The sequence below is a fragment of the Dermochelys coriacea genome, chromosome 2, assembly GCF_009764565.3.
Source record: "Dermochelys coriacea isolate rDerCor1 chromosome 2, rDerCor1.pri.v4, whole genome shotgun sequence".
Lineage (NCBI taxonomy): Eukaryota > Metazoa > Chordata > Testudines > Dermochelyidae > Dermochelys > Dermochelys coriacea.
Window position 1 is genome coordinate 19,996,639 of NC_050069.1, and position 144,179 is coordinate 20,140,817.

At 45.0% G+C, this 144,179-nt stretch overlaps 1 long non-coding RNA gene across 2 annotated transcripts; it reads right to left on the reverse strand.

Annotated features, from left to right (window-relative positions):
- Nucleotides 1-39,030: 39,030 nt before the first annotated feature.
- On the reverse strand, nt 39,031-107,078 carry LOC119851052. 2 transcript variants are annotated; one of them, XR_006278650.1, is made up of 3 exons: nt 106,901-107,078; nt 101,022-101,398; nt 39,031-51,804 (listed from the first exon to the last, which is right to left on the reverse strand). It is a non-coding gene; the product is annotated as an uncharacterized LOC119851052 (long non-coding RNA). The 2 variants fall into 2 exon arrangements; XR_006278651.1 differs by lacking the exons at nt 101,022-101,398; nt 106,901-107,078 and adding an exon at nt 53,499-54,455.
- Between the last annotated feature and the right edge of the window lie 37,101 nt (nt 107,079-144,179).

Below are 144,179 nucleotides of genomic sequence, written 5' to 3' on the forward strand. Positions count from 1 at the left end.
ACCAGACTGCTCCATGCTTTATTGCCAGGCAAATGGAGAAAATAGCTACACAAAGGAATGGAGAAGTAGACCCATATCTATATAAGGCGTCTCAAGGAGAAACGTGTCTGGCTGTTATGACCATCCCTCTAAACATTTGTGAGCTGGGTTGCTAACAGTATATGAAAAGAGGAGAATGAGCCGATTTGTTTTCATAAATGATAAAAATCTGAAGGATTCCGACCGGAAAGGGGGTTAGGTTTTTGTGAATTGGGAATAGTGCAAAAGCAAGTGTGTTTTTTTTTTTCCTGAACGAACATAGGGTTGGTACATGCAGTATGCATGTGCTCCTGAAAAGACAGACTGCTGCTCCTGAGAGCAATTTGGCTCCATTGCAAAAAAAAAAGTGACAGCAAAGGAAATGTTCATCTAAACCAGGTATAAAGAGAAAGATTCTGCCTGAGGTACAGAGACTGGAGAAGCAATGATACCTGGGTTGTTATAAAGAGAGGAGATCAAAGTAATCATGATCTATCATAAGAAATGGCAAACTACGCTGTAAAATCAGACAGGTTTTCAGTTCTGCAAAATGAGTAGGTGACAGATTGCACTGTAATGGTATATACAAGCACTACGGCAGCTCAGCTGCAGCGACACTGCTGTACCATAGACACTTACTACATGATGGAAGCAGTTTTTCCATTGCTATAGTAAATCCACCCCTTCAAGAGGCAGCAGCTATCTTGGATTGACTTAGCTGAAACTTTTCACAGCCCTGAGTGATGTAGCTAGACCAACCTAAGTTTTAGAAATAGACCAGGCCTAAAAAAAAAAAAGCATCCATTATGACCTAAGAAAAGGGGAAGACACTTAATGTTGAGAGACTGCATATTTAGAACTGAGAAGGGCCTATTAGAAGTCACCATCCTTTTATCTCGCCGTTTCTGTCTGAGTCTTAGGATAAGAGGATATTCCCACAAGGAGGGTACAAGTTTCTTGTATGAGCTGGAGAGATGCCAGTAACTGGTTCCCTCTATTAGGATGCATAGCACAAGGAAGAGAGTAGAAGCCCTACAAACCAGACTGAGGAATTAGGAAGTATATTAGTCAAAGCATGGGACCTCAAAACTAGGGTGATGCTGCAACTGAGCCCAGTAGCAGATCAGGAACTTCAAGGAGTGGCTGGAAAACTGGCACAGACAGAAGAGCTTTTAGTCTTGTGAGATGTTATGGAAGGTAGACCCAAAAACATCTGCACAGGCCAAATGGACCAGGCCAAACAAAAGGGCAGCGATTAGCTGAAAAACTGGATGGGACTGTTTGTGAGCAAGGCTGCAAAAAGGGAGGACTAGACAAGCATATGAGGGGTGTCTAACAGAAGAGCACAGAACGAAAGGGAAAAGCAATCACAATGCAGTGGACACTGAAAGACTATTAAGGGAAAACATAAGATTATGAAATGGCTCAAAGTGCAGTAAGGAGGTGACTCAGGGAAAGTTCAGAGGGTGTCGTCTGCAAACAAACACAAAGGATTCCAGAAAGAAATGAAGGAACTGGTAGTGCTAGCAGGAGATTCATGCAGAGAGGGGTTTCAACATCATAAGCATAATCAAATCATAGTGAGGAAGTGAAAGTCAGAGTGGGCTGAATATTAAGGGATATTGAGCGGAAAAAATGGAAGGGGGAGGCACCGATGCCACACTCAGGTGGCGCCTTTAACCCAGCAAAGTCAGAACGAAGGGTCCTTGCAGCAACTTGGATCTTGCCTGCACTACAAATTACACAGCAGCAGCAGTGCGGCTGTCAGCAAGGAGTGAGCCCAGGCGCTCCAGAGCTAAGGGCTTGTCTACACAGTGTTTGTGCAGATTTCTGTAAGTGAACAGAAATAAATTATACCAATCAAAGCACCTTTATACCGGTGCAACTGCAGCCAAACTAGTGGGTTGCACCAGCTGAACTATATGGGTTTTTAAGATAGTTAAACCAGTTCAAAACCTGTGTAGACTACCCCAAACAGCATGAGCCTCTATAGCTGGAGCTAAAGGGCCAACTATCCTAATGGGCAGTTATAACAGACCCAAATCTCCTAGAGATCAGGCACAGATCGGGGTGGGTCGGATGTAACATACTTAACATGGGTTACGCTAAGAACCATTTGGCCCCCTGCAGCCTCTTTGTAAAACATATTTTGTCACATGAGAAGTGCTGCACATGGTTTTCATGCCTGCAAAATACAACTTGGATTTGACTTGTTTTCAGCAGGGCTAAATACCAGTTCAGCCTGACCCTTCAGCCTGCACTGGTTTAGTGCCAATAGGTAAGCTCTCAAAAATCATTCAGATGGTTGGATAGCAGTGGGATGACTGTGGCCTTTCAAAATCTCCCAGAATCCACTGCTTCTGGGAGCTGTGCTCAGAGCTGTGGGACAGGTAGCCGGGGAGATGGGTGGTGGTGACATTGCAACTGAAATGGTTTAGCATGACATTTGTACAGACAAAGACCAGGACTGCCACAGTTCAGAACTTGAGCCAAGGTGGCAGGTGTGGCTGTACTGAAACACCACGTTTATACCAGTGTAGCGTCACAGCACCAGCTATTAAACGGACGCCATACTTGGTCTTTGTAAACCTGGCACACAAATTAACCCCGAGCAAAGTAACAAGGCAGTTTGCAAATATTTGTCATATAAACAGGAGCTAAACAGAAAGGAGCCCCAACTGGGATAATGTTGAAGTGGATAATTAGTTTGGTAATGATGGCGAGTGAATTATATTGTCAACTGGCCTGATTTCTTACTCAAACTGAGGGCCTGGTGATGCAAGTCAGTGCAGTTCCATTAACTTATACAGATCTACACCAATTGAGGAGCTGGCACTGAATAGTAAAGTATTGTAATTCAGTGTATAGGAGCCATTCTGGTAAAACAATAAGACACAATAGGTTGAGCATCAGTAGGCTATTATTCCTTGTGCTTGTTCAACCTGGTGATTTCAGCCATGTGAGAAATGAACCAATAGCCAATTAATGCATGCCTTGGTGTGGTTCATTACTCTTTAGGTATGGTTCATTCATTTTACAGTCAATTTTGCAGGACTTTGCTAGAGATTGTATTCTCCCACTATCAAAAGTAGTTTTTAGTAAAATGATACGAGAAAATAGTACTTAAAATAGACTGCTGGTTGTTTCTAACTCTTTTGGGTCTTCTCTCTTTCCACCAATTGGTCCTTTACTCTGTCTTTTCTGACCTTCCGAAATGCACCTGCCCTTTCAACAGCTGTCTGTAGTGCTAATAACCATTTTTTTTTTTTAAATAGAAAGAATTAGTTGGGCTATTGAACAGTTTAGCTTCCTCAACTCCAACTGCCTGCTTTATGTCCCAGTATGGGAGAGTTGATATCCTTTATCCATTTTTATCCCAGCTAATGTAACTGCACATGATATGTTGCTTATTCATATCCATTTGAACCATAATATCCGTAAAATGATTATTTTAATTCTTATTATACAAAATTATGATACATCCCCTAAATATGAAGTTTGTATAAAACCAAATTTGAAATATTAAAAATTTCAGAGGTCCAGGTCCCCTACCTCAAGACATGTAGCTGATCAAAGCACCTCTAAGTATTTAATCCAGCTCTCCTTTTTGCCCCAATACTATCTAGTGGCAGTGAGTTCCACAGGTTAATTACGTGTTGTGTAAAAAACAGAGAATTCTTGATCAGTTTTAAGTGTGTTGCCTTTTACATTTCCTTAGGCTTTTTTTAAAAATGAGAGGTTATCTTGGAGCATGTGTTACTATCTTTGTTCTATTCAATATTGAAAATACAGTACACTCCCATAAATTCCCTTTATCCAAAAATCCTAGTTATCTGAATCCAGTGTGCCCCCATGTAGCTCTCTGTTAGATAATCACCAGCTAATAATTTCTCATTTAGCCTATTAGTGCTAATCAAAGGCTTTGTACTTTTAATATTTAATACTTTGTGCATTACTAAAGAACAAAAAAAACCTTTACTGAGATTATTAAAACAACAAAATTATGTCCACGGTGGCTTTCATGTAGTTTTGGAGTTCAAAGTCTTTTTTTTTCTTTAATAAAGTACAAAGTATTAAGCATTAAAAGTACAAAATCTTTGATTAGCGCTAACAGGCACTAAGAGGCTAATTGGGAAGTTATTAATGGGTTATTAACTAACCCAGGGCTACATTCAGTGAAACGGCAGCTCAGAATAGCACTTCTGTTTATCCAAATGCCCAGTTTATCCAAAGTTTCGGCTGTCCCTCAATGCTATTCAGATAAACAGACATGTACTGTACTTCTGTTATGTCCACTTATAATTAGTCTCCTCTCTAACCTAAACAGCCCAACTCTTTTGACTCTCTCCTCCTCTGAAAATCTTGCCATGCTTCTAAACATTCCTATTATCCTTCTCTGGACCATTTTATTTCTGCCACTTTTGAGCACATCCCTGGTACTAGGAAAGGGATGCACTATTATTTTATTAAATTCTCTCCTCACTACTGAGGTTAAAATTCACACCAATTTTCACCTTTTTCATTTTTATTAGGAAATACATTTTTCCTTTTTTGTTATGTATTTTTCAGAAATTCGCATAAGTAGTTTTGTTGCGGGGAAGGAGCTGTGGCCTCCATCTCTAGCCAAAGGAAAAACAGACTGACTAGTAAGTAAAAAAAAAATTTAAAAATCAAGGCTGCTTTAGAGGATTAATTTATCTGAGGGCTGTGTGGGAACCAGCAGATGGAATTCCCACCCCTTTGGGGGCATTCTGAATAATTTACATCCTTGATTCAGAGCTAAAGGCCTGATCCTGAGAGCCCACAACTCCCACTGACGGATGGTTGCATCCTATTTAAGCAGGTATATTTGGTTAAAAATTGGACTTCTGGTCTTATTCTGCAGCTTTTACTCACACAATCCGTCCAATTGATACAGTGAAACTATTCGCATGAGTAAAATACTATATGGATAGGGCAGTTTGGCAGAAGAGTATTTCCCTTCTTTTTAAGGCTCTTAAAATGCCAGGAGAATTTCAGAGTTATAGCAATTACTGTTAAGAAGAACAGGGCATAAAATGAACTGTTATTGCCTTTAAAAGAGCTGGCATCTCTTACACTTCATGAGTAGGGTATAAAATTCTGTATGCAAATGAACAAACATAAATGCAAATATCAATATAATCTCTGCCAGGAAAAGCCGTTTTTCCCTCAGCAAAGGGAGCATGAATGATGGTTATGCTCCCCTGCTACAAATTCTGCCCAGTATTTTGCAAGGGCTTTGGAACAACAGAATCAGGATTTAATCGTATGCCTCCCGCAAGTAGGAGCGACAGGGTGCGGCCTCATTTGCATGTAACCTACTGTTTTCCGTGAACACATTTCATGCGCTCTCTGGCACGTTTCTATGATAGCAAATTTTGCCCCTGCTAATAGCTGAAGCGCTTGCTGCACATGGAACAAGATGGACTGACTAAGAGGGTTAACTTTGCTTCTTTACTGAACTTTGACGGTGTATGCAGATTTAAAGGGGCAGTTGAATGTACAAAGGCTTCCATGTCGATGCAGATCCAGACACAAGCCATTGTTTGCCAACAGGCATACATAAACAGGGAAAGGCAGAAATATTTGGTTCAGGCTCCAATCGCTCTATGAGGGTAGATCCATGTGGTGCTCCATTGACTTCAACGTGGCTCCATTTGGGTGTGAGGGTCATTGCAGGACTGGGGCCTTTGTTACCAGTACAATTGCCTAGAGAAATGCTTGGTCCAATTCACCAGAGATGGGACATCATCCAAACAAAAGCATCCAGCATCCCGTTAGGTTTGGAGACAGAGTAAAATAAGATCACTGGTTTTCAATTGGGATAAGACCACGGCATGGTTTGGGGAAAATGGGATATAGCTTTGGAAAGAAGAAAATGAACGTGGAGGAAAATGTTGAGGTAAATGAGTGTGTACCCCAGAGTCCCATCTGCCACGTTCCACGGGATAAATATGAGAAAAGCCAGTGTAATGCACAAGAACATGAAGAACCTAATGAAGCTATACGAGAAGTATAAAGACATCAAACACCACGGGAACAGCAAGATGTCAACAAAAAAAAAGTTGAGGGTACCAAACACAAGAAAGAAAAAAAGGGCAAAAGGAAGCACAGGTAGTTTAACAAAAAAACAAAACAAGAACAGTTTCAAACAACAGTATGTGAGGAACCAAGAGGTCAACAAAGACGACAGAGTAAAGCCTCCAAGAGATGCAGCACAGACAATGATTTGCAGAAGAGATAGATGTTACTCATGGAACTAAAATTAAAAGGGGATTATTTTGTTGCAATGTTCACAAAGGAAAATGGGGAAACTAACGCACACTTCCCTAGGGTCGAAAGGTCAGATGGGACAAGAGAAGATGAGCAAGAAATTAAAACAGTTAGAGACTCAGACACACAACCAGGATGCTAAAGGTGAAGAGGAATTAGTGGGCCAGGAAAGAGCCATGAATCTGGAATGCTGCGATGGCCTTGACTTCAGATTAGGAACAAAATATGATACCTATAAAAACAGGATTTAAAGTATGTATAGAAAAGGGACATCCAAGAAAAAGAGTTGGCAGAAAAGGAAGCCATAGACAACTACTCACAACTTCAGAAAAACTTTAGAAAAAACTTTTCTAACAAGACCCTCCTGTATAATGGTGGGATAGATGTAATATACATCAGTGGCTCAGGAACCAGCTGGGATATCAAAGGCACAGTGCATGTGTAAAAGGAAGTATTTAAAGATGAATAGTGAAGGGTCACAAAGATGGGTAGTATGCTAGCAATTATTTTATTAAATTTATACAGCAATGACCTGAAAGAAGCAGTCTACAAGTCAGATGATGAAATTGGCTGATCAGAGAGGGGAGGGATAGCTCAGTGAGGGGAGGGATAGCTCAGTGGTTTGAGCATTGGCTTGCTAAACCCAGGGTTGTGAGCTCAATCCTTGAGGGGGTCATGTAGGGATCTGGAGTAAAATTGGGGATTGGTCCTACTTTGAGCAGAGGGTTGGACTAGATGACCTCCTGAGGTCCCTTCCAATCCTGATATTCTATGATTCTAAGACTGGAGGGAAGCAATACAGAAGCAGAGGGCAATGAGTTGTATATAAACTAGGAAAAACAAATATAGGCCCTGATCCTGCACTATGTTGAGGGTGGAGGGCTATAGTTGATAAAGCTCCAAAGTAATCAGCCCAATGTCTAACAGCAATTTGGATAAAATCCTGAGTGGAGATTCATAGATTTTTAAGGCCAGAAGGAACCACTATGATCTAATCCAGGGGTGGGGAAACTTTTTGGGCTGAGGGCCACATCTGGGTGGGGAAATTGTATGCAGGGCTAGGGCAGAGGATTGTGGGAGGGAGTGTGGTATACAGGAACGGGCTCAGGGCAAGGGATTGGGGCAGAGGAGGGGTGTGAGGTGTATGAGGGGGCTCAGGGAAGGGGGTTGGGGTGCGGTGGGCAGGAAGGGGGCTCAGGGCAGGGGTGCAGGAGGGGTGCGGACTGCAGGAGGGAGCGCAGGACAGGGGGTTGGAGTGCAGGAGGGGTGCAGCAGGGGGCTCAGGAAAGGGGGTTGGGGAGAAGGAGGGGGCTCAGGGCAGGGGTGTAGGGGGTTGGGGTGCAGGAGGGGTGCAAGGTGCAGGCAGGGGGCTTAGGTCAGGGAGTTGGGGTTGGGGTGCAGGAGGGGTGCAGCAGGGGGCTCAGGGAAGGGGGTTGGGGAGGAGGAGGGGGCTCAGGGCAGGGGTGTAGGGGGTTGGGGTGCAGGAGGGGTGCGAGGTGCAGGCAGGGGGCTTAGGTCAGGGAGTTGGGGTTGGGGTGCAGGAGGGGTGCAGCAGGGGGCTCAGGGAAGGGGGTTGGGGAGGAGGAGGGGGCTCAGGGCAGGGGTGTAGGGGGTTGGGGTGCAGGAGGGGTGCGAAGTGCAGGCAGGGGGCTTAGGGCAGGGAATTGGGGGTTGGGGTGCAGGAGAGGGCTCAGGGCAGGGAGTTGGGGTGCAGGAGGGGTGCAGCAGGGGGCTCAGGGAAGGGGGTTGGGGAGGAGGAGGGGGCTCAGGGCAGGGGTGTAGGGGGTTGGGGTGCAGGAGGGGTGCAAAGTGCAGGCAGGGGGCTTAGGGCAGGGGTGTAGGGGGTTGGGGTGCAGGAGGGGTGCAAAGTGCAGGCAGGGGGCTTAGGGCAGGGGTGTAGGGGGTTGGGGTGCAAAGTGCAGGGAGTTGGGGGGCGGGGTGCAGGAGGGGTTCGGGCTCCGGCCTAGCGCCACTTACTTAAAGCAGCTCCGGGGTGGCAGTGGCACGCACTGGGGACAGGGCAGGTTCCCTGCATGCCTGCCCTGGCCCCACGCTGTGCCGCTCCAGGAAGCAGCCAGCACCATGTCCCTGCACAGCCACTGGGGGAGGAGGGGTACAGGGCTCCATGCGCTGCCCTTGCCACGCCTCCAGGTACCTCCCCCAAAGCTCCCATTGGCCGCGGTTCCCCATTCCCAGCCAATGGGAGCTGCAGGGGGCGGTGCCTGGAAGCAAGGGGAACACACAGAGCCCTCTGCCCCTCCCCTGCCCTGGGGCCCCAGGGATGTGGTGCTGGCCGCTTCCGAGAGTGGCGCGGGGCCTGTGGTACCACAGGGGGCAATCCCGTGGGCCGCATCCAAAGCCCTGAGAGGCTGGATCCAGCCCACAGGCCGTAGTTTGCCCACCCCGATCTAATCTGACTACATCACTCAGGCCGTAGAGCCTCACCCAGTAATTCCTGAACAAAGTCCGTAACTTCTGGCTGAGCCAGAGCATCTCTTTAAAACAGACATCCAGTCTTGACTTAAAGACTCGAAGTGACTGAGAATCACCACACGGTTCTAATTGTTAATCAGCCTCATTGTAAAAATATTCAGACTAGAAATAAAGCACAATTTATCTCGCTTCAACTTTCAGCCCATGGACCCAGTTATGCCTTTGTCTGCTAGATTGAATAGACTGCTACTATTAGAAATCTTCTCCCGGTGTCTTCTTTTGTTATAGTCCTCTCTTCTCTGGTCTTACTAATAGGGACAGTCAAGGACATGAAATCTTATGGGCTTGATCCAGCCACTCTGAAGTTAATGGGAGTTCTGCCATCGACTTCAAGGAGAGCTGGATCAGGCCATGTGGCTCCAACTACCAGGAAGCCAGGAGATAAAATAATCTGTGACTCAAGGCCAGTATATAATGGCCTCAGCCTGACACTCCCCCCCCCCCCCACACACACACACAGACCCACACACATCCTTTCCCATGAGAGACTTTCAGAGCCAAATAAGTTAAAGAATAGAGAAATATAGATATAAGGCAGCTGCTTTTCTCATAAGGGAGGAGAGTAGGAGAAAAAAGGACCATGACAGAAGAATGACCTGCTATTAATTTATCCATGTAGTACATCCCTCACCAATAGCATAAAGCAGCCCTAACATACTGGAGCCCCAAAACAGAAGCAACCACAAATAACGATCATCATGACTAATGCTACTATTCACTTTTCAGAAAGGGAATATTGTTTCTCTCCAGAGCTCCCTACAGGAGCCCAGCCTGCTGCACTGAGGAGTAGTTGCCTACCCTGCACTCAAGGGGTGACTGCAGCCCACGGAGACACACCCGAGTAGCTTTGACCTAGCTAGCTTGGGTAACAATAGCAATGAAGCTATAGTAGCCCAGGCTGTACAAACCCGCCTGGGACCTTGGATTTGTACTCAAGCGGCTAGTCCATGCTGCTGCCTAGGCTCCAGTGGGTTTTCTGCTATTGTTATTTGAACTAGCTAGATCAAAGCTACCTGGATTTGTCTACACATGCTGTGAGTACACCTCAGGTTGCAGTGTAGATATACCCGGGATAGCAAAAGAAAATTCAAGGAACAAACTGAATTCAGCCCACAAACATTCAAAGTTTCATCATCACTTGACCCCACTGTGTTTTAGAGGGAAAAACTGCTAAAATGAATGTTGTGATCATGCGTAACTTTCTGAAGACACTTTTTTTCCTTTTGCTATGAACAAATATTTTTCTTGTTACCAAACACTTATTGCCAGGAAATAAATTTGTCACGTTTCACACTGGAAAGAGATTAAATGAGTAGCTTAGAAAACCCCAAATTAATTTCAGCTGATCTGCACAGTTTATTTGACATCAATTGACTTCTGCTTTGCAGTTTTCCTGCTCCCTATCCAAACAGTTGGACCAGAGGCTAGTATGTCCCAGTGCTGGATCCTGTTGTCACTGAAAAGGAATGCCTCAAAAGGTCTTTTGGTTATGAGAGAGAATTACAAAGGCACTCTGAGGGCTCTCTGATAGGCGGAAACTGAATGACAAGCACATTTCAAAGCCATTCTGCTTGCCAAGTAAAAGAACTGTGCCAATCACATACAGTACTAGATTCTACAGCCTAGGGGCTACTCTTAATGCCACCAGCTGATCAGCTCCAGCAGCTCAAAAGGAGGAGGAAACTGACCATAGCTCCTCAGTTGGGGATTCCCCCAACATGTGGGAGCCTCCAGTGGCTGTACAGCAAGCTTGGCCAGCTCTACGCCAACCTCCTGCAGGCCCCAGGATAGGGGAGGTGTTGTGGATGGTATGGGAACTCATGTGCCTTGGTTATTGTGCCTTGGTTATTCCCAGCTGCCAGATGATTCCTTTCAGGCTGTTACCAGCAGTCAGTGTTTACCATAGCTCTTCAGCTGCTCCAGGCTTGATGGGGCTCGGCCGTCATAAAAACCAGGCAGTGGTAACCAGCACCCTGACAGCCCCAATCCCACCCCAGCTGCACTCAGAATTTCCCCTCCTATACACCCCAAAGAGGTTCACTTCAAAACACTGTCCCCTGCTTTCATCATTGTGCTGTGTGCCTTTGTTCGTCACTCCTGCCATTGGATACAAGAAGGAGGGAGAAGAATTGTTCTTAACTTCTGAGAATAGGACAACACGCAGGGTCAGGGTGGTTAAGCACTGGAATAAATTGCCTAGGGAGGTTGTGGAATCTTCAACATTGGAGATTTTTAAGATCAGGTTAGACAAACACCTTTCAGGGATGGTCTAGATCACGAGTTCTCAAACTGGGGGTCAGGACCCCTCAGGGGGGTGAAGAGGTTATTACATGGGGGGGTCATGAGCTGTCAACCTCCACCCCAACCCCACTTTGCCCTCAGCATTTATAATGGTGTTAAATATATAAAAAAGCGTTTTTAATTTATTAGGGGGGGTCGCACTCAGAGGCTTGAGATGTGAAAGGGGTCACCAGTAAAAAAGTTTGAGAACCACTGATCTAGATAATACTTAGTCATGCTATGAGTCCAGGGGGCCTGGACTAGATGACCTCTCGAGTCCCTTCCAGTCCTATGATTCTGATTCTAGGATAGGCTGCACTTCAGTGAGGCTGTACACATTAAGTATTAAAGTATTTTGGGATCCTTCAACATCGAAGTTACGCTACGAACAGTCAGGGCCCTCCATTCTGTAACATGTTGCATGTGGGTGGACCTCCGCACCTATGCAGAGGTCAATGAAATCAATGGGTCTCAGTGAGGCCTGGACAGACCTAATATATTGCAGTGACTAGTAGTGAATATCCTAGAAATAACATTGTACTAAAGAGATTATTACAATTTCATTGACATTCGGCCTGGTAGATTTTTTCCCTCGATGCTTACTAAGATTTCAAAATGGTCAGGGACAGTTTCATTCCCCGGGGTGTAGAAACAGACTCTCTTTGTTTTTTGTTTTTTTAAGGTTTCAGCAGAAAAATTTTCACTGTTTTTTTAAAAAACAAAAAAAACAAATTATTTTTATTTTTAATCCCCCAGTTGCCTGAGATGACCCATCAAAACTGGTGATAAAAAAGAAACCTAAGAAATGAAAATCTGGTAGGAAAAGTCACCAAGTGATTCTCACCGCCACTTATCGAACTATCAATATTTCTAGTCCACCTCAGAACTGGCTGCCCCAATCTTCCTGTTGAGGAGGCCAGTGTCATGATGGGATAGATGGAGGGACAGATTACCTTAGGTGGGCTCCCAACCGAGGGAAAGGAGGTTCATCATTCTTCATAAACCAAGGAGGTACCTCTGGGAGATGGCAATACAGCCTGTTTATGTCACAGAAATATCCCTTTCTCCTGGAGGGTCAGCCTCCACTACCCAAGTTCCACCTAAGGCAGGTTTTTGTCCCTCCATTCTGCCTTGGTCTCTTCCAGCATGAGACTAGCTTCCTGAACTAGATCCTCAGGACAGCCAGTTTTGAAATGGGCCCACTCAACAATTTTTATAAATACTCCCTTCCACCTCAGCTCCTCCAACTCTGCATTCAAACCCCATCAAGTTCAGTCAATTCCTCTAACTGTTCTTTCCATGAGAAATAATCTCACTCTTCCACAAGCTCGTTATACTGATATATCTCTCTAGCCACATTCACCATCTTTCTCTGGTCCACTATATCACTTCATGAGGTAAGTTGGTCACAAGTAGAAGCAATACTCCAGATGAGCCTAGATGGAGTCTTGGTTAGGAAGGCAGATGTCCAATTTATGTGGGAGAATGTAGAACTACATCTCTGGTGATTCCTGAAACTTCCTGAAGAACATAGATGATAGATCCTGTCTCTGATCATAAACTGCTATTCTACTTCAGTGATTTATATTCAGTTATAGCCTTTGCTCTGCAAAGGCTGCCAATTGAAACACTGAATTCCTAGTGGGTATAATTACAGAGGTAAGCAGCACAGAAAAGAAATTTTGTTAAAAAAAAAAAATCATTATCCAGGATGTCTGAGGAGAAAGTTGGAGAGCAGAGGGCAAGGACTCGGACACACAATAAAAATCCCACGCCCTTGGTGATCCATCTCTGCCAAATTGACATCCTGGTCAAATGGACTCCATTCCCCTGCTGATTTGAAGAAATGTTTGTTTGTGGAGTGGGTGGATTGAACTCATGACTTGTTTGCTGAAGCAACAAAGGCTTTCTCCCCCACCAACCTGAATTAACGTCTAATAGGTTTTAGCCTTCAGCAAATAACACGTTTAAAATGATCAAATAATGAGAAACCTCCATCCATATATTGCCAACTCAAATCGTTTGGGTCCTCAGTAACAGTTCTTGCCCCACTGTCTCCCCAGGTCCCTCCCTATTGCCCAGCACAGGCACCTGACTTTTCCCAGCTGTCTTTCCAACCATCTCATTATTTGTATTGTTTTACCTTTGACATCGCTTTGGTTTATTATTTTCACATGCTCCTCTGTGCCATTTTAAAACACTGGCTGTAGATCCATGCAGATTTAGGTCATCCTTGGTAACTGGTCCTCTTGAAAAGGAGCTGGGATCAGTTCCCCAAATGTCCTAAGGTGTTTTGGGGTCCCCCCCTTTTTGTTTTATATTACAACTACAACTGGGTGAAAGGTTTAGGACAAATAGTTTGGGTGACCAAAAAAATGCAGCTTCAGTGGACCTGAAACTATTGCAAATTCAACACAAATTTGACAGATAGTTTCAGCCAGGGGAATTTAAAAAAAAAAATGTGCTAGATTTACAAAATGGGGGCAGGGGGGCAGAGTGGAAGGAGGCAGAGTGAGGCGCCCATCTTGTAATGTTTTACCCAGTGGTTAGAGCATTCACGTGGGATTGGGTGACCGAGGTTCAAATCCTCACTCTGGTTGATGTTTATTTATACCAAGGGGAACAGCTGCAACAGGAGTTGCTGAAAGAGATCCGCCCCGGGAATAGCCTATAGCAGCATATGAGCGGCACTCACACTGCCCGGGTCCTGGACACCAGTCCGGGGGCTCTGCATTTTAATTTAATTTTAAATGAAGCGTTTTAAACATTTTAAACCCCTTATTTACTTTACATACGACAATAGTTTAGTTATATATTATAGACTTATAGAAAGAGACCTTCTAAAAATGTTAAAATGTGTTACTGGCACACGAAACCTTAAATTAGAGTGACTAAATGAAGACTCAGCACACCACTTCTGAAAGGTTGCCGACCCCTGGCCTATAGCCTACAGCGCTCACCTGGGGGGAGGTGAAATCCCTGCTTTGGAGCCCAGTGGGCTAAAAGTTATAAGGTATGTGTTGTCCCTGCCCTCATGTCTCCTCAGCACCCCCAGCCCCAATTTGTAAATTTCATCCTTTCACAACAAGTTTCAGGTTGAACAACATGTTTAGCCTGATTTTTCCATTTTGTCAATGTATTTCAGAATTTTTGGACCCAAACCAATTATTTCTTTCCCCCACCCCAATTTTTCAGAATGGTCAGCGAAAAAGTCAGTCATCCATCCAGGTCTAATATAACCAAAGCTTTCCTGCTCACCCACAAACCAAGACAGGCTTCCTTTGGGGAATAAATATTTCACATTTAACCAACACACATTACAGTGACTACAACAGGACAGATGGTGAGTAGTGACAAAGGGAAGTTGCCATCTGACATTTACTGGGTGGCCTTTATCAACGCATTGGATTCCATTCAGTTTTTAATACTTTGCCCAGTGCGATACTACCCAAGCACCTCAGTCTGGCTCACCAGTGCCCACTCCACAAAACCTGCCACCAATTAGCTCTAAGGGCCTCATGCAAAGGCTACTGAAGTCAATGCAAGCCTTTCCACTGATTCCAGTGGGCTTGGGATCAAGCTGTCCTTGACCTCTTTGTTGGGACACTTGGCAGGGAGTGAATGGGCAATAAGCACGAGTTTCACTCACCTCCACAGCTCAGGGCTGAGGCCTATTGATAGGGGACAGAGTTAAGAACCTTGCATGGCTACCGCCCACCTTTCTTCACCCAACAGGTGCAGGAGAGGATGGACTCGCCAGGATTATCAATCCAGCACACAACCTCCTGCAACCCCAGAGGAATTGTTCTTTCTTCTTTGGTGCGCTGAGACCCAGAAATCATTTTAGCTTGCCCCTCAGCCTCTCTCTCTAAGGAAAGTCACCTGTCTGATAATAAGGCTTCAGTCAACATTTTTCTATTTTGAAATTCCACACCAGAATTTGCAGCCAGGGGGTTTCAGTGTCCTACCAAGCTTTCCTGGGAAGGGCTATCACCTGATGCAGAAGACCAGAGCATTCATGAAAGCCTCCAAATAAGGCAACTTCTACCAAAGCTGTGGGATTGAGTTCAGGTCTCACATTATAAAGGAGCAGGGAGGGGAAGGAGAGCTTTGTCTAAGGCCAGGTTGCCACTACAGACTTTTGCCAGCATAACTATGTAAGAGGTGTGATCTCTGACACAGCTGTGCTGGCAAAAGCTCCTAGTGTAGCTGCAGTTACACTGGCAGAACTGAGCTTTTGATTGTATAGGTCACATCCATACAAGGAGCTTTTTACTAGTATATTCCGGTGGTACAGCTGTACTGGTAAAGCTTTCCAGTAGTAGACCTGGCCTACATGTTTTAAAGGAATCCAAATGCACCCACTAGCCAGACCGCAGGTTTTCATTCTTTTCCCTTCCTTGTCTCAGAGGTGACTACCAAAAATTCTCTCTCAAGGGATTTCACAATGACCTCTAAAAATGCTCTTAAACCACCGCATTTATAAAATCCCCCTGGTCACTGTTTTCATTCCATTCCATTTCTTGGTTTGCTTTTTTCCTCCCCCTGTCACAGAGTTTTACAGCAACCAAAACTCTTTTCACTCTGCTCCTAACTCTTTGGCTTTATGTTGAGACGCTCTAGTGGCTGCTACCTGATCCTGGATTGCAGAATCAATCTAAAAGGGAGCTTGAATATTGGGCCAGATCCTCAGCAGGTGTAAATCAACATAGCTCACTGGCGTTACGCTGATTAACGCCAGCTGTGTCTCAGGCCCAGGATGCATAAAATGACCATAAGGCCCAAAATTTTCAGCTGGGCCCCACAGCCATCCCCATAACCTTAGCCTGCATCTCAGTTTCCCCATCTGTAAAATGGGAATAAGCTCTATTTAACTAGTACTTGGCTATTGTGAAGGTTAATTACTGAACATGTGCACTGGCCTGCGAAGAGAGAGGTGCCTCTGTAAGGATGAAGTTGCGTCTTTAGAAGTTTTTTTCACTCTAGCCTTAGAGTCTAGTGGCTAAGGCCTTTCAGAGCCACTGCAGGTTACCATCATGCCAGAGCTGCTGTGGGCCAAATTTTCAGATGTGGAGCCAACGAGGTGTCCCCACAAAGTTTCATGTACATTTGTATTACTAACAAAACCCCACACGCGCTGTTACTATAGCAGGCACCCACAGTGTAATTGTGCACCTAATTACCTCCCCTACTTGATTTGCATGTGCAAATACTGGGGCGTGTGTGCGCGCATTTTACAGACTTACTCACAGCACCTCCTATCATCGGGCCTTTCAAGCTGGCATTCTTGCAGGAAAGGCACAAGAACAGTATGCGTCCTGGGGAGCGGGCAGACATTTTGCGGAGACATTCCAGGGAAATCCTTGCACAATTCCAGGGGTGGATTACTCCCGACCACTGCTGTTTGCTTCCACTTCATCTCATACTTCTGACCTCCATGATCTCACTTTCTGTGCTCTTTGATAGGCTTTTCTGCAGGACACACTCAGAAACAAACACAGACAATTGTTCCCTTGAGCCCCAGGCCACATAAGCCAATGGCACATTCATCTTTTTAAAATATTTATATCAGTTCCAATTTTTCTTTCTTGTTTAAACCAATCCACTCATGTTTATTCCCTTTAAAGGTTTATTTATTTCTCCATTACAGTCACTTTCATTTTTACTGTGAGTTCATGTTGTGAGCTCTTTGGGCTAAGGACCATGTCTTCAATTCACTGATACAGTTCCATGCACTCTCTAGAGACATTTAAATAATACTTCTATCATTATTCTTTCCATTCAGATACACTGAAAGGCAGATCCATCAGCACAGCTCCCTTGAGTAGAGTTATGACTTTTTACAGCAGCTGACGTTGTGGCTCTAACAGTATGTCTTCACTCTCTGGGCAGTAGAAAAATACCTTGCAACTGCTGCATCTGTATTTACTGTTCACACTTTCTAAGCTCTTTGCAAATATTATCTTATTAATCTCAACCCTCTGAAATGGATCAAACGACAGAATTTGGACCCAGATCTGGATTCGGAGCATCTCAACAGTTAGAGCTGTTTGGATCCAGTTACCTGTTCAAATGATAAAAATAGGAGCCATCTGGATTTTGGACACCCCCAGAGTTGGGCAGTGCTCAGAGCTGGGATTTTGGTTCCTCTCTTCTCTAAGTATTATCCCAGCTTTGGCAGACAAGGAAACTGAGGCAGGGAGATTAAGTAACTTTCCCAAAACCACAGAGGGAGGCGTGACCGCAAGTACTTAGATTGTAAACTCTTTATACAATGGGGTTCCGGTCCATGACTGAGATTTCTAGGCACTATAGAAATGCAAATAAAAAATAAGTCCTAGCTCCTAGTACTTTGCTAGGTCCATTAGATTATGCATCTTTCCTACTGTAACTGTTGTGTATGCAAAAACCAACATCAGACAAGAATTCATTGTAAAACAAGCTAGCAGGCTTAACTGGCCTAAACTAGCAAATTTAATTGGCCTATCCTATAAGAAGTGTCTTTAATAAGAAACGCTATGCAGTATATTCTGAAATTTATAGTCAAATGGCAGCTTCTGAAGCATATAGTCACGGGGCTGCGCTGAATAACAAGTGTTTGAAGTTACTTAACTTCCATTACATCTTTGCTCTGATTCAATTAGTAAACATCTTCAAAGGGAACTGAGTGACTGCTCAGACAACATGTGCAAACAGCCCGGCGCTCCAATGAGTTTTTAAATAAATATTTAAAGGGCGTATGTTCAGGGACAATATTCTGAGCATCTGAAATCTTCAGGCTTGTCTACATGGAAACGGGAACCAGAATAAGTCGTTTGTAATTTACAACCTTAGCTATTTCAGTGTAAATCTGTATGTGGACACTCTTAATTTGGAATAACACTGCTCTACTAATTCTACTGAAATAAGTCACTCTTTTTCCAAATTAAGAGTTTCCACATAGTTATTTCAGGCAAATCTAAGGTTGTGAATTACAGTGAATTTAATTATTTTAGTTCCAGTTTCTATGTAAATAGGCCCTTTTTCATTAGTTAACATAACTGTCTGTGAAGTATTGCAGTGGTTCTCAGCGAGGGGTACATGTACCCCTGGAAGTACTTGGAGGTCTTCCGGGGAGTGCATCAACTCATCTAGATACTTGTGTAGTTTTACAACAGGCTACATAAAAAGCACTAGCAAAGTCAGTACAAACTCAAATTTAATACCGACAATGACTGCTCTATGTACTATACACTGAAATATAAGCACAATATTTATATTCCAATTGTTTTATTTTATAATGATATGGTAAAAATGAGAACGTAAACAATTTTTCAGTAACAGTGCACTGTGACCATTTGTATTTTTATGCCTGCCTTTGTAAGCAAGTGGTTTTTAAGTGAGGTGTAACTTGGGGTATGCAAGACAAATCAGCCACTTGCAAGGGGTAAAGTAGTCTGGAAAGGTTGGGAACCACTGAAGTATTGGACCTGGGGATAGTATTATCTCTAAGCTTACTATAAAGAGTCCTGAATTCTAGTGGATTGTTTAGGTCTCTGAAGAACATTTACAGGTTCCTTGCAGAATTGAACTCTGTGCAGAAAGGACTTGATTGGCTATATCCTACTGAGTCTGCAAACTGCTCTGTGCTGGTGGAAACTCTTTGAAGTTGAAGTGTTTCTCCATGGGCACTGTAGTCTACTTACCGACAGCTCATTGCAGGACCAGAGCCTTAGTCGCTAAGAAACACAGCTACATTGCCGGACTATTTCTGACTATGATCTCTTCATGGAAGGGGGTATGTTTCATTTCAGAAAAAACAGAATGTTTTATTAGTTTGTTTCCAACAGCAGTTACTGCACAAACACTAAAGAAGGTATTGTCCCTGCCCTGAAGACCTTGGCCTTGTGGAAGTCTGTCCAAGTACATGCAGAAAGGTAAAATACTGTAACAGACAGAAAGAATGGCTTGCCGGTTAATACACCAAACTAGCATTTTGAGTTCAATTCCTGACTGCCACCAATTTCCTTTGTGATCTTAGACAAGTCACTTAATCTTTCTTTGCTATAGTTCCCATCTGCAAAGGGCATTAATTCATATTTTAGCATTCTTCCTTTCTACCACCTTTTGTCAACCGTGTCTCTTTGGATTGTAAACTCTCCTGGGCAGGGATTTTTATTATATGTAAATGTACAGCACCTAGCATCATGGGGCTCCAATCGTGGTTAGAACCTCTTGGTGCTCCTGGAATACAATTTTAAAATAAAAATACTTTACAGATCCTGTAAGAGAATGTTCAAGGGCCCACGTGACTTTTTAGGGACTTTCAGCCACTGAGTGACTCAGGAATTAGTCATCCCTCATGAAGATTGCTTTAGGAAACAAAATATTGGACTGATAAAAATCCAAATGGCCCCTATTTTTATACTATGATCCTATAGCCTATTTCATTCTCATATGATGATCAACCAGGCTACCAGTGTACACTGAAGGGGTTTTTTAGTCTATAGTTAAATACTATACACCAGAACTGATTGAAACTTTTGGTCAAAAATATTTTATGATGAAAAGAGACCTTTTTGCAGAAAAAAAACCTCACGGACATTTTAATTTCTTTTCACATGGTCTATTTTTTCAAAAACCCGCTGCATCCTCAACCAAGGCACCCTGTCCCTTCTTCCCCCCCCCCCCCCCCCCCCAAATTTCAACCATAGAAAACATGAACATTTTTGAAAACTAAAAATGTGGGTTTTCAATTTGTCGTGGAGGCGGGGAGAGAAGGAATATTTTCATGGAAGTTTTTGAAAAATGAAAAAAAATCCCCAAGCGGTGTTTCTTTTGTTTTTGTGGAAAATGCTTACCATTTTCCAAACAGCTCTCTTGTATTCTTTTTTCTTAACATGTAATACACTACTAAGGAAGTTTGATTCAAAGTATGTATGTAGAGCCCCAGAATATGGCTGATGCACAATGGTGGAGTAGGGGATATACAACTTAGTGGGTGAGAACACCTGCCTTGACTCTGTGCCTGTGCTATGGATAAACTAATGACCTCAAGCCAGGATGAAATTCCCTACCATAGTTATCTTAAACTAAGCTTTTTTCTTTTCAAGAGTTAAAACCCACTGGAACATACAAAGGAGTAGAAATCAGTTCAATCTCAAAGTGAATCTGTGACCTACACTGCCCCATAAAAGGATTCTTCTTGCTCTGTAATTAAGCGTCTCAGTTGGCTGGGGAGGCAGGCAGGTGTAAAAGAAGTTCATGTTTAACCCCAGCGGGTTTGAAAGCCAGCTGTGAAGTTTATCAGCTCACAGGTCTGTGAAGGGAAGAGGAAAGGCAGAGAATGGGATTTAGTCAAAGCCTTAGTCATAGTTAACACAGGCCACTGGCGCTGATAAACAAACATTGCCAGACATCAAAAGGAAGTAAGTAAATCTGGGAAGGTTTAGGCCAAACAATGGAAGGGCAACCCAAGTGTGTTAGGGGGTGGGTAGCGCTGCTTGTGACATTGAGAAGTTAACCCTTGCGTAGAGCAGAGTGTCACTGCAGTGGAGTGTTCAGTGTGAAACCCATCACAAGTCCCACCAAGGCAAACCAATCAGCCTGCCTAGGCCACCAGATTTCACCCACTTTCCACCCTGCAATACAAATTAGCCCAGATACACTCAGGATTTATCCCAGGCTCACTCAAAACTCAACCTAAGCTCATCAAAAGCTTTCCAAACCTCAATAAACCTGACTTGAGTTTGAAAGCTGTATTGAAATCCCAAAGCTGGCATATCCCACATTGCATTCCAATAGCTTCACACAGCCCCTAGGCAGGAGATGAGTTATGGTGTCTCCCAGGAAGTACCATTAAAATATAGTTATTCACCATACAGCAGCATTTATGGTATTTCCAATACTTAGAAAGAGAAGTCTTGGTATAAAAGTAAAGTTCTCTGGGCAACAAGTGTTCCGTTTTTAAATAGTGCCTATGCTATGTGCATGTATATACTATGCATTAGGAACTAAATAAAACAATAGTTGAAAAGCGAGACACCTAAGCGCATAGGGCAGATTCATAGATACTAAGGTCAGAAGGGACCATTCTGACCACCTAGTCTGACCTCCTGCACAGCGCAGGCCACAGAATCTCACCCACCCACTCCTATGAAAAACCTCACCCATGTCTGAGCTATTGAAGTCCTTAAATCATGGTTCAAAGACTTCAAGGAGCAGAGAAGCCTCCCTCAAGTCAACCATGCCCCATGCTACAGAGGAAGGAGAAAAACCTCCAGGGCCTCTCCAATCTGCCCTGAAGGAAAATTCCTTCCCGACCCCTAATATGGCAATCAGCTAAACCCTGAGCATATGGGCAAGATTCACCAGCCAGATACTACAGAAAATTCTTTCCTGGGTAACTCAGATCCCATCCATCTAATATCCCATCTCAGGGGATTTGGCCTATTTACCCTGAATATTTAAAGATCAATTACTTACCAAATCCCATTATCCCATCATACCATCTCCTCCATAAACTTATCAAGTAGAATCTTAAAACCAGATAGATCTTTTGCCCCCACTGCTTCCCTTCGAAGGCTATTCCAAAACTTCACTCCTCTGATGGTTAAAAACCTTCGTCTGATTTCGAGTCTAAACTTCCTGGTGGCCAGTTTATATCCATTTGTTCTTGTGTCCACATTGGTGCTGAGCTTAAATAATTCCTCTCCCTCTCCTGTATTTATCCCTCTGATATATTTATAGAGAGCAATCATATCTCCCCTCAACCTGCTTTTAGTTAGGCTAAACAAGCCAAGCTCCTTAAGTCTCCTTTTCATAAGTTTTCCATTCCTCGGATCATCCTAGTAGCCCTTCTCTGTACCTGCTCCAGTTTGAATTCATCCTTTTTAAACATGGGAGACCAGAACTGCACACAGTATTCTAGGTGAGGTCTCACCAGTGCCTTGTATAACGGTACTAAAACCTCCTTATCCCTACTGGAAATGCCTCTCCTGATGCATCCCAAAACTGCATTAGCTTTTTTCACAGCCATATCACAGTGGCAGCTCATAGTCATCCTATGATCAACCAATGCTCCAAGGTCCTTCTCCTCTTCCGTTACTTCTAATTGATGCGTCCCCAACTTATAGCTAAAATTCTTGTTATTAATCCCTAAATGCATAACCTTACACTTCTCACTATTAAATTTCATCCTATTACTATTACTCCAGTTTACAAGGTCATCCAGATCCTCCTGTATAATATCCCGATCCTTCTCTGAATTGGCAATACCTCCCAGCTTTGTATCATCTGCAAACTTTATTAGCACACTCCCACTTTTTGTGCCAAGGTCAGTAATAAAAAGATTAAATAAGATTGGTCCCAAAACCGATCCCTGAGGAACTCCATTGGTAACCTTCCTCCAACCTGACAGTTCACCTTTCAGTAGGACCCGTTGTAGTCTCCCCTTTAACCAATTCCTTATCTTCCTTTTGATGTTCATATTGATCCCCATCTTCTCCAATTTAACTAATAATTCCCCATGTGGCACGGTATCAAATGCCTTACTGAAATCTAGGTAAATTAGATCCACTGCATTTCCTCTATCTAAAAAATCTGTTACCTTTTCAAAAAAGGAGATTAGGTTGGTTTGGCACGATCTACCTTTTGTAAAACCATGTTGTATTTTGTCCCATTTACCATTGACTTCAATGTCCTTAACTATGCTGCATTTGCTATTTAAAGGCTTTTAGATCAGTTCCCTTTCTTCTTAGGGAACTTATAGTCAAATATATTTGAGCATTACATTATTAGAAGAATTATGGTAATACCAAGAGACTACAGCCCAAATCAAGGCCCCGTTCTGCTAAGCAACGTACATAAAATACACATTTAAGACAGGCTCTGCCCAGATAAACTGCCAGTGTAAGTAATCACAACAGGCAACAAGTGGGAGAAAGGAAACATCCCCACTTTACAGATGGGAAAGTGAAGCACAGAAGGATTAAGTGGCCTGCCCAAGGTCACATAGGAAGTCTGAAGTGGAGTCAGGGATTGGACCCATATCTCCCTACTCCCAGACCAGGGCCTTGGCTACAAGACTATCATTCCTCTCTGTAATATCTTGAGTGACCCCTGCTGGCTGATCCCAGAGCACCATTTCCCACTGGCCAGAGGTTTGCCTGACACTGGGGAGGCAAATAGGAAACAATGAAGAACAGGGGAAGATCTTGAAGGACTCCAGATAACCACAGCACAAAGAAGAGTCCCCAACAAAGAGACCATATACAAACGTTTGTAGATCAGCCACATGATTTCTAAACCTCCCCTCAAAAAACAACACCACATCACTTAAGTCTTTGCTCCCTTTGACAGCTACATGTGTTCTTATCCCTAAGCAGCAAAAACTCACAGACGCACCAACTTGCAGAGTTCCTGGAAGGTGCTCAACCCTCGCTCTGCTCCAGGCTCCGCCTCCACTCCACCCCTTCCCCCAAGCCTCCACTCCCGCTCCTCTCCCTCCTGTGCCACCTGCATGGCACTGAACAGCTAATCATGGCTGGCAGGAGGTGCTGGGGGGGGAGGAGCTGATCGGCGGGGCCCACTGGTGGGTGCGGAGCACCCACTATTTTTTTCCCATAGGTGCTCCAGCCCCGGAGCACCCACGGAGTTGGCGCCTATGAGAACACAGATCCAGCAGTGCCTTACTACTGAAGGCATTTAGCAGGTGATATCTTTAAAAACACACACACACCAGCAGCCACTGCCAAAATGGAGGTTTAAATATCATGAATAATGCATCGCCTATCCCCTGATTATAGGAAAGATGGCAGAAAAGGAGCATAACCTGAGCCAGAAACAAAGTCACTCTCTTTCCAAAAAACCAGCGCTGGCAGGTCTGTGATAGACTGCAATCTGCTGCAGCGCAGATTGCTCCAAGTCTAAGATAGAGAATAGCGGTCCAAAACAGGCCCAATCCTCTATCATTAATCTTTTGTTGTTGCTCCTGCTTAGTCAATACTCACATTGAAATCTTAGGCCTACTTATTCTAATCACTAAAAGCCCCTGCTCCCCCTTACATCCCATGAGGGCCAGAGACAATTTGGCATTTTATCATCTCCCATCTGCTGCTGAGGATGTGGATACCGACCAGGTTATCCGAAACAAATCAACTGCAGATATTTGATACAAAGATTTTTGTTTCTAGGTTTTGTTTTGTTTTATTTTTTTCCTTAAACCGTGATCTTGTTTTGGATTATGCCATGTTATATTTCTTCAAATCACTAAATCATTCAAAAATCTATTGCACTCCTTTATCAGACAAGGTAAGTAACAGACCAATGTGCAATGTGTTGTTTCCTTTATTTGGATCATGTACCTGCTGTCATTGTACCTGCTGTACACGTACCTCTGTCATTTCAGATAAGGACTATCCATTTCAAGGGATTTTCTAGAAAGTCAATAGGGCTACATTTCTTACAGAGGTAACTCATTCAATAGAACCATCTGGACTTGAAGGATTCACCAAGTGGGTCTACTTCAGATCATTCCCCTGTATCATAGCAAGATGGATGTCATTCTTTCAAAACATGTCAGATACACGCGCATCTAATTTAGCCTTAAGTCCCTGATCTAACTCTGTATCTTGGAGGTCGGACTAGATGATCAGAATGGTCCCTTCTGACCTTAGTATCTATGAATCTAACAAAATAGGTAAGCCCAGGTTTAACATTTAGCAAAAATGCTCTCTTTGATTTAAATTGTATTACACATGCTTAAAATTAAGCACATGCTTAAGTGCTTTGCTGGATCAGGGTCTTAATATCACCAGTGATTATTAAACATTTTTACTGTGGTAGCACCTACCGCCCTCAGTCAAGTTAGGACCACATTATCCTAGGCCTAAAGTAAGAGCCTGTCTATACATGGAGTTGTTCCTGATTAAGGATATGTGTGGACACACTTATTCCAGAATGTGCCTTGCTCCTGTTTAGCTTAACCCACTGGATTGTTGGCTAAACAGAAGCAAGGCACTCTTATTCTGGAGCAACCCCATGTGAAGACAAGCCCTGGGTGACATTCTGTGCTCTACAGAGCTTACAGACTGAAAATGATGATTCTGCAGTTCCCTTATCAGCTTGTTCTATTGCCTAACTCTTCTTACAGTTATTTTCCTATTTCCTATTTAACTTAAACACTCCCTGCAGCAACTTAACCCTGTTACTTCATGTTCACTCTTCACTGATTGAGGAGAATAGTTGATCCTTGGCTTTATAACTAGAAATAGGCTGTATTGGGACCCAGAATAGATTTACCCTAGGGCTTCAAGGGCTGCTGAGAGACAGATTCAGACATAGCACGGGATGCGCCCAAATCTTGCCAGACTTGTGTGTGATTTTTCCGCACCACATGGCAGAACTCTGGTGAAATCAGCTGTTCTTTCCTGCCACTCAAGAGGGTGGGAATCTTCCCCCAAATCAACTGTTCTCTCAGAAGCTTCTTGTGCCTTCAACCAAAATATTCCAAGAATATCTGGACACGTTGTATTTTGGTTACATATGACTCCAAACTAGTCCCTTTCCAGCTTAAAGCATAAATGCGCATTCTGGAAGGACAGAACAAACCCCAGAACTGATGTACCTTGGATATCTGACGGATTTAACAAGTGGCCCAGAAAATTGAATCTGTTTCTCTATAGTTTGGGGTGAGATTCCCAGCTTACATACATATTTGCACTAGCTCAATGAGAGCTAGCACAATATAAGTAGTAGTGTAGTTGTGATACCATGGGCAGCAGCAATGGTTTAGCCTTGCTGGGTACAAATCCATCTGAAACCGGTGGACATGTACTCTGGACTGCTATGTCATGCCTCTGTTGCCCATGCTGTCATGGCTACACTATCATTTACACCCACGGTAGGTTGAGGAAAGCTAGTGCAAATGTGTATGCAACCTGGGAATCACATCCCTGGCTCGCAGTGTAGATGTAGCCTATAACACACCAGTCAGTATTTGGGGATGGAATTCATGCCACTTTAGCCTATGTATCCTGACCCCTGAGAGCTGTTGGGTGCCCAGCACTTCTGAAAATCAAGCCACTGATTTAGGTACCTATATGTGCATTTAGGTGTCTCACTGAAAAGACTTGGCCTTGATCTTTTCTCTAACTGAATGTGCCCATTCCTCTCTCTTGCCCACAAAGAAACTCATTGCTCTCCACTAAAAATCTCTTTGGTCCTTTTTAAAATCTGGGTTCCTTATAACTGAACCCATTGCTCCACCCGAGTCCAACCAGTGCTGAAGAAAGCAGAAAAGTCTGGGTTTCTCTCACTCGCTATCTCACACACAATTTTATTATTGCAATCTAATATAGCATTTTCCTTTAGTGCAATATCATACTGCTGACTCACATTCAATTGGTCACTCACTAAAATCCCCTGCTCCACATCCATGATGAACTCTTGTCTAACCAGTATTTTCCCATTTCCTCTTTTTGGGGGAGATGGGTGTATCTTTTTAAAGGCTTTTTTTAAAATAGTAAATGATTTTATAACTAATAAACGTAGTGTACACAAAGCTGACCATATGCAATGTTATTATTCACATCTATTCTCTCTATTGTTATAGCATTCAAAGTATGCGAAGGAGAGAGCTGGCCAAAATATTCTTCTGTTTCAAAATGTTGGTGTAATTTAAAAAAATTAGAAAGAAGGGAAGTAGATTTTTACAAAATTGTTGCAATTGTTTTCCTCTCCAGCTCTATTGATAGGTCCTGTCCAGATATATAGGAAGACAAAGCTTTTGCCTGAAGAGCTTATACTACAATGAGACCATAAAATTCGCAAAAGGAGCAGAAAAGAGATGCATGATTATTATGCATTTGCATTTCAATAGCACCTGGAGGCTCCAATCAAAGATCAAGGTCTCAGTGTGCTAGGCATTGTATACAAATAACAAAAAAAGTCAGTCCCTGGCCCAAGAAGTTTACAGCATACAAGAAAACTGATCTGGGTACTCATAAAGACAAGACTTTCTAGCTCCATCACAGAGTTTGGTTTCTTGGGGCCTGATTCAATGCCCAAGGAAGTCAATTAAAAGATTCCCACTGACTTCAGTAAGTGTTGGATCAGGCTCTTGGACCACTTGGCCATCTTGACACCTACAACTGATAGTTATACAGGGCTTGCTTTCTTGGTACGTTATACTGTAACAAGTAGATACTGTAACAAAGTAGGTGCCCAAAAATCCAGTGCAATCACAAACCTGGAATCTGCCATTGTTTGGTGGTGACAAAGATGGCAGAGAAAAATTGTTTTCTTTATTAATCCATGTTACTGGGGAAATAGACTTTGTAAAGGTTATGCTATTTGATGAACAATGAAAGATTGCAACCTTCCAAATTCACTGGTTATTTAATTTTGTTTAGTGGAAAAATCTATCAATTGGAAACTGTTTGAGAGCAAAGTTTCTTCCACATTATCCATTTCTGCTAGAAATGAGCGACCCCCCAAAAGGTCCATTTAAAGTAGAGCATCCAGATGCTGATCTCAGTTTTCTGAGTTCCTGAGATCAGCTTGAAAATCTTACAAGAACAAGCTGTTGTGATGGGGCTTTCTATTTTCAAGTGCTTTGTAATTTCAGAAGGAAATTAACAGGACCTGTGAACATGTACTCCAAATCATAGCAGGAGAGTGATCCAAAGTCTATTGAAGTCAATGGAAAGATTCTCATTGACTTAAATGGACTTTGGATCAGGCCCTAATGCATCTGTGGTCTGAAGAAAATAAAGGAGGCAGAGTTAGTATAAGGCTATTGGTCACCCAGCGTCACATACACAAACAAGGCTGCATGCGATGAAGCTAAGGTAAAGCTGTGTGCTAGAAGTATTTCAGCAGAGTTTCTTTACAAGCCTTTCTTTCTTCCAACAATTTGGGATATGCCGGTTTGTGACACGGCTGAGTATCTGCATCCCTACCAGCAAAAGTTGAGATGAGCCCCACAGATTGAGAGCACTGAATACATAACATTGCTGCATCAACCTATCTGGGCATGGGGAACGACACTAACGACTCCTATGCTTCTTTCAGTCTCAACAAGAGGATGCAATCAGATACACCACTGACAGAGCCCATCTAGGCACCTACCTTGAATTTTACTGAGCAATATAAGAAACCATGTTACCTCACGAAGAAATTTGGCCAGTACTTGGATGGGAGCAATTCCAAGGGGCACCAAAGTACTCTCTAGGACATGGTATTGGTGATTCAGTAGGTGACACTCTTCAAGCAGGTACAATACCCCAATATTATTCCAGGGGAATCTGTACTGCTCTACATATTGCCTTCAGATGAGACAGAGAGAAGCCATTAAAGAACCATAATACTTTCTATAAAAGCAGGGGATTTAAATCCAATATCCTGATCAAATTCCAGTCTAAGTAACTATGTGCTGCCTACCTAAATCTCTCCTGGGTTCCTACTGGCTATGGTTCTCTACCTCACCTCCTGACTGTTGTAAGAGTTGCTGTACTCTATCAAACAAGTGACAGCCCCCAACTCCGAGGTGGCTGCCCCATTCATGGACTGTTCATATAAAAGGCGACTATATAACTACAGCTTGTGGCAAGAAAGAAGAAAGAAAGAATCACTGAACTGTTTTAGGCTCCATGTCCCTGTGAATTTTATCCTGAATAACATTTCTAGTGTTCTACCCTAAGCTCTCACACGGGAACACAAGTCTGCATTGACAAGTATAAAATGTTTCTGTTTACTGTAAAGTTCAAATCTTTCCCCCCACCCACCTTCTTCTGCCCAAGAACCACAAAAATAAATAAAGAATTCCTGGATAAATTAAAGATGAACTATCCTTCTACTGAAGTCCTATTCAAAAACCGCATGAAAATATGGACATCACCCACATGTAAAAAGCATACATTTGCCTCATGCTAAGAAAACCTGAAATTCGCAAGTGGCTGTGTGTTTTGTGTTTCTCTGAAAAAACAGGTTTTGGCCGTGGCTAATGAGAAGAAGTCTTTTCTAAAAAGGGAGCATACTTTCCCATGAAGGGGAGAACTGGCCCTATTCAGATCCAGTCGTGAACTAACTGCCCTTCTTTCAACTTTAAGAGGAACATTTTGTTACTTTAGTGTATCAATAAAGAAAAGTACAGATCACTCCCAATAGCGATACATGGTATTTACTCTCGTCTAATCTTTGAAGCCTGAAGTGATGCTGGGTAGGAGGAGGAAAAACATTTCAAAGAATTAGCCAAACCTCCAAGCTCACCTACCATTCCATGAAGGTAACTACCCTCCACTTGTCACAGCAGCAAGGAGTTTTTTGAATCTCACTGGTCTCTTCTGTAATCCTGGATGCCCGTGTAGTGGTGAGAAATGTCATGCAGACAACAGACACTGTGGTAAAATCCTGGCTCCTCTGAAATCAATGGCAGTTTTGCCACTGGCTTCAATGGGACCAGGATTCTACCCAAGGTTGGAAAACCAGATGACCCATTTTCACTTTAGACTCAATCCAGATTTGGAGTCAAGTCTCTTCCACACACTGAGACCAAGGAAGATTTTCACCTGCCCTTCTAAATCCCCAACTCAGCAAAGTTCATAAGCCCTTCAGTGTGACTACTCACTACTTAATGTTAAGCACATGCTTAAGAAACTTGCTGAATCTGGGATTTGTATCTATAGGAAAGCATAAAATTAAAGCAAAATCAAAGGCCTATAAAAGGAAACTGAAAAGCCTGAGATTTTCCTCTCATTTGATCTCCCCAACCTACATTTCTTTCTGTCATGTGGGGGTGGGGGAAAAAAAATACATCAAATACTTTTATTTTTCAAGTCAGGAAAATAGGTTCTCTTACTCATAGAGGCCTCAAGAAAGGTCTTTGCAGCCTGTCTGAGCAGCGTCCTCCTCACTATTCCTCCTCTTTCACTCATTGTCACGTTCAAGAAAGTGGCAGAGCAACCACATCACCAGTGACCTCAGCATGACCAAAAGTCCTACCATTTTGTAGGCAGCCTCCAAAGGGCCCGGGAAATCTCCCCTCCACCATCAAAGCCTATGATTAGACAGATATGGCCAGGATGGCCATATGCAGTCTGGTTTGCCCTCCCCACAGCAAAGCAGAGATCACTGGTGGGGTAGCCTTTTCTGACACCATCCCTCACCACATCCCTGAAGTTTTGTGGCATGGTGACACCTAAGACTCACTCAGACCCTGCCCTCCCAAAGGGATGAGGCCTCTCAGAGTCTCTGGAACCACCTCTCGTGGACTTGGTTCCATTGCACCATCAGGACAGAGAATGATTCTCCTTTGAACTAAAATGAGGGGAACAAGAAGGGATGGAGATACATGTGATGTAATTAATACCAACTTTTTATTTGGGATTCCCAATATCACAGGTCTGGATGGTATTAGAAAGCTCTTGTGGTCACAATAATTTCTTTGGACAGAATACATTTTAAGAAGATGGAAATGCATCGACACAGAAAGCCACCCATAGATGAGTCACAATGTATAAACATCGCTGTCGAGAGCAGGCCTACTCGGTTGTGCTATCACAGCAGAGGCAATAATAGCCATTTTCATAAGCCTATTACTGACTTCTAGGCCTAGTTCATATCTACACTAAAGCCCTTTTACACCACTGTGGCATTGAGAAATCATATTTCCACGCATTTAAAGGGCCTTTATACTGCCCAAGGAAGGTATTACAGGAGTGCTTTGTAAATAAGTTGTCTGTGTATATGTAACTAATTACTAGATAAGGTTCCACGTAGACAATGATCAACAATTTGCAGAATAATTCCTGGGTTTTGTAGGCCTAATAAAACCTTCACATGAAACTCTTAATGCCAGGGCCTTAGAGCCTGCTTCTCTTTTATGCTCTCTATGTATAAAGTTCTATAGCGAGTCAAATCATGACACTCCTGAAATACACAGCCAAGAGGAGGAGTTGTTTGACCCGAAGAAAAGCTCTGTGTAGCTCAAAAGCTTGTCTCTTTCACCAACAGAAGATGGTTCAATAAAAGGTATTACCTCCCCCACCTTGTCTTTCTAAGAGCCAAGATGAAGACAGCTTTCAAGTCAGGTAACAGTATTGGTACCTACTACCTCATGCTCACAGAGGCCCCTCATACAGAAGATCCCTGTGTGTTTCAGACATAAAAGCCCAGCTGCACAGCAAATTTACTGTCTCAGGGGAACCTGAAGAGCTACAGTGGTGTCATGGCCACATGTAGATAGGACCAAACTGTGTTATAACCAGCTATTGAGTCATCCAACAGTCCTGGTCTTTATGAAGCTATAATCTTGCTACTGACTGATGTTCTGTTACCGCGTGGTCCTGTGTGTACAACCAAGACCAAGCAGTACTATAACATAGCTGGGGCAGTGTGGCTTAAATATTCAAGCAAGCAGTGGCTTGGTGGGCCTGACTTGAGACATATTAAAGGGGGCTCGGTTTCAAGCACCCACCCTCTGAAAGATCAGACTGCTAAAGAAAGACGTCTCAACTTGGGCCCCCAAAATCACTCATGACTTTGGAAAATGTAGGCCTATGAGATTTCACCCAAATGGCAAACCCTCCCATTCAGAGAAGCCCCCAACAAAGCCTCAACATCCCTGAAGAGAGACAGGTGTCACTATCCTTACTTTACTAAAAGGTAAGCCGGCCCAGGGAGATTTAGTGGTATGTCCAAGGTCACACAGGGAGTCAGCAGTTAAGCTGTGGACAGAACCCACAGACCTGGCTCCCAGTTCAGCCCCCTAACCACCAGACAACAGCTCTTTACTGTTAGACTCTCTTTTGCCTACCTTAGCCAGATTCCTGTATGTGTTCATAACCCGCTGGTTACAAACTACAGGGGTTACCACACATCCTCAGACTGAAAGCCGATGGCTAATTCCACATGCATTTTTAAAAACCATTATGGAAGTTGTCACATGCTGTGAAATACTGAGTGAGATTCACAGTACAAGTAAGTAGCTTTTCTTAACCCCAGCTCTGCATCTGACACACGGCCGACAAACCTGCATTGTTGTAAAGCCAAACTGTATTCTTTCAAAGCACCAGGCTGGGCAAAGGGGCTGTAAGTCTTTGGCAGTGCTCAGACCTCCCAGCCTGTGGAGGGAAGGATCCTAGTCTGCTTTGTGGCTGCATGCACGTTGCCAGCTGATTTCCAAGGAGCATGGATATGACCAGTGCTTTTATACAAGCCAGCCCTACATCCCATCAAGTCCCTTCCACTTCTCCAGCATCGCTAGCCAAAGGATGGGATCTGAGAGCATGCAAAGCTTGAGTTTTTTCTAGTCATCAGAATATGTTTGTTCTGGGCTAGTTAACTGTGTAACTGATTTTGCATTTTGGCCTAAGCCCCTGCAAACCAGCAGGCAGATCGGCCAGCTAGACCAGCCCAAATACAACCCAAACACTTGAGTCCAAAGTTCTACATCTCTTCCCTCAGGGCAGGATCATTAAATAACTGAATATGCACAAGGCTCAAAGTAACACAAAATACTTAACAACAAAGAGCTCCCTGCTAGTTTTGGGGAGACAGAACTCCTCAATCCTCTCTTACCTACTGCTCCTACAGCCACAGGAAAAAAAGCTTTATATCTGCCTTCCTGTATGCAATATGTTTGCCTCTGGTCATGTGTCCTGTGACTACAGCTCCCAGTTTTAAAGGGCCGAAGGGCTGTCTCAGGTGCACTGGGGTTCACATGCGCCCCCAAGCTCCTGTGCTCTGTTACACACCCTGTTGTTCAAATCATAGCCAGCAGAGTGCTAGTGTCTTGGCCACATAAACGGTAGATCCCACTAGATGGCTGCCCTGGACTTTAGTGTATTCAGTTCAGAGGAAAGGTTTTTGATATGGAGAGACAGCTGCAATAGGTTTGATGGAATTACAGACAAAGAGCTGTACAGCTGTGCATTACGTAGCCCTGGATATAAGCAAGATTTTAGTGAAATTTATGCTGGAGATTTTGGGCTGGGATTTTAGGAGCTAAGACCCACATCCAAAGGAAGGGCAGTGGGAGCTTGACACCCTAACACCCTTTGGTGCCTTTGTAAATCCCAGCCTTGAGTCTACACTACACATGGAATTTGGCTGCACTTTTAGAAAAAAAAATATGGCCGTCCTCTACAGAATAAAGGTGGGGCTTTTCCAGTGCAGATTCAGTGCATTCTAGGGGTTCCCCACCCCAAATATCAACTCTTAGTAAACAAAGCGCTGCACAAATTCCAACCTGGAGTTCAATGGGCAGAAAAAGGAGTCATATGTGTGTATCTGCAGAATTTTCACCAACAGTTGCAAGTATGATCCAATTCAACTACTGTAGATGTCTGCAGCATTGGAGTTATGCCGAGGCCTTCCAAGCTGGGACTTTAGTCATTGAAGGAGCCTCGATATGCTGCCTCACATCCTCTCCCACATGTTTGTTATAGGTATATCACTGATTTTGGGACTCAAATTTACTCCCACCCTGCACATGATAAACACAATAGCTTTTAATCATTTTAACACTCGGAATGTTGAATCACAACACGCGAGTTTAGATGCATAGTGGTCCAGGCCAAATCAAAACCTGATCTGCAATCATTTGCAATTCTTACACTATTTTTTTTTCTTGTGGCTCTCATTTGGAGTCAGTCTTTGCTCCCCGCTTGGGCCTTGAGAGCTTAACAGAAGGTGGGGTTTCCAAAAGTCCCAAGTGAAAAGTCCCATTGAAAGTCAGCAGGACTTGTGCTCCTAAGGCACCTAGGTGTTTCTGAAAGCTGCATTTACAGTGCCAGGGGTCATACACATATCCAGAAACCGAGACTGATAAGCATTAGAGGCATCGGGGCTCTCTGGATAGGAGGCCTTCCCTAGCTCTTCATCATAGTGGATGAATTCTAATATGGCCTCTGCTACGCCAAAGACTGACGGCAGTTCAATATCGTATTGGTGGGAACATAGAAATAAAGGGACAGTGCCTAAATGCCAGCCTATGGCATTCACAGCTGCAGGGAACCATCCAGTGTGGCTGCCTGGAAAGGGAGGGCTAACGTGATCAGTAAAAACAGCTGTAACTATGCATGTGGAAGAAAGCCAGCCTCATGCTTCAGGCGGTAAACTGATGTTCATGAGGTGAGGAAGACATTTCTTGCAACATCATGGGTGAAGCATACTGCATTTGGCGACAGCTAGAGGCAGGATATCTGACAGTACGGACCCACAATCAGATCAAGTATAGTAAACCCGATACTCCTAACTTTTGGTGTATAAAGCCCTAAAGACGTTCCTCTTTCTAAGGTCTTGTTTCCACTTCTCTCTCCAGTTTATTTGCATTACATCAGGAGCGGCATGATGGAGACATTTCCCTGAGGGGTACCAATTACGGGCTGGTCCTGCCTGCAATTTATCATCATGTTGTATGTGTTTATGAATTAGCCTCCACATACACTGGTTTATTTAGAGATCATTTGAGTCGCCATAAGTGTGAACAGGGCCTTTCATTTACAACACGCGAGCTGCTAGCTCTGCCAGACTAAGCGAAGGCTTGTGGGGACTGGTGATAAAGTGTTTCAAGCAGACAGCACTCCAGACAGTTCTATCTATGCAATGCCAATGTACAGCCAGCCATCCAAGGAAAAACTCAGTACTGAAGAGCAGTTGCTTTCCACCCAGGCAAAAACAGAAATGATATATATTTTTTCAACCCAACCGACTGTTAAAATATACACACGTGCAATATTGACTATGGACAAATAAATGACACATTCAGCAGGGGTCCTCTTTCCATTAACCCTTTCCTCTCCCCATCCAGTCCAGAAACTGGTAATTCTCTAAAAAAGTTTCCTGAAATGTCTTGCACTTAATATTAATGTAAAGCAGGTGAATTTAAGGAGCCCAGACTTCCAACCTTCTCAAAGTGTGAGGCTCAGAATCGTGAGACTGGAAGGGACCTCGTGGGGTCATCTAGCCCAGTCCCCTGCACTCATGGCAGGATATGCTTCATAGACAGGGATTAGGGCAGTACAACATAGTGTGGGCTGTATACACCGACTATGAGAGTGTTAAAAGTAGCGTTATGCAATTTGATGACAATTCTATTAACCGAGCCTTTGATTCAGAGCTTTGGGGGAGGGGTGCTCATGTCCAGCTGTTCATGCACTGTACCCCATGCTTGCACTGCCCCTTCCCCCGATGCCTTGCCCACTTTCCCCCATGCTTTGCTCCCATACTCTCTCTTCTTCCTCCCCCCCCCCCTTACAGCTAGTAAAAAGTGGGAGGGGATAGTCCCCGGCCTCTCCATACCAGTGTCCCTGCTGTACACTGGTGCCATTAAGAGACCACTAGATAAAATCCTCAGTCTTCTTGTTCAGAGCTTGTTATTGATCAAAGTTCAAGTTAGAAGTGACTGAGTTTAACTCCATTCACTCATTGCCCATCTTCAAGATGGCGGCCACATCCATACTGACAACCTACGATTGCATTGGTAGGGTGACCAGGTGTCAGGTTTTCAACTGGAACATCCGGTCAAAAAGGGATCCTGGCGGCTCCAGTCAGCACCGCGGACCAGGCCGTTGACTGTCTGGTTGGCGGCGCCGTGTAGTGGGGCTGGCAGACTCCCTGCTGGCCTCTGCACCGTGCACCTCCCGGGAAGCAGCTGACATGTCCCCCCTCCGACTCATGTGAGTAGGGGCAGCCAGGGGGCTCCACCCACTGCCCCCGTCCACAGGCGCCGCACCGTCAGCTCCCATTGGCTGGGAACTGCAGTCAAATGGAAGCTGCAGGGGCAGTGCCTGTGGACTGGGCAGCACGAAGAGCCACCTGGCTGTGCCTCCACGTAGGATCCAGAGGGGGGAATATGCCGGCTGTTTCAGGGAGCTGCTTGAGGTAAGCGCTGCCTGGAGCCTGCACCCCTGACCCCCTCCTGGGCCCCGACCCCCTGCCCCAGCCTTGATCCCCCTCCTGCCCTCCGAAACCCTCGATCTCAGCCCGGAGCCACCAAACCCCTCATCCCCAGCCTCACATCTGAACCTGCACACCCAGCCAGAGCCCTCACCCCCTCCCCACACCAGAATCCCAGCCCAGAGCCACCTCCCGCAACCCTGAATCCCTCATTTCTGGCCCACCCCAGAACCCACACACCCAGCCCAGAGGCCATACCTGCTCCCACACCCCAACACAGTGCCTCAGCCTGGAGTCCCCTCCCATACTCTGAACCCCTCAGCTCCACCCCTCAGCCCCGAGTCCCCTCTTGCACCCTAAACCCCTTATCTCTGGCCCCACCCCAGAGTCCTCACCCCCACTCCCTGAGCCAGCCCAGTGAAAATGAGCAAGTGAGTGAGGGTAGGGAGAGCGAGCAACAGAGGGAAGGGGGATGGAGTGAGTGGGGCTTTGAAGAAGGGGTGGAACATGGGCAGGGCCTTGGAGGAGGGGTGTGGCAGGTGGTGGAGCAAGCGTGTTCAGTTTTGTGCGAGTAGAAAGTTGTGAAAAGGGTTGGAGAGGGGGTGAATGGAGCTAGAGATGTGATTATCTGACATGGGGACAATGTAAATTAAGTGTCAGGAGCACAGGCGGCGGAGGGCGGGTAAGGGGTCGGGGGTACAGAGGCAACGGTCCAACCCCTTTTTGGACTGCCACAGCCCAGCTTGGGACAGGCGATCCTACGGCACCAGGGCCAGAAAGGGGGCAGGGTGGAGTGCTGTGGTGGGAAGACCCCGCCTGCACAATGTTTTGAGAGCCAATGGGCCAGAGCAGGGAGCGAGGCCAACTCCACAGGACAGGGACCGCTGTGGGGCGAGTGTGGAGTAGACTCGCTTCCCAACTCTGCGTACATAGCCTGACTCCCTGGGGCCAGGACTTGGCCCCGCCCCGCTCCCCCAGCATGGCCTCCCTACTTTAGATGGTGCTTGCAGCCCCTGGCCTGGGGCGTGTGGGCAGCATTTTGAGATTACGGAACAAGATGCATATTTTTGCTAAAATAATCAGCAATTAAATAGTTACTAATGTTGCTATTTCAACCACCCCCTTTAGGTTTCAGTGTTAACAACCAGTTCAGCCCAAGAGGGGCAGTTCAAACCTCTTGGAGCTATTGTTTCGAGCCGCCCACACACTCAGGAAGACAAAATCAAGTGTGGATTTTGGACCCCCATTGTGCTGCAAGCTGTGGCTTGTAAGGGAAATTCTGAGGCCGTGAGATCACGGAACGGGGCTGTCATGGTATGGTTAATGCAAAGAGTTGGTGATCTTCACAATGCTGAGTGGGAAGGGTGGTGGTCTGACAAAGTTTGAGAGCCCTCACATTAAAGGTAAACCATATTCAAAAGCCAGGGTTAGCAAACTGATAGCACAGTTGCCAACTTTCACGTGGTAAAAATAAGCACCCTGACTTTCACAATAAGCCAAAAATTAAACTAATCCCATTTCAAAACAAGGCCAAAACAAGCCAATTCCTAAGAACCCCAACACTCTATGTGACTAGATCCCCCCGGTGTGCAGTCTGGGACTATGGTGGCCCGCTGTGCACCCCTGACTCTCGCCCCCTTCTCCTGTTTGCCCCTTGCCCCTGCTTGCTGGAAGCCGATCAAAAAAAAAAAAAAAGCAACAAGTTACAAGCCAAACAAGCAACAAGCTATAGCCTAAAACTAGCCAACAAGCAACTCACAAGCCAATTAGGCCAAAAACAAGCCCAATTTCTGCATTTTTTCCGCGGGTTTGGCATATCTGAGTGACAGTAAAGCATGTTAAAAACAGAATGCAGGGGGCTCCTTTTCCCAGTTATGCTGCACTGCTTTGAAATATCTACACACGCAACAGGATTGGCTGGTTTTAGTTTAATTTTCACTAGTTCTCTACTCTGTGGGTCACTGGTTCTCAACCAGGCATCTGGGGCCCCCTGGGGGGCCTCAAGTAGATTTCAGGGGGTCTGCCAAAACAAACAAGGCTTAAGCCCCAGGTGGCGGGGCCTGGGTTGGGAGCACCACCTCCACCCTGACCCAACTCAGTAGGCCACCCAGTCTGTCTGGGTTCAGGGTGTGGGGACTCAACCAAAAATTGCAGTGTCACTGCAGAAGAGAGATCTCCCCCTACCATTAGAAAAGGTTGCCACACAGCAGAGGTGCTGGAACAATTTGTATAGTGGGGGTGCTGAGAGCCCTTGAACCAAACTGTAATATAATGGAAACCACTTCAAGCCAGGGGGATGCGGCAGCACCCCCGGTTCCAGCACTTATGCCTCACATCCATTGACTCCATGAGCAGGAAGCAGCTAGCCAAGGAGACACACCACTGTTATGCCTTGCATCAGCAGCACTTCAGGAAGCAAGGCCAAATGGAAGACAGAAATCTGGGGGCACGTGTCCTCCTGCCCCCCCATCCCCATGTGTCACCTCTGGTTGGGGGTCTGCAGGTTTGTCTATTTAAGTTTAGGGGTCCCTGAGAATCACTGCTGTGGGTGATACCAGCACTCAGGTCTCCTGATCTGAGCCTTTCCCCCCTCCCCATTTTCTTGGGCATGCCTGGTTTTCTCTTGAACACAATTTCAGTATCCCTTTAAAGGGCTGGGGTGAACAATATTTTTTAAACACAGGATACTTGTATATAGCACTGCAGCCCATGTGGTACTAGCCATTTTCGACTGTTTAAACCCCTGGCAACAACCATGTATCTATATTCTTTAAAGTCAACGAGGCTGGTCAACCACAAAGCCAAATACAAGCAGCCTTGACTATCTGGAATAGGGATATGGTTCAAGGAATCGAACCCCCGAGTCTGAGATGAAACATCTTATTGTAGAACTTTATATCCTTTCCCAGGTTTGTTCATTCAATTTTACACTTTGTTCACTTTCGCTATTAGGCAATTGTACTGCATGATGTGCAACAAGGAACATGCCAACTGGATCAAAGAGCTGCAGACATTAATCACCAGGGCATATAATCATTTTCAATTGCAAGAAACGTTTAAATGTGATCTGGTACAAACACAAGTGAACTTTATTCAGAAGTTGCCAGAAGAGAAACCAAACAAGCTTGATTAAATATACTTACTTACCTTCTTTTTTAAGTCACTCATTTTCCTTTCTCAACTTATAAATGGATAAGACTGAAATTCTCCAAAGTGGACATTAACTGCAACAGCAAACTTCACGCACTCTTCATTTATAAATATAAATACAGCACTTATGGTAGCACCTTGTATATGCTGATCTCAATGTGTTTTTACAAACAACTGAACCTAATTTAATTGTGGGAAAGGGAGAGATAGGATAACATTTTCAAAAGTGTGTACATCTCATTGACTTTTAATGAGACAAGGTACCTAAATCCCTTTTGAAAATTATATCCAGGCTCCTAGGTCACTTAGACACTTGAAAATTTTACTCAAAGTAACACGGCCAAAGTCACCAAATGAGTCAGTGGAAAAGTCAGGAACAGAAGCCAGGAGTTCTGGCTTTCGTTCCCCTGAGCTATCCACCTTGAAACAAGCGTTTGAGCAGAGCTTAATTTTTGCCAGAGCTACCTCTTCTGTCACGTCAGCCTCCATGCACCATGAGTTAGAGGTCATGTCGTTGAGGGCGAAGCGGCCTGCTCTGCAAAATGGCATCCTCCAGGCAGCGTACTCGGTTTGAGCCCTGGCCCCTCTCTACAAATTAAGCACTGGGTTCATATTAAAAGGCAATGAATATTTATTCGTCTGTGATCTTAGCCTGATCGGATTACACATTATTTATTCCCCAGAAGCACAATTTCACACAGACACAGGGTGAAATCACTCTGGTTTCTATGTATCTGAAACAAGACTTTGTGTTTCTTGTATTAAGGTTAAGGTGTGATCACCACCAGCCTGGGCGTTTGCTCCAGTGGTAACACTGATCTCTCACATCGTGCCAGGAGGAAAACAGCAGCCTTGTTACGTTGTCAAAGAAAGTGGACAAAAAACCAAGACTGCTTCAGCTTTCCTCAATTCTTCGGTCAAGCACCCCTGAGTTAGGAAAAAAGAAATATTTATGCCAAAGGTCAGCCTGTTCCAGGGCAGATTGTTCCAGCTTTGAAGTAGAGAGAGGCAACTAGTGGCACATAAACATACAGCTTGTTACACCTGACAAATTCACACCGATAAGACCCCGTGGTAGAGCTGCTCAGGGACTGTTCACAACCTCACATGACTTCACTTGCCCCTGATGCATACACCCCCACATTCTCCTTGTAGGTCCCTTGCTCAGCTACATCATGACCAAGGCAATCTGTGCAGTATTTCACTGTCCACTGCTTGAGAACAGCCCACTTTTGGGATGCATGTTTCTGAGGGGGTGTGGGATATCTAGAGAGGGGCACGGTTCTGCTGAGACAAACCTGGTATAACCCCATTCATTTCAATAGTACTCTTGGCTTAGGACAGGGAATGTGGTCCAGTGGTTAAGAGCTATCTTAGAATTTGGGAGACATAGGTTCAATTTCTGCTCTGCACCAGACATCCTGGGCAAGCCACTTAGCTTCTCTGTGTCTCAGTTTCCCATGGGGATAATAGCACTGCCCTACCTCACAGGGTGTGGTGGTGAGAAGTGCATTAAAGGCTGTGAAGTGCTCAAAATCTCAGTAACTGGGACCTTCAATGGGCACCAGCCTGAGAGGAGAAGCAGCCCAGAAGCTATCAGGTACAGGAGGGCTAGAACCCTCTCTTGTATCTGCCCTTCAAAGGGTTTATTTGTATCAGGTGGAAAGAAACAAGCAGATATTTCGACCATTCCAGACCTTGGCTAGAGGTGTCCCCAAAGATGATCTTGGAGGCTGAAACATCAGGATAATACTTCCATCTACCTGACAACTGCCAAAAATAAAACATTGCGGGCTATCAGGAAGCGTAAGTGCTGCTTGCCTGTGGTGTGCCAAAGAGACTGAAAAAAGGACTGCTTTGACAAGGACAAGGAAAGGTTGCCAGAGCAGCCACAATAGAGAATGAATCTAGTTCAGTTACAGCAGGGTAAGGGCCAGGACTTGTATAGAATATTACAGATCCTTGTCTACACTATGAGAACTATAATGGCATAGCTACAGCACCACAGCTATGTTGGCACAACCCCATATACACATCCTACAGCGATGGAAAGGTAGGAATACCGCCTCTCCGAGCGATGGTAGCTAGCTGGTAGGAACCCTTCTTCAGTCAACGTAGCTGCCTCTATGCGGGGGTGGGGGTTAGGTTGGAATAGTGATGATGCCGAAGGTTGTGGATTTTTCACATCCCTGAGCAATGAAGCCATGACAACCTGAATTCAAAGCGCAGACCAGGCCTACGTGAGCCAATGGAGAACGAAGCTTAGTTCAGTTACTGCAAGCAAAGTGCCAGGACTTGGGTGAGGCATTATACATATACTCAGACACACTGAAAGGTGCAGGGTGGGTGTGAATTACAGATTTTAGACTGTAAGATTGTCAGTCAGGGCAGGGACAGTTTAATTCTTTTTTTTAACTGTATAGTGCCAAGTACACTGAAGGTGCTAATTAAATAATAATTATGTATCAACACCCTCCTCCCCCTACATTTTAAAAGAACATTATTAAGTTTGAAAAGTCAAGCACTCAAAAGTTAGGAAATGCCGGAGTTAAGGTTGGCAGCGCTTGGCAAATTTCAGCTCGAACAGTAAAACTTAGTCCCTATTTTCACTTGCTGATACCTTTGCTCATAATGGGCAGTGTCAGGCAACAAGCTACCAGCTGCCTATAATACACACCAAAGGCTAGCGTCTCAGCGGGCTTAACTCTATTGACCTAAATGAAGCTATACCAATTTACACCAGCTGAAGATGTGGTCCTATCTATACATCCATCCCCTCAGGATATGTCTACACTGCAAACTAAAGGTGTGATTGTAGCAAATTAGACATACCAAGGTTAGATGTAATCTAACTAGCCTGCATAACAATAGCAGCATACATGTGGTGGCACAGGTATCAGCATGGGCTACCAACTGGAGTACAAGCCCACCAGGGACCCTGGGTACTACTCTGATTGGTAACCCATTTTGAATCTAGATTAAAGCTAACCTGAATATGCCTATCCGTGTCACAGTCACACCTTTCATGTGCAATGTAAACATACCCGCAAGAAAGTAGTATGAGTTGCTATGTAGAAGCTAATGAGATAGCAAATTTGAATGAATTAGGGTTTTCAAAATAGCCCCACTCTTATTAGCACGGAATAATAGAAACCCGAGGAAAGCAAGACCTATTGAGTGACCTTAGTCCATATCCCCTGCCTCCATAGGATGGTTGCCTGCGGTATACGGTCAACTACCTTGGCCTGTCCAGTTCAAAGGGTTCAAATGATGGTGTTTCCACTTGGGGCTGCTGCCAATTCATTCTTTACTGAGATCTGGAAGTGAAGTTAAAGCTGAATTCCAGGGCTGGTCAAAAAGTGGGAATTTAACACTTTTCACTTAATTTTCTGATTTTTCCACAAAACAATTCAAAACAAAAAGTTTTATTTCAATTAAGTAAGAAAAAAAAATTTGTTTAGATTCAAAACAAAAAAAATGACTTATTTTCTCTTATCCGGTTTTGCATTGTTTCATCTTAAAACCGAAAAATTTCAAATGATATGAAAACATTCATGTGGTTCAAAGACTTTCTTTCTCACAATAGCCAAAACATTTTGACAAGAGTTTTGACCGCTCCTACTGAATAGATTTTATCCAGTCAAAAAGAGGATGAAAAAGTATTTTTCCGTTCCCCCAAAGAAACCATATTCTCCTGCAGATGTGGTAGTAACTCACAAAGGCCACGTTACGGAAGGTTTAGAAAACTTCAAATTTGTTCAAGTTAAGAATCACATCCATCAGCCAATGAGACTGAAAAATAACACAAAGTGAATTGTGCTTTGTCTATTCACTCAATTAAAAAAAAAAAGCATAAAATCAAGGTGAGGGAAACAATCACTATGTTTTGTTCAGATTCTGATGAAGTTTTGTTATCATGCATCAGTGCAATCAACTCCCAGCGAGTGTTATATATGGCCTATGTGTGCAAGTTCAGCTCAGTGCTAATGCCAACCTTAGCTATTATAGATGTAGCCTGTTAGCTGGCTGTTCGAATGGGCTTTGAAATAAAATAAATAAATAAATAAATGGTGGGCTCATTCGTTAAGAGTCTTTACTTTAAAAAGGGGCTACCAAGAAGGATGCAGTGGCAACCACACTGCAAAATCTGGTTTATCCATGCCTATCTGGCTGGTTTGTCAAAGGATTCGCATGAAGTAGACATTTGTTATCCAGTCAATGGAATGCCACTTTATACCACTGCACTACATATTCACTCTCACTGATGTTATGCACTGTAGGGAGAATCAGAAGACTTTGAACCAGATCTTTAGCTGGTGTTAAATTTGTGTAGTCAATAGAGCAACACTAATTTACATCAGCTGAGAATCTAGCCTTTAATTTATTTTACTTAGACTCAGGACAGAACCTGATTCTATGGGAGGCTTAGGATGGAGGAAACATAGAAGAGAACAAAAATTGATGTGAAATTTTATTCTGGGTTTCACCACAACCAGTTTGCATGACTTAAACCTTGTCTACACTGGGACAGTTTGCAAAAAATTCCCACCATTACGAGCAGTGCTTCAGTTCCATTGATTTTAGCAGTGTCTGGAGATGGAGCGTAGACAGGCTGCTGCTGGTGTTTTAAGCACTGTGTTGATTAGACCTACCACGAGCTGGGCTCCCAATGTCATTAGTGCCCCTGGAGCCGAACGGTTGTTAGTAACAATGAGAAGCATTTACACAATTTTCCTGACCTAGACAAAGCTGAGGTGGTGGGTGTCAGGGGCAGATGTGCGTATGATGGGGAGTCACGCACGGATCAAGCTCATAGCAATAATTCAACCAAATACATGGATCAAAAATGAGTTTGTGAAAGGAATTCCCTGCTGGTGCTGCCCCTGGCTCCTACAGACCAATGGAAGCTGGTAGGATCATATTCAATTTCCCTGAGGTTTCCAAAGGTAAGAAATAACGTTGCATCTTTTTGAATGTCACCTGGCTTCAGGTAAAGAATGTTGCAACATGTGGGAGAGCCAATTAAAGCCATTTATAACCCAACAGACCTATTAGGTTATTAAAATGCTTAGCAAGATGGAGAGTTTGCTCCTATGCATGTCCCTCAGATAAGAAGTTCGTTGTCAGATTACTCTGGCTGTGATGACCATTCACATTTAAGTGAGTTACCTACATCGACCATTAAAGAGGATTTCACAGTACATCAGCTTTACCACAGTGTTTCCTTTTCCCTGTTGAGATAATTTTCCTCTGTAATTTCTTCAGACAGCTGCCGGACAACCTTGTGTTGCAATGCCTTGAGACCTCAGGAACTGTGTCAGTATTCTGATAGGAGACCGCTGGGGAATACTCAGATTGTGAGAACTGATTAATGTTTCTGCATTCTTTTGAACATGTAAAGCACTAGAAGGGTTTTTATTAGGTGGTTTGTTCCAATAGTTCCTGACTCACAATGGCAGTTAAAGAAGTAGGTGTCAGTGTAGGAAAATTAGAGATGTCACGAATCGTGGAACGCATCAGGTTCACACACGAATCCAGCCTGGCTTGGAGCAAATTGGAATTCTCACTGATCCCTACTCCAAAAAGAAGGTACGATTCCCACACAGCCATTTGACAGTAACTTCTTCCCAAGACAAGGCAACTGCCCGATGCACTTTGGGCCCGATTCTCTGTTTACACAAAGGCCCCTTTACACTGCTCTGCTGTAATTATATTTACACACTTTAAGGGCTTTTTACACTGTCAGAGTGGTGTAAAGGGACCGGAGTGTAAACGAGAGTCAGGCCCTGTGTATTCAAAGAATGCCCAACCAGGTTTAACATCTGTTAATCTTGGTCTCTGGTGCAGACTCCATTTTGAATCTCTGTGTGAATGAAACATATTCTTTATCTGGGTGTTTCTCACCAAGTCAGTTACCCTACTTATGTCACTTAGAATTGCATAACTTTGCTTTTCAATTGATTTACCTAACAACCAACAATTTTATCTGTTTGCAAGTTGAGGCAAGAGTCCGAGCTTCACTCAGTAATGCCATGAAGCAACTTATTCAGGAATCAACTCCCATTTTTATTGAAAGATTCATTGAATATTTGGCATGATAACTTCAACGTGTATCTGATACCCAACTAGTCAGCTATTCACTCTCCAGAGGTTTAAAAAAATGTATGTGTCACCTTCCTAAAAGAGTCTGTCCTTCTTTGATAGCCAAGCTTACTGCTGTAGTAGGGAAACATTAAACTACTCTCAGTCCTCCATCTAACTAGTGAAAACTTTAAGGAACAGCAAAATCAGTTTCTGCAGTAGAGGTTGGATTTTAACTGAAGATCAAACAACATTTTACTAGATACTTTATGGTTACCTAAAAGTGTTCAATGAAGAAATGGGGTTGCCAAAAAGAGGTGTTTTGTTGGGCGGCTTTCACTGTACACTAACAGATATTAACCCAGTATTGCCAATCCCAAGTGATGAGTCAGCCTCCGCAAAAATCACAAGATCATGGGGTTTTAAAAAAATTGGATTGTTTTTACTTGCTTTCTCTTATGGTGGCTTTTAGGATAACTAGCTTTTCTCCGTGACCATGAGGACTAGAAATGTTTTGGGGATTTTTTAAGTGAAATCCGAGATTCTCATATAATCAGCTGACTCCAAGAGCTGGGGCTTTAAAAAAGACAACAAATATTGTGAGACTTGTGATAAAAATCACCAGAGTTGGTGTGACAGAGAGCTGGGAACCAGCAACTGAACCAGCAGCCTGATCACATAAACACCAATTCATTGCCTCCCCACCTCCCCGGGTGGACCTGACTGTGCCTTAATTAGCAGAGCAGAGTAGGCTAAGGTGGACTAACGACCTAGCCCATTAACGAGAGGGTAGAAGGCAGCACAGGAAGGACGTACTGGAGAGGCTAATGGAGCCAGAAACAAGAAGAATCCCTGGGTGAAGAGATCTCTTCCCTCTCCTCGGCATAGGAGGAACTGAGGGTGTAAATGGTGTGGCGTCTGCCTGGTTAAAGGTGGGGAGCAGAGCAATGTAAATAAACTACACCGTGATGTTTAACAACGGATGGTCTCTGAACAGTCTGTGTACAGAAAGCAGAAGACAGGAGCTGGACCTTGCCCTGTCACAGCTGGCAAAACTGTTTACCTCAGGCTAGTGTTTACCCTGATCCGCTAACATGTTAAAACTACACTAGGATTGGAACACATTAGCTAACTTGTTAAAAACACACCTCTTTTCCTCATGTAAACAGGGCCTCTAAGTGTAATTTAAAAGTTGCAGTGTGGGCAAGCCCCACAATGCATATTCTAATTCCAGAGGGTTGGGTCTATTAACTCAGTGGGGCACAGGATTCGAGATCACTGGTTGAACTGGTAGCATGGCAAAGGATGGGGGTGGGTGTCATTTTCCAGGTCATTAGGTGCACATGCAAGGGATCAGGAGCTGTGATTAGACAGAGCTCATTTCTGTGCATGGTTCTACTTGTGACCTTCGTTTTTACTTCTGGCTGCACAGAAAGCCAGAGTAAAGGATAGGAAGACACATCAGTTTTAGCTTTATTCTCTGAAATTACTCCATTGCTCTGGACTTTCTTGAATTTTCTTATTGCCACAAGCCACTCTGTGGCAATGGAGTTTGTTTTGCTCAGGGAGTTTTTATACAGGCAAGTAACTAAAGCCTCTCTCCCTTGCCTTTCTAGCTTCCTGTGGCTCTGGGTTTGGCAGTCTGTGTGTGGAGTTTGTGGCCAGTAACAAGGGTATATTTGCTTGCTTATGAGCCTGTCTCCCCTCTTTGCTATACTGCAATAACACAGCCTTCAGTTCCCACATGGAGAAAAGCAGACACAGTTGTTGGTTACACTGTGGCCATCAACTGATCCTTAGATTTGTTTGGAATCACGGCTGGCGTCAGGCAGCTACAATTCCTGTGGTCATGGGAGGCCCCTAAAAATCAAGGTGGAATTTGCTTTTAGCTATCAATACTGAAATTTACATAACAGGCCTGATTTTCACTGCGCCCTAGCCAACAAGACAATCCAAAGGCCCCAGTTCATTTGGGGGTATCAAGAATGGAAGACAGAACAGAGTGGACTAGTTTTGTGGGCCCATCCCTCCAAGGCAAACCTCTCTGGAAGCTCCAAAATTTGACCATGCTCAGAATATGAATCGCAGATTTTCCGGCCATTAAGATCACCTCGTCTGACCTCTTGCATGATAGAAGTCATAGAATTCCTTCACTGATCCCAATACTCTGTGGCTGAAGCAGAAATTGCTGTTAGAACAGTCTCCAATCTTGATTTAAAGACTTCAAATGATTGAACAAGGTGCAATTATTTCCTGTTCTGTAAAAACTTCTGGTTATTCCATTGGTTTCCAATACCCTTTTTTATTTTTTTGGTGTGCAACTTGCACTTATGCTTCCTCTGTCCATACAGGCACTCTATCTATTTTTACCCTTTTAGAAAACACACACACAGAGAATGGAGATTTTCAAGCAACAAGTATCAGACAAGGACATGTCAATACAAAGATAACAGAGTATCTCCAAGTAACCTTTTGTTATATCCATACAATTGAAATCTGAGAGTAAAATGCAATTCAAGGTTCACTTGTTTTGCCCAGTAGATAAAACTCTGGAGAGATTATCTTGGTTAGAAACAACAACTCTGCAAACAGCAACCACATATATAGTTATTGGAATATTAAAAGCTTTTTCTAGTGCTTTTCCGAAGTATGACAGTTCCACACTCATAAACACTTCCAGCATAGAGACCTTGAAAGGCCAAAACACCCACTTCAAAATCATTCTTCATAAGCTGTGCTGAGTAGAAAAAAAAAAAACTCTCCACAGCCCATGCCTGTCCAGCCTTTGATTCTTAGAAAGGGAAAGACCTGCATGCCCCATCAGCACTGCGACCTTTAATGGCAAGTCCAATCACAGCAACTTGAAAACAAACCCAATGTGGTAAGTGTCTATAGGAGGCTGAAAGATTAAACTCCCCGATATGATCAAAATGTATGTTGAGCATCCAACGGATGTGATTTCTTTTCTCTTTAAAACTTTTTAAACTGATGGTCAAAGTTCTCTCGATCCACAGACCTACAGCCAGGGCAAGTGTAGAGCAAATTCCCCCATCTCTATGTTGCTGCACCCACATGCCTCATCTGTAGGGGTGGGGTGGGAATTCAAGTTTCCATGGGTTAATGTCTCTTCCTTGCGTTCCCCTTTTTTGAGCACGTGATAGCCAGTCACGTTTAATAAAATAAAAAGAAACCAGAGAGTTAATTCCTACAGAACATTTCTTTTATTGCTGCTTTCAGGCAGAGACTGCCTGGCCCTCCATTTCCCACCCCACAATCTGTGTCTGCACTCACTGCTAGGACTTAGCCAGACTTCATCGTGGAGAGGAAAGTTTTTTTGTAGGAGTGGGTGGGTGAGATTCTGTGGCCTGCGCTGTGCAGGAGGTCGGACTAGATGATCAGAATGGTCCCTTCTGACCTTAGTATCTATGAATCTATGAAATTGGGAAGACAATTATTAGTCTGAGACACAAAGAAGTTCTATGTACTCCATCATACTCCTTGGAAGGGAAGGATGGTCCAGGGGACTTGGGAGCCTCAGCTTCAGTTCCCTGCTCCACCACAGACTTCCTGTGTGACCTTGGACAAGCCTCAGTCTTCCCATCTGTAAAATGGGGACACTAGCACTTCCCCACCTCATAGAGGCTTTGTGAAGTACTCAAATACTACGTGATGGAGGCCATATAAGAGAGGTTACCCCAGCCTGTGGGACAGACACCCACATAGTACCCCTTTCCTACTTGCACCAGACAACAAGGTCTATTAGGCCTGGTTTACACACAAAGTTGCACACATATAATTACAGATATGTTTTTTAACAGGTGCAACTTTGCGTTGGGACACTCCTAAGTTTATTTAAACCTGGCTAAATGCAAGCTAACCTGATACAACCCATTTGAAGCTAACATAAGCGTGTCAATGCCGGGGGTTGCACCAGTTTTACTCAATTGGTTTTTAAACAGATTTAAGTTAAACAAGTGTAACTTGTGTGTGTAGACAGGCGGTTAGTTCTACGGGCTCTTCTGCAAGAGCCCTGCTTCAGGGGCCAGGCAAATTGTCCCAGCTAAAGCTGTGGATGAGTACTTCACTCAAGCCAAGTCTACACCCAGTTTTTGAACAGGTATAACTATGTCGGTGAGTGGTGGGATTTATTTTTAAGCAATTTGTTACAGTACAACTCCTAGCATGGATAGCAAAGATGCTGGATGCCATTATAACCGCATCCCCACTACAGGGATTAATAGTTCATACCGGGATAGTAAAATCAGCACCACTTTTTGAGCATAAACAAAGCCTAAGGCACCATGTCTTTGAATGTTCTGAGAAACCAAGAGTTAGAGCACCACCAAGAGTTAAAATCTCAATGTGGGTCACATTCTTCACCCAGAACAGTCATTCACCCCCATGCAAAATGAGTGCCCAGGACAGCACAAAGTCCAAGACAATGAGGAATCAAGCGCTGTGCATTAAAGTAGAATTCTACCCGCTAGGCATATAATCATAACACCTCTTCCATTACTGACACAGGAATAATTTTGTAGCTCTCACTTTTCCCCATTTAAAGCTATTTGGTTTCTGCTATTTCGTTCAGCTGGGGCAGTGAAACTGGCTTTCATTTTCTGTTTTCCATGATCCAGCACAATATTCCCGTCATGTCATTTGGCACCAGCATGAGCATCATTTGGAGTGGAAAAGCAGGGACCAGTGAGCTACACTGAAAGACTGTGGATAAAGAGAACTGGCTTGAAACTAACAAATACACTGCAAAAACCAGAGACTGCTCATCCTTGACAGGAAGAGTCATGGCATGTCTGGAATGTGTCAAACCACAGAGAAACCATTTCTGTTGATATTAGTTTTTGTGAAATCCTCCCTCTCTCTCTCTCTCTCTCTCTTTTTTTTTTTTAAACAAAAACTAACGTTCTAGGCCTCAGCTACTCGGCACTGTCTCTTTAAGATTGTCTTTTGCTTTGAAATGCAACTTATCAGTTGACCCCCAGATACATTTGTGTATTTGACTGTTGCATCCTTTTTCTTTGAACTCCCAGACCGATAAATGCACAACCCCCCACAACTGGCCAACCCGGTTTCCTCTCCCGTGTTCTTTGTTCCCAGGTTCTGGGAAGATAAAAGCCCTAACAGGCTTGCTGCCCTACCTACCCCACTCTGACTGATAATTCTACACTAAAAAACAATTATCAAACTTTGCCAGAGCAACCTCAGTGTGATTGGACCATGCCCAGAGTACAGTATATTTTTCAATACTCATTAGAACATTCTCTAAGTCTTGGAGTCCTGATATTATCCTGCCATATCCTGTGTTATCCTTTGGCCTTGTCCAAGCCAGTCCTTTTGCCCTAAAATTTCCCACTGTTGCTACCATGAGCACAGTGGCACCACTGGCAGCAACGATGGAGTGCTGGTTTGTAGGCAGTGCTCTAGTGGCTACCAGCATTTTAGACACCACTTGGTCTAGCCTTGCTCCGAGCAGCATTAGATGACCTGGTGGTTGATATGCCAGTGGCTGGTCCAGTTGGCACTCCCATCCAGACCTGCAGTGGGTGAAATGTTGGCGGGGAAAAGACACTACAGACAGCCTTGGATCCACTTGTTTGCTGCAAGAGTTTCACAAAGGAATGTAAGGAAGACGCTGTGTGTATTAGGCCTTGTCTCCCCACAAACTTGCACTGGCTTAGTTAAACCCAGACAAACCCTTACACGGGCACTCTCTCATATTTCAGTGGAAGTGTCATCTTGTAGCTCAGCTCCTCATCACCTTAAACTAAGCCACTCCAACACAAGAGAGAATTTGCACAGGTTTAGCTACATAGGATTAAGGCCACACTTCTAGTTCAACTGCAACTCTGAGGAGACGAGCTCTAGGGGTCCAAAAGGAAAGGTGGGAATGAACAGAACCGGTAATCATCAAGTGATCCATCCCGTCGCCTATTCCCATCTTCTGGCAAACAGAGGCTAGGGATACCATCCCTGCCCATCCTGGCTAATAGCCATTGATGAACCTGTCCTCCATGAATTTATCTAGTTCTTTTTTGAACCTTGTTATAGTCTTGGCCTTCACATCATCATTTGGCAAGGAGCTCCACAGGTTGCACAGAAGATCCATTAATTGGAATTTCCAACATTTTAGATTCTTCATCGTGGGTTTCCTTTGCCATGGGAATAATAAGTACCATAAATCATAGGTAAAAAGGTTCTGAGAATTGCTCAAAGAGCCAGAATACAAGTCCCGAGTGTAGGACAGAAGACAAAAATAGTTATCTGAACCATGCTCCAGTTAGTGCTAGAAAGGAATGCCCCAAATGGTCTTTGGTTCTCCATATGACTGTTTCTGCTGCTGCTACCTTAATTTGCATATAAAAATTCTAGCTGGAGGTAATGGCTGTCTCGGAAAAAAGGTGAGACTTTTTTTGGCTGTCAGTGGTGGAACGAGTTTCACTGCTGTATAATGTGGCAAAAATCCTCTCCTCATTGAAGCAATATATTGCAGTACATTAAAAGCCTTCATTATTCCCAATGCCTTGCTCAGTGTTCCTTGGGCATCAGCATATGATGCAAGTCCTCAAAGAATTCCCAGCATCTGGAAGCCTGAAACTGAATGGAAAATGATCAGGTGAGTAAATTTGCTGTCAAAATGCAACATTAATAAACAAGACACAAAATTAGCAGGCAGGGGGTAGAATATTAAAAAGGGACACTGCACCAACTTGAAAAGAAGCTTTTGGGCCTGCTACAATTACAAGCAACAGCTATGATTTTTGTAATAGAAAACTTAGTAAAAGCCATTTTTTTTCCTACTTTTTCAATTTGTTCATTTGACAGCAGTTTGTGTGTAGTCGGTTTCACTGTTTCCCCCTGCATGTCAGTTTCCCATTTGCTGGAGGGAGGGAGGGAGGGAGAAGTGGGGGAATGGGACCTTATAAAACATTAACAGAGAAGCAGAACAACCCTTAAACAATTTTTAAAGGTTTGGGGTTTTGTTTTGTTTTTAAAAATACAGGCCATACAATTTAAAAGGCTGCTTTACCAGAAACAAATTTCTTGAAATTAGGGAAATTTAAAAATTGATTCATTTCCCAAAGCTCTTGGATCTAAAAAATTCAAGTTGACAGCATCCCCTTTAAACTCTAACCCTTTAGATTGCAGAATCTAACAGCATAAACACAGTAATCAGTTCAATACTGTGTATCTGGCTTCATGGAAATAAACGTCTTCTCCAGCGGTGAGCATAGTATGAATGCTTTGCACCTTTTATCTAAAGAACTCAGCAAACTTAATGACCATTAACACTTACAAACTCACAATGCAGTACAGTAGTGAGTAGAATACCTGGTTTACAGATGAGTAACTGCGGCGGAGATTGAGGGATGATACTAATCAGCGGACCACACTTCCTCTTTAATCCAGAACTCAGTTAATCACATTATCTTTCAGGGCCTGATCCTTCTCCCTTTGAAGTCCAGGGGAATTTGGCCACTGACTTAATTGGGAGCAAGACCAGGCTATTAACAAGCTGCTACTGCCACTAGACTTCTCTTCTTCAGAGTCCAGTCTACTGACACAAGAGAAGGACATAGGCACAGACCAATGTCACAGCTGAACAGGTCATCTAGACCGGCATTTCAGCTCCAACAGTGGTTGAAGCCAGAGGCTTCAGAGGAGAGTATGAAAATCACACAGCGCACGCAATGTGAAGTGGCTTACAAGGGAGAGGAAAAAAACCTGCATCTGAAATCCACACTCCAGGGCCATTTGTGGAGACAACTCTTTGGTACTACTGACAGTGAATCTGATGACATTAAAGCTCCGTTTCTTGTTCCCATTCCCCTATCCTCTGTCTACTCAACTGGCTGTCCTTACACCATGAGCTCCTCAGGGCAGAGGCTGGATTCCCTTCTGGAAGGCACCTATCACACTGCCATAAACAACCAACCAACTGCCTGCAACCATTAGGAAAGTGCCCTTTAACACCACCGGAAAGCAGTGGAGATTTTTTTGGATGGACAGTGAGAACATATTAAAGTTTTGAAGCTTTCAGACAGGTCAGGAAATGCCATAACGGCCCATCTATACTATGTACAGTAACAGCGTCAGGGGACAATCACCCACCCCTCCCACTGTTGTGTTTGCACTGTGGGTGGTGCACCCAAGTCACACCCCCGTGGCAGTGAATTCTATGAAAACATAACAAGGGTAACATTTTAAGAATGTTTTACCCCCCAACTATATAGATTGCCAAACAGAAAACAGGGTGAACACGTTGAAAGCAGTGCAGTACCCCTACTGACTTGCAGGTGTGGTCTCTTCATGGTCCTCTCCCCATTCCTTATACTGAAAAAATGCTTGAGCACACTTCCACTCCGATCAAAATAATGTGATTATGTGGCTGAGACAGGAAATGATCAACAGTCACTCCTAAAAGGATGGAAATTAGCAAGATTTTTTTTTTAGTCATTGCAAGGTAGTTACTTTTTAAAGGAATCTGTACAATGACCCAATCGCCACATGAATCGGAGGAGAATGTAAAACGAGAATTATCGATCTATCCAAGGTCGCACCGCAGGTTAGCGGTAGAGGTGGGAACAGAATCCAGGTCTGCTGACTCACACCGCCTCCCTCTTTTCAGTTTGTGATGGCCAGGGTTACAAATCAGGAGAGCATACTGAGGGATACAATTAACCCTTGTAACACTGAACGTAACCCGTATTTCTCCTCTTAGGCCAAACCCCGAAAGTTTCCCATTCTCCCCAGCCCCCCAGGAGTGGATCATGACCAACTAACAAGTTTTTAAAGGGGTTAAAATGTGTCTACAGCAGGAAGAGAGGCCATGTTTGAAAACATGCTAGCTAACACATTTTCAAACATGGCTTGTTTTCCTAGACTTCACCTCCACTTGAAAGTTATTTCAGCGTAGCTATGTCTATCGGGAGTGTGAAAAAACTACACTCCTCAGCAACCCAACAAAACCCTCCGCATAGACACAGCTAAGTCAACCGAAGAATGTTTCCGTTGCCCAAGGAAGTGGTGTTCCTACAATTTCTTTTGTCAGTGTTGGATGCAGCTACGCTCTGGAGCTACGCTGGCATAGCTAAGCCAGTACAGTCTCTGTAGCACAGTCATCTCCTGAGTTGGCACAGGACTTTTCCCAGGATTCGTAGGACTTGTCTACACAAAGATTTTGCACCTCTAACAGCATTAGCAGGAGTGTTTTATGTAAGACACAGGAGGTAACTGTCCTGCTCTACTTGGCACTGGTGAGGCCTCAACTGGAATACTGTGTCCAGTTCTGGGCACCACAATTTAGGAAGGATTTGGACAAATTGGAAAGAGTCCAGAGGAGAGAAACAAAAGTGATAAAAGATTTAGAAAACATGATTTATGAGGAAAGGTTGAAAAAACTGGGAATGTTTAGTCTTGAGAAAAGATGACCGGGGGGGGGAGGGGAGAGGAAGAGAAGAGAGAGACACACGTGATAACCATCTTCCAAACTGGATAAATTCATGGAGGACAGGTCCATCAATAGCTATTAGCCAGGATGGGCAGAAATGCAAAACCATGCTCTGAAGCTTCCCTAACTCTGTTTGCCAGAAACTAGGAATGAGTGACAGGGGTGGATCACTTGACGATTACCTGTTCTGTTCATTCCCTCTGGGGCACCTGGCATTGGCCGCTGTTGGAAGACAGGATACCGGGCTAGAGGGACCATTGGTCTGACCCAGTATGGCCTTTCTTATGTTCAGGGCTGTTATAAAGAGGACAGTGATCAATTGTTCTCCACATCCACTGAAGGTAGACAAGATGTAATGGGCTTAATCTTCAGCAAGGGAGATTTAGGTTAGATATTAGGAAAAGCTTTCTAACTCTAAGGGTAGTTAAGCTCTGGAATAGGCTCCCAAGGGAGGTCATGGAGTCCCCATCATTGGAAGCATTTAAAAACAAGTTGGACACACACGTGTCAGGGATGGTCTAGGTTTACTTGGTCCTGCCACAGGGAAGTCCCTTCCAGCCCCACATTTCTGTGATTCTCTATTGGTTTGAAATCCATATGAAGTGGTACAACCTCCTATTATGGACCAGTTACACACCTTTATACCAGCGTAGTCATCAATACAAAGACTGCAAGGGCAGAAGGGACCATTAGATCTTTGATTCTGAACTCCTGTATAACACAGGTCAGTGTATTTCACCTGCTTACTCCATACTGAGCCCAATAACTTGTGTTGGCCAACATCTTTTAACTGCATCCAAAAAATGGTCTTAGCAATTTAACGATATCAGTGAATCACCCTCCAACTGAAATTTTTAAATCGGTACAAAAGACTCAGTAGACCCAGCCTTAAAGCCACAGCTAGAAGTGCATTTGAAAATGGCATTTCTCCCCTCAGTGGCATCTCTCCTCCTCCCTCGAGCAAGGACTCTGGGTGATACTTTGCAACACTGTTTTCTGTCTGGGAAGCAGTTCGAGACTACATTGAAAGGAGCAGAGCAGAATCTGGGCCTGTAATTACCCAAGTACTACACTACGTTAATTCACTGGATCTGCCTGAAATAATGCACAGTGCAGGTCCACGGAAAAAGTGAAACGCAGACAGTCAAGGGAAATCTGTGAATGCCTTACGTGAAGCAGCGCCTTGGAGCCAAAGCAAGGGTAGACTTTGCACAGCCATCGTCATTTTCAGAACATAATTGAAACCAAACCCCCTCGTCTCCTTCCCTCAGCACGTTACAGTGTAACTGACAGGGCGAGGGGAATTATTCAAAGTTGAACACTGGCGTTTTGTCCCTGTTGTGCCTCAGGTATGGCAGCACACCTGGTGGATGACATCTTGCACTCGGTCAGGACTCCCTCCCACACCTGGCATCATGAAGCAAGCTAAGGACAGGGTAACCCTTTCCTTCCGGTTACATAACTGGCGCATGGCTAGTTCGCTTGTTATCAGTTCTTGAGGCGAGGCAATATAGTTTTTGTGGATTTTTCACTCCCCTGATCAATGTCGTTAAGCCCACCTAATTTTCTAGTGTAGATCTGCCCTTAGTTTCCCCATCTGCATCATTAGGATAAAACTCTGTTAGGAGCTTTGATAGCTATAAACGTGCAAGTGTTAAGCATTATTTGTGTATTGGCGCAGGGGGGAGGAAGGGCAGCAGACATCACGGGGGGGGGGAGGATTGCAAAGAGTCTGGAAGGTGAAGGCAAGTAGTTTTCATGTGACACACAGAGCAAGGGGAAGTGAATGGAGCAGTGCAGCAGAAGAGAAAGATGGTTTATGTGGCAGCACTTAGGACACACTGTGTGGGAGCAAGATGAGAAACAGGGAGACCAAAGAGATCAATGCATGTAAGGAGAGTCTCAGCAATGGGGCTGCCCAGGAAAGGGCAGAATCAAAGATGCAAGGGTGAATCCTGAGCAGGGAGATAAAGGAAGAGTACAAACTCCTTGGGTCCCAGGATCTTATTCCTCTGTCAATCCCTTCTCCAAAAAAAAATAAAATAAAATAAAAATCTCTATTTGTGGCACTTATATGGCCCCCATTTCCATAGTATCTGGGCACCTCCCAATCTAATATATTTATTATATTACAGATGGGGCTTGTAGCACCGTCTCTGGTTAAGGATGCCAATCTCTTCCTATTGTAAGACTCTCTTTTCAGTTGCTAATAACTTTAACCAAGCTGTAACCCTCTGGGCTGAAGTTTTCAACACTGGGTGTCAGCCTCAGTCTGAATAGTTTGGGGGGAAATTTCAGCCCAAATGGTTTGGCTCTTTCTGAGAACAAAGCTAGAGAAAAAACACAGTATTTTGCCCATGTTAAAAAATTCTGCACAAGCAACCTAAATGCTGGCATTTCCTAACATTTGAGTGTATTGACTTTGCAACCCCAATAACGTTCTTTTAATGCAGGCTTTTTGAGTGTAATAGTCGCTGTGTATTAGGGAAGTGCTAGGACTCAGACACGAAAGACTTGTCTACACTGCAACTGGGAGCAAGCCTCCTAGACTGGGGTAGCCAGGCTTGTGCTAGCAGGCTAAAAATAGCAGCGTGCAAGTTGCAGCCCAAGTGGAGGCTCGGCCTAGCCACTCAGACTCAGACCGAGCTGGCCCGAGCTTCTGCCAGAGCCACAATGTGCAAACCACTATTTTTAGTGCACTGGCTGAAGCCTGCTAGCACTAGACTGTCTCCCCAGGCTGGGAGGCTCGTTCCCAGCTGCAGTGCAGGTATAGCCCAAGTGACTTCCCAATGTCAGTATCAGCAGACTAAGGACTTGCCCCAAGATCTGCCAAGTCCCAGGCTAGTACCCTAACACTGGACCATCCTTCCTCCCTAGGCTTCTTGCACCTTCCTATCTCCCCACTCCTGGGAGCATTTAAAGAGGGATTCCACTCCCCACCAGCGTCGAAAATGAGGGTGTATCTACACTGCAATTAGATACCTGCAGTCTGGCCCATGCCAGCTGACTCAGGCTAAGGGTCAAAGGGCTTTTTAATTGCACGGTAGATATCCGGGATCAGGCTGCAGCCTGGGCTCTGGGACCCGCCTACCTCATAGGGTCTTAGACCCTGGGCTTCAGCCCGAGTGTCTACACTGCAATTAAACAGCCCCTTAGCCTGAGCCCCGCGAGCCCATGTCAGCTGGCACGGACCAACTAGGGGGTTTTAATTGCAGCATAGACATACCCTAAGTGTCCCTGCCCTCCTGCTCCCAGCCACTCAGTATTCCCTGCCTGTTTTTCCCAGCCCCTCATTTGAACTCTCCCACTCGGTGCCCTGAATAGATGGAAGAGGCAAGAGCTGGGGATGAGAGAGAGACAGGGCATAGCAGATGCACCGACCAGGGGAAAGAAGGGCTAGTTTGGAGCCACTGCAAGCAACAGCCCTGCTGCTGGCTGGATGCAGGCCCTCACCCACCACAGTGGCCTTCCCAAAACACTACAGGCGAGACATAGGTGAGAACTGGTCCGTTTCCTGCACAGCACCCACAACGCACAGCTAAAAGCTGGCCCAGGCAACAGATAAAAACAAGTCTGTTCCTGGCCTTTGTGTGTGTCACAGAAGGGGTGGAATATCCCGTGCTTTCCTTATTCACCCACATTCACAAGTTATCTGGTCTGAGCTATCAGCAAAAGCCCGGCAAAAACATTCGACGGGGTTCAGCTACCAGGCAGTTTGTAACGGAGTTGTTCTAGAGAAAAATAAAACGTTATCACAGTTACTGTTGCCCCAATGCAATTAGTCATACCTAATAGAGAGATATGAACCTTCTCAGGGCACAGCCGGCTGCGCGGCATCGTCAACAGATGAAGTCAAAAGGAAAACATCCCTGCTATCAATAACCAGCTTGAAAGCTGAACCACAAAACCTCGAAACACCCCCAAAACCGTAGGAAGCACTCTCCTCCCTGAAGGAGATAGCAGTACTGCTTATAAAGGGCTTTATGTAATCGGCCTGTTCTGAGGAAAACATGTTACTGCTTCCAATATGACTGGAGTTTGGCACTGGTTAAGTGACATCCTTCCCTCATTCTCTCTCTCGGTTTAACAACCCTTCTCCATCCTGCATGAGTGGTGCTGAGGGTCACGCAGAAGAAAGGATCATAACAGAAGGAGCAGTGGCTGGAGTCCTGAATTCAATTCCCTGCTCTGACACAAACGTCCAGCATAAGCTGAGACACTCCGGGCCAGAGCCTCAAAGGTATACAGGTGCCTCACTCCCATTACAATCAATGGGAGGTAGGATCTGGGCCTCAGTTCCCTGTGTGGGTGGTCTGTGATATACAGGAAGTCAGTCTACTGGATGATCTAGTGGGCCCTTCCGGCCTTAACCGCTCTATAACATGGGAATAATGGCATTTTTCTACCTCGCAGGGGTGTTACTGTATTATCGCTGGTGAGGTGCTCGGGTACTATAGTAACAGGGGAAGTACGGAACTGCTCCAGGTTTCCCTCCTGTACGTACCAGTCAAATGCATTGACTGAGCAGCGCTGGGGGGAACTTGGCTAAACAGAGGCTATTTTTCCACGAGGCAGCACCTTCACTAGAGAGACACTGAGCTGACTAATGTGAATCTGACTATAAACCAGAGGCCATTTACAAAAACTCTTACACTGCTCTCCCTGGTAACAAAGTTACAGGTGAGCAATGTAATGATCATTGAACCCTCTATGTAAATAGCTGGGTGCTGCCATTGTCTTCTTGACTCCTGCTGTTCCCAGGCCCCATGGTCTTTCCCTCTGCCATGGACCAGATTGGAGAAGTTAAGGCTGCAGATGTAACCTCAGAGAATTATCACAGGACAGTTCCCTGCTCTGTCCCGGCCCCACCCACAGCCAGGAAGGCTAGAAAGGGCATGTCCCCTGCCTTTCCCACCCCTGCTGCTCGTGGGAGTGGGAGAAGGAATCTGCCCCATGAGGCAGAAGCTTCAGATGATCAGGTATCAAACTGAGGATCCGGAAACAGGAAAGAGCCATCAACCAACCAAAAGCCCACCGGCATTTTCACATCATGCACCACTTCAGTCTGGTACACCACCGCGGGGAGGGGAGGTAGTCAGGGGTGGGGGGGGGGGGTGCGTGCAGCCAGTGCTCTACCATCCTCCTTTCCAGAACAGTGCGCCACTCTCTCTGCTGCGTTACAGCAAGCTGTGTTTGAGAACCATTTCTGCCCCGTAAAACACAAAGCAAACACAGGACTGTTGTTGAAACAGCCTGACCACACATCCCTAATGCACAAACATAGAGCCGGGGGTTAACCTTCCCTTTTCAGCCAGTGGGCAAGTTAGCCTTGGCTGAGTCAGTGCATTCATTTATTATTACGATTATTACAAAGTAGCAATCTGATTTCTAAAATGGTCAATCAGCTGCCCAGGTGCAGAGAATAAACACAGCTTCCTTCCCTCCCTCCCCCATGTCGATCACATTCTAGCAAGACACCGGGTTTTACTGTACATCTGGTAAGAACGGAATAAGACCATGGAGGGTTTTTCCAGTTCACCGAATATATTTAACGATTTTCCAATGCAAATTTGTTGCAGTGGATCCAGCTCCCTACAGTTCTCTCTCTTAGATGTGCAGCTGTGTTAAGGGTTCATCACAAACCACAAATCTGTGGCTGGGTTCTTGGATAGTTCAGCCACACATAAGGTATCTAAGTTAAGCTGATAACAGGGCTGTCCAAAGTACCCTGCCAACCAGCTGGGGCTGTTCATCATTCAGGCAAGGAGAAAGTTCATGGGAGCATTGCACCCTTTTCATGATTAAAAAATAGACAATTTCATTTACTATTCAATACATTTCTATACAACACCTAAACTGATCACAGGAAGGCCAGCCGGACTTCGGCCACAAATTAGCAAAACACTTAGGCATGTACTTAAGTGCTTTGCTGAATGGTCTTAAAAATAATCCTTAGCACTTATCTTGACATTCACTTTAGAAACACCGTCACCACCCTTGTCAAGCAGACAGGGAAGCATTATCCCATTTTACAGAGGGGGAAACAGACAGAGGGGTAAAGTAACTTACCCAAGGTCACTGTGGGTAGCAGTGTCAGAACCAGATTTAAGGTGCATCTACACTGCAGCCAGGAGTGTGATTTGCAGCCAGTGTAGACGTATCAGCACTAGCTTAAATCCAACTAGCTCACTAACAGCAGCAGTAAGGGTTTCAGCATGGGCAGCACAAGTGAATAAGTACCATAGGGCTCAAGTGGGCTTCTCTAGCCCATGCAGCTACATCCTCACTGCTATTATTAGCGAGCAAGTTACAGTACAACTACTGCAGCACATCTACACAACTTGCATTCACACCCTGAGCTGCTATGTAGAAATTAAATTCTCTTAAAGCTCAGGAGATCCAGGCTCCCAGGCCTGTGCTCAGACCTCATCTTGGATCCGCTTTCTATTTACTCTATTGTGAAGTGGAGCTCTGTATGCCTCACCTCCTACATCCTATGCAAATGCGACGCTTTCCTGTTTAAAGGAAAGAATGGAAGTGGCAGAGCTTCGCACAGCCGAGAACCCACAAGGGGATATCAGTCAGACAACACCTAGGAAGTCATACAGTCATCTCACGAAATAGCAAGGTGGGGTGCAGAGGTTTAAAGAGGGGACTGAGGCTGTGTCTACAGTACAAGTGCTGCAGCTAAGCGACGGTAGCATAGACACTTGTGATGGCGACAGAAGAGGTTTTTCTGTTGCTGTAGTAAATCCACCTCCTCAACAGGCAGTAGCTAGGTGGACGGAAAAATTCTTCCATCAAACCATCAGTGTCTATACCGAGGATTAGGTCGCTTAACTACATCTCTAGGCGACCTAGTTAGGTGGACCAAAGTTGAAAGTGTAGACAAGCCTGTGGCTTTGCTGTCACTGCAAGGAAAGGTGTATTTTTCACATCAAGCTAGCTCTCTCATTGTAAAGTCCTCGGGGAGACAAGGCGCTGTAGTTTTGATCTAAATGTAGCTAGTCCAGGTCAACCCTTTCCCCTCTGCCTGGGGTTTTTCTTCCTGCACTGCTTGGCAGAGATGTTTGATCTTCTCCAGGGTATTTTGCTGCATCACTGTTCAGTGATTTAGGTTTCTGACATAAAGGATGGAGTGCGAGGGGAAGGAATTTGGACCTGTGATTAGAGCAAAGAGTTAGGAGTCAGGGCTCCCGCATGCGATTCATTAATCTGCTGCTGGCTCATTGTGAAACACTGGACCAGTGATTTAACCCTTTGTGGGAGTCAGTTTGCCTGTTTTTAATATTGGGCATCATATTTCTCTCACAGGGATTTTGTGAGGTTTAATGTCTGCCCAAGTGCTCTTAGGTCATCAGAAGAAAGCTACAAGGGGATAGTTGTAAACAAAACAGCACAAGAGAAACAGAAGGGCAGGCTGGTGGAGACAACAATATGACTATTTTTGGTAACGTTTCTGCTGTTTTGATTCCTTTCTAAACCAATGTCAACAAAACCCAAATCTCCTACTCTGGTACGCTGTGGATAGTTATGATTAGTATCACAGTACCACCCAACTGAGATCAGGTCTCACTCTCTTAGGCACCATACCTCCCAGATATTGCAAGAGAGAGCCTCTGTCCCAAAGAGCGCACAATCTAAACAGATGAGACCAATAAAAGGGAAAACAGAGGCACAGAGAGAGGAAGTAACTTGCTAAGAGCAAGTCAGTGGCAGAGCTGGTATTGAACCCATCGCTCTTGGGTCCCATCCCAGAGCCCCACCCACTGGATCATGCTATACAGGTGGATAGTTCCAAGGTATTTAATCTCTCAGTCAAACCTAAGACACACTTATGCATATATGCATACACAATACACAAAACAAGAGAGGGTGTGCATAGTATATATATACACATACACACACACTATACAAACACATTAAAAGAATTAAAAGCTGGTTAGCTGACAGGTCTCAAAATGCAATTGTAAATGGAGAATCATCATCTGGCAGGTGTTCCCAGTCAGCCCTGCGGGGATCAGTTCTTGGCCCTACCCTATTTAGTATTTTTACAAATGACCTGGAAGAAAACATAAAAGCACCATTGAGAGAATTTGCAGATGACAAAAAAAAAACAGGGGCGTGGTAAATAACGAAGAAGACAGGTCACAGATGCAGAACGACCTGGATCACTTGGTAAACTGAGCGCAAGCAAACAATATGCATTTTAATATAGCTAAATAAGAATGTAGCCTATACTTACACAAGGGGGTTGGGAGGTTCTCTATCCTGGGAAGCAGAGGCTCTGAAAAAGATTTGGGGGTCGTGGTGGATAATCAGCCGAACACAACCTCCCAGGGCAACACAGTGACCAAAAGAGCTAATATGATCCTTGAATGCATAAACAAGGAATCTTGAGTAGGAATAGAGAGGTTATTTTACCTCTGAATTTAGCACTGGTGTGATCACTACTGGAATACTGTGTCCGGTTCTGGTGTCCACAAGTCAAGAAAGATGTTGGTAAATTGAAAAGGGTTCAGAGAAGAGCCACAAGAATGATTAAAGGATTAGGAAACATGCCTTATTAGTTATAGACTCAAGGAGCACAATCTATTTAACTTAACAAAGAGAAAGTTACAGTCTAGGAGTACTACCATGGGAAACACATATTTAGTAATGGGCTCTTCAATCTTGCAGAGAAAGGTATAACACGATCAAATGGCTGGAGGTTGAAGCGCAATAAAAATGTATGCCTTATTTCCAGTCTGAATTTAACAGTGAGTAATTAACCATTGCAACAACTTACCAAGGATTGTGGTAGATTCTCCATCACTGACAATTTTAAATCAAGGTTGGGAGGTTTTTTCTAAAAAGATTTGCTCTAGGAATCATTCTGGGGAAGTTGTAGGGCCTGTGTTAGACAGAAGGTCAGACTGGATAATCACAAAGGTCCCTTCAGGCCTTTGAATCTATAGGTTGCCATAGCATTTTTGTTGGGTGTCTAAAACAGCCCTACCATCTGCATTGCAGTTCGTGGGTCTATTACTATAGAATACGGCAGTAGTTAAATTTAAAACAACAACAACAGTGGAATAGCAGGGAGAGAGAGAGAGAGGAAGCAAGTCACAGCCAGAGAGTCAGTGCACAGCCAGTCAATACATAGAGTACGAGCTCTTTCTCAATACAATCCGACTCTTACAGGCAGAGCACATGTACACACACCTGCACACAGACCTGTGTATCTGTGCAAGGTCCCAGTTGATTGTGGGTCTCCAATCTAGCCATATTTTATCCAAGGAGAAATGCCTCTTAGGAAGGGATTAAAAGCTTCCCAAATGTTACCAGGTGGGGAGGATGAACCACAGTTTAGTGTCATTGCGAGAAGAGCATTAAACAGCTATCCCTTCAGATCTGATAAAAGTAGGTCAATCTTTCTGCTTTGCTGAGTCTCTTGGCAGATCGGTGCAGCACACCACTGCCACTCACAACTTATTATTTGTGCTTTGTGGCAGACACATCGTTCAAAAGTTAATGAATTCAATACAGCTAATTAAATCAACCTTGGCACCCATTCAAAAGGCATCTTGCTTTTTTTATTCCCTCTCTCTTGGCTGCTGGGTGATGTGAGAGAGGAAACTGGAAGGGGTTGCTAAGAGAGCTGGGAGTGGGGGGAGGTTGTTTTTCATCTCTCGTTTATTTCCATGTCGGATTCCCATCATCACACAGATGCTTGTCTTTCTTGCAGGAATGTGACAAGCCCACCTGGCCTCCCTGTTTATATTCCATCAGCACCCAGCAACAAAATGACCTTTTCTGCCTACTTGTGGGCTTTGAAAACCGAGTGCAATATGAGTCAAGGATCCCTTCATGACATCTGCCATTCTCAATGAGTAATTGGAGGGGATGTGTTTGTAAACAGCATCCCTCCCAGCTCCTTCTCCCCCTTGCATCCTTATGCTGTATGTAGACAGCCTACGCTGCATCCTTCAGCTGTTCATTATTGCTGGGCACGATCAGGGCATTAGCATGATCCTGAAAGCATTGAAACACACGCCTAACTTTAAGCACTGGCAGAGTCCCACTAACTTCACTGGCATTACCCAGGTGCTTACAGTAACGCATGTGCTTAAGCCCCTTGCTGAACTAGGGCCAAGGGACTGCCTCTCCCATTCCCAGCTCAGGAGTTTGTCCTAGGCAGGTCACTTTCATGGTCTGTTCCTGGAGTGAATCTCTGTATGGCTAGTGGCAGGGAATTCTTGACAGAGGGCCTGATTCCTGTATTGGTCCCCTATTCTATAATGCACTATCGAGGCTTATAACCCCTGGAGCAGACTGGGTTCCCAGAACAGGATTGTGTCGGCTACCTGTGTGGTCTTATGGGCATGGTTAACTGATCCATCGTGACTTCCAGCTGTGAAAGAGGTGCATCATCCCCATTGTACAGACAAGGTAACTGAGCCTCAGGCAAACTCTGGGATGTGCCCAAGGTCACATCTATAGTCTGTAGCACAGCAGGGGAAGAGAACCCAGATCTTCTGACTCCCAGGCCCATGCTTTAACTACAAGACCACCCATGACCTCCAACCAGAGTTTTCATCATTCACTGTTTTACGAGATTATTTTTATTATATTTTGATGGCAGACATGGTGGGGAGGGGTTGGGGAGGGAACTGTTCATCTGGAATGAACACAAGAGAAGATCCATCTTTGTTTGTAATGAGTCATACAGAATTAGAGCGCCTCTGCCCAGACCCCCTGGCTCTTCCACACTGCATTGTGGAAGGGCTGTTCACTACTGCTGTGGCTCTCTGGACTAGAGGAGCTGCCTGGACCTTAGTCCCAATCTCCAGTTTTGTTCACTGTTAAGATCTGGTTCTGAAAGTCCCAATTATATTTGTCTCAGCTTCAGGACACTGTTCCTTCTCCTGCCTTTTGCTCAGACTGAAGAGTTCCCTTCTTCCATTTATACCAGCAATTGAAGGTTATGTTCCTGCGAGGTTTGGTTTTCCTACGCTATAACCCAAATCCTACACATCTTCCCCCAGACTCCCACTTAGAGCAGCAGGAGTTTTGAGTAAGGACAATAGGATAGGCCCAGCAGCATGCACGTCGGCATGTCCCATCCTCCAATCCTTGTATCAGTTCTGTTGTCCTTTTCCTATCCTCTAGTTCTTCTATATCCTGCCTGAGCTGGGGAACCAGAACTGCCCAGCAATTCCAGATGTTGTTGGATTAAGTTATGTGTTCAACACTATTTCCTCTATAGTTTTACTTGCAAGTTCATCTGAGGACAGCACTGGTTTTATAGACTTGCTGGCACTGCACATAGCAAACAACTGATGAGTTGGCAATCTGCCACCATCTCTAAATTGTCCTTGGACCCTCCGATTCTAAGAGGGTTGTTTGCCTTTTTTTGTACCTGTGCTCTATTTCCTCTCCTTTGACCCAAATCCTCTGAAATGAGTCACACAAGGTAAAAATAAAGGTGTGTAACTTCTTTATTGTCCTAAACCTGATGTACCACATGCTGATAAACTGCAAACTGCTGCTTTGTCCAACAGTAGAAGTGGGTGCATTTCAATAGCGGTTGAGGGGATTCCTGTTTAGTACAGCATTGTAGCTGAAGGAGTAGATGCTACAGTTAAGGCTGGGAAGGGCATTCATTCTAAACCTCTTGAACATATCTTTCTTAGAAATATGAAAGTAGTTTGTGAAGTGCTTTGAAATCCTTCAGGATGAAGGGCACTGAATGTAACATAATGTACCTTTCTCCCCCACAGTGGATGTGCTAAGGCTCTATTCTTTAATGCAGACACACTTTCACTGCTTTCAGCATCATGACTTACAGCAGTAAATGAAAAGAAACAGCATTGCATGAATGTGCAACATGGCTTCTTGTTGTATCTTTCTTTTATTCTGCTTGAGTCAGGCACTACCTCTGGCCACTCTCAGGGAGAGCAGTGCATAAGGGATCACAATGCACAGGGAAAGAAACATGAATGAAAACAGGATACATGTACAGGGCCAGAGCTTCTGCTGGTGTCAATCAGCAGAACGCCACTGACACCAGCTTAGAGTGAGAGAACAAAATTGACATTTCCTGCACTACCATTGAGAATTTATCATTACTATTTGTCATACATAGCTGCAACTGAGATCCCAGCCCCCCTGTGCTAGGCACTGCACAAACACAGTGAGACGTGAAGAGCTTACAAGACAGACGAGGCATGAGAAAGGAGGTGTTAGCCACAATTTACAAATTCTCAGGTGTCACTGTACTGCTGCATTTAGTGTTGAGACAGGCTGTAGATACAGAGGTGTGGGGCACCTGCTTTGGGGGCAGGTGGGCCTTTTAGGACACAGAAGGAGGCAGCTAGTCATTTGGGTAATTGCCACCCAGGTTCAGTTGAGGCTTCTAGCACTAGGGAGGAAGACTGAGTCTCTTCTTGCCCTCCCCAACCTGGACTGAGTTGGTAGGGTTGAAATTATGGGATGAGGCTTGAAACTCCTAGTTATCCGAACCATGCACTCTTGATCACAACCATCCCCCTCTATCGCAGCCCAAGGAACTACCACCAGCTTCACCATATTTTGTGTACATTTCTGCTGAGAAAATCAGCTGTGAAACAGTTAAAGCACCTGGACCCCTGCTACGCTCCAGGGTGATCATCATGAATGCTGTAGCAGTTCCCATCCCTGGAACCTTTGGTGTCAGGCTGTCCGTTTGCATGCTCAGAAAGACAATCCTGCATCAGTTGACGTTTGGTTCACATTTGAGAGGCTCTCTCCACAATCTCCTGGTGTAAACAAGGCAAAAAAACTTTTGATGCAAACCAACCTCTGTGTGTTTGGGGTTCTGTGGCATCCGTGCACGCAAGCAATTTAAGAAACTTTATAGATAGCTAATTGCATCTCCTCTCATGGCTGTGAGGATAGGTGGCATCATACAGGAGCGGAGCTGCTTCTCCTGTGCAACCTTTGACAATGTTCTACTGGCAGAGGAAGGATTAGAATCCAGAGGACCATAGTCCCACGGTCCTGTGTTCCAACCCTTACTCCTGGGGGCATTCTGAGATCAAACTTAAAAATTCGGCACTAAAAAATTCTGTGCACAATATTTTAAACTTCTGCAAATTTTATTTGTCAAACTAAAACTACATAATCACACCAGTTTCAATAATTTTGGTAATTTATTTCAAAATACAGACACACAAAAATTCCCCCAGGAGTAGAGAGTTAAAGAAACCCTTATGACAACCCAGTTCCTGTTTCTCTGCCCCCTCCCTGGCCCCAGAGCCCAGCCACCCACAACCCCTTCCCCACCAAAGCCCAGCCGTGGGGCCCCCTGGTCCGGACTCCAGCACTGCCTCCCCCCAGAGCCCAGGAGCACCCCCCCCAGCCCAGATACCTGCACCCTCTCCCCCGGAGCCCAGCCGCAGGTGCCTCCCTTGCCCAGATACCCGCATCCCCTCCCCCCCCAGAGCCCAGACACCTGCCCCATCTCCCCCCCAGCCCACATACCCATCCCCCTAGCCCCCAGCTGAGGTGCCCCACTCCCACCCCCCAAGCCCAGGGATCCGGAGGAGAAACAGCCTAATGCTTGGTCCCAGGCTTGCATGGAGTTTCCTGCGCATCACCGTCTCCTTCCTTCAGGACATGCTGGGAACTGCAGCTGCCAGGAACCCTCTAGCTCCCTCCCCCTCCCCACGGCAGTGTCTTCTATGTGTGAGCTGGGCTCTGCTGGGTCCAGAAGCCCCCTAATGGTAGCCATTTCTGTGGGGGGAAAAGGAAATTCTGCGAACACAACGTTAATTTCTGCAAAATTCTGCATTGTGCAGTGGCGCTGAATTCCCCCAGGAGTGAACCCCCTTGTTTATGCCAGATGTAGCATGGCAACACCTGATCGGAGAAAGGATGTTCTTGTGGTTGAGATGGTATTACGGTTGGACTGGAATCTGGGTACAATTATGGGCTCTGTCAGAGACGTCATGCATGGCCTTGGGCAAGACATTTAACTTCTCCATGCTTTGGATCTCCATCTGTAAAATGGGGATACTATTATTACCTGGCCTCACAGGAGTATCAGGGAGATAAATGAGTTTATGTTTGTGAAGTACTCAGATATTACATTGATAAGCACCCCAGGAAAGTCTATGAGCAATAAAATCATTGGCCCAGGATCAATGCTTAGAAAAAATTAGCACTATCACATCCCCAGCCTAACAGAAAGTCATATCAGCGCTTAATCACTGGCTACGTCTACAACGCAATAAAAAAACAGTGGCATCAAGTCTCAGAGCCCGAGTCAGCTGGCTCGGGCTTCAGGGCTAAATATTGCAGTATAGACATTCAGGCTTGGGCTACGCTCCGAGACTGTCCCCTCACGGAGTCTCAGAGCTTGGGCTCCAGTCCAAGCACGAACATCTACTCTGTAGTTTTATAACTCTGCCAGCCCGAGTCAGAGACAGCTGCAGCCGTGCCGTGCATCTTTTATTACAGTGTAGACGTACTCACCGTCTCACTTTTTGTTCCCCTCTTCCATTCTGATATAATCCTAGCAGCTGCTCTTGTGTCCTTAGAGCCGGGTCTACACTTTCACGTGAGTAACAGTTGTGACAATGGTTTCTGGTTCTGGAGCTTCTCAAGATAGCAGCCTCTGAAAACATATTAAAAGGGGGTGGAGGGAGGGAATCCAGCCAGTAATCAGGACTAGGATTTTAAGTATCTCCTGACCTGCCAGAGCTAGAAATAACTGTTGTGTAGCACTAGAAAACTAAGACTCCCATGCCATTTGGCGTTTGCTCCCACCCCTGGCAGATCACAATATATTGAATTCGAACTATCATTGGGAACGTCTATCTACAGGTGATTTTTGGCACCGGTTCTGGACTGAATGTAGCAAGTTCAGGACCTTGGACACGTGTGATTTTCATGCCAAATCGCTGCCTATGCCAAGCAGGCTTTACTTCATCATAACCACTCAGCATACAATCCTCCCTACTAATCAACTCAGCCCTTTCAAAGTGGCAGACGACATCCAGGACATTTAAGTGCCTCCCCTCGCCCTTGTTCAAGGTAAGTCTACAAACTGCTGCAATGTTTATGGCAGGATTCTCCTTCCCGGTTGGACGAGACACTGCTCAGACTACGGTGGCTAGTGAAGAATCCCCTTGTATAGAGGGACCCTTTGATACTATAAAGCGGACTCAGAGCTAGGCCCTGCCCCAGCCATACCTCCCACCTACAATATAGGGGGCATCTCAGAGGAGGGAGAGGGGGTGCTGGGGATAGGAGGGGCTAGAGAGGGGGTGTGGTTGAGTGGAATTCCCTATTCTGGAATATGCTCCTCTAAAGAAATAAAGTCACCAGCAGTTCCAGTGCCAATGCTGGCTGTCCCAGTTTTGCATCTCTATTCTGTCCCACTAGCCAGTGCTAGCTAGCTAAGCCAACAGCCCAGAGCCAGCACAGGCAGAAGCGACAGATGATCAGTGCCCAGCATCCAGGAGTGCTCCCTCCATGCTGCCTGACAGCAGTTTGGAAATGGCCCTGGCTCACTAAAAGCCGATGAATTTTGGGATGCCAGAAAAGGAATCATGGGAGTTCGTTAATATGAGCCCCAGAATTCCACTGGCTTCCCACAGGTGTCATCACTATGGCCAGGAGAAAAATCCCAGAATGCTTAGAGCCTGGCAGCGGAATACTGCACCATGGGGTATCTGCCCAGAATGCTGTGCAGTTATTTATATAAAGCACGGAGCTGTGTGGACACAATGATTCACAAGGGAAGTAAGCTGGGACAGTTTAATCAAAGTGGCGTGGACACAATGTTTCGCTATAGCTAAATCTATATCATCAGAGCAGAAAAACCTACATTGGAAGTATTTTCCCATGTGGACAAACCCTGAGGCACCTTTATGGCATAAATTACACCACCTCCTCAACTCTTCTAATCTATGCAGCATTAGAGAGCCACAACCAGCTCCCACACAAATTAATATGACGATCTTGTAATTTCCTGGCTATATCGATCTGGTATTGGGATTTGGGTTTCCGTGTCTAAAATTATTTGTGTATACAGAATTACTATCCATTTACTATACTCCTCCCCCCTGTTAATACATATGTATGTATGTATGTATGTATGTATGTATGTATGTGCGTTACATATATAACAGACTGTGTGCGTGCACATTCATCCATACAGCCTACATGTAACACCTGGTCGATACCTAAAAATTAGATTGACCTAGCTACGTAGCTCAGGGCTCTGAGAAAAGTCATGCCCTAAGCACCTGAGTTAGATCAACCTAACTCCCACTGTGGACATAGCTAGACTGATGGAAGAATTCTAGCTACCACCTCTCGGGGAGGTGGATTAACGACGTCAATGGGAAACCCCATCTGCCGATGTCTGCGCTAAGGTGTTACAATGGCACAGGTGCACTGCCGTAGATGTGCTGCTGTAGTACAGACCCACCAAAAACTGGGGATTAAGAGAGCTACTGCTCTCATTCTCTCTTTAGCTCAGAGCAAGTCAACTTTAACATTTACGACTATAAACTAGCCATAACACATCCTTTGGAAAAGGGAAACACAGGAAAGCTGCATGAAGCCCCCTAAGGCCCTGTCCAGAGCAGGATGAACTGGATACATTGAGTTAGACCCTTAATTCAGAATAGGGTTTGATGGCACGAAGGTAAAGATGTGAGAGCCCTGTCCACACTGCAGCTTCCAGTGGCCACGAATTACGGGTCTGAGTTTTGTCAGTAGAGAGGCTGCCTCTGGGAGCTGCTGTCTTCTGACATACTGCAAACATCTGTACAAGCCCTTGCCCCTGCTTGCTAGCTCCATATGCTGAATGCTCCCATGAGTTCTCCGAGAACAGCAAGCTGGCAGGGTCATGCTCCTTCCCCTTCATTGGTATTCCTGGCATGAGGCAGGCTTGACAGCACATCACCAGGAGTATAAAAATACACACTACGCTGCTGAAATAGTAGCAGCTCAAAGCCCATTGGCATCTTCACTCAAATATTTATAATTTTTATTAAAGCTAATGTTAAAAAATTATATAATACAGAGGTTAAGAAAAGAGTGTCTGTACATCTTCCTACAAACTACCAGCCAGGATAAGCAAGCTGCTTCCCGGGATCATTTGGTATGCACCAGGCAGAAATTGGTTTTGGTGGGGGGAGGGGTGTGTGTGTGTGTGTGTGTGTGTGAGTGTGTGTGTGTGTGTGTGTGTGTGTGTGAGTGTGTGTGTGTGTGTGTGTGTGAGAGAGAGAGAGAGAGAGAGAGAGAGAGTGAGAGAGAGAGAGAGTGTTTTTAACAGCAGGATGGGGGATCGTGCTGGGTTCTCATGGCTGGAATTAGCACCCAGATATAATGCTTTCCACTTTTCTTAGACCATTATGTCCTTAGATGATCCTTATGAAGTCTCAGTTTTCTTTCCTTATGATGGCCCCCTCTTCCCCCACCCAACTTCTCAATGTGAAATCAGAGGATGGGGAAAGAAACCGATACTGACAACCTGAAGCATAACAAAAGGAACTCTTTGCATCTCTTTCTGAGTCCACACTACAGTGCGGTACCCTTGAAAGCTCCATCGATTCTGCTACCCTCTGTGAAGCCAGCTACTAGATTGATTCAATTATAAGCAGCAGAAAATGCCTGCATTTGCATAAAGTAACTGGCCATCACTCCTCAGAAAGAGCTGCTGTATATTTTAAGTTATGGCCACATAAAAATAAAAATTACCCCCTTGAACTGGGCGCTGCTTCTCTCTCTACACGGCAGCCTGGCAAAATGCATATCGCAGCGAGCCAGGATAAAGGAATCTTTCCAGATCCTGGAAAGCGGAACACAGCAGTAGGGGAGGCTTCCACTAAACGTTCATCTTCTGACACAATGAGTAACATGGGCTCCGTTCCACAGACACTGGGAGCCAGGACTGGTTTTGAAACCAAAGTCGTGATTGCGGAAGCACCTCTGCACTGAGTCCACAGAGCTTGGGCTCCTGATTGTTGGCCGTATGCCTCCATTTAAAACAAATACTATGGTAGAGTAAAAAGAAGCCAAACACATTCCAGTGAGCTAGGGTGCTTGGGACCTTTACTGTACAATGCTAGGAGACTGTTTTTCCCTACAAAGGAGCGTATCCTAAAGCCCACATATGAAAAGTGTCTACAGGCTCTGTAATTATTATGTCATGAGCCTGGCAGAGGGTGTAATTCATCCCCATGCAGAGCACCAGAACAAAATCTATGCATCACGCAAGTGGAACTGAAGTGATTCCAGAGCCATTTTGTTACCTCTCTGCACTGGGGCAAAAATTTCACCCAGAGAGAGCAGAATGAGGAGGGGCTCTCGGGGCTTCTCTTCACTGCACACTTAACCCGAGTTCTAATTGGAGCTTTTCCCTAACCAGAGTCCTGTCCACATGCAAGTACCCTTCCCTTGAGAGGGGTGGTGCTTTAAAGCTGATGTTGGCTGACCCAGCAGGGAGCACAGGCTAGAGCTGGAGTTGGCACAACTCATCAGCTGCTAACATGACCAATCTGCAGTGTGGATGCACGCTAGTTCCATTCGAGTGCTGCTAGTCCTCCAGTGTCTTCTCACAATTCCCCATGTGCCCAGGAAGGACAGAGAAGTTCTCCCACAATTTGCTGGGAAATAATTCATGGAGGTCTCAGATTACCGCAGCACTAAGAATCATGGGATGTGCCTCCAGAAGCCCCAGCAACACACACGAGTAAGTGCAGTACCAGTGTGGACACAGCAGCTCAAGTGATATTTCACTGTGTGGCTGCCCTCACTCAAGGTACAGTTACTAAGTGGAGATCCCAGCAAAGTTAACTGGAGTTAAGACAGAGGTTAATCAGCAACATCTTGGTGTGTTAGCCTTGCTTAGTGAGATAAAGCCATGCACCATTGGTTTATTTTGGGAAGGTTCTCTAGTCTGATCTTCTGTATAACACAGGCCAGATCATCGCAATGGTCCCTTCCAGTCCTGGAATCTATGAATACTTCCTCTGTGCTTTAACAGGCACTCCTCACCTGGGGTACAACTCATTGGGTGAAATCCTGGTCCCACTGAAGTCACTGGGAGTTTTGCCATTGACCCAAATGGAGCCCAAGATTTCACCCATTGTACCTTGCGATTGGCTAAGTGGCTGAGAGCATGGTGATTTATCTTCCAACCTTCTGTCTTTGGCATGCGCCTCACCATACAAGAAAAAACTCTTCTGTAGACTGATAGGTTGCTTAAAAGCTCATCCCATGGAGAAAGTGCATTGAACATTTAAATAAAAACGGCAAAACCTTACCTCACTGCAAGCAGAGCTTGACCCCTGAAAAGGGAGACAGTCCACTAGAGACTTCACTAGTGCTATTGATTTTACAGGGAAGATGCTCAGACACTACGGCGATGGGTAGCAGGATAAAACCTCACAACAGACAGACGGAACATGAGCAGACAGATCAGACAAGACTATGCAATTTTGACCGGGGCAAGGCGCATTTCAGAGCGGGTGTCAAGGGCGTGCTCTGAGCCTGTCACTTCCCTTAATCAGACTCAACTTAAAACGGTTCCTCTACTGACTTGTCAATTTCAAAGCTTCACCCTACAGCAGTTGCTTAAAACAGACATGATTCAAATACATTTTGTATTTATGAGTTTGATCTCTCAATATACGCGGGTCGGAGCCACTGATTTAACCATTCTCTATGTGCTACGGCCCAACCAGATTTAATTACGTCTCACTTGTAGAGCACAAGAATACAACCCCCAAAGTGTTCTCCTTTGTCTATTTTGTGTGTGTTAGTTGTTTAGATTTATAACACCACAACCCCCCAAAAGGCACCTATCCTAATATCCAGGAAGCCTGACCAATACCCAAAGCAATCTCCACCAAGAACAGCAGTAACTAATTAAACCTTAGAGCAAAAGGAAAATGTTCACCACCTTCCCTAAAGGCAGCCTCAAGCAACATTCCTCTAACAAGCCCCCAAGCAAAGCGGATTCTTGCAGCATGCCCTGAAGGCTAAACTTGAACACAGCAGCCCCTCCAGGTCCCATACTTGCACACTGGATTCCGTTCCTACATGTGTTCAAGTGGTTTCTAAGACCACATCTACACAACAAACTTCTGCCAGCACAGCTGTCACTCAGAGAGGTGTGACGAGGCATGGTCCCCAGCCGGCAGAAGGCCCTAGCTGTTATGAGAAAAGGAGTACTTGTGGCACCTTAGAGACTAACAAATTTATGTTAACAAATTTGTTAGTCTCTAAGGTGCCACAAGTCCTCCTTTTCTTTTTGTGGATACAGACTAACACGGCTGCTACTCTGAAATCTAGCTGTTATGATGGCAAAACTGTGCTTTTGCCGGTATAGGTTATTTTGCGTGGAGAGGGGAGAGGAATGGGGGTGGGCTCGCTGTTGCTGGTATAAGCTATGTCCACTCTAGGAGTGTGCTTTGCCAATACAGGATACGGGAATACTTATACCAGCAAAACACTCCTACTGTAGACAAGGCCTTACAAACACCACCCAATACAATTCTCTTCCTCTCGTCCCCACGCAGAGCTTGATCTCTGTTCTGAAACATGCACAGAACTACCCACTTCTAAGATATATTAACTTCTTTCTTTATGTGGCTGAATGGAGCTTGGGGTCTCCCCATGAGAGGGCCTCAAAGAGCTTCCTTTAAAAAAAAAATATCCCTCACAGTTCTCTCTCTCAAAGAAAGCTAGAGAAGGAGAGTGAAACCAACTAAACGGCGGGTTTAGGAAAAACAGAAAGGGGAAGTGACTGAGGGGTTCCAGTGGAGGAAAGGAAGAAGCTTAAAAATTGATGAGGTTGCAAGTGAGTAATGATCTCATGTCGGCAAACACCCAAAACGGGAAGAGTCTCTGGCATGGGGAGAATGTAAGTGGAGATCAGGAGGAAGCTACGATTGCAGAGCACAGCCTCACCACACAGGGAGAAAGTGGATAGTGGGTCAGAGATTAGCGAGTGGGTTTAAGGACAGTTTTGACAATCAGGAGAGAAGTTTTCTGCAACAGATCCTGCAAAAACTCACAACAGTGTCTAGCAAGAGGATGGACAGAAATTCTATTCTGCAACTTAAAGCATCCTAAAAAGTGGAGAGTTGAGATAGCTTGTAGTCAAAGTCATTTGAACCGAAAATGGCAACTTTGTATCAATGCAGCGGCCGCCGGGAGAAGGAGAAACTGCTCTTGGTTTCCTAAGGATCTTCAAAGTCAAACACAGAAGAGACACTCAATTCACTAAGATTTACGCAACCAGCTTTTGTAAAGTAAACACCTAGCACTACAGCACCTCTGTGGTCCCGGTACCAGTAACTCTTGACTGTTTGCGTATGCACATCTTCCTCCACAACTCTCTCCCTGGTATAACAGGGGACCATCATAGTGGCTGGCACTGGGAGCTCTGCTGGTGCAGTTCTGGTATACAGCACGGGCGCCTACTTCTAGCCTCACAAATCTTTTCTCCTTTTCAGAGCCTCAGGTTAACCCGTAATAAAAATGGGGATAACAATATTTACCAGTTTTGTAAAATGCTTTGAGATCCTAGAATGAAAAGTGCTATGTATCCAGATGATTATTGGAGCCTGAGGGTGTATTTGCACCTGGCAGGAGTAGGACACTGCACCAGTTGGAGTGAAGGTGTAGGGTGAAATTCTCAAAAACATCTAAGTGACTTAGGAGCCTAAGTATCCTTCTCAAAAGGGCCTACGTGATTTAGAAAGTATGCCCACTTATGAAAAGGGGACTTAGGTGCTTTTGAAAATGTTATCCTTACCCGGTATGGCAGCCTGTAAATTCCTATAAATATACTACACAAGTCATTCAAACTGTTCTAATTGTATCAACTAGCCAGCCACTGAAACCACAGAGAAACCTTGCTAAACAAAGGGTGTCCTTGTCCACTCTCTTGATGAGCTTTTCAGAGAGAGCGAGAGAGAGCGAGCGCGAGAGCGCACGCGCACTCTGTATTGTTCTCAAAAACTTCTCAGTGCAAAGGAACATTTGAGAATTCACGAGGGTAAAAATATTTAGGAAAGTTGTTAACGTTTCTCGGAAACTTTGCGAGAGTCTATTATTTACAGGGCTGAGCGGCCGTTTGTAAAAGTCATTCGCAGTTCGCAGATTTAACCCACGGACATATTAAGTGCTCACTTACTAATAATGGCCTATGTGACTGGAAAGCCCCTTTGATCAGCCATCTCAAACTCAGAGCTGCACTGTGCACCAGGGCGATATGCCTGAGAGCCATATTTGAATAACTCTACCTCTGACAGTGCACAGGGGAAGCACCAGAATATCACTTCCGGTTGGAATCCTCCCCTCCGCAGAGAATACCCAAAAAGGTAAAGAGGGGAGGGGCTGGGTTTCCACTGCCTTCCCCCCAGAGTATTTCCATCAAGCAATGGCAAAGAGCCTTTAGCAGCTCTTAAAAACTCATTTTTACCATCAGTGGAGCAGGATGACATGTCAAATTAGAGAATCTCTCCAATAACATTCCTGAGACCAGTGCCCTGCACTCATTGACTGAGGAGAGATAAGATCTAGATTCTCTGGAAAGCAAAATGCTGTTTTTTTTGTTTTTTTTTAAGGGCAATGACATGGTTCCAATTTCAGCATTTTTGCAGTGAGAAGGGTCAGCCTCAGATGAATAGATAATGATGATTCCTGAACGGAAAGGGTTATAGAAGCAATCTCTGCTTCTCTGTCAAACAACGTGGCCACATCTACATAACAAATAGAATCAGACTGGGGACCCTGTTACAACATACTTCCCCTGAGCTAGTAACAACATGGATCATTTTTGTAGCAAGGGTAGGGCGTAACATTGTACTTATGCTGCTGAATGGTGCTAAAGTCTTGGGCATATCCCATTCAGGTACATAGGAAAGTTCCCATTTACACTACTACATGGAACATGGTTGTAACTAGTTGTAACCACTGCGTTAGAGGTAGAAGAGACAGGAAAACTTGTGATGGACAACAGGGATTCGAATCAGACAACTGGTGAATAAAACAAAGCAACAGGACAAACAAGCATGAAGACAGAATGCCCATGCCAGCCTTCTCTCCTTTACAAACACACGACTCCCTCACTCCCCGTACTCCAACACTTCCTTCAGGGGCTCGCCATCCAGGTCAAAGCTGCTCGCCTTGGTTTTTAAAACTCCACAACTCCCTCCAACTTCTTCACATATCTTTGCCCCCTCTGCTCATCTAAGGCCAACCTCCATTCTGTCCCTCTGCATAGCTTTGATGCTGGTGAGCCTTCTCCTCCACAGTTCCTGACATCTCCTACGTGCCTTGTATCTCTCCAATTCAGTTCTTCAGCTCTTTGCAACTATCACCTTCAAACATATTTGTTCTCCCTGGCCAAAGCTTCTTGATTGTTATTACTACTTGTTTTTTGTATTGTGATAATGCACAGAGGCCTCATGCAGGAACAGGGCCCCACTACACCAAGTCCTATAGATCACCTACATCATCAGTTTTAACTATAACAACTCTTGGCATGTAAGGCTAGTGAGAGACAGAGAGTATAAGGATGATGTTCTGCAAATTCTACTAGACAGTGACTCATCCCAGAAACACACATTTTATTAGTGTTTGTGTGTACTTGTATTTCCACACAAGGGTAAAGAGAAGGAAGCTCCAAAGGAGAATCTCTTGCTGACGGTTCTAGAGGAGAAACTTAAATTTGAAATAAAATGCACCAATCTGAAGTTTAGCCTCAAGCTTCAACCTTTTGTGACATACAAAAAGTTCTGTCACTCTTTGGTTGTGCTCTTGCAGACATGGACACATTAAGCAGCCTGGTTCCAGATCACCTGGACCTTCTTCTCTGAATGTATTCAAGAATTCAGATGATATAATAAGCACAGGTACCCAGGGTAAAATTCTATCTTCACTGTATTCAATGAGAGTTTTGTCACTGATGTTAATGGGGTCAGAATTTCACCCCTTGTGCATCAAATATAATATGCTCCCACCAGAACAGCTGTCTCCTTACCTGCTTCAGGACTCTTTCAGTCGCTATTCTGGAGAAGGGAATAAGGTGCTGGAAAGAAAAAAACGAACAGGAAAGCCACTAACTGCCAGTATTAAAAATATTTACAACTACAATAATTTAGCACTTCTAGTGTTTTCATTTGTAGCTCTCAAGGCACTTTACAAATATTAATTAACTAACCCTCCCCATGACCCACTTGAGGGAGGTGAGTATATCAGCATTAACTATAAAGACATATAAACTGATGGACAAAGAAATTAAATGACTTGCCAAAGGACACATGGCCAACCAGTCAAACAGTGAGGGGCAAAAGACAGGATTCCTACCTCCCAGCTCTGTGTTCTAGCTATTGGACAACTCTCTCTCATATTTTAATATATACTTATGCTCCGGTACTTAAGTATTGTTAAGTAAACACACACAAACTCTACATGCCTATCAACATCATAACAATGTGAGTTATCCATAATACTTATCTAATGGTGACCCAGCTTGTCTCAAGGTTCACGTTTTCCAAACAGATGTGTTAAGAAAACAAGAAGAAAGGAAACATTAAAAGAGAAGTAAAATCAAGAAGGTATTTACAGGGCATAGCTGGGACAGTAATAATGGAGCATGACAGAGGATCTAGAGGCAATCACAACTGCAGAAAGGAAACGGACAGGAGAATCATCTGAAAAATATCTTACTGTAAAAACACACACTCACTAAAGGAATTGGAGCCAGTCCAAAACCCCACGATAAAGAGAGAAACAGGACAATTCTGCTTTGACTCTATTAAATAACCTGTTATAAGCAGCTGTTCTGAAGCAAGGTATATGATTCACATCTGTGCATTTTCTCACCTCAAAGGCGCCATTGACTTCATTAGGTTCAAAGGCAAAAGGGATCAGGTACCGATATTTATTGGTGAAGGTGGCTACAATATCAACTCCATACAAAACCCCAAAGTCACCAAGCAAATGTGTTAAGTTTTATTCTATGCCATTCCGATCCTTATACTGGGCCCATCAACATAGCGTCTGAGGGCCTAACTCAAACATACTTCTTTAAACACAGAAAGCCTAGAATTTCTGCAAGCACAGAGGATAAGACATTAGATCCCAATGAGGGGTCTGCTCCCCTGACTGGGCAAAGGAGGGTTTTCAATATATTGGGACAGGACCCTTTCATTAGCTGTGCTCGCTCGCATTTCGAAGCTGTACCAGTTTGTGATATCAACTATTTCACTAAGCAATTGGGCTAAAATCCAGCAGCTATATCACATATTCCATAATGTTTTTATTGTTGTAAACAGAGTAGTAGAAGGCTCAAACTGCTCTAGACATCATCCCTGACAGAAATAGATTGTGTGCAAATATCCCGCTCCTTTGGTGCCAAGTGCCCTCCAAGATCTGATTGCAGAAGTCCCAGAGGAACAGAGTAATTAAAAACAAGCACCTTGGCATGAACAGTGAGTGAGTTTCACTGGTCTGACAGTGTTCCATGAAAGATAACTGTTACCCAGACATTGCACTAGTTAGGGACTAACATGGCCAATGGCAGCATGAAGGCCCCAATTCAGCAAAGCATTTAAGAAAAAGGACATCCTTAACTTTAAGCACATGAGTAATGCCGTTACTTGTCAGCAAAGCACTTAAAGCCTTGTCTACACACACAGTAAAAAAAAAATTCCTTTAAGTATACCAGTAGAGTCAAAGTATTACAATCTACCCCCTCGGATCCCTGGTGTGGACACAGCTTTAGCTGCATAAAAATGTTTATTACAGTATAGCCTCTCCTATAAAGGGAATAAGCTATACTCGTACAGTAATACCTAACTCTTAGATCATACTTTTCATCCATGGAGCTTGAACCGATTACAAAGAAGGTCATTATCGCCATCTTATAGAAGGGGAAACTGAGGCACGGAGCAATTGAAGTGATCTACCCAAGATCACCCAGCAGGCCAGCAGCAGAGCCTGGAATAGAACAAGGTCTCCTGAGTCCCAGTCCAGTATGCCAACCACATCCACACCAGGAATTATAGTGGTCTCTCTCTCGGTAGCAACAATTAACCAAAATAGTCATACCAATACAAAATTCATGTGTAAAGCAGGCCTAAAGTATGTACTTAACTTTAAGCACAAGCCTAATCCTAACCCCCAGAGACTTCCACTGCTTTGGTGAATAGGGCTGGGATTACTCATGTGTTTAAAACCGAGAATGTGCCTAAATGTTTTATTGAATCGTGGCCTAATGCATGTATTAAGCTACCCTCTCTACAACTCACAGACTGCAGCGTTTCTGACTGTCATGCTCCTAGCCCCTGCTGGCCTAAGAAAAAGACTGGAAAAAGGAACAACCCTAGGTTCATGTTGTGAATAGATTCATTACAGCAGCAGGTCACTTGGTCAGGATCCTTTCCTGGCAATCATTGTCTATAGCCAAAAGAGCAGCCAGACTTTGGGATTACTAACAAATTATTCTTTTTTTCATACATCTAATTAACTTAGGCAACAGCTAAAAGCAAATTCTTAATCTTTCACACCTATTAATGTATGACCTTTCCATCCACTGACTGCATTTTGGCAAAGTCTGCCGAGACGCAAAATTTAAAAGTCAAAACCCTCAGAGGACTTTCTCAACATGTGAAATCTCTGATGGTGGGGCAGGGGGAATACCTAAAGGGTCTCCCAAGGGGGCTGAGTCATAGCACATGCCTCCGTCGGAGGTTTCACAGGGGTGCTCGGGGGGAAAAAAGAAAAAAAAAAAACCCCAAACACCTCCACAACTTCACACTGCACAGAGGAAGAGAAAATCCCACGTATGAATCACATGCATTATACTCTCCCCCTTACCCTGCCCCTGAAATCTTTAATGGAGAGTCACTGAACCATTTCACATGAGCTATTGCAAAAACTCCCCAGACCAAAGAACAGCAGGGTTAGTTTCTGAGGTAGGTGTAAGAATCTCTCTCTCAAGATGGCCATGCAAATAATTTTTCAAAAAAAGCAAATCATGCGTGAAATATTCCTGACATAAAATTGACATTTATAATATTTAAGCAGTTTTAAAAGGGGGGTAAGCAAAGCTTCTGCACATAAACTTCAAACCATTCTCACTGAGGACCTGAAAAAATAGAATATTCATATAGATCAAAAATGGACAATTACTGCATTAATTTTTTTAAAAAAAAACCCTTGTAAACTATTGGAGGCTATTATCTTATCAGCTCTCACAGTCTAAGAAGGGCAGAAGGTTTGCACTCAATTAGGACAGCTCTAAGAAAACCCAGGGTGTTATTGGTCATGAAGTGGTTGATTCTGTACGTGGCATTACTACGTCTGTGTCAGTTCAGAACCAGATTCCCCACAACAGCACTTGGGCTCATGATGAGTCTCAGTGGGGACTGAACCTCAGATCTTCAGCACCAAAACCAAAACCACAACCCCCTCTCTCTACCTCCTGAGCTAGAGAAGTAATACCTCTATGGGGAGCAGCCACTAGAGGGGGATGTAACACATTGAAGCCACAGTGCAACACTTCCTCCCTCCCTGGATGCAAAACTGAGGGTCTGACAACTCCTGGTGATTCAAACTGGGGAAAAAACAAAAACACACAAAAAAAAACCCCACACCCTCTTACTATTAGCTCAAGTGTCAGGGATCTTTGTATTAGTAAGAGGAGGATCTGAGTCCCACCCCTGCCATCACTAAGCTCCAAAATGGCCACTTATTTATCACCATCTTATCAGGTAATAAGACCTGCAAAAATATGTTGTTGTCACCAACACTTAGATCAGAGCATTTCCCTGCTCTTTGTACTTTGTTGTATAACAGAATTTACTGGGAGTAAATTTAAGGCCTATGCACCATTTAAATCCCATTTAAGATTACCTTAAGGGGGCACAGCCATTCTGCTGGCCCTCTGCACACACCTGAATCTCATTCTTACCCATTTAGGCTCTTACCTGTAAAGACTACAATGCTTGTTTGTTCTTTATAATGGCACTTCCACAGATTTTCAGGTCAGAAGAGCTCATTAGGATCATCTAGTTTGACCTCCTGCATAACACAGGCCACAGAATTGCACCCAGTAATATGTACATCAAGCCCAATAATTTGTGATCAGATTAACACACATTTTTTAGAAGGAGATCTAGTCTTGAAAGACTGGAAATTTAATTTAAACAGGAGGCAGCGTGGCCTAGTGGACAGAGCACTGGACTGGGTGCAGAAGACCTGGGTTCTATTCCTAGCTCTGCTGAATGAGCTTGGGCAAGTCTCTTCCCACCCCGTGATTCAGTTTCCTCATCTGTAAAATGGGGATAATGATCCTGATATCCTTTATATGGTGCTTTGAGATCTACTGATGAAAAGTTCTATATAAAAGCTCTCTCTCTCTCTCTCTTTATACACACACACAACTAAGTAGCACAAAAGGCTGTGTTGGGATTTGAACTAGAAGTTCCAAGGAATTTTTCACATGCCATACTGAGACCAATGAGCCTCCTTTTGGGTCATTGACCAAAATCTCTGAAATACACAGATGTCCTGCACTAGAACACTGGTTCCCAAAACTTTTTTTTTTTTTTAAACTGAGGCAATCCACCAACTGTATGGTGGTTTTGGGGATCCACCATTACCCCACCTCCCCCTCCACTCCCCACCTTGTCCGGCCCCCAAGCTCCTTGCTCACCATCCCAATCCCATTGCTCTCCCAGCCCCGCCCCTTCCTGCAGTGCCAGCCAGCCTCTCTCTCTCTACTATTGAGCTGCAGTCACTACCAGACTGCTGACTGTCTGCTTGCTGACTCCAGCCGCTTCCTCCGAGCTTCTGCTGCCCAGGGCAAATCAAATCAGAGCACAGAGGTAGTGGTGAGAGCACCTGGGACCCACCGTTTGGGAAACACTACACTAGAGCAACAGCCCCTCTGGAAAGATGGACATTTAAAATTGAACCAGGAACGCGCAGCCTCCCCTCTCTTCGCAAATTCTCTTGCATGTATTTTATTTGCAAACATACTTTTCAGTCTATTGCTTTGATATGTTTCTATTGGTTTCTCTTTTTTGAAATAATCCATCAAAACTGCATTTTAATTTTTTTTTTTAATAACCATCATGTGAAAAATAAAGGCTGAGTTTGAACTGAATTAACTTCAACTATAATCTAGCACAAACACTGCTTTGCTGAAAATAGTATATTATATATATAATTAGACTCTTGTAACAGGATTCCTGTAAACTGAAGAAACCTAACTCATCAGTTCCAGACATAGGGCTGATCTATACTTCATTACATTCACACCCTGTGCAATGTAATTAAGCCTACCTAAAACCTGGTGTAGACAAAAAACTACAGTGATGGAAGAACACCTCCCACCACTGTGGTAAGGATATGTCTACACTTAACCAGGGTGGATAAAAATAAATTTTAAAAAATGGATTTTTTTAATTTAAATTGGATATTTTTGATAAAATGCTTTTTGAGGAAAACTTATCTAAAGATAGTTTTAATTAAGATATCTTAAAACTCAGAGATATCTCATCATGGAATAGGGATTATAAATTCTAATTCTATAGAATTATAAATTCTAATAATAGTATGAGAGAATATATTCATGTAATGTTTAAGAAAAGTTTGTAAATGAGTTCCAATAGTTTGTGGATTAGGGACCCAATTTTATGGGGTTCCAGGGGCTTCTGTATAGATTCTTTAGGTTAATCTTTCTATCTACCCAATGGGACTCAGTGCTCAGTCTAGAAGATACCAGAAATGCTTAGTTTTGCAGTTCTCAAACTGTGAATTTGTATCTCCAGAGACAACATGCTTGTTAACAGCAAAAATGGTGTGTTTTTTTTTAAATATTTCATTTAACTGTTTTAATTTAACAATGTTAACAAAAACAAACCTGATTTTAAAAAACTTGAATGTTTAACTAAAATCAAAAATTCATATGCTTGTTTTGTTAAAATATTATATGTTTGCTGCTGAAGAAAAAAATCCAGAATACGTAACATTGTTGTTTTAGTTAAATAAAACAATTTAAATGTCTGTCTGGTGATGTTCTCCTCCTAATACAGCATGGCAAGAAAATCTTCCAAATATTAATGATTAATCTGTTGAATTGGAGACAGTTCACCTCCTAGTGACTTCATAAATATTTGCCTCAATTACCTTTGGTATATGAAATAACCAATCATTCATTTTCTGATATAACTGTAAAACTAATCTGAAAAGTTTTCAAAATAAATCACCTTAAAAATGTAGGGTGTACCTTCTAAAAATGAAACCTACATCTATCTCTGAGTTGTGAAGAATATGAATTAAAGTTATAACAACCAACAAAAATGCACTTTTATGTAGAAATCCAGGATTAAATCGAGTCTTCCAGATGAGTGATTTAAATCAAATCCACCCTGCACTTAACCCTGAACCACTGTAGCATTTCAGTGTAGACACTTACCACAGGACAGGGGGGTTCTCCTGTCACTGTCGGTAATCCACCTCTCCGAGAGGCAGCGGCTAAATTGACAGAAGAATTCTTCTGTTAAGCTAGTACCTTCCACACCGTGGATTAGGTCACCTTAACTATGTTGCTCAAGGTGGCAACCTGTGAGAGATGTAGCTCTGCTGATGTAACTTTTTCCTGTGGATCAGCCCTCAGGGCATGGCTACACTGCAGATGTAGAGTGCAGTAGGGAAAGCACTGCAGTCTGTCCACACTGACAGCTTCAAGCGCACTGGCGTGGCCACATTTGCGGCACTTGCAGTGGCATTGGGCGCAGGTGCATTATGGGCAGCTATCCCAGCATGCATGTGACCGCAACGTGCTTTTCAAATGGGGGGGTGGAGTGTGACAGGGAGTGTGTTGTGTATATGTGGAGGGAGAGAGAGTGGGTTTTTGGGGGGCTGAGAACATGTCAGCATGCTGTCTTGTAAGTTCAGACAGCAGCAGACCCTCCTCCCTCATGCTTTCTCTCACACACACAGCATTCCACACTAATGGTTGCTTTGTCTCAGAGGAGATAAGCAGCTCGATGTCAGAAACGGAGCTTTCAAAGGGCATATCCGCATTCCTGCAGCGATTCAAAAACAATGACAAGAGTGGCCACTTGACTTACAGGGATTATGGGATGTTTCCGGAGGCTCATCAGAGCACAGTAATGCAACACCTCATCCACATTGGCACTTCAGTGCTCCAGCGGGGGCACAGAAAACGTTATTCCACTCGCCAAGGTGGGGTACCAGCAGTGCTGTAGCCACAGAGTCAGAGCGCTCTACGTGCCTTGCCAGTGTGGACAGGTAATGAGCTAGTGCGCCTGGGGCTCCTTTCTTGCGCTGTAACTCGCCAGTGTAGCCAACCCCTAAGTATCTACACTACAGCGGTGGTGCAGTACTGCAGCTGTGCTGCTGAAGCATTTCTAGTGCAGACATAATCTTAAACTTCTAGGAAGAAACTTCTTTCGAACTGACTGAAGATGTAACCTAGCAGAGCCATTAGCGTAGGCAGATCAGTCCCACAGAATAAGTGGGAACCGACTGTTACCTATCTGGAGTAGAAATCTTTGCACCACTCTCTCTCTTTTCACCAGAAAATAAATGCACAGAGAAGTCACTTTACATCAGTCATCACCATTTACTAACATTTATCAATAATGGGTGGTTGGGTATTTTTGACCAAGAAAAAGCTTGAAGTGGAAGTTTTTATTTTAAGAGAGTAAATTGAGGCAAGCTGCCTGTAGCATGACCCCCAGGCCATGGGGGGGCACAGCGGATGCGGCTGGCTCACTACAGCTAGATAGGTAGCTATCCTCATATCGAGAGAGAGATGATGCATCTCACATGCAAACACACTTCACAATATTTGCATAAATCTCGATGGGTTCAAGCAAAACTGGAGCCAGCAGCACTCTTCGTTGGCAAGCTCACAGGTAGGCTCCAAAATTGACAATCTTTTTAAGGGCTCAATGTTCAAGCGAGGCCCCCACGTCTCCTGCTTTACACAACCGCGGCCTGATAACGCAAAGGGGTTGAACGACCCCAGCCCCACTGCAGTCAAATGGGAGTTCTGTATGTTCAGCACCTCTGAAACACAGATCACTTCTTCAGCCGCCTCAATACAGCTGAGTGTCCTTACACTTAGGCACTCAAGTCTGAAAACGAGGGGGGCGGGGGTCAAAGGTGGCTGAGGAAATTTTGCTGTTATTAATGATCACGAGTATAATTATACATGCCTATGACACCTTTTATTCTGGGGGCACTACAAGTGGTTTACATTTTAGACCAGGGCTCTCAAACTTAAATCACCACAAGGGCCACATGAGGACTAGTACATTGGCCCGAGGGCCACATCACTGACACCTCCCCCACCCCGCTTCCCCTGGCCCCGCCCACACTCCAGCCCTTCCATGAGGCCCCACCCCTGGCCTTCCTCCTCCCACCCCTGCCCCACCCCCATTCCAACCCCTTCCCCAAATCCCCACCCCTGCCCCGCCTCCTCCCCTGAGCACGCAGCTTCCCGCTCCTCCCCCCTCCCTCCTGGAAAGTGCTAAGTGCAGCCAAACAGTTGTTTGGCAGCGGGAAGCACCTGGAGGTAGGCAGAGGAGCAGGGACACGGCGCACCGGGGGTTCGGGGGGGCGCGCGCGGGGGAGCTTGGCGTCAGCAGGAATAACTCGGGGGCGGGGGGGAGGGGCAAGCATTGAGGGCCGCAGCAAATAACTCCACAGGCCACATCCACGTGTTTGAGACCCCTGTTTTAGACAGTAACTGCTTGACCTACCACTTAAGTGCACCCACCTCTGGGACAGAACACAGTTGCGATTCAGCTCCACCGCAACTGCCTAGGTCAGGAAGTTGAAAGTGGTGGGTGGATTTAGCTTGGCCTACTGTAATTACACCCAAAGGCACAGAAAGACAAGGCTCCTGCCCCATATTGTTTAATAACTATACTGGATTCTGCTCTCCACAGTTTATCTAGTTTGTCTTTCAACTACTCTGGTTGCCTAGGGTAGCTCCAAAGATAACTGAAGATCTGTACAGTAGCTGCTCATGCTAGTGTATTTATGTGTCAGAGTGTAAATATAGCTATCACCCAGATGTTTGCAACCATTAATTAATTTCCGGTTTTGGTTAATGAGAGATGCTATCTCAGTTATACAGCAGCAGCCTTGACTCAGCACTTGGGGGAAGGGGAGACAGATTGTGCTTGTTAATTTTCTTCGAAGGTCAGTAAAGCGACACCCCGGAAATGTTCTGTGTTGTTGCAACACCTAGCTCTGGTAAGCAAGGTACAGAGGCAACGATCTACATCTATACAGCTGCCGCATCAAGACGACACCAAGGAGAGTACATTCGATAGTCACTAACTCCAAATGGGGATGCCTTTTATGAGCGAGTGAGTGTGCAGAGAACTGAACGAAGCCATGCAATGAACTTCAGGGTTAACTAGTTCCATTTGAGAGACTGCATTCTGCAATCGGTGGAAAATATGAGGAGCATTTAAAATTAGTTTATTTTTTAAAACAATTACAAATAATGTAGCCATTTGAAGAGAAGATTCAGACTAGAGGGAAAACACAGTCTCTAATGCCTACGGAACAGGACTGGAGTCAGGAGATCTGGATTCGAATCTCAGCTCTGGCATAAGCTTCCTGTGTGACTTTAGGTAAGTCTTTTAATCTTTCTGTGCCTCAGTTTATCCATTTGTAAGACAGTGATTATAACTGCACACCTTGAAGGCTGTGAGATTTAATTTATTAGTATCTTTGAAGGGCTTTGAGATCTTCAGATGAATATCTCTACACAAATATAAAATACTACTATGTTGAATTAAATGATTTGCTCCTTGAAAATAATTTCACATCTTTTATGTGGCAACTCAGGTGACAATTCCCACAGAGCTGTGATATTTCCCTTAAACAGTTGAGTTCCCACCTTCCTTATCAATAGAACGTTCAGTGATCAAAGAGACAGACTCCTAGTTCTAGCTTCCAGTTCACTGACCTACAACAAAGCAGAATAACGAGTCTCTGATAACACTCTTTAAATAGCATGATTTTGGGGCAGGAAGAGTATTAATAAGGATGTAAAATTGATTCATTTATTCCATGCAAGCTTTTGACAATTTAAAAATCTGATGATTTGCATCTAGTTATCAATCAAGACACTGTAAAAACCCCTCCTTCCAGCCAAGCCTCACAAATGGAGATTTTTCAGCCCACCTGCTGGGAGCAGATGTCACAAATAAGCCCCCCCGTATAAACCTTTCCATGCCCTTGTAATTGTGAAATTGAAAAAGAGCCTCCTTCTGTCTTTCCACCCTCCCGTTAATGGCTCTCCCCACTTTGGAGGGTGTTTGTTGAGTGCTCTTGAGATCCTGCTTTATAAGGAACCAGGCCAGACACTCAGTCCACAGGAAGGGGAAAAACCACAAGTGCTCTATCTTCTAGGTTGGACGGGCAGAGGGAGAGATTGGCATGACCTATTCCTCAAGTGTCTGGTGCTAAAACCATAAAAATGCCATTCAAACAGAGAACTTCCCTCATGCTGCCCATTGAACGGGCCATGGTTAGGTCTCAGACTTCAAAAAGGCCACACATGCTGCAGTAATGGGATCCGAGTTAGGCGACTTGGCAAATAATATGAGAGAACCCCAATGTCTACAGTGATCTATTTCAGTGACAGCATATTGCCCCATTCTCTGTGTCCTAGCAAAGACCCTGATTCCCAAATGCTGAGCCTTTCTACTTTTAATTAGTCTATTAAAAGGGTAAGATGATCCCCAAGTTTAGGGCCATATTCTGGCTTCGGACAACTATGTGCCATTCACACTAACTTCGCAGCAGGATCAACGGGGCTGAGGTCAGGACAGGACTCTGAATGGTGGTGCATGGTTTTGCATCCCCTTCTCCTCAAATATCTGCAGTATTTTATTATTAATAAAATAATAAAATAATAATAATAATAAATAATATTTCAAATACACATCTTGTATCCATAAATTCTTTGCTAACTTTGGCTGCATCCTAAAACTTTGATTCACAGAAGTAGGCCCATTGACGTCAAAGCTATTCTCAAGAGTAAGAGGTGCAGGATCAGATCCTGCTGTACAGACACACAAATTCCAAAAGTGGTCCCCAAATCTTTTCCCCACACATCCCAGAGCTATTTCTGTCATCACTGTGCAAGGGTATTTATGTGAGTATTCTGTTAGTTCTAATGGAACCTCTGCTTTACAAGACTAAACAGTTCATTATTACAGGGCATTTCTCTTGGTGAGTGGAAACACACGTGGAAAGTAAGCAGGCGCATTGCCCTCAATTCATATTCTCCATCACCCATGATGTTATTTAATTATTTTAAACAAAGCCTCCTTCTGACCTTAGTTATGGTGCTTTAAAGTTACTGGTGTAAAGCCAGAGTAACTGAGACCAGAATCTGCCCCAGCGTGTTTTATCACCAGGAAAATGTTTGAAAGTTTAAGATGGTGAACATAAAAGCCACGTATCATTCTGGCTCCAACACAAATAGACAGGGATGTTTTCTTTAGCAATTGTATTTTGGCACTAGAGAGATATGTAGACCATTCCCTGTGTATTGTGAAAATAATTACAGTAAAATAACAAAAATCAAAAAGATCTGTTAGCCATAAATGGCAGTTACCCTGATCAGAGGTGGCTATTGTTCCCAGGTTTAATCTCTGCAAATCAGTCTAAAAGCAAATCACCAGCAGGGCTTGAAAAAAGTGATACACACTAGCCAGTCCCCAACAAGATGCTCTCCCCAGACCATCAGCAAAACCATTCATTGCTGCCTTCCTAAATCTACAGGCTGCTCCAGTGCTTCTGATACAGCTCATAGGTTTGCCAGGCTGCAGAAGAGCAAAATTAACAAGACACTGCTCATTTTCATGCTGCTAACTCCAAACACCTGGGGAAGCAACCCAAAGTTCTAACCATTCAAGAAGGGAGAAGTGCATCTGGCTGGAACAGTTTTTAATCACTCATAACTTTTTGAAACTTGTGAACCAAAATTTTCCAATATGTCCCAAAAACATTTTTGGTATGGAAGTCACCATTTGACAGTCAGTAGTAAATGAGGGTACGTCTACACAGCAACTGGACACCTGCAGCGGGCCCATGCCAGTCGACTCAGGCTCATGGGGCTGTTTCACTGCTGTGTTGACCTCCAGGCTCGGGCTTGAGCTCTGGGACCCTTCCACCTTGCAGGGTCCTAGAGCCCCGGCTCCAACCCAAGCCCAGAAGTCTACACAACAATAAGCAGACCAAGTCCTGTGAACTCGTGTCGGCTGGCACGGGCATCTAGTTATTGTGTAGATGTACCCTGAGAGATTATCTATGTGAGGACAGAATTGCACCCTTGAAAATTAACCTAACAAGAAAGCAATTTTAAAGGATTTTTTTAAAATACTCACCTAACTCAAAAGCTAAATTAAAATTAAGGGAAAACTTAAGCTAATTATCAGGAAACATTTCCTGAAGCTGCATGAGCTTGTGCAGAAGTCTCCCAAGGGAAAGTGGGGGAAACTCTGTTGCTTGGATCTGTTAAAGTTCGACTGACACAACGAGAGGAAGACTGCATTGACTCATCCTACATGGACAGGAACATGAATAAGAATACTGGCTGATCTAATGAATCTTTTCTATCTCTAGCTTTTATGAGAAATGTTGTTGAAACTGTCAGACACACAAACACACCCCTCTGGACTGAGAATAAACAAGAAAATCTTTGGAGGAAGTTATGACTGTGTGGAAATCAAATCTGAATGCAATGTGCCCTGCTCATCCTACAGGATGTTTCTTTGGCAATGGGAACAAGGGAAAACTGCAGACTGGCAGGAAACGTGACTCCCCCAAAGCTGGTTAATATTACTGAGCTGGTTACATTTTAAAACAGCAGCTTGACACTTTGTGGCCAGCTCCTTCAGAATCCTATAAACAGCTTTTGATTTTCAACAGTCTTTGCAGATCACCCTTAAAAGGAGCTAACAACCCTTATTAAAAATAGTGCAGTAACAGACCACAATATTACAGCAGCAAACATTACTAGAGAACCATTTGTATCATTTTAAGACAGAGGTAGCAGGGAAAGGAGCCAACCCACTGCACTGGATGTTATGGAGGGCCCAAGTTAAAAATTAAATTCATAATAAAATTCTAAATTCATAGCTTACTTATTTCACTCTATGTCACTGGAAGATTTAAAAAAAAAAAAAAAAAACCACACACACACACACACACACACAAAGAAAACAAATTCTCTATTTAAATGGGTGCTGAACAAACAGAGCAACAGACGCCAAGGAAAAACACAAGGAGAGATAAGCCACCAAATGTCACTTTCTTACACAATTACTTTTGACTCCATCTCTCATCTGCCAGGCATATCGGTTTCCCTGGAGACCTGCAGTGCAGGGGATATGCCAAGGCAGGATTTCCATAGGTTCATGGACATTTGTATGTAATTTAGAATTACAAACAGATCCTTTCAAACAAACAAAAAAATAAACAAACCCCTAGTATTGCCTGACAAATTAATTTGGTGGAAGATAGACTGATGGCCCTGTTTATCCTGAAATAGCAACACCTCAGAGATGAGAGAAAACTTCTCCATACTGCCCTGTGGCATGCCTCAACCCAGCCCAGGAGCATCTACCTCCAGAGGAAAAAAGGGAGTTCATTGTCCAGGCTCATCCACTTCTCTTTCTCTCTGCTGTGACCAACAAGGGGCAACCCATACTGCCAACTGACGGCAGCTGTGTTTTGTGGACAGATCTCCACTATTAAATGGACTAAGGCCACTAAGTTGCTTCACCTTGTTTAATGACAACTCAACAATCACAACCAGCAGGGCACAGAAAATCCAATAGCCCAGGGAGAGAAAAGGAGGCTTTCCTGAGTGAGAACTATCCACTTCCACAGAATTTAAACTTGGGTATATCCAGCCTTTGTATTGCTAATTTATATCCAGCCTTTGTATTGCTATGTATTGCTTTCAGATATGAAAACACCGCAGTGCTGTCTTCCTAAATCTACAGGCTGCTCCCGTGCCTCTGCTTCAGCTCACAGTTTTGCCAGGCTGTAGAAGAGCAAAATTGATAGGCTGCTGCTCATGTTCATGCTGCTACTCCGAACAGGGGGAACTTGTGTCAGTTTCACGCTGCTAGACCTCGACAAAGATATGAGCAATAAGTAGCACTGGAGCTATTCACTGAGGATGATTATCTGCCTCTGGGTACATTTTTCAAGCCTTGCCTATGAGCACTGGCTGGATTCCAACCAGAGGGACCTGAAAGAGCAAAGTTCCATGTTCCGCTATCAACACCTGAGACATCAGCATCTCCCACTGCCCCCGGACAGTGATTTTTACAAGCTTGTTGTTTCCTTTCCACTGGCAAATGATTTATCATCCTAAAGTTTGATCTAGGGCAGTGAAGAAATGTCAGTCTGTGTGATTACTTCGTCCCAGGCCCCAAAATGTCTGAAGCACTGCACATCACAGCTAAAACACCATGATCCCTATCAACAGAAACTTACAAACTCCTTTCTGACATAAGCCAAAGGAAAAAGGAAAGACAGACTGGAGTGACATCTGTAAGTCTTCCATCCAACAAGGGCAGCTTCTGCTGGCTCCATGCCCAGGCTGCACAAACCCCTTAAAGAATAGGTATTAAATTATCTATCTGCCCAATGCACCTCAGCTGCCCCTCTTAGTAGACCCATATTTTTATCCTTCATTCTTCACAGATGTCCCATGATCATGTTTCAGTCCCTGTAAATTATTTAGGAATATGATGAATCAGAGACATTAGAGATGCACTAGCCCATCCCCTGGGGACCAGGACTAGATGGCTCCCTGAGTTACGTTGTCAAACACTTGGTTCAGTCTAGCTATGAATCCCAGGAAACTTCGCTTCTACATCTTTCTTTAGGAGATTATTTCACAATAATAGCTTTCCCCGTTAGCAAGTTCCCTCTGTTATTTCACTTAAGTTTTTCTTGTTTTATTTTCATCCCATTGCTCCTGTTTATACTCCTTGGGCCATATTCCACTGAGTCCTTGGGAGTGATATACTATCATCAGTACACTAGTCAAACATCTGGGGCAAGATTTTCAAAAGTAACTAGCAATCTGGGGTGCTATCCTGGAGACACCTTAAAGGGGGGCCTGGTTATCAGAGAATGGGTGGTCAACACTTTCTGAAAAGCGGCCACCCAAAATAGGGGCATGCAAAACCACCACTCACCTTTGATTGTCTCAAAACTTAAAGTAAAATTTTGCTATTAACTTCCTCCTTTCTTTCCCCACCCTGAAGCCTGGTCAAGTGAGGCGTTCAGCACATGAGCATCTAGGAACCTTCAGGCTACCTACTGCTTTTCCATCAGCGTTACAGAACCAGACCTGCACACGGCACTACTGACCTGCACACAGCCTCGTCCTGAGACACTCAGATGGATGCAGTTTATTGGACTTGATGGCACTGAACTGCCCACATATCCAGTGACGTTGGGACGACACAAAACAAAAGTCCATCCTTAGCACCATAATTGAAGAGGCTGCATTTGCAAACCTGCCACATGCTGCATCTCGCCCTAGGAACTGAGATACCCCATAAAAGTGAACTTTTCATGCCTCCACACTGCACAGAATCTACCTTCTTGCATACCCATTGTGAGATTAGACCAGAGAGTCGCAATAGCTTCCTTCCATTATGCACGGCTTCAAGCAGATGTCAAAATGCTACTGTCATTAGACTTTATAGTTCCGTCTGAGATCTATTGAATTTATGCAATTTTGGTTCAAGGCTAATGTTCAAAAGAGCATCAGTATTTAGGAATGCACTTAAGGCACATGCTTAACTTTAAGCATTTGCCTAAACCCCATTGAAGTCAATGGGACTTAAGCACATGTTCAGAGTTAAGTGTGTGCGTAAGTAATTACAGCAAAATCCTCTTTCTAAAAAATAAGTGGCCCCTCTGAAAATAATATGATAAGACATCAAGTAGCCTAATTAGAAATAAAACAGTAGTTGGCTAATAATTCCTGCCAGTAATTACGCACTAACGACTGAGGTGCAAGAAATTTTCAGGAGACAGATGTGATAGGCCTAGGTAGGGATCAACAAGGTTTTAGGGGCCATCAACTGGCAGAGAAGACCTAGAACTCAAATTGTTCTTGGTATGTACAAGATAAGCATAGAAAATAGAATACAAAGGCCATGGATTTTTAAAAAACCGGACTGTGCATTTTCAATAGGAGCTGGATGAGAAGTGGGGAAATTTCCCCGTTTTCCTTTTCCCTGAAGATTTGCTTTGATAGAAATTTTCTAAGAGGCTTAAAAGACAGATGCAAGGGACAGATGGAAAAGATATGGGAGTGGAAGTCCCATGGAAACATCACTGGGGTACTAGTAGATCCTAGGGAGCAACCTAAAGCCTTCTCTGCTGTGATTTGCCCAATTCCTGCCATCAGCGTAGCTGCAGCACTGCAATCCCCTATCATAGAAAAGGTTAGCCAGTACTGCTGTAGCTTCACTCTGCTTGAAATGGGTAAACTGCGCCATGGGCTGCTGTGGCCTGCAAAGGTGTTTGAATGACCCTACAGTTGCCCAGTGGCTCAGAACTTTTGAGCCACGGGGATTCTCACCCGGTCGTACACTAGGAGCAAAGATTTAAGGTGGGATAGCATGGAGTGAAAACATCCTGTATGTTAGCTAGAACAGCTTTAATCATCTCATCATATGAATGTGCTGGTGTCTCTAAACCTCTGACTGCCAGAAGATGGGACTGATGACAGGGTATGAGTCACTCACTTCATTTCCTCTGAAGCATCTGACGCTGGCCACCGGGCTAGATGGACCATTGATTCGACCCAGTAGGGCCGTTTTTGTGTGCTGTTTTAAATAGGATGCTGTGGGTTGCGTGTTTACTGTGCCTCAGTGCATATTACTGAGAATATCAACTTAGTTTACAAATAAAATGATGGTCCTGCAAACTCAACCTGGGAACTGAGAGTCAAGCGGTGATCTTTTCTGCTCACGCACCACAACCAAAAACCTACTCTCAACTGAAGTGAATTACAGACAGAGGCCACTAACGTATCAGTAATACTCAACTGAATACTTACTACGGGTGCTGATTCAGAAGCCACAGAGAACTGACATGACTTTCAAGATCACAGAGTGTACAGTTGGCAGTTAAAGGGAAAACACCCCCTGGGGGGGGGGGTATATTTGAGCAAATTTGATCCTGAAATACAACAGCCAGATCGTCAACTGGCGTAATTTGGCATGAGCCCATTGAAATTAACGGAACAATGCCACTTTACACCAGCTGAGGATCTAAGCCCTAATCATGCAACTTCACAGTGCCCATATTCCAGGGTACAACTTCACTTTATATATGCGACAAGTGATTTCCAAGTGTTAAAACAGTGGTTATGCAAAGAGCCTGTCCTCAAAGAGCACCAGGCTGCGGATGGAGGGATAGCACCATCTCCATGTGAAAGGAGCTGCAATCTGATTGTGATTTATCACAAGCGTATGACTAGTCTGAAACCAGATTATGGAATTAGACCTAAGAACAAAGGGCATTTAGAGTCTCTTTTAGTGCATGCTCACTAAACCTCCGTCAGAACATTACCTCAGGGGATAAACACTTGGCCAGCTGCGTGCTGCAGCTATTGCTCAAGCCGGGGAAGGCAGCCAGGCTCTCACCAAATGACTGGGGCTCAGCACATTTTGGTATTACTGGACCCAGCAGTTGTAGTGAGTCAGTGTTGCCCTGTGAGGTAAAGCTGAGTGAAGAAACTCTGCAACGGGAGTTATCAGTCTGGGGTCTGCAAATAGGTGGTTGCGAGCATTCTGCCCTTGCTATATTGCTAAATTGGAAGGGGACCCCGGCTGCTTGCCGAGGGGAGGGCTCTGGGAGCAAAAGGATTCCTGGCATGGAAAAGGCTGGGAACTGAGGAGGCTGTGTTGGTTTCTCAGAAGAGGCAGGCTACAGGTTCCCAGCTGAAAGCCAGGGGAGATTCTAGGGTGATGAGATCTCCTTTGGGTTTATAATCCAATCTAACCAAGACCTCCCACCAAGGGAGGACTTCCTGACTCTTCAAGAGTTTGAGTAGCTGTTGCTTTAGGACAATTTACCTACCAGATGCTTTGTCCCTCTGACACCAGGAATGATTTAATCCAGTGGCCAAGAAAAAGGAACAGGGTGAAGAATATCCTGGGATACCAGACAGTTTTGGCCTGCAGCCATACCACCAAGGGCTGTGATCTTGTCAGAGCTCACCAGGTGCTGCAGGAAGCAGTCTTGTTGATTTAACAGGTAGTACTTTTCCCTTTGACTTAGAAGTGAAGCAGGGGGTGTCAGGGGGTGTTATACTATGGGAGGTACAGCCTTTCAGAAGCAATGTACAGCTAAGGGCCAGTTCACAAATGATCTTTACATAACCGATGGGATCTTCTGAAAGCACAGGAATTCTAACCATGCTATCCCCAACTAAATTCTCTTTGGCTAACAGCCTTCCACCCACCTAAAATTTCCTATGCAGTTTGTCAGCTGGACACAATACTCTTCACCTCTGAACGTTGTTTATCATTGCGCTGGACCATTAAACAGCTGACACATTCCACCCCAGAGGTGGTTGCATTTAAAATGCTGCGTGAAGTGACTTCTTTTATAAAGTGTACAAAAGCATGCAAAATGCTCTGGCCCCGTTTGGGCGGAAAGGAGCCCTGTACAGATGGAAAGGGGGAGGGATAGCTCAGTGGTTTGAGCATTGGCCTACTAAACCCAGGGTTGTGAGTTCAATCTTTGAGGGGGCCATTTAGGAATCTGGGGCAAAAATTGGAGATTGGTCCTGCTTTGAGCAAGGGGTTGGACTAGATGACTCCTGAGGTCCCTTCCAACCCTGATATTCTATGATTCTAAGGGGACATTTTAACAGGTTAAGTTTGTCCTAATAAGGACAGAGACTGAATTATCCTTAGGTTCACCCCGATAAGGGACAGGTTTGAGTAGCAGCCGTATAAGGGAGTAATTCATCTGGTAAAGAGTTTTCTTGGAGAGCAAAAATAAAGCAGCAAACGAACAGTCTGCCTTCTCCAGGTATGCGTTAGGCAAGTTTGACAGAGATGATCCTTTTATTGGTTTCATTCTCTACACTTCAACCTGTAAGCTCCTATGGATAAATCCTGCCTTCTTAGAAAGGGCCTAATTAGAGAAAAAAGGGATTCATCAGCAGACAGGAAAATACATGACCTGCAGCAGCAAACCAGCTCAACCTTTGGAGCCTCAATCCCGCACTGCAACATCCTTTGAACAAACTAGGAATAGCACCAAAGGGAATTACACCAAAACGGGGGCAGATAGAAGAAAGAAGGATAGCATCATCTTCTTCTCTCTCTCTCCGCAACACACGCGGCCTGGAAAGATTCCTGGAGAAGGTGTCTGCAAAGATGGGCAAAAAGGAACGGGGAGGAGGAGGAGAAGACAAAGAAGAAACATGCACCATTGAAAAGGTAACAGAAGACTAAAAGGACTACAATAAGAAAGGGTGAATCCACGGTCCCCATAATGCTGTGCCCACCGTGAGCTTTGGAAAGAGGCACTGAGGTCTTTGCTGTGGACCTGAGATTGCCTTACCAGCAGGCTTGACAGGATTAGATTTTTACTGGTAGATACTGGTCAACATCAAGTTCACTGTGTGCATACACACACCGGCAAACAAATATTTGCATCAATGATAACTGAAATGTATACATACCAAGTAAACAAAAAAAACAGGTTCCTTGAAAACAGAGTCCCATCTTAACGTGTATAAAATGTGTTATAATGAACTCCGCAGAAAGCATGTATTAGCAGCTCTGCTAAAACAGCCAGCTTTAACTTTTTGAATCTCAAAATTTAGTGTCACCAAATAATTATTGTATGAGCCACATCCATGATTTCCCACAACTGTGAAAATTGAAATTGGTGAAAACTGAACAAATCCTTAATACCTGTAATGTCACACAACTGTGAATATTTAAATCGATACAAATTGAAACAAATGAACCACAACATACATAGCGGTCAAAAATGTATTAAAAAGAAAAATCTAATTCTGCCACGCCCACTTAGAAGGAACACGTTTACCAATACTTTCCTTCCTTGTTTTCACTTCCCACCCCCATCGCCTGCAACAGCTGATGCAAAACCTGCAGGGCAGTCAATTTCCAATGAAACCTGGACTCTCAAGCGCTACAGTCCTTGTTCCACGCCAGCGCTAGCCCGCACTGCAACTTTGTGCAACAAAGAGCAATGCCTCTGAGCTGGGTGACAAGGCCTCTCTCTGAGTCAGCAAAGCCCTTGATAAGAAATGTCAACCCTTCACCGGGTAATTTTAGCCAGTCAGATAAGAATCTCTATCAGGTTCAAACATATGGCTAGCTGCAGAGCACACAGCAAATGAGCAGGGTAATTTATTTGCTTTGTGCTAAGGGCACCTCTGGACCAAGACAAGCTGATTCAATGAAATAATAAGCTCTAAATTACACACCATTCTTATTTGGGGGGGCTGGTATATTCTCATGCTAGCAATGATACAAGCTTGTCTTGATGGCTAAACAGAATTCCCTGTCCTGTACCTCCTCTCCTCTGAGCATAAAGCTACTAAAGAGACAACGGTAACCATATGAATAATAAAAACACGGAGCCTTAATGGTGTTATACATATTCCTGCCCTAGTTAGCAAATAAATAATACTTACAACTTGTAAAGCTCTGTTCACCCAAAGCTCTGACAGCACTTTATAAAAAGGTGGGTTAAGTATTATCTTCATTTAAAAAAGGGGCCACCTGAGAGGTTAAGTGATACGGTCACACAGCGAGTCAGTAGCAGAGCCAGGAAGAGCTCTCCTGCCTCATGAGATCAGAACCACAATTTAAAATTAATTAATTACTTAATTTTATAGCGCCACTGATTTGTAGGATGATCCTTAAACATTTTCAGTGCCATGTATAACTTAGTACCCATTATTCGATGTACTGGGCCATAACACTGCCAGTTGTTACCCTTTCAATGAGGCTACTCACAGAGTAAGGTGCTACTCAGTATAAGGTGGCAAACATCTGACCCACAAAGCCACACAAGAACATTCATAAGAAGCACCTAAAGTTCTTATTCTCGCTCTTTTTAACAGACGTGTTTGTCATTTAAAATGTGCAAATGCTTTTGTTCTTTAAACATGGGGAAGTTCATTCCCAGCCTGAGAGCTGGCATGCTGAGTTTCATTCCAAAATTGACTTTTACAGTTAAGTCAAACCACTGAAACTGGGTTTACAAGGAAGTGAACTGATCTGGCGTTTGGAAATGGGATACGGAGCCTTTCAGCTCTCTGATCCAAACCGAGTCCAGGAGAGAAGTAAGCATGTTTATTTTTTAAATATTTGCTGGCTACTCACTGATGTATGTGAAATGAGATTGCGATCTCAAGGAATGTAAGGAAGTTTGTGGCACAGCAGGGAACTGAACCCAGATTTCCCAAGCCCTAGTCTGGTGCCCTACCCACTTCAAGGTATGTCTACACTGCAATTAACCACCATCGGCTGACCCCTGCCAGCTGGATCGAGCTCAGGGGCTATTTAATTGTGGTGTAGCTGTTAGAACTCACACTGCAGCCCAAGCTCTGGGACCCTCCTGCCTCACCCTCAAGCTTGGCCCTGGTGTTTTTCTAGCATGTTGAGGGGCCTCAGAAAGAAAAAAGCTTGAGAACCCCTGCGTTAGATGACAAAGGGTGACAAAATTAATCCTCTATTTTAGTTTGTTCTACTGGTTTTTTTTTCCTTGCATTTCTTCTCTCACAGCTTCGGACAATGTGATGGATTACTCACTTTCACTTTGTTGTTCTAGTTGCTTTAAAAAAAAAAAATCACACTAGCACAAGGCTGCCATGTTCTGGGTGCAAATAATGCGGGGGAGTATTTGAGGCACATTCTCTCCTCTCCAAAAAATATAGCTATTTCCACTGGAATAAAAGAAAATCACGGAATTTGTTCTGTTTGTGGGAAAAAAAAAAAACTTACTTTTACCAGATTTAATTACATGGACCCACTTGACTGGATGATTTTTTATAGAAACACCACTACAGTCACTGCTGGCCCATGGCAATTTCCAGATTTACCTTGTGCAGGTGGGCACATCCAACCGGAACGACAGGAGCCATAAAAGAGAGTGCAACAGAGGTTGTAGGAAGCTGGGGAAACCACCTAAGTAAAAAGCAAGCATTTGTACACATCATCATTTACTCTTTTGATGCCTCAGTTTTGTTTTGTTTTTTTACCTGCAGATCCTCATGTAATGGCTCGCCCTCATCCCCAGGAGGGCTCTTTGCAACATAACTAGCAAGTTTTCCTCCTGTAGTGTAGTTCCTGAAGCATTCCATTTCTCTTGATATGTTCCATCTCTCCTAAAGTGAGAGAAATTCCAGTCTCTTCCTCCTTTTGATTGCTCCCAATAGCAGCAAGCACTCTATCTAGTATTGTCAAGTACCCAAGATCATCTTTTCTTCATTTGTGATTATCCTTGGGATATAGAATTAAAAACCACCCGCCTTCCAAAAGCCTGTGTGTGTGTGCCTTGAGAGTCCAGAATAGCTTCACAGCCAACGATGAAACAAGCCAATTCAGAGCATGCACCCACTTCGCCATCACCGACAACCTGTGCAGAAGAGACAATAACTTTAGGGTTTAATTTGGACAGATTGCCCCGTCTTTTGGCCTCTACATGTCATCATTAGTAATAAATAAAATAAATAATAGTACCTAGCTCTTTATATAGCACTCTTCATCAGTAAGTCTCAAAGCGATCTCACAATCCTTAATATATTTGTCCTCAACACCTGGGGAGGTAGGGCAGTGCCATTATCCCCATGCTACAAATGGGGAACTAAGGCACAGGGAGACTCAGCCCTGGTCTACACTACACACTACACAGTTAGCTCGACATAAGGCAGTTTATGTCGACCTATGTCAGCGTACACACTACAGCCTTGCTCCTGCCAATACAAGTGTCCTACTACGCTGACATCATAACTCCATCTCCATGAGAGGCGTAGGGCTTATATCGGTAAAATTAGGCCCACACAGTGTCAATGTAGACACTGCGTTACTTACATAGGCTGTTGGCTGTCTTGGCTTACTGTTGGATCTCTGCTCCAAGCCCTGCTGCCCTCCAGGGTCCCAACTCGGAGCCCGGCTGCGCCCCTGGGCTCTTGGTTCCTCACCGGGAACATGGCAGCCTACTGGACTCTGGGCGACTCCCCCTACTCCCAGCTGGGAACAGGAAAGCCAGAAGCCAAGGAGGAGAGAGGGAAGCTGGGCTCCCACTGTGGAGCTGTGCGGAGCCGAGAGCCCAGGGTGGTAGCGCTCCTGGTGAGGACACTCACCACCGACAGAAGGAGAGTAGTGCGGACATCAGGTCAACTTAAGATTGCAGTGTAGACATGCCCTAAGTGAACTGCCCAAGAATGTGAGGAAGTCTGTGGCAGAGCAGGGAACTGAACCCAGGTCCTAGTCTGGTGCCCTACACACTTGAAGGTACGTCTGAACTGCAATTAAACACCCCCGGCTGAACCCTGCCAGCTGGATCATGCTCAGGGGCTATTTAATTGTGGTGTAAATGTTTGGGCTTGGACTGAGGCAGGAGGGTCCCAGACCTTGGGCTGCAGCCCGAGCCCGAACAGCTACTCCTCAATTAAACAGCTCCTTAGCTCGAGCCAGCTGGCATGGGTCAGCCGTGGGTGTTTAACTGCAGTATAGACATACCTTTGATCTAACCATCCTTCTGAAAACATCATCTTTCCCAGAGAGAATGAGAACTGAATTGCCTTTACTGAACAGAAGGAAAATCTTGTTCTTGTCCATAAAGCCAGCAGATAAAAGATATAATTCAGGAAAGTCAGAATGTTGAGTAGGGAGGGAGGTATTTACTTACTTGAAATGGCTTTGGTACACAGAAAAGAACATAGCTTTATATACAAGTTGTATCCCAAAAGGCTTTCCTGAGTTAAACAGTTGACTGTACATGGTATACATTTCAGACAGTAGTGGTGTAAATACAGTGGGCTGAATCCTGTGCTGACTTACACCCTGGTTGCCCAGGATCAGTGCTGATGTTGGCCTCACTGTTTGTAGAAGTTGGATCCAATCCAGAGACAGGAACAACTGCAAAATTGAGTCTGGATTTGAACCCAAATTTTCCCAAAGCTGGGAAGTGTTCACACCTGGAATGTCTGCTTCGACCCGTCTCCTGATCCTGCTAGGTGCGAAGGCCTTCTGCTCCCGTTTACTTCAATGGGAGCGAAAGGCTCTCAGAACCTCCAGGAGCGGCATGTGCTCTGTAGCTTGCTGGATCAAGCCTATGGCAACTGAACCGAACCACTTCATCATACGGCTCATAATGGGGAAACCGGATGAATGAGCAAAGCTTTGTTCACAGATGATATTTTAAAGGGCTGGAGAGTCAACAAGGTGGAGAGGCATAAGCCTGCAGAGGAGGTAACACTCTCACTAGAAATGGACAGAGGGGAAGCCACTGTCAAATAACCAAAGAAGTGGGAAGGGAGGAGAGAGAGAAACGGTCTGTGAGGCCGGCAGGGGCAAGTCCACACACGTGGCAGAAATAAGGAGAGAAATTCTGATTTTGGTGGCAGTCAGCAGAGGGGTTGGATGACGGGCACAAAGCGGTGTTTTTGACTTTGTCTCCGAGTAGGTGGAAAGCAGCACCTAGTGAGGTCTGCACTTAAACCGAGTCTCTCAATTACATACTAGCTCAAGCTTCAGTGGCACTTGATCTTCAACCTGCCCCCATGCCCCAATTGGCTAGCTATCTTGAGCTTAAAGCCCGACTGAACTCAAGCTAGAGAATTGAGAGTGCGGACGGGAGTCAGGTGAGGGGCACCAATTGAGTTACACCTCGTTCTAACACTGCACGGAAGACATACCCTTAGGAGATGTCAGCTGGGCAGCTGGGATCCCTGACACAATCCTCTTAATGAGAGGGTGAACAATGATATCGATACAGTGAGATTGCGAGGTGGTGTCAGCACAATATAAACCAACCCAGGGAAGAAAAAGTCTGAAGCCATCTCTCCATCAGGCTTGCCTGACACCAACTGCTGCCGCTGGGTTTTCCACAAAGGGAGCACGATTTCTACGCCATTCAGCTCTACGACACGAGGGCAAGGCCTCCCAAGCAGAACTGCAACATGCACAATGTATACTGTGGCCACATGGCCCTGGTTTCAGCTTAACTCTCCACACTCCCTCTCTGCGCACTCACAGTGCAAAGCCTGAGAGCTGCTCTTGCCTGGCTGCTGGGTTTCTCTCCCTTCTGTGGCTAGTGTAAGAAAATCCTCCTTCCTCTGGTGGTGACAATGAAATTGTATCACCTTGATTGGGTAGAAGAGCTCTGACCCTCACATACTTCTCAGAGTCAAGATGGTGATACTTAGAAAGAGCAATTCTCTGCTGTTACGTTACACAGGTAGCAGAAGTGTGCATGTTTCTATTCTCTCTCTCACTCCCCCGCCGTCCCCAATCACAGAAATGTAGGGTTGGAAGGGACCTCGAGAATTCATCTAGTAGAGCCCTCTGCGCTGAGGCAGGACCAAATAAAGCTAGAGCGTCCCTGACAGGTGTTTGTCGAACCTGTTTTCAAAAACTTCCACAACTTCCCTTGGAAGCCTATTCCAGAGCTCAACTATCTTGATAGTTAGAAAATTTTTCCTAATATCTAACCTATGTCTTCCTTGCTGCTGACTGACCCCACTACTTCTTGTCCCATCTTCCATGGACATGGAGAACAACCGATCACCGTCCTCAACATATTAGAAGGCTTATCAGGTCCCCCTGCAGCCTTCTTTTCTCAAGACTAAACGTCAACAATTTTTTAACTTTTCCTCAGAGGTCAGGTTTTCTAAACCTTTTATCATTTTTGTTGCTCTCCTCTAGTCTTGTCCACATCTTTCCTAAAGTGTAGCGCCCAGAACCGGACACAGTCCTCCAGCTGAGGCCTCACTAGTGCTGAGTAAAATGGGACAATTACCTCCCATGACTTACATATGACACTCCTGTTAATACATCACAGAATGCCATTAGCCTTTTCTGCAGCTGCATCACATTGTTGACTCTTACTCAATTTACTGACCACTGTAATCCCTGACCCTTTTCAGCAGTATGACCACCTAGCCAGATATTACCCATTTTGTTGTGCACTTGATTTTTCCTTCTGAGAGAAGTACATTGCACTTGTTTTTATTGTATTTCATCTTGTTGATTACAGACCAACTCTCTAATTTGTCAAGGTTGTTTTGAATTCTAATCCTGTTCTCCAAAGTGCTTGCAATACCTCCCAGTTTGGTGTCCTCTACAGAATTTATAAGCACACACTCCATTCAATTATCCAAGTCATTAATGAAAATATTGGCCTCTTACTATTTCTCCAATTCTTTCTTCGCATCGGGATAGCATGCAGTTGTGCCTTTAATATTGTTTCCTTGAGAAACTGCTACCTCTTCTGAACTCCTTTTTCCCTTACGTTTTCTTCTCATGGAATTTTATCTGCCAGTTCTCTGAGTTTCTCAAAGTCTATTTTTTGAAATCCACTGTCCTCATTCTGTTGCTCTCACTCCTTCCTTACCTTAGAACCATGAAATCTATTGTTTCAAGATCACTTTTACCCAAGTTGCCTTCCACCTTCAGATCTGCTACCAATTCTTCCCTGTTGATCAGAATCAAATCTAAAATGGCTGTCCCGCTGGTTACTTCCTCCACTTTCTGGAACAAAAAGTTGTCCCAGTACATTCCAAGAACTTACTGGAAATTTTGTGTTTTGACATATTACTTTTCCAACGGAAGTGTGGGTAGTTAAAGGCCCAATTACTACCAGGTCTTGTGTTTTGGATATTTCTGTTATTTGTTCTAGAGATACCTCACCCACCTTCTCTTCCCCATTTGGTGGTCTGTAGTAGACCCCTACCAGGATGTCACCCCTATTTTTTAATCCTTTTACCTTTTGCAGATACGCTTAACTGGTCTGCCTTCCACCTCCTTCTGAACCTCAGAACAAGTGTATATATTCTTGACGTATAATGGAATACCTCCTCTTTTATTACCTAGCCTGTCCTTCCTGAGCAAGCTATACCCCTCTATTCAAATATTCTAGTCATGAGATTTATGCCATCACTATGATGCCAAATAAGTCAATTTAGTTTAAGTACTAATACTTCCAGTTCTTCCTCTTTATTCCCCATATCCTTGCATCTCTGTAGACACCTAAGATGTTGAGCAGATTTCCCCCCACTCATTACCCTTCTGTTGCTTCAGTGACCCTCTTGCACTCTGCCATACCCCCCAACATACAACACGCTGTTAAAGTTGCCCCTTTTTAATACTTATTCCCTCAGCACATGGAGTTGCTGAGGGGAACTTTGTAATGAAGGAACACAATTATAACCCACTAAATGGGAAGATGCTTCCTGTAATTTTGGTTTCTATATTTCATACACATCAATCCATGGAGATGTGCCAGGCCAGCAGTTGAAGCTGAAGGGACAATCTTTACCATCTATAAAGACTCTCCCTGGAGCCCCAAATGTCGGCGGAAAGGTACAAAACCTTCAATGCTTAGACATATTTTACCAAATTGCTATGACTAGCCAGGCTTGCGAGACATGGGATCACCTCAATATCAATCTCAGTTGATGCAAGACCATAGTCAGGTGGGCTGGAATGAAGTCTTTTCCATAGTTTTGAGGGTTAAACATTTTTACAAAAATCTTGGCTAGAGCAGGATTGTTCAAAATGATGCAGTGACAGTGCTCAGAAGCCATGGTGCTGCGTAAGTGCCTAGACAGATAGGAATCACAAAGGGTGCCCAAGCTTTTGGGGTGTACACAACAGCACTGAGGGAACCTTCTGCCCACCTCACAGATCTTTATGCACATATCTCTAACCCCACAAATGACATCTCTCTCATCCACCCCCCACGGAAAAATCACCCCACCCCCAAAAGTTTTGCAGCTTCATGACATGGAGCTCCCTTCCTCCCCCCGCCCACACTCTCACTCATCTTTGGAAAGCACATACTGTACAAGCCACAGTGTAACATGAAACAATGGCAATATATGAGGCTGATTCAAAGCAGTGCAAGCCCACAGACCTCTGTGTGACTTTACTGGGAGGGATGGGTGATCAGCAGCTCTCCGGACCAGTCTCCATGTTATCACTGCCTGTTAAGACTTCAGTGGGCTGCAGACAAGGCTCCTGAGACGAATCTGACTTGGAAACTGGCTGCTTCTGCTTGTCAAAAATTAGTGGTGATCCTCGCCGCTTTTAGAAGTCCTTGAGGCAGAGAGAGGTAAACAGAGTGCTGCTTTTCTATGGTGAGCAGAGCTCTGCCCCCCACCCACCCACCCACGACTTACTTAAAACAGATACAAAAGTCAAGCAAGGGTTTGTAGTGTGCGTTCACAGGTGGGCTGGAGAACTCTGCGCCTTCTGATCATCAGCATCTGTCAGGCAGCCTGAGCCAGTCTGCTCAATAACCACTCTCACTCCACTCTCAATGAGTAACAATGGTTCCATTGCAGATGCGGACACAGTGACAATCAGAGAGAAAACTCCAGCACTTTTAGTAATACCGCACCTGGCACCAGGGACCTGAGCTGTCCTGAAATTGCCCTTCCCCTCTAAGAACATCACATGCTGATAACCCCAACAAGGTGATCCTACAGTACTAAACCCTGACACATGATGGAGAGCACAGCAGCTCCCCAGGAGTAGGTGAAAGAACCTGAATCCTTTTTTCACACCTCCCTGTCTGCACCGGTGGAACTCTCACTGGTCTCAAGCTGAATTAAACTCTACCAGTGCAAACAGAGGAATTATCCCTCTACACTAGGGGTTTGCACCAGTGCAGCTACACTGAGGGCTGTAACAGAGACAAATCCACAGTGCAGACAAGACTTATACTGAGTGAGTATTAAGTACAAAAGTACATTTAAAAACCTCATCAGAATGATCAAGCCAAGGAGAATTCGTCTTAAGGTTGGACAGACATCAGGCCTGGATTCAACCCTGTATATGGTCCAATGGAATGATACCACCCTTAGCTTAAATTAAACCCTATCCACCATCCAGCATTATTAACAGCCTGACCATTCATTAATAAGCCAAGCAGAAGTACATCCAGGTAGAAAATACCGGGTATGGTCTGACATGACCTCAATAGAGAACAATGACCTAGCTGGTACAGTTGGGGAGAGGCAGTAAAGGGCAATGTATGTCATTGGAGAGTCACACGATCTACCTTCGCCCCTCCATCATACGTACATAATGAAAGGTATTGTGAAATGGACGAAGGTGACAGGGACATGAAATCATTAAAATTAGAAATGTAGACAGCGCTCTTTGCCTAAAGTCCATTTAAAAAATAAACAGGCAGGGCTGAGACAAAACCCTAAAATCTCTTTTAAAAAAAAATGTGGGAGAAAATAGCGAGACATTTAGGAAGACTGAAAAAAACCCAGGATTTGTGGAAAGGTTTCAAATGCAGGAGAGCTATGGGACTGCACTACCCTAAAAGGGGCGGAAGGCCTGCCTGTCAGCAGTGCTGACCAACAGCCATTTCCAGTGGCTCTACAGCTGCTCAACACCCCATCAAATCAGACGACACGTTTTGTTTCTTGAGCAACATGATATGGAGCCAGATCCTCAATTGGTGCGGATCAGTGCACCTCCATTAAAGTCAAGAAAGCCAGGCTGATTAACACCAGCTGAGGGTCTGACCCATCATCTTGGAGCAAAGGAAATGTTTGTGCAAGACCTAGCACAATGGAGTCCTGGTCGGTCCCTACAGCTTCTTGGATTATGACAATATAAATAATAATTTAGTATGGCAGAATGCACAGCATGGTAAAAAGAAAAAAAAACTTGTGTCAACTTCTTCCACATTTTTCCATGGGAAGGGGGGTTGTTTGGGGGGTAGATACTGGAGAAAAAAATTACTGCATAGATGGAAAGATATCCTGTGGAATTGTTGGTAAGTACCTTCCTGGTTGGTAAGTAAATTGACATTCTGTGGGAGGGGGACAGGTGGAGCTCTAGGAGAAACTTTTTGAGGGCTATCCCTTTCAATGTCTTTCTAACAACTCCGATTTGATGCATGAGGCTTTATTTTAGACATCCTGAGGTAACCTACAGGTTCAGAAAATCTAAACAAATAGAAATTCCTCCTGTCCCCCAGTTACTTGTCATGTAAGTGCAAAACGCAGGGTACAATCCTGCAGTTCTGCTGGGACTGAAGGAAAAAACTCTGTAAAGCTTCATGTTGCAGCATGCAAGCATAGGGACGTTTGTTGCAGCACTCTCATGACGTAACATTGCAAAACACCAGTTAAAATTAGTCTCCACTGCCTCAGTCATTGTTGCTTAATTCCATTCCTTCAGGATTTCAATTGGTTATTTTTAATTTTTTAGAACAGGCTGTGTTTTTAAATGTTTGTTTTAACAGTTTTGGTGTCAGCCATTGTTTTGTTCCAATGTGGCGTAGTCATAACTGCAGAAGGGTAGTATGGTCGAACGGCCAAAGCAGCTGACAAAGTCGGAAGAACTGGATTCTGTTCCTAGCTCTGCCAAAGACTGGCTATTGACCTTATACAAGTCACTTAATCTACCCCGTGCCTTAGTTCTCCGTTTGTGAAAGAGGGACAGTATTTCTCTACTTCACAGGAGAGGGGAGAATTGATAATGAAATCAATTAATGATTGTAAGGTATTTAGGCACTCTATTAATCACAGCCACATAAGTACTTAAAGAGAGAGCAGCTCGCACAGTTGATTCTCCCTCATTTGAAATCTTTAAATCAAGACTGGATGTCTTTCTAACAGATATTCGCTAGCCCAAATGCAGGAATGACTGGGTGAAATTCTATGACCTATGTGATGCAGGAGGTCAGACTAAATGATCATAGTGGTCCCTTCTGGTCCAAAAATCTCTAGTTACTGGTGATTCCTTGGCCAACTCCACTCTCCATTCCACACATATACATCAGTGGAAACTGCAGTGATGTCAAAAGAATAATGACGCTATTGAGTGTGATCAGAACCAGGCTCCGTGCGTTTGGAACAGCAGTTGCTGAAAGAAAACCCATGAATTCCTGCTGATCCACACTCTTCAAAGATAGTTTTACATTAAATTAATATTGGTGTTTTGCAGTCACAGAGCTTAAATGATCTAAGTCTCTCAGGATTACAGAATTATTTTGCTGGCACCAGGTCTTAGAAAGGCTCTAAATATTTCAATAAGGAGGATTACTTCCGACCATGCTTGGCTTTAATAGCTTAGAAAAAGGGCAGGGTTAAGGAAGAAAAGGTGGAAGTGAGGGTGCTAATTAACTTATACAAGAAATGGAGTGAGGCCAAAACTCTCTCACCAATAGCAACAACAATAATCAATCATTGACCCAAGTGGAACAATCACAATCACAGTTGATGTTTTAAGTTGACTTTAAAACCATCCTCAGGTTTTCAGTGTCAGGAGCTCACATGGGCAGGTCTCTGACTTAAGCAGGAGGATAAGCACCAACATTTTACTAAAAAGAAAAGGAGTACTTGTGGCATCTTAGAGACTACCAAATTTATTAGAGCATAAGCTTTCTTGAGTTACAGCTCACTTCATCGGATGCATTCAGTGGAGTGAGCTGTAGCTCACGAAAACTTATGCTGAAATAAATTTGTTAGTCTCTAAGGTGCCACAAGTACTCCTTTTGTTTTTGCAAATACAGACTAACACGGCTGCTACTTTGAAACCCAACATTTTACTGTGTCAGCTCAACATGCAAAATATAAAAATGGAAGGTCACAAAACTACATCACACACAAATACACGCACACAAATATTTATTGGGTATGTGTACATATATAAATAAAATATGGCTGCATTGATTGGAGAGAACAATAGCCAGGAAAATACACTTAAGGCAAGTTTCATTGCAGCACATAAAAACTGTATGACCTGAGAAAGCTGGTGCAAGTGTCCCTTCATGGATAAGGCTTGCGCAGTGCCTGCCCACTGGCATATCAAAGTTTCTCATGTAGATGTAATGAGACCAGCAAAAAGACTGTCATCTTCTGAGCAAGTCACTAACATCCACCTCCTGATCAATGGCTCTTCATACAGATCATAAAAATACATATTCAACTGCATGCAATTAGCAAAAACCACTGCTTGCCTTTTAACTTTCTGCTCTCTTGTTGTTCACCCAATAGCTAACTACAGCATCCCCATCAGCTTCTCTCCCATACAGTGTTGGGAGCCATGGAGCCTAGAACTGATCAGGAAGTCATGGGCCCACTAAATAAGAGGGCTTCTTATGTGGTACCATCCAAACAAACCCTAGGAAATAAGGGTGTGTGCTTTGCGCTCAGAGGTGAACACAGTCTGCCGCCAAGGTCATCTTCCCCTCACACAGAATCCTCCACGGCTCTTTGCATCAGAATGTTCTGAAGCTAGCAACAAGGCAATTCTAGGGTGAGCAGTTATACTGGGATAATCAGACTCCTGGTGGAGATGAGAAGCATTGATAAGTGCCTGTTGCCATGCAGTGCATCAAATGGCATTGTTTTCTCATGATCACCTTCTTTTCCTCCCCTACCACTTAAATACATTTAGTGCACTGCAGGGAGAAATTCATAAAAGACTTTAAAAAAAAAAAACTGAAGGGACAACACAGCATCCTGGTCTACTAGGTCCCGAATAGCCTAGCTCCTGAATTCCCTTCTGATATCTCTCTCCATCCTTCAATGACTAGTGTCCTATTCCAAGCTTATTCCCATGACTACTCCTCTCTCTCTCTCCCTCTCTCTCTCTCACACCCACACACACTCACTCACTCTCCTCTGGCATATGCCCCAGAACCCAGGTCACCACTCCTCAGTTTACATTCAAGCATGTGGCCTTAACTCAAGATACCAACGTGGTTAAGAGATCTTACCAAACGACACACCTGTAGTATAAAAGCCTATGCAAGTTGTTGTTACTACCTAAGAAACTAGGAAGTTAGAGCTGAGATTGGTTTGATAAGTGGGACGGTGAGGAACTGGATATGAACAGGAATGAAATGAGAGCTTGTGGTGAAGGTGATGAGTCTAAGTAAGACCACGTCTGGGTGATCAGGCATGCAAACTGATTCAGAGATTTTAAGGCTAGATGGGACCATCAGCTTTTGATTCCTGTACAACACAGACCACAGAATTTCACTCAGTCACCTCTGTGTTGAGCCCAATAATTTGTTTGACTAAACTACATCTTTCGGGAAGCCATTTAAGTCCTGATATGAAGACATCAAGAGAGGCAGAATCCACCCACTTCCCTTGCAGTTTGTTTCCAAGGTTAATCACCCTCACTGTTTAAAAAAAACACAAGTGCCTTATTTGAATTTGTCTGGCTTTCCAGTCATTGGTTCTTGTTATGTAACTGATGGACATCTGTGATGCCTTAACCGGTGAGCTCCTTGATTGTGAGTGACTACAATGATAGGAAATGCCCGTGAGCATCCTGAACACTTTGCTGTGAGGGAATTTCCCCTTCTTGTCTCTCCCACCCCCCCCCTTTTTTTTTTTTAATAAAAACAAAAGTTGAAGAGAAATTAGCACATAATGTCTGAGGCAACCAATCATGAGGCCCATCATGGAATCACTCCCCTCATCCTGAATTGGGGTGTCTGGGGATGAAGTTACAACTGCACCAGGGGGGCAGGGAATGGACAGGGGAAATGATTGTTGGATTAGATGTAAATATGGATAAAACACTTCCCCACATCATGCCGTTCTCTGTTTCATGTCTAATCCCTTCATCCATACACTCTGTGGCTCTCCCAGTCTCCCGCTCCCATCTCCATAACTCACCTGCACCGTACACTCCTTTGTCCTCTGCACAAGCTTCATTGCAGTCTTTTGCAGCCCAGAAGCCCTCCTCCTTTGATATCTTATTAATAATAATAATAATGATCTGTATTATTAAATATTCTCCTGCACAAACACACTGGAAGAAGTATTTGTAACTGGGCTCCTGTGAGCAGGATACATCTGCTGGACACTGAGAAACTGGCCCTCAGAGAATTGCTCAAGGTCACACAACTTGATCGCAGTAGAGCTGGGAACTGAACCCAGGTATCCTGAGTCTTATGACAAAGCCTTAACAATAAGGCGAGTCCCTCCTTTCAGTGCCCTCTAGGCACAGCCCCCCACCCCACTTTCAAAGGTTTGCATTTTGAAGTATTTATGCAGCCAATCATGTCATAATGATTTTTGTGTTGTCAAATTAAATAGGAGTTGGGGGATATATATATATTTTTTAAGTTGCTTAGATTGTCTTTGAGACCCACAATCTGAGTGCTCTCAATTGAGTGAAGGTAGAGTAAGTTTCAGTTTATATAACTATTGGAGGGGGGAAGGGGTGTACACATATATATTATATAAAATATGGCTACATTGAGTGCAGAGAACAATAAAATACACTTTAGGCAAATTTTATTGCAGCACACAATTTGGAATCTGAAAATACACACAAGCAGTAGCCAGTTATAAATAGTGAAATATCAGGATAAATGCTTGGAATTGAAGGTTCAAATGACTGATGTGTTTGTTTTTCCTGCTTTAGTACTTTCTCCGCAGTTATCACTGTACAAACAAGTCCGCTCATACTAATTATCCTGATGTCAGTTTCCTAGGAATTGGAATCTAAGTAGGGCACTAAATGTATTGCGAGTATCAGAAAATGACCCCTCCCAATTCTAAAATGAATGAACACCACAGAAGCCAAATCACCCTCCATTTCTTTCCTTGCTACAAATCCATTATTATTAATGTGGCCATCCTTGTAACTTAGAGAAGCGTTGAAGGTTTGGTTAAAATATGACTAACCATTCAACTTATCTACAAGCCCAGAGAGAGCAAAAACTAACCCCTGGTATGGGCAGTGTGTTGAATTACGATGTCTCTCTCTTTTCCGGGTGGATTAAATCGCTGGTTTCACTTAAGCAACCTACAACAGATAATCACTGTATGTACAGATTACAAATCAAAATTATTTATATTACAATAGCACCTACGAAATACAACCAAGTTCAGTGTCCCCTAGCACTAGGTGCTGTACATACACATAGCACGGGACAGTCCTCCTCTTATAAAAGTACCTCCTACATGCTGGTTAAGAAACAACTGGATGCCCTAAGCTGCAGAGGGGTCGGTTTCCCTTCCTTTCCTGAAGGAATGGTGCTGGCAAGCAACCAGCTCTTGGAAGAACACATACCACCATCAGCCAGCACAACTTTCAACACGCAAACTCTGATGCCATAACAGTGGGTCCCGCACATTTACAAAACAAGTCTGGAGACCACAAGCCAGCAGTACAAGTCATAAATAACTGCATGGGTTACTGAGAATTAGATCTTGGCAAATCACAGACAGTGGGGTCAGAAAAGGCCAGGTGTGTCATCTAGTTTGACCAATGGCATTTTGTTGAGCTACTCCCTACATCATTCCTAGCAAGGTCTTATCTAACCTGCCCTGGAATGATGCTGATACAGGACATGAACAAGCAAAATAATGGAAAGTACTTCTAACCTTCACATTTTTGTCTCAACTATCATCCCTGTTAACTTTGAAAAAGCTGAACACAATCACAAGGGAAAGAGAATCCTATCGACAGGCTCCTGGGTTTAGGGCCTTCGTTTACTATTAAAAATTAAACTAAAGAGTGACAAAAAAAACAACAACAAAGGCAGTCAAAGTTCACCTGGAACTCCTCTGGTTTTGGCCTGGGTAATACTACCTACTGAAATTCATGCCACTAAGTGAATGACAGTCTCTGAGATTAAAGAGATACAATCATGCCCCTTCCTGTAAGTAGTCTGAATAGGAGCCTATGCCAACAAGTATTTCAGGTGATGCTGTTTAGAAGGCAGTTAAGGTTTATTGCATTATGCTTTCAGTGTCACAAGGTTGTTAGAGTCTGATTCAGTAATGCTGCTTGTTGTCATGCCTTTATTTTTAGTGACTAATCTTATTTAATAACGCTTTCCAAAGCCGCATTGAATTCTGCTCCACAAATAAGTCATCTTTTTTTCTTTTAAGGTTAGTTATGACAATCTTGTTTTTCTTCAGATTTTGGTGGTGAGGAGAGGAGGAGTCAAATTATACCTACCCATTACTGGACTGTTCTAGAGTAGAAGGGATACAAGAGGCAAATTCAAGCAACCAGAGAGTGAAACAAATAGCTGTGCTGTAGTATATACTAGGGACGAAGTATCTAGGAGCCGGCATGTTCTCAAGTGCAGGAACAAAAAAGAAATCGGCGAGTGAAGATTGTTGTACCAACATGTCTCACCAGTAAGCAAGGAAAGAGTAATGGGACTCCTGATCCCTTCAAGCCCAGTTTCTCTTACACAGCCTTACTCATCTGTCCCAGATGAGTATATTTATTTTATGATTTGCGGAGAGAATTTATGCTATGTCCCAAAAATGTGAACATCCCTTCCATATCCAGAAGGGAATTCCCTGTGGAAGAATGGGAAAAAGTGTGCTTCACATATGAATCTGACTGAATCATTGAAACTGACACCACTTCACGAGCAAAGAATGTGAGCACGTGGAGCAGTTTTACCAGTGAAATAAGCCATCAGTCTAAATCAGAAGCGTCCCTTTAAAGACCTCTGACATGCAGACTGGCACAGGGCTCTCCTGCTGATTGGGTAGAAAGGAAACTAAACGTAGAACACTTGGATTTTTATTAAATAAGACTAAAGAGCACTTATATTAGATTGACACTGTCCTGAAAGGTGAAAGCAGCTTTCACTCAGAGACACATTCCTGCCATGCCTGTGTGCGCACGCCCCCCTCGTCCCCCAACTTGTACCCCAATCACATAGCTACAATTGCAGCCCTTGACTTTCCCTGTGGGGCTGGTATCTCTGCTAACCTCTCCAAAAGAGGCAGGAAAGGGAGACAACAAGCACCATTTTCCCACCAGCCAGCAGGGAGTTGACCAACTGTGGAAGGGAATGCACCGTGCAGTCTCCTATATGGTGGTACAGTAGCTCTGCTTCCTGGGTATTTCAGTAGGCTTTGGGCCTCCCAGAGAGACAATGGCTTTGGGAGCTCCTCCTACACAGGCCTGTGCCATATTTGCACAATCTGGCCCATAACGATGAGCCTCTGTGGTGGGCCAACAAGGGCAGCTGCCTCCTCCCCCCCATTCAGCAATATGTACTCTGACCCTCCATGGAAGCGGAGCTGCTCCAAACTCTTAGCCATGACAGTAGGGTTTGGGGCAGCCCATAGTATTGTATGAGTTGGGGCATGGCCCAGATGAACAGAAGGTGGTGGGCACTGGCAGATACGGCCAAAGTTTTAATATGAAAAATTGGTCCAGTAACCCTAAAAGGTTGGGAATCGTTGGGATGGGTTCCTTCTATCAGCTCCCAATAGCTCTTGCAGCTTTGCTTTCTCTCCAGCTTTCATGGGCGAGAACAGCTCCGTCTCTCATTGACTTCAACAGCTGTGGAGGATACTCAGCAATGCTGAAAACAATCAGCCCTTCTTTGAAATGGGTGCCTCCTTTTACATATGTGGGATTACGGGCCTACCTCAAAGCACCCAGGTGTGAAAATTTTCCCCGAGTGACTGGTTCAGGGTTACACAGCAGATCGATGACAGAAATGGGAGCATACCCCAGGAGTCTCAACGCCTGTCCTAAGCATCCCATGACATCTTCCACAACAAGCTGGCTCATGTGGCTTTACATTAGGACAGCAGGGTAGGAAAGATGGTCTAGTGGGCAGGAAACTGAACTTGGATTCAGAACACTTGGGTCGAATTCCCAACTCAGCCACAGGCTTCTTGTGCAACCTCACACAGGTCACTCCATCTGCACTGGGCCTCAGTTTTCCATCTATAAAAAGGGGGATACAATTCCCTGACTCCCAGCGGTACCATGGGCATAAGAGCCAGAAGTGATTGTGAGGTGCTCAGACACTATGGTGGTGAGGGTCATTTCACTGCCTAGATAGTGAAAGTGCCAGATAGTGCCATAGAGTGCTGTAACAGCAGTCTTTAAAATGCCAACCACCCACAATGTCACCAGGAAGCAATGGAGGAATTAGGCTGAACCCCTCCTTCAAATCATCGAGAAGTCCCAATAGAGAACTATCCAAACAGTCTAACCTGAATAACCAACCATGATAACAAGAGGCTTGTCTATATAGGGAAATGCCATCAATTTAGAACATGTGTTAACTATAATAGGCTTAATCATGATTTAGCACTCGGCATAAACCAGGGCTGTCAGCCAGTCAGGGTTTGAGGCAGGGAGGACAAGCCCAAAGGAAGAAAACCAATTCTCTGCCATAGGTTTTTATTGCAAGTCTGTGCCGGTCTGAGGATATTACAGAAACATGGTGGGTGAGATCATATCTTTTATTGGACCAACTTCTCTTGGAGGGAGAGAGAGAGACTTTTGAGCTACACAGAGCTCTGTGTAAGCTCAAAACTTTTGTCTCTCCCTAACAGAAGTTGGTCCAATAAAAGATATGACCTCACCCACCATGTTTCTCAGTTAGAAGAGGAGGCAGAACTCACCCACTCTTGGGCATATGCCCTTCTGATTTAAAGTTGTCCCCATCACCTAGAGCCACACTCACAAGTCTAGGCCAAGCACTCATATTAAGGGGAACAAATTAAGAATCTGTGAGGCTTAGAAGAAACATCGCAGTGAATTAAATATTTGCACTTGTCCTTCCAACACCTCCCCCTCCGCAGCTGAAACAGCTTCCAGCCATGCAATCTGTGAGAGCACGGTTCCTACTTGTGAACGTGACTGCATATTATAGCAAATTTAAACTCCCTCCCCTCTGCAACAGGTAACATCAACCTCCTGACAAAACAATTAGCATGGAGGAACAGCCTTCTGTCCAGAATTTCTCCTTTTCCCCAATGGGAGAGAGAGAAAGAGATCTGAGCTCATCCAGCACAAGAAAGATCACAAGCTAAATAAAAAAAGACCTAGGCAAACTGCTGCCAAACTGCAGAGTCATCACAGCAGCTGTCTGAAAGTTCAGATGAGTGCCTCTGGCTGAGCATAACTGGGCTACTCTCTGCAATAGCAGCAGCCTAGTCTAGGTCAGTAACAAATGGTACATATTTGGCTTTGGTACAGCACTCTGAAGTGGCAGTTACAACGCCTGACACAAGAGTACTCCTATTAAAGGATCAGATCAGGTGCCATCTTGTCAACACTAAAATATCTAGAGTGAAAAAAATAAAGCTTCTGATTCTTTCACCGCCCCCCATCTCCTGCTGCCAAATCAATGGGTTTTGTACCTCATCTACCCCAATTGTTAAATCACAATCCAGAGAGCAACAACATTTCTCCTGGCAAACGGCCTCAAATTGTTTCCTTCTTGGCAAGCACCTCCTTCAACTGAGGCGTTGCATAAAGGGACGGTTGTTCTGAAGGGTTACTTGGGTGCATGAATTATTGCAAAAGTAAACAAGAGACTTATACACAGACAACCAAAATTACTATTAAATTATTTATTTGGGGCTGGACAATATATGTACAAAGCGAGACAATCCCTGGCCCTGAAGAAGACACAATCCAACACATGATACTATATTATTCTTATTACTTCTATTATGCTAATGTGCAGAGACCCCAGTCAGAATCAGGGTCCTGACAAGTAGGCACAGAGATTATAATGCAAGACTAAACACAGAGGAGAGGTGAATCAAAAATCTCTCTGATTCAAAGAATACCTTTCAGAGTAGCAGCCGTGTTAGTCTGTATTCGCAAAAAGAAAAGCTCACGAAAGCTTATGCTCAAATAAATTTGTTAGTCTCTAAGGTGCCACAAGTACTCCTTTTCTTTTTAAAGAATACCTTAACACCATCTTACCCCTACATAGCAGTTTTCATCTGTAGATCACAAAGCACTTTACAGAGTAGGTCTGTATCATTATCATTTTACTATGAGAAAAATGAGGCACAAGATGATGAAGTGACTTGCCCAAGGTCATCCAGCAAATTAGTGGCAGAGCCAAGCACAGAACCCAGATCTCATGGATACAGTCCAGCGCTCTATCTACTAGAAGACACAGCCTCCCATGGTACAACTAATAGGTCTTACAAGCTATGGACATGCATATGAAGGCAGTAAGGGGTACTGTTTCCCAAATGGTGTTTTTTCCCCACTCAGGCATGAAAGACCAGCTGGGGCATGGAATTGCGGCTGTTCTAGTTCAGTGGCTCTCAACCTTTCCAGACTACTGTACCCCTTTCAGGGATCTGATTTGTCTCGCCTACCCCCAAGTTTCACGTCACTTAAAAACTACTTGCTTACACAATCAGAATATCCAAGTTTTACTCTGTGCCTTCTTGGGTACTCTGTGCCTCAGTTTCCGCATCTGTAAAACAGGGATAACATTTACACACCTTTCTAAGGCACTTTCAAAAACACCACATGATGTGCCAAGTATTTTTACTGTTACCATGGCCATGATCAAAGGCAGAGCTCCTGCTGCTTGTTCCCTCTCATGGAACAATGCTAGCACTAATGAAGCCCTGAGCTTAAGCAAATCAAATCTCACACCTCAGGGCATATGCTGATTGTGTCAGCGGGTCCTTCATCAAACATACAGTCTACTAAGGACTGTTGCCCAGCCAGAGTGCACACAGATGATGGCACTGTCACGGATCCACAGGATTGGTGCTATGGCCCCAGCTTTCTCTAAGTAGGAACCCCTTCAGCATGCCAGACCCCTTAGGGGTCTCACTCTTCCTCAAGGGTAAGCCAGGTGGCTTCACTGCCCCCTGAGACTGGTCCTCTGGGCCTGCTGCACTCCTGCTTCAGAGTGTGAGCTCTGGTCAGCAAGTCCATCTGAGAGAGACTCCTGATAGAGACTTGTATACTCTTCAGGGATTAATGCTCCTTGCCAAGCATTTGTAGTGATACTCACATAGCACTATCAAAACAGTAGTGTTAATTCGTTAACTGGAACACAGCATAGGAAGTCCTTAGAGTAGTCTAGAGAAAAGAAGGTTAAAGCATAGCCCATTCTGGTTAACACAGAGCCTACCCTTAGTTCAAGTTCTGTCTGACCGACCTCCTTGGTCAGAGTCCAGGTGAGAGCCCTGACTCCTCCAGGAAACCAATTTTTATCCCCCACCTCACACCTTTGCTGTCCTTTGTTCTCAAGCTGGGGAAATATTGTCCATCCTCCCATAAAGAGAGGTGGGGATGTCCATATCCCTCTGGGTCATTGGTTGCTATGTGAGACTATCCAGGCAAATGGATCTGCCATTGTCTTTTCATGAGGCTTAAGGCCCAGACAGTTAGATTCCATTCACACCTGTGTCTTAGCCTGCCCCAAGAGCAAACAGTCCTTTTCTGCCCATTAGGTAACAATACAGCATATTGGGGAAACTGAGGCACAAACAGGACTCAAAAATATTCCCACTTGGTCACAGGCATCACACTAGGCATCGCATAGTGAAGCTCCCAGATTTGGCTCAATCCCACGAACCCACAAATCTCTGGGGCAGTCCTGCGGGCAATGCCAGGTAGGGTGAAAGCATGCACCGCCTTGCACATCGATGCAGAGTTGGAGAGCATGGCATGTGGGGGTGCCTTTGTTCATCCTGGTGATGTGGCCGAAAAGCATGCACTGCTGCTTCTGAATATAATGAGCCGCTGAAGGAAGGCCAGATCTCTGTGAGATTGTGACATTTTGCACAATGACAAACCATTTAATGCTCAGGAATGGGCGCTGATAGCACATATGGAATGTGTCTAGCCGCTCCAAGTCAGCCTGTAAGAGGGTCCAGACTTCTGACCCATACAGCAGTACAGGTAGTACCCAGGTTTGATAGATCCTGAACTCTGTCTCAGCACAAAGACATTTGTGCGTCCATGAGCAAGACAGGGCTCCAGGAGGAACAATTCTCTTCCCTGCACTGTGCACAGCATTACAGAACTGGCTAGGTGAATTACTGGGGGAAGAGGGCTGTCTTCCATGGAAGAGTCAGGGGTTGGCACTGCCAGTTGCAAGATGCCAGACTATATGGAATGATCATCTGAACTGGACAGGTAAATCCCATGGCTCTTTCATAAAGTGGAATCTTATTTCCAAAGATCCCACCATCACCACCACCAAGTCTTAAACACCTTGGGTCAAAAGGGGACTCTCATATGTAGAGCCCTACCAAATTCACGGTCCACTTTGATCAATTTCATAGTCATAGGATTTTAAAAATCATAAATTTCATTATTTCAGCTATTTAAATCTGAAAAGTCAAGGCGTTGTAATTAGAGAGATCCTGACTCAAAAAGGAGCTGGGAGAGGCGGGGTCACAAGGTTAATTGTAGAGAGGGTGTTGCAATACTGCTACCCTTACTTCTGTCCTGCTGCAGGTGCTGGTGCTGCTTTCAGAGTTGGGCAGCTGGAAAGCGGCAGGTGCTGGCCGGGAGCCCAGCTCTGAAGGCAGCGCTGCCACCAGCAGCAGCGCAGAAGGAAGGACGGCCTGGTGTGGTATTGCCCCCCTTACTTCTGCGCTGCTGCCTGCAAAGCTGGGCCCTCAGTCAGCAGCCGCCACTCTCTGGCCACCCAGCTCAGAAGGCAGCACAGAAGTAAGAATGGCAATGCTGCGACCCCCCTAAAATCTTGGGACTCCCCTGCAATTTCCTTTTGGGTCAGGACCCCCAATTTGAGAAACGCTGGTCTCCGCTTTGAAATCTGTATAGTACAGGGTAAAAGCACACAAAAGACCAGATTTCACAGGAGGGAGACCAGATTTCACAGTCCGTGATGTGTTTTTCATGGCCGTGAATTTGGTAGGGCCCTACACAAACGATCTGCATAAACTGAGCAAACACCCTTAATGGAACTAATGGGGGGGGAGGGGAAGAGATACACTGAGACAGTGTATACTATGGGCTGGACACACCCATCTGCATGAAATTCCTGTTTAAGTAAATGCATTTCTCAGCTGCCTGAAGATTGCAAAGGCCCGCTATGGCAGGGGTTCTTAACCTTTTTTTTTTTTTTTTCCCCCCTCCTGAGGCCAGCCCACAACATGCTATAAAAACTCCACAGCCCACCTGTACCACAACAACTGTTTTTCTCCATATTACAGCCAGGGCCTGCATTAAGGGGTAGGAAGCAGGGCAAATGCCTGGGGCTCCACAACACAAGGGCCACTGTGAAGCTAAGTTGCTCAGGCTTTGGCTTCAGCTCCAGGTGGTGGGGCTCAGGGTTCGTTGCCAGTGGCACTGGAATAGTTTTTGGGGGGGGTGCCGAGCTGCACCCCTCTTACTCCTGTCTGCGCCCCTCACCATCCCCTAGAGCTTATGGCTCCGGGAGGGGAGGACGCGGACAAGGATAAAGAGGCAGAGGCTGGGGCCACGGATAAGGGTGGCGTGGGGGCCAGCAGTCAGGATCTCGCATGAAGGGCTGGTGGCCAGCACCCCGGGCCCAGCAGTGGAGCCCCTGGAGCCCTGGGAGCCAGGCGAGACCCCACGGCCAGCAGTGGAGGCCCTGAGCACGGCCTATTGGGATCCTGGGCCAGAGCCCCCGAGCAGGAGCGGGCTGGTGGCCAGGACCCTGGGCAGCAGGGGTGCAGGGCTGGCGGTTGGGATGCCAGGTGGAAAACCTGGGGGTGCTGTAGCACTCCCCGATCCCCTACTTCCCACGCCTATGCAGGCTGCAGTCCTATGCGGTGGTGCTTCAGCTTTCTGCCCTGGGCCCTAGCAAGTCTAACACCGTTCATGCTAGGCAGACCCCCTGAAACCTGCTCACGGTGCCCCTTGTGACATGGGGCCCCGGGCAACTGCCCCGATTCCTACCCCTTAACGCCAAGCCCCTGGTTGAGAGCCACTACTCTATGGAAAGGCTGACATGGAAATAGCTGCACTGTAGTGGTCATTGCTGAGCAGCCAGAGGCACGGATAACTGAGACCACACCAGGGCCAGATCCTCATCTGGTGTAAATCAACACAACTGCACTGAAAAACTGTGTAAGTTGGCCTAGCTTCCTCAACTTCAGTGGAGCAGTGTCGATCTACAGGAGCTGAAGATCCAGCCTGTAACATCTGACTGGTAGGATACAGAGTTTCCAAACAGTCGAACAGATGGAAAATTTACACCAGTCGTGCACGGGGTTTCCCAAAACAATTAAAAAAATATATCGCACTACACAGTGCATTTAACCCTCTCATGCTCTGAATGTGGCAAACAAGCTTTCTGCTCATTTCACCAGTAATTCCCTATCCGAATCCACCCACTCTTCTGCCACATGGAAAAGGAAGGAGAGAAGAAGAAACCTGATCGCTAGAAGAGAAAAGATAAACAGAGCAGGATGTCACCAATGTCCCCCATGGTGATTACAGAAAATAAAACCAGAGATGGGCCCAAGCTACACATTTCAGGGGTTGTCGATCTGGCTTTAAACTTTCCCCCAGCTTCTAGGGTTTTCAGATTCAGGCCTCTCTGAGTAAAAAGCAGGAAAACATCACAGAGTGGATTATGGAAAAAGAGGAGGAGGATCCAAGTAACATCAGAACAAGGAGTAGGCTGTTGGTGATGGGAGGTGTGGGGAGAAAGGGCGGAAGAGAGATGGAAAGGGGGGAGGGATAGCTCAGTAGTTTGAGCATTGGCCTGCTAAACCTAGGGTTGTGAGTTCAATCCTTGAGGGGGCCATTTAGGGATTGGTCCTGCTTTGAGAAGAGAGTTGGACTAGATGACCTCCTGAGGTCCCTTCCAACCCTGATATTCTCTGATTTCTATTTAGAAACAGGGTGAAATGAGAAAAGGAACCTTTAGACTGAATACCAGAAATATCTCCCAATGGTGAGTGCTGTCAGGCTTTGGAGTACTATTAAAAGAAATACATTGCTACCATACCCTCAACCCGTGCATCTCACTCCCCTGAACTTTACTAGTCTTTGCTGAATTTGATCATTGGCTCTTTGAAGGCAGTGATTGTATCTACCTCTAAGTTTGAACAGCACCAGGCTGCACACTCCCAGACAGGCTCTCTTATAACATTTGCTCAAGGCTACTGATGTAACGGAAGCTCTATCGCTTAAGGCCAGGCAGCACATGGCCCTGGAGAAGATACTGCAAGAATGGGCTGAGGGATCAATGATGACTGCTAAAATAAGTACATTTCCTTTTTGCGATAGCTCGGTCTCATCCATCGTACCAAGGAACATCATCTCTTTATTTGAGAGCAGTAACACCATCGTGTCGAGTGTAGCTACAGCAGAATCCTTCGCAATATTTGCAATCATCATCACACTCATCATTATATTCAGCAATGGCCAGTTCACAGGTCCTGAGTCCATGAAGCCAGCCATTGCCCTCTGCCCTAGGTGTACAGCGTGTCTGCTGCATAGCGTATTGAAAGAAGAGTTGGAAATTGAGCTGTTAGCTATCAGTACACAATACATAGCGCTGATCATATCACTTTGAATGCCGGGTCTCTGCCATAAGAACTCCTTTTGGAGGAATGCTGAAATTAACATTTCACTATCAAACGCAAACAGTAATTTCACATAAGCAAATGAGGAATGAAATTATTTTCTGTTAAACTGACTAGTGATCGTGTGTCCAAAGGAAACATTTTCCCACACTTCAGTACAGAATGCCCCACCAAACCCAAGCAGAAAAAACTGCAGGGGATCTATCCCTGATATTTATATGGCTCCTCTCACAGTAGTATCATAGCACTGCCTCACAAACTTCGAAGGATCTTTCGCCCATGAAAGATAGAACTGAGCTATTATCCCATTTTACAGATGAGGGATGGAGGCTAAGTGACTTTGCCCAAGGTCCCACAGAAAGTCTGGATGAAAGCCGGGATTTAGCCCAGGTCTCCCATGTCCCAGACCAGCAAACAAACCACTCTCTCATGTGGCTACTTTAAAGTATCCCCAAGGTTTTCAGTACAGTTTTGATCAACCTTTATTAACTGGCCATCTCTACACAGGGATGGATGATTTTTACCACCTAGATTTCATGGTCTATGTGCAGTCAATGGTGAAAGCTGGAAGTTCTTCTCAGTGTGTCTAATTAAAGCACACCAAACAAAACCTTTTCCTTCATCAGTTCAATCACAGGATCAATGTCAGTAGAAAGCTGGATGTTCCATCCTTTCGCCCTACCTTGTCAGTCTTGTCTATCAGAATATAAGCTCTTGGGGGCAGGGATGGTCTATTATGTGTTTGTACAGTACCAAGCACAATGGGGCCCCATTCTTGTTGGTCCCTAGGTATTACTGTACTAAACACGATTAATCATAACAATAAAGCATACTTTTACATCAGGATCATAAACCCTGGAAAACACAGTCCTTAAATGGAAATCATGACACCAACTTAAATGAAGCATCAAACAGCTGCTTGGCCAGGATATTCAATGGTACCAGCTTTTTCTTAAAATGTTTACAGTGCTAAGAGTAGGAGGTGTAGCTAACTAGCTAATTTCTATTGGCACAATCTCTAGCATACAGCTCTGTGTACACACAGTTAATACACAACATCCTCATCAATCACATTACAGACCTTGTGATGCCAGTTTCCCTAACTTCCCAGGCCCTTTCACTTTATGCAAAACTTAAGTCGTGGAAACCAAGCAGCCTGATGGCATAAAACACTACATTCCTCTCCTGGGAATGTACAGTAGGAACAACCTAAAAGCTGATTTTATTGCAGTGTTCAAATTCTTAACAAGCCAACAACAACAACAAAATCTGGCTTTTTTATTATGAAAGAGACAAGGCTATTTAAAATCACCTTAAATTTTTAGGAATAGCAATATTGTTATGTATGACGGGGATGTTAATCAAAGCCACTAAAGGAGCACACCAATACTAGGATATATACAGTCCCCATGAGACGCAACGTGGCAGATAGCCCTGACCATGATCATATTAACATTGGTACAACGGTAAGGGTTCCTGGCAAGAGATGAGAATTCAGTCTCTACCAAGAAGGTGGAACTCCCACAAACGTGTAACTCAGCTGAGATATTGAGTTCTGGGAGGAGGGCATTTGTGGAGAGTGGTTGAGTGGGAGGTGGTACAATGATATTCTCCCTCTCTCCTTTCCCAGAAGGGTACCACCTAAAGGTTTTTTTTTGGAGAGAGCTGCACATCTTGTACTCCCAGGGGCAGATAAAGCCTGGGAACCTGGGTGTGTCTGCAGGTGGGGCTTTAGTTGGTTGCTTTCCAAGGCGAGAATGGAGAAAGAAGAGTTCCACCCCAACAGCCTCAGCATTGCAGGCTCCAGCTTTCCTTCCCAGCCCTCTGTCACAGACATCTGCACAGCAAGGGCAGGCTGAGATCCAAGCGAACAAGTCTAGATGTGTAATTATCATTAAAGATAAGCAGGCTCGAGCAGGGGCAGAGGGGAGATGCCTCATGATGAGATGAATATGCTGAATGCTGCTCACATTCCTGCATTCCTTTGCTACTATGCAGCAAACAAACCCTGACAAATGCTAAAACTGAGAAGGTTTTGGGTAAGCCGAGTGTGTATTTTGTAACCATACACCTTTGCAGACAGAACCCCAGAATGCCTGTTATCTAGCAGCTGAGATTTTCCAAAGTTAGGTATGTGCAACTGTGCAAAGATGTTTGTGCCTGCCCAGTTTGGGCACACATCTCCCTAACACGTACGTGCAAAGATGTACTTGTGAGCACACACGGTCAGGACATGATCCAGTGTCTGATCGAAGCATGCACAAGAGCTCTCTTTTTCTCTCTCACATATACACACAGAATTTGTGTGCATAAGCTAGGCATACTCAAATGTGCGTGCACTTCACTGAAAAACAATTTTTAAAATCATACAGATGGATATATTGTTTATATCTATTATGCATACACAGACATATATATTTAGATGCATACACAGCCGTTTCTGTACACATAGGATACGTCTCCATGGGGATAAAACCCACGGCTGACTCAGGTTCTCGGGCCTCAGGGTCAGGGGACGAAAAAATCACTTTGTACATGTTCAGGCTGGGGCCCAAGCTCTGGGACCCTGAGTGGGGGCAGGTCCCAAAGTTCAGGCTCCAGCCCCAGTACAAACATCTACACAGCAATTTTTAAACCCACAGCCTGAGCCCTGTGAGCTTCGGTCAGCTGACTTGGGCCAGTTTCAGCCCTGCCACAGTGCTTTTATCCCTGCATAGATGTACCTGCACTTTCTACAGCAGCTTTCTTTTCTGTATCACCTGAATACACCATAAGAAAAACTTTTTCCAGCAAAGAATCAGTGGCAAACAAGGGTTTGACCAAAGACTCTATGCACTGCACTGTATTCTGAACGTCTGCAAACTGGGCCTCAAAGCAAGCCCCCTGGCCTAGTTAAACACACACACACGCTCAATCTACTCAAGCAAATGTGCTAAAAATAGCAGTGTGGATGTTGCAGCATCAGCGAGGGGCACAAGCTAGCCACCCAAGTACAAAACCACCCGATTCCCAGGCCCCAGACTGGGTGGCTCGTCCAAGCTGCTGCCTGTATCTGGGTGGCCACACTATGTTTAGCACACTCACTCGAGCAGAGCTAGTGCGAGTTTCTACCCAGGTTGAGAGGCAGGCTCCTAGCTGCAGTGTAGACACACCCTGAGGGCACGTGTAGGGACTATCCACAGAAGCACACCAGGTATCTCAGCCATCATCATGGCAGACATATTAGTGCATCTGGATAACAGAGGTGGTGGTCTGATTATGAATCTAGGCTTGCCCAAAATTTGTGCAGCTCGGAGCAGATGTGCCACTGTTACCCTCCCCCTTGCCCCCCCCCACCCTCTTCACTCCAAGAGGAAACAATTTAACAGCTTCTTCAGATTACCTAGCAGCCTATGCTAAATAAAGACTGATCAGACCCACCAAACAAGTCCTGTGAGGAGGGGTGTACTGTGACCAAGACTACCCTTAAACCTGAGATCGACCTAGCTATGTTGCCATCGGGTATGAAAAATTCACACCCTCAAGTACCAAAGTTAAGCTGATTTAACCCCCGGTGTGGATGCAAGAAGGTAGATGGAAGCCTTCTTCCATTGACCTAGCTACTGCCGCTCGGAGAGATGGATTAACCACAGTAACAGAAAAACCTTTTCTGTGGCTGCGAGAAGCATCTGTGCTACAACAACACAGCTGCAGTGCCCATAGTGTAGACAAGGCTGGTCTCTAAAACCATAGCAGGGTATTGGGGATGGTTCTAGACAGAAGCCCTGCAGTGAAACGGAGAGAGTAACAGAGCAGCTTTAGCGATAATACTGTATTTGTTATTCTAACAGAGTTCTTGTTCAGGGGTCATGACTCATTCCAAAACACTGGAAAACTGGATCAGACCTGCAGTCCCTCTAGTCCAGTATCCTATGTCTGACAGTGGCCAGCACCAGCTACTTCAGAGGAAGCTGCACAAAATCTACTAATCCCTCGTAGTTATTTTATACTCTGAAGCACGAGTTTTTAATCTCTCTTCCAAACCCCATATATTTATCCATGAGTGTTTAACATTTTTACATGAGATACTTCTTCTCCATAAAGAAAAGGAGTACTTGTGGCACCTTAGAGACTAACAAATTTATTAGAGCATAAGCTTTCATGAGCTACAGCTCACTTCATCGGATGCATTTGGTGGAAAAAACCACCAAATGCATCCGATGAAGTGAGCTGTAGCTCACGAAAGCTTATGCTCTAATAAATTTGTTAGTCTCTAAGGTGTCACAAGTACTCCTTTTCTTTTTGCGAATACAGACTAACACGGCTGCTACTCTGAAACCATTCTTCTCCATAGAATAAGACAGACTGGGAGAGGGAGTCAACAATGAGGTCTTCTTTACACAACCCATTCTAAAACTGATTTCAATTAAACCAGTTTAGAGCAGCCACAACTATTTCTTTTTCAAACCACAACATTAAGGCAGGCCGAGGCAAGTCGGCTTGGTTGCAGTATTCCTCCCAGAGATGGTCACAAGAGCTGATGTTGGGGGTAAGCTCACGTTCCCCTGGCTTCTTCCCCTCACAATACAAGCTTGCTTTAATCTCTCCCATCTTGCTTGACCTCATTAGCCTCTTCAGCTATTGCTCTATTTCCCTTATCCTTCATTTCTAAGCTCACTGGCATGCCGTTTACAACCACTGTCTCGAGTGTCTCTCCTCCAATTCCATCCTAGATCTTTTCCAATCCAGCTTCCACCCCTTGCACTCCAAGAAAACTGCTTTTATCAAAATCTCTGAAGACCTCTCCCTACCTAAAGCTCAGAACCAGTACTCCCATCCCCATCCTCCTTGACCTGTCAGCCACCTCTGACATGGTCAATCATGCTCTTCTTTATGAAATCTTGTCATCCCCCGGGCTTACATGACACTGTTCTCACCTGGTTCTCCTCCTATCTCTATAATTGCTCCTTCAGTGTTTTCATCTAAGGATCCTCCTCATCACCGTCCTTCTGTGATGGCTCTGTCCTGGGTCCCTTTCTCTTCTTTGGGTAATCTCATCCACAAAGAAATTCCACTTCCATCTATGTGCTGATGACTCAGATATTTATCTCACTACTCCAGACCTGTGTCGTTCTGTCCAAAGCAAAATCTCTCTGACATCGCAGCATGGATGTCTAGGTACCAGCTCAAGTTTATCGTGGCAAAAGCTCTCTGAGCCAAAGGTCATCTGTTTATTCTGTGTTTGCACAGCACCTATCATACTGGGGTCCTGATCCATGATTGGGGCTCTTAGGTGCTGTGGTAATACAATTAATTAATAATAAAACATTTATCCAGGTTTGCATATTGACAGCCATACTGTGGTATCTGATTACCTGGGTTAGAATCCACAAGACAGTACAAGCCAACTAGTCAATAGGATAATGCTACACTGAACTGTTGCCACTGAAACACAAGTTACATAAGCACAGTTCATGCTGCACCCAGGAATCTGTCTACACTACAGATGGCTACCATGTTGTAAGATCCATGACAGTATTTCACATGGTGAAAAATCTGTCTACCCCAAGACTAAACCATCTCTAACTGCGTAGTGTTACTTGTTACAACTGTGTCCCTTAACAGGGTATCTTTTGGTACCACAGCTGGAAACTTAAGGCATGTATGAACAAAACATTCCCACCCACCTGGTCAGATTGGTACATGTTTGTCTCCATGTGTAACTTATATCTATCTGCACCCATCGTGGTGAACACACGGTTTCTAACTGCATGGGTGCACAGTGTTTTAGCTTTGCTTGCCAGCAGGGCTATAAAGCAATTGTTAGGCTGTAGCTCTGTTCTAATACTGTTCTTTCTCCTATGTAAAAGGGACCAACTAACTGATTTGTGCAACCTACCAGGGCTCCATGAAAGATGCCATCCCAAAGTGCAATGACCTAAGGAAAAACATCCAGAATCCCTTCTTTTAGCACCAGTAGCTGAGAGTGTGTGGAACAGGTGCTCAGGTTCTCAGAAGGTTCCAATACAAACATGGCGTGTAATCCTGGTATTGTAAATCCTGAAATCCTGGCAGCTCTGTCATTGATTTCAATAGGGCCAGTATTTCAGCCACGTATGCAGAGTGTGAGAGGACAGGCAAACAGAGAAAACAGTGGTAGAGAGGGAATATGAGTAATCTTGATGGACTGTGTTAGCTGTAAACACCTCCGCTAAGTGTGTCAGAAGCGGTTTACACTTAACATGGTTCTATTTGCAGAGCAGATGCACTTGATAAGTTATATTGAGAGCATGGCTAAGGTAGGCCCTTTTATTAAGGCTTCCCATTGTTGCTACCCCGGAGTGCAGATGTCAATGGTACTTCAGGTGCCCACTGCTGTTTTAACCACAGTGTCATCTTATCACCATTGCTACTACTAATGGTAATAACACTGAGACTCAGGTGAACACTGCCTTAGTGCCGTGAAAACACCACTCTGCTCAACCATGAAAGGAAAAACATAGTGGCAACCTCCCACCAGTAGCAAGGATCCCTCTGAAGCCCATCGAGAGCCCTCAGAGTTCTTCTAACAGTCTGAAACGGCTATACCGCAGCAGGCAGGGCTCAAGGCTGTGCCCTGCTCATCTCTTCTCATAAACGTAGCCCCATACATTCCATCTGTATCAGCTCAAGACGCTTTGGCTGTCTCTCTGAATGATGAAAAGCCAATAGCCTCACGAGACCAGTAAGTTTCAGAACCAAAGGAGATGCATACAGAGCAATTCTTCCTTAGGCCCCTCCATCCTTCATTTGAACTTGGTCTGAACTGATGGGAGCATTGGAGAGAAACCAGGCGTAAGCCATAGTTTTCTAATTAAACCTCTAACATAAGTGTAGGTCTTTCTAGAGCCTTTTGCTTCTTCCCCTGGCCCAGTCCCCATATCTGTGGATTCAATATTGATCTGTCCCAGGCTTAGTCCCGCTGCCCTGTGGTTTTGCTGCAGTAAGTGAATGAACTCTATCTAGTCAGAAGTGGATATGAAACTTGACAATAGTGCTGCGTGAGAGAAGTCCTGAACATGCTCCCCAGGTGTCCCCCCTCACCTCTTGGGCAAGAGCCAGGGATTATCCTAAGCAAATCATCTGAATTTACGGTAAATTTCCGCCAGCCCCTTCGATCAAGACTTGTCTGAAAAGCACAAGAATGAAAGCACCATCCTGTCAGAGACAGCCTGATTCTGCTTGGTTTAACACAAACAACCCTCTCTATTTTAAAGTAACAATATCACCCTTCAGAGACAAGATCAAAATCATGTTGATTCACAATTATCATCCACACCACCTGCAGATAAAGCCAGTATCACAATAACCCCTTTGAGACTCCAGATAGAAGCTGCATGACATTAAAAATGAGTGCCCTGGATATTCTGAAGAGCTGGGCACACACTGCTCAGTGAAACCAGAATCCAAAAGATATTATTGACTAGCTCTCCCAGCATGTATGTACAATGGCTGCATAAGCATGGAAAGACACAAAAATGCAGGGGATTCTCTGATCATTTAACTTTTAGAAAATATGAACTTATGAAAATTAACAAATGACAGCACCTTACAGTTACATGGTGCCTTTCTGCTAGAAGAACCAGCTGCAAGGCGTGTTATAGATTATCACCAGTGAAACGCAGCCATCTCTAGGGTGGGATAGGATGACAGCTGTTTAAAATGACTTGCCACAGAAGTTTGTAAGGAATAACTTATCTAACAGAATCTGAAAGGAAACTGTTCAGAGGGAAGAAAGTAACTGAACTAAAAAACTTGGCTAAGACATTACCGAGACTTGTGCAAAAACTGGCATAAGACCCTTAAAGGATCAGGACCTCAGAAGGCAACTGCAACTCCAATGGCACAATATCCCCTCACACTAACTGAGAAGCTTATCTCAAGACGGCCTATAAGAAAGAGAGAAACCCACTGAAACACTGAACACCCATTCATAAAGACGGTGCATGATGTTGCCTGAGGTGCCTACCATCCAAGAAAAAACCATGCTCAGCCTGAATGCGGAGAACGCAGCCTGAATGGCTTAGTAAATAGACACATAAGTAGAACTGTCCCATTTACTAAAAGAAGAAAGCATATTTCTATATGTAATTGTAACCCACGCACCTCCTGGGTGTGGTGTTCTGTCCCAGTGGCACTGAGCCACTTAGAGAAAGAGATTAATGAGGTTGCTCTAATGGCTTAGGGCATGGCTACACTCAACTTCAAAGTGTCAGTTCAATCAACATTACAGCGAAGTCTTGAAACAAGTTTTCTGCCTCACACCTTTTCAGTCACTGGCTGATTTTGATTCCTTCTGTGGCTCACCCCGGTTCAGCCCCATTTCCAGTGAGGAGATGGTGCTGTCCAACGGCCAGCTCTTTAGCTGTCACCTTTTAGCAACCCAGTGAGACAAACAGAGGCAGCTCTCTTGTGATTTGACAACTGGACAGCCGTTGTTCTGGGCATATCTTCAGGACAAGAGAGTTCTTTACTTGAAACCCCAGTGCGGATTTTTCCAATGTGCAGTTCAGACATGATGGGATACCTGCTTGGGACACCCTGTTTTTACTGACAGTGGGTGTTTTTTAACAAAGCTCTTCATTTTCCTCAGGGGCTTTGGCCAGCCATTGAGATGGCAAGTCCCCATCAATGACTGTATCCTAACAAACAGGGCCAGCTTTGACTCTGCTCTTCAGACAGTCTGGCTGTGTTCCTTGGGTGGGTTTTAGACTTGGTCCAGCTCACTTCTCTAAATAAGCGAGGGGATTAGTTTAGAGCACTGGGAGCGCGTGTCCCAGCGCTGGGTCACTGTTTACACTGGCGCTTTACCGTGCTGTAACTTTCTGCACTCAGGGGGGTGTTTTTTCACTCCCCGAGCGAGAAAGTTACAGCGCTGTAAAGTGCCAGTGTAGGCACAGCCGTAACTAACAGCCAGTTGGCTGTTAGCTCATGCAGTAGAGGCTCATGCACTAAGCTCCAGAGGTCCCAGGTTCGATCCCGACAACAATGTCCAGGGTCTGTTGGCTCTTTACATAATTAGGTAACCAAACAAATCTCTGTACAGTAAAATATGAGAGACTTACATTACACAGGACCTTCTTCCTTTTGTTGCACAAAAAGTATACCTTAAGACTCTGCATAGCCACAAAGAGTTTAGGCTAGCTCCAGTAAGTTTAAAAGGCTCCCACCTAGACACATAGAGGAAAATCACTGCCTTTTCAGAACTACAGTATTTTGGAGTTCAACCAAAGTAATTATTGATACAGTGGCCCTTTCTGGGAGCAGAAGTTTTTAAGGGGCCCACACAAAAATCAGAACTGCTTTCTCATCTTATTTGTTTTATTAAATTGGTGGTAATAGTCAAGACAAGAGATTAAATCTAACCAATTCCTTGTCACTTTTACCAGCGGCAATTGGTAAGCAAAACAACAGGGGGAAACACCACATTTGCATAACAAGCTTGTTTTGCTTTCAGAAAACTGATTATTGTTTTAACCCCAAACCAGATGCAAATGTTCATAATTGAAAAGAATGATTTTGGTTTTGTTTGACTGGCTGCTAGCATCCAATCCTAATGTAAATATTCACTTCTAATTGCTCTGAGGACTCTAACCTTATTTCAAATGACAAGTTAAAACTTGTCTCTGAAACTTTGCCTCTCCTGGAATTGACACCTCCTCATCTATTATTGGGAGTGGAGTACATCCACCCTGATCGAATTGGCCCTGTCAGCACTGGTTCTCCACTTGTGAGGTAACTCCCTTCCCTTCATGTGTCAGTATATTTATGTCTGCATCTGTAATTTTCACCCACGAAAGCTTATGCTCAAATAAATCTGTGAGTCTTTAATGTGCCCCCGGACTCCTTGAAGTTAAAACTAGTCTCTGGTACTACAAATGCCCCCGAATTCCCACATCATTTCTCATTTTTCAACACATTTTCTTATTTTAAACATTTTTCTATAACCTGTTTCTGAGAGAAAGACCCATAAAAGACCAAGGGAAGCTTACTGACTAAATATTCCAGGGGACATCTGAAATGAAGAATACAGAAGACATTGTAAAAATGCACCAAGTAAACAAAATGGAAAGAGAAGGGGGGGGGGGGGGGGAAAACCTCATTTCTCCCTTCTAGTCCCTTTCAGTCCCAGGTCGGCCAATAGCCTTCTGAGTGACCTTGGGCAAGTCACTTCCAGTTCGATGCCTCCGTTTCCCCATCTGTAAAATGGGGATAATGACAATGACCTCCTTTGCAAAGTACTTTGAGATCTACTTATGAAAACTGCTATATAACATCTAAGTATTAAATTATAGTAATTGCATAATCAGCTAGGTACACTGCAAGGGTGCCTTCCGCTGAAGCATCAAGTACTGTTCACTCTTGCAAGGCACGTACAGTGCAATTAAATTCTACTGTAGAGTCCTGCAACCCTTATTTACATCACAGCCTCCACTGAAGACTGTAGGAGTACTCACATGAATAAGGGGAAGGGCTGCAGGACCATAATGTGCATGAAAGATGCTCTGCAGAATATCTCAACCTCTTGCACTGAATTACATAAAACAAAAGTGAAGTGCAGGGTTGATTCAAAGCCCGCTGAAGTCAATAGAAATACTCCAATTGATTTCAGCGGGTACTGAATCAGGCCCAAAATCATCAGTACAGGGAAATTAACAGCCACAGAAAGGGAACAGAGGCAGCTAAGCAGAGATAAATCAAGGCAGAGAGACAGCCAAGCAACTTTATTCAGATCTATAGCCACAAGAAGGGGTCACAGTCAAGATTTAGGCAAAGATTTACAGAGAGAGGCAGCAAACGGGAGGTCCACGTCAGAGAGAGCAGCATAGCAGATGAAGCAGCATTTCCGAAAGTTCCTCTTGACCAAAAGGAAGCACTTCTGTCTGTGTGATATTTAGCTGAAGAAAAGAAGACACACATTTATTTGGCAAGGATGGACAGAGAAAGTGGGCACAGGGATGAGTCACTGGAGATGCTGGAAGATGCATACAGTTGAGTATCACAAGCATAAAAATGGAAGCTAACACTGGAGGTATTAATTCTATACAGTTCTACAGAGTTGTGTGTGGTGCTATAGAAAAAGAAAGAGAGGGGTCATTATTTGTATGGGAGTAGTACCCAAAAAGTTCTGGGTGCTTCTCCAACACAAAGGAAGCCACAGTCCCTGCTTCTGCCACTGGGCTGGGAGACGGGAACAGAGTAAAAGTCCTTGTCCCCAGGACCTTCTGACTTGGCTAATACTGACCAAGGGAAGACAAAGGATTCAGGGATAGGGTATGAGAAGATGAGAGGTATGCAAGATCAGGAGACTGGTTTCTTGTTTTAGGCAGATCATGTTAGTGTCTCTTCTTAAATTAAGATATTAATTTATATTAATGTTATATTAATATCTGGGGATGATTGAGGATAGCAATGGAAGGCTGGCCAACTACAGCGAGTTCTGGAAGATGGCGCTAGAGCAGATGGACAAGAATTAAAATATGTGGAATTCTCTAGAAGAGTCTTGTCGCAGTGGGACTGAGACCATGTCTACACTTAAAACACTACAGCAGCACAGCTGCAGTCATGATGCTGTAGCCCGTCAGGGTAGACACTTACTACAATGATGGGAGGAGTTCTCCCATCATTGTAGTAAATGCACTTCCACGAGAGGGAGCAGGTAGGCTGACAGAAGAATTCTTCCATCAACCTAGCGCTGTCTATACAGGAACTCGGGTTGGTTTAATTAGGCCTCTCCCTCAGGAGGTGTGGGTTGATCTATTTTGCTAGTAGACCAGTCCCTGAGAAAGAGTGCCAGGTAAGTACTGAAGGAGCAGACCATGGCAGGTTGAACCACATTGACCAATGCTCTGAACTGGTATGGAAATTCTTAAGTACACAACACAGTAAAATCCTGCTTTTTAAGACATAGTATGCAAAATTACACAAAACTGGTTAGTTATTGTGCAAGGGAATAAACACAAAATCTGAGACGGAAAGGGAAGAGAAAATACTAGAACTCCACAATAATTCCCACTTTCTATATAAACCTGCTTTCAAACGAGGAAATGAGAAAAACAGCATCTAGTACAGTTAGTTTACAGTCCAGAACAGTAGGAAATGGTGAGTGCAAAGGAATTACAGACGCTACAATTCTGTGACTTTCTGCTGTTTTCTGCATAATCCGTGTGTGTGTGTGTACACACTTCTAATACCTTTTTTTCCAAAGAAAGACTGTTCCCAACATAACACATGCACTGCCTCATTACTAGCCCAGCCTTGCAGAAAAATGCATTCAGCAGCAAAAATGCTAACTCCACCTCCCATTTGCTCTTTACATTTCAACAAGATGCTAACTTCAAAGACTGGCAGGGGCCATTTGGATGCTAGTATTATTAAGCAATGGCAATGTAACACATACACACTCTATTGGAGCCAAAGTGCTTACCTGGCCCATTCCACCCATATCTTGTGCTCCCTTCCATCATGTATTTCCCCCTCTTTTGCCCCATTCTCCAAAGAATGGCGTCTGTCTAGTTTGTGACACTGGGCTTTAAACCTCCCCATTTATTTCTTTCCCACTCGCATCCTGGTAGCGATTGCACTGAGGCTGGCACCTCACCGCTAGATTGGGGGAAAGGTACACAATAGAACTGTTTGGGAAATTGCCAAACATTTCTAAGTTTGAGCTACCATTAAAAAAAAAAAAAATTTCTTCATCCGTTTCCAGTTTTCAGCCAGCTTTACCACAGTCATGGCAGCCCTGTGCTGCACTCACAACAAAGGGCATGGTGGTGCTATAGAATCAATATGGTCTGCAACTCATCAGGCTCCAGGGATACCGTTGAAGGGTTCGGTCTGTTCTATGCATAGGCAATGGTACGAGCACTAGCCTAGGATCTGGTTGCCCAAGGTTCATGTTCCTGTTCCTCCACGACTCCCTGTGTGACCCTGGGCAAGTCACTCAGCCTCTCTATGCCTCAGTTTCCCAACTGTAAAACAGGGATAATAGCACTTCCCTACCTCATATGGGTGCTGGGAGGATAACTACATTAACGATTGTGAGGAGCCCAGATACTCTGGGGATGGGGGCCAAATAAATATCTAAGATAGACAGAGAACCTCAGACCTTCCAACTGGCTAAAGATTGAATTGGAATTATTGGACACATGGGTACGCAGAATTGTGGTGGTGGTAATAATAAAATAATAATAATAATAATAATAATAATAATATACTTTGCACTTCTACTGCATCTTCCTTCAATAGATCTCAGAGCACTTTGCAAACAGTAGAGGACTCAGACTTGCACACCCTCCATGAGGTAGGGAGCTGCCAGTGTTTCAACTTTATAGATAAGAAAACTGAATCCCGGAGAGGTGAAGCCCTAGGGTTCTCAGAAAGGACATGTAACAGATAAGACTAGAACCCAATACGTGGATCCTCAGCTGGTGTAAACTGTCCTGATTCCACTGACCTCAGTGGAGGTTAGACAATTCACACCAACTGAGTATCCACTCCCCAGAACTCTAGTATCCGTTCCGGTGCCTAATCCCATACCTCTACCTCAAGATTTTGCTGGAATTGTAGTCCTAACCATGTACAGAATAGGAAAACAGGGTCATGTTTAAAAATCTATTAACCAACATGTTTTAAACCAAGACAATTTGAAAAAAGACTTTGCATCTAGTGTAGCCAAGACAAGTCACATATATGAAAAAAATGTTTATCTGGTCGCAACCAAACTTCATTTGCAAATTCACCTTCAAAACAGGCTGAAAAGTGGCCCACTCCACAATGGCTGTGATGTGAGGTTATACCATTGCAGAGATCCACTGTCTTCTCCCTACCTGCAGTATATTTTTGAAAGCCTTTGCCCAAGAAGTTTGTTTTGAGGGGGGATTTGAATTAAGAGAACTGAGGATGTTTGGCACTTAGTAAGGGGGAGAATGATCAGACACGCCAGCGATGAGCATGGAAAATATACCTAAATAAAATGGATCCAAGTATACAGATCAAGGTAAGAGTGGGGAAAAGATACTAAGCCCCAAAGTCAACAGTGAGTGCGTGTTGGGGGGGGGGGGGTGCAGCAACACATCAATGCAGAGCCTCACTGACTTCTACATGGGTCACTCAGGTTGGAAGACTGGGCAAAATACAAAGCGAGCTGGCCTTGCTTTTCAAAATTGCTGCATTTCTGTCCTCTGGCTGGCTGCAGAGAAAGCTGTTAGCCTCTCCTACTGAGGATGAGCAACGAAACAAGATCCGGTGAAATTTCATCCGGAACATCACAGCAATCACCGCAGTCACACACAGGGGCAGGAGCTGGGAGAACACTGCTCACATCTGTCATGGCCCTAACAACAAAGGGAGAAGCCAACAGTCCATTTAAAGCTCCAGTTTTGACCCAATGACCTCCTCGGTACCCTAACTGAATGCGAACACACATTCTCCCCACTTTATACCCTGAGCAAAAATAATACAAGTAATACTTTGGACTTAAATGGCACCTCCTAAGGAAGGATCTCAAAGAACTTTTAATGAAGGTGGGAAGCGTTATTACACCTATCGTCTCTACAAAGCAGGAGACACAGGCATCTATATTCAGGGTACGTCTTCACTGCAGAGTTAAGCCCAGGCACTTGCTTAGGTGTTGTCCCAACCAAGTCACCCTTCACATACAAAAACCTCTGAATTTTTAGTGGTAGTGAATTTGGTAGTGGTACCTCCAACCTGAGCTAGCTGGCCCATCCTGCGCTACTGCATTTCACTTGGGCTGGTAACTCGCCCACTTTGCAGTGAGGATGTGGCTAAACCAGGGGCGGGCAAACTTTTTGGCCTGAGGCCGCATTGGGTTTCCAAAATTGTATGGAGTGCCAGTTAGGGGAGGTTGTACCTCCCAAAACAGCCAGCGTGGCCCGGCCCCCGCCCCCCATCCAACCCCATCCCCCAACCCCTGACAACCCCCAAGGGACTCCTGCCCCATTCAACCCCCCCCCCGTTCCCTGACAGCCCCCCGGGACCCCTGTCCCATCCACGCACACCCCACTCTGTCCCGACTGCCCCCAGGCCCCCCGCCCCATCCACGCACGCCCCACTCTGTCCCGACTGCCCCCAGACTCCCCGCCCCATCCACGCACGCCCCACTCTGTCCCGACTGCCCCCAGACCCCCCTGCCCCATCCACGCACGCCCCACTCTGTCCCCTGACTGCCCCCAGACCCCCCCGCCCCATCCACGCACGCCCCACTCTGTCCCGACTGCCCCCAGACCCCCCGCCCCATCCACGCACGCCCCATTCTCTCCCGACTGCCCCCAGACCCCCCGCCCCATCCACGCACGCCCCACTCTGTCCCCTGACTGCCCCCAGACCCCCCCGCCCCATCCACGCACGCCCCACTCTGTCCCGACTGCCCCCAGACCCCCCCGCCCCATCCACGCACGCCCCACTCTGTCCCGACTGCCCCCAGACCCCCCGCCCCATCCACGCACGCCCCACTCTGTCCCGACTGCCCCCAGACTCCCCGCCCCATCCACGCACGCCCCACTCTGTCCCCTGACTGCCCCCAGACCCCCCCGCCCCATCCACGCACGCCCCACTCTGTCCCGACTGCCCCCAGACCCCCCCGCCCATCCACGCACGCCCCACTCTGTCCCGACTGCCCCCAGACCCCCCCGCCCCATCCACGCACGCCCCACTCTGTCCCGACTGCCCCCAGACCCCCCGCCCCATCCACGCACGCCCCACTCTGTCCCGACTGCCCCCAGACCCCCCGCCCCATCCACGCACGCCCCATTCTCTCCCGACTGCCCCCAGACCCCCCGCCCCATCCACGCACGCCCCACTCTGTCCCCTGACTGCCCCCAGACCCCCCCGCCCCATCCACGCACGCCCCACTCTGTCCCGACTGCCCCCAGACCCCCCCGCCCCATCCACGCACGCCCCACTCTGTCCCGACTGCCCCCAGACCCCCCGCCCCATCCACGCACGCCCCACTCTGTCCAGACTGCCCCCAGACCCCCCGCCCCATCCACGCACGCCCCACTCTGTCCCGACTGCCCCCAGACTCCCCGCCCCATCCACGCACGCCCCACTCTGTCCCCTGACTGCCCCCAGACCCCCCCACCCCATCCACGCACGCCCCACTCTGTCCCGACTGCCCCCAGACCCCCCGCCCCATCCACGCACGCCCCACTCTGTCCCGACTGCCCCCAGACCCCCCGCCCCATCCACGCACGCCCCACTCTGTCCCGACTGCCCCCAGACCCCCCGCCCCATCCACGCACGCCCCACTCTGTCCCGACTGCCCCCAGACCCCCCGCCCCATCCACGCACGCCCCACTCTGTCCCGACTGCCCCCAGACCCCCCGCCCCATCCACGCACGCCCCACTCTGTCCCGACTGCCCCCAGACCCCCCCCGCCCCATCCACGCACGCCCCACTCTGTCCCGACTGCCCCCAGACCCCCCCGCCCCATCCACGCACGCCCCACTCTGTCCCGACTGCCCCCAGACCCCCCCGCCCCATCCACGCACGCCCCACTCTGTCCCGACTGCCCTCAGACCCCCCCGCCCCATCCACGCACGCCCCACTCTGTCCCGACTGCCCCCAGACCCCCCCGCCCCATCCACGCACGCCCCACTCTGTCCCCTGACTGCCCCCAGACCCCCCCGCCCCATCCACGCACGCCCCACTCTGTCCCGACTGCCCCCAGACCCCCCGTCCAATCCACGCACACCCCACTCTCTCCCGACTGCCCCCAGACCCCCGCCCCATCCACGCACACCTCATTCTGTCCCTTGACTGCCCCCAGACCCCCCGCCCCATCCACGCACACCCCATTCTGTCCCCTGACTGCCCCCAGACCCCCCCGCCCCATCCACGCACACCCCATTCTGTCTCCTGACTGCCCCCAGACCCCCCCGCCCCATCCACGCACACCCCATTCTGTCCCCTGACCACCCCCGGACCTCCCACCGCCCCATCCAACACCTCTCCTTCCTGACTGCCCCCCCGACCCCTGCCCCATGCAACCACTCCTTCTCCCTGTACCCTGCTGCCCCCTGCAACCCCTCCCTCTCCTTCCTGACTTCCCCCCCCGGGATCCCTGCCCCATCCAACCCCCGTTCCCTGACCCCTATCCACCTCCAGCCCCGACCACCCTCTGAACTCCCCTGCCCTCTATCCAACTCCGCCTGCTCTCTGCCCCCTTACCGCGCTGCCTGGAGCACCAGTGGCTGGTAGTGTGGAGGCAGCTGCACCGTCTGGCTGGAGCCAGCCACGCACTGCGCAGCACAGAGTACTGGGTCAAGCCGGGCTCTGCAGGAGCTCACAGCCTCCCACCCAGAGCATTGCGCGGGGAGCTGAGGCTGCGGGGGAAGGGGGACAGTGGGGGGCAAGCCTCCTGGGCCAGGAGCTCAGGGGCCAGGCAGGAGGCTCCAGCGCGCTGGATCTGGCCCGCAGGCCGTAGTTTGCCCACCTCTGGGCAAAAACATTTAAGTGTGGACAGTCCTGCAGTGCTTTTGCATAACTCCCCGTGTGCCCAGCAGGACAGACATTCACTGGAAAAGAATCAGAGTGTCTCAGCTTACTACGGTACAGAGAACCATGGGATGTGCCCTCACAAGTCCTAGCACAGGGTGCAATCAGTGAAGAGAGTAACCCAGGCAGGGTTTTGCAGCGTGTCTGCTCATACCCAAACTAGGCTAGCCCCTGACCCTCAGACCCTGGTGTCAATCACCCAAGTTAACTCTGCAGCAAGCAATGGCTTGCCCAATGTCAAATAGCAAGGGTGAAAAGAAAAGGCGTACTTGTGGCATCTTAGAGACTAACAAATTTAAAGCTTATGCTCAAATAAATTTGTTTGTCTCTAAGGTGCCACAAGTACGCCTTTTCTTTTTGCAGATACAGACTAACACAGCTGCTACTCTGAAACCTGTCATTAAGCAAGGGTGAAGAAGATCCAGATCTCCTGCCCCAAGTCCTGTGCTCTAGCCAATATACAGCCCTGGACCCCACAAACAGAAGTTGCGTTGGAGGTTTGGAGATGGGCTTAGTAATCTTCCATCCTTTGCAAATATGATATTTTAGTAAAAAGCTTCTGCAGAAGGAAATGTAAACCCTGGAGGCAAACTTGCTGATCTTCTCAAAGTGTAGTTTTAACCCAACTTCTTAAAAATGCAAAACATTCCAAAGCTAAAACTAACGGCACACCTTGAAACCAGTGTAAAGTGAGAAAAAAAGACAGCTTTGCAGCACTAACAGAAATAAGACCACCTCTCTGAAAATGAACAATGGGCTGTTTTTAATGAGGGTTCCTCATCAGCATGCAGAATACAGGCACACCCTGCCATCTCTAAATAGTTAAGCGGGACACTTCTGGAGTTCACACAGGTTTGTGCTATTAATACCTTCAAAAGTTTACACTATACTTTATTAACACAAGACAGTAAATTGACAAAGACTTGGCCGTGGTGCAATATTTAACTTCATTCTAAACATGGGTAATTTATGCGATAACCTGGCTATTGAATGTGTGTGGACGGAGGTCTGTCCATGCAGACCTGATTGCAGGGACAGGGCTTTGCATTGTAAGTGGGCTCAACAGAAGCTATGCCCCTGACCTCAAAGTAGTTTTCTTTGTAGATTTTTTTGGCTAGTGGACTCCTGGATTTTACATGCAATCTGTTTGTTCCAACCTAAAATTCTTGGTAAAACTTTAATATATCTTTGCAGAAGTCTTGACAAGTTCCACTTACCACAGGATAATAAATCCAGCTTGAGACTGGAAATATATTCAACATCAGCACCATATCTATTGAATGTTTTGGAAAGCACAACTGTAATCACCATGATCTTGGTCACCATCAGGGATCAAACCCAGGACCCCTAAGCTAAGAACATGAGCCTCTACACAGCCTGAGCTAAAATCCTAAATCCCGTGACTAGTAGTTGTAATAGACTAGTGTCCTCTGAGGATAAACTTCACAGAGAGAGAGAAGTAATACACACTCAGCAGTACAAAATACCAGCTTGTTTATGTTATGATGAGTGTGCCAAAATTGAGGGGGGAATTCCTTTTAAAAAATAAACCAGACAAATATGACGCTGACCAAAGGGGAGCTCTGGGAAGGAAGATGCAGAGCCTGAGGCAAACTAATCATTCAGAAAGTGCTGAAATCCCAGGTCCATCATGCAGAAAGTGTTGAGATAACAGGGTAACATGAACCTGGTAATTTGAGCCCTTTGTAGATAATTGACAAGATAAATCCTGCCCCAGCTATCCTGTTAACACCATTGTGTGCTTTTCAGCTGCGACATGTTACCAAGGCAGCACCATGCCATAAGCTAATAGTGACTTGGAGCAGTCATCAAAAGGCAGGTATGCGACATGTCTGCCCCTTCACTAACATCCATGCAACATACCCCAACCTGGGGCCACACCCAGACGTTTTGGACAGGTGGTTTGCATTCTGTTCTCCGGAAAGACAGGCCTGAGCTAGGGTTGGCAGATCCCAGATTAGAACTTTCCCAGAGTATGGCAGTTTGGATGCAGGCTCTGGTTCATACACTATGAAGACAGACCTTAACTGCAGAGTTCAGAGCAGGAATTGCATCCAAACTTCCACATAGTTCAGATTTAAAGGGATTTTCATATCCAGGGTTTAGCCGCGGTCTGCACAGCTCAGTTGGGCTCCAGAACCAAAATTTCCTCCAAGCATAAGGATGTTGTTGTCCGGGACCCTCCTTAGCCTTCACAAACAAGTAAAAACCAAACCGTACCCATTTTGCTCCTCATTCCAGATGTCTGAAATGCCCAACTACTAATGCCAAGATATCACAATCCTGCTTCTGGAGTTTGCTCATGCTGAGAGGGGTTTATCTGTGGAAAGCGCACAGGGCTGGGCT